At 41.4% G+C, this 144,179-nt stretch overlaps 4 protein-coding genes across 9 annotated transcripts; 1 reads left to right on the plus strand and 3 right to left on the minus strand.

Annotated features, from left to right (window-relative positions):
- Positions 1 to 302: 302 nt before the first annotated feature.
- On the minus strand, positions 303 to 20,526 carry LOC311502476 (uncharacterized protein). Of its 2 annotated transcripts, XM_084564718.1 has the most exons (24): positions 20,394 to 20,526; positions 18,852 to 18,918; positions 17,717 to 17,755; positions 15,658 to 16,731; positions 10,164 to 10,363; positions 9,888 to 9,952; positions 9,590 to 9,738; positions 9,031 to 9,099; positions 8,040 to 8,900; positions 6,339 to 6,532; positions 6,088 to 6,152; positions 5,790 to 5,938; positions 5,200 to 5,268; positions 4,311 to 5,045; positions 3,910 to 4,073; positions 3,718 to 3,782; positions 3,341 to 3,495; positions 2,923 to 3,236; positions 2,495 to 2,559; positions 2,256 to 2,401; positions 1,766 to 2,151; positions 1,536 to 1,600; positions 1,308 to 1,447; positions 303 to 1,115 (listed from the first exon to the last, which is right to left on the minus strand). In XM_084564718.1, exons 2-24 carry the CDS (start codon positions 18,883 to 18,885, stop codon positions 1,018 to 1,020), a joined length of 5,301 nt encoding a protein of 1,766 aa, XP_084420844.1. In that variant the 5' UTR covers positions 18,886 to 18,918; positions 20,394 to 20,526; the 3' UTR covers positions 303 to 1,017. The 2 variants fall into 2 exon arrangements, with proteins under 2 accessions (XP_084420844.1, XP_084420845.1); XM_084564719.1 differs by lacking the exon at positions 20,394 to 20,526 and having other exon boundaries at positions 18,852 to 19,601.
- Positions 20,527 to 29,789: 9,263 nt separating this feature from the next.
- mettl14 (methyltransferase 14, N6-adenosine-methyltransferase non-catalytic subunit) lies at positions 29,790 to 36,329 on the minus strand. Its single transcript, XM_084571679.1, has 11 exons — positions 36,138 to 36,329; positions 35,553 to 35,641; positions 35,215 to 35,302; positions 34,039 to 34,116; positions 32,822 to 32,909; positions 32,658 to 32,748; positions 32,431 to 32,572; positions 31,981 to 32,073; positions 30,879 to 30,995; positions 30,475 to 30,685; positions 29,790 to 30,321 (listed from the first exon to the last, which is right to left on the minus strand). Exons 1-11 carry the CDS (start codon positions 36,201 to 36,203, stop codon positions 30,014 to 30,016), a joined length of 1,371 nt encoding a protein of 456 aa, XP_084427805.1. The 5' UTR covers positions 36,204 to 36,329; the 3' UTR covers positions 29,790 to 30,013.
- A 1,472-nt stretch (positions 36,330 to 37,801) lies between these two features.
- Positions 37,802 to 58,167, plus strand: prss12 (serine protease 12). 2 transcript variants are annotated; one of them, XM_084559729.1, is made up of 13 exons: positions 37,802 to 38,216; positions 39,559 to 39,697; positions 40,683 to 40,855; positions 41,017 to 41,167; positions 41,734 to 41,912; positions 42,615 to 42,756; positions 42,850 to 43,070; positions 46,983 to 47,124; positions 50,071 to 50,276; positions 50,896 to 50,974; positions 52,203 to 52,325; positions 55,094 to 55,389; positions 57,145 to 58,167. In XM_084559729.1, exons 1-13 carry the CDS (start codon positions 37,889 to 37,891, stop codon positions 57,465 to 57,467), a joined length of 2,502 nt encoding a protein of 833 aa, XP_084415855.1. In that variant the 5' UTR covers positions 37,802 to 37,888; the 3' UTR covers positions 57,468 to 58,167. The 2 variants fall into 2 exon arrangements, with proteins under 2 accessions (XP_084415855.1, XP_084415856.1); XM_084559730.1 differs by having other exon boundaries at positions 41,020 to 41,167.
- Positions 58,168 to 61,934: 3,767 nt separating this feature from the next.
- Positions 61,935 to 107,009, minus strand: ndst3 (N-deacetylase/N-sulfotransferase (heparan glucosaminyl) 3). 4 transcript variants are annotated; one of them, XM_084559424.1, is made up of 15 exons: positions 106,820 to 107,009; positions 103,740 to 105,035; positions 93,864 to 93,951; positions 92,733 to 92,887; positions 90,559 to 90,744; positions 83,994 to 84,122; positions 74,838 to 75,020; positions 74,281 to 74,377; positions 73,230 to 73,353; positions 72,472 to 72,646; positions 72,038 to 72,208; positions 70,394 to 70,503; positions 66,604 to 66,706; positions 65,392 to 65,502; positions 61,935 to 64,501 (listed from the first exon to the last, which is right to left on the minus strand). In XM_084559424.1, exons 2-15 carry the CDS (start codon positions 104,736 to 104,738, stop codon positions 64,472 to 64,474), a joined length of 2,661 nt encoding a protein of 886 aa, XP_084415550.1. In that variant the 5' UTR covers positions 104,739 to 105,035; positions 106,820 to 107,009; the 3' UTR covers positions 61,935 to 64,471. The 4 variants fall into 4 exon arrangements, with proteins under 4 accessions (XP_084415550.1, XP_084415551.1, XP_084415548.1 ...); XM_084559425.1 differs by having other exon boundaries at positions 61,935 to 64,506; XM_084559422.1 differs by lacking the exon at positions 61,935 to 64,501 and having other exon boundaries at positions 65,313 to 65,502.
- Positions 107,010 to 144,179: the final 37,170 nt, after the last annotated feature.

The following is a 144,179-nucleotide window of genomic DNA, read 5'->3' on the forward strand; positions in this document are numbered from 1 at the left end:
AAAGCATCATCATAAGTTTGCATGAGATATATTCAAAATGTATAATACTCCAAACCAAATGTACTCCAAACCGAGTACAGTGTATAGAGAGTTTAATTAACAGCTTTATGCGCATTCAAAATTGGGAACTGTTTTTAGTGTGGGTATGGGTATTAATGTGGGTTGTTACCTGTATAAAGCATATCTATCACACCATATCCATCACGTTAATTAAAGTACAATTCCTCCCTATGATCTATTTAAAAAGAAAAAAAGAAAGAAAAGGCACAAAGAAACCAACATTATTATTTTTAAGGTAACATTTTAATACTTATTGCTGATTAATAATACAATTTTAGTACTCCCCTTTTAAAAAATACACAGGAAGAACTAGTGTTCCTCAGGAATTGTTGATCAAGTAATCAATCAAAACATATTTCTAAATTATGATAATAGTACATAGACATTTCTGAGATTGGTATTCGGCAAATCATATAAAGGCAGTACACATTCCACACTCTTCACCTGATGCTGGATGATTCTGCAAAAACTGAAACGTGAATTTTGACAGAACATGAATCATTGGTCTGCAGGAAAAGGATAATTTTATTCTCTCAGCCTCTGGCACCAAACTATGGTACACTTCTTCCTTTTCAGCTTTAACTGCACAATGTCCCGGCATGTCAATTGTATCCTGCTGAATCATATGATGATTTAAATGAGAAATAAATATGTAGTAAATTATTGTCTAAGTATTTGGCACAAAAATATGCATATTCAAAACAAAAAAAATAATGAATAAACTGAACAGCAACCACTTAAACAAGAAAGGGTAACAAATATTTGTCATCTTCAATTTTTAAATGATTATCACTTCATAAAATCTGGAAAATACTGTAAAACACTCTTGATCTTAATCTTTGACACACAGCACACATCTTTTTACCATATGTTGGTAAATTTCATAATGCACACTCCTTTCATCTTTCATTTCTGGTGTGTCACTGTATCTGGTCACTGGCGTGTCTTGGGTGCCGGCTACAAATTAATCAGCATCTGTGTCACAGCCAGCAGTGTTAGGGAAAAGACTGCCAGACTGCCCATCGTGGGCCGAGGAGGACTGCTGGCTGCAGAATCTGAAATTTAAAAAAGGAAAAGGTATTGGTCATCTCCAAGGTCCAAATACAGCCTCAAAAGGATGCCATTTCTCCTTGAACCCACGTCTTGCTTTTATATGTTCCAGTGGCCACGTAATCTCAATTGAGACACTGTGTCCAATAACTAAATCATTTATTTGATGAATGAATGCCACAGCTGCTGTAACTTACGTGCAGAAACGCTGCCAGGTATGACATTCAGGGAAGTAGAGTTGAGTGCACTGCTGAACTGTGCGGTTGCACTGCTTACAGAAGGAACTGAGCTTTGATCTTGGAACACAAGAGTCATGTCGACAACCACTGATCCGCTCCTACAGTGAAAAGGAGAGAAAAGAAACACGTGTCAAACACAAATACAGTGTATAAGAAAATTAGTCAATGACTGATATGCAGTCTTACCTGAATGCATTAACGATTGAGCGAAGGAACGACGAGCCATAGAGCCTCCTACCCACTATGTTTATCTGAAAGACAGCATTATTGGTACACGCTTGCAAACACCAATTAACAGTAAGAAGTGAGAGATATTGTTATCTACATTAACCTGCAAGGCCAGCAAACTCATCACAGCTGGTTTGCTACAGGCAGCTTTTTGTGTAGCACATGGTTATACTGTATTGACCTCTTACCTCTCTAATCACAGTTGCAGCTAACGCTTGGAAAGCTGATGAGGATTGATTGGCGAGATCTGCTGTAAATGTTTGGTTGAGACTGAACGTGAGGCCAAGGGTTCCCTCGCTGGATGAAGGTGGATCTGTTGATGCGGTGGTGACTGAAGTGGTTGGAGCAGTAGAAGCTGCAGTTGTAGCTGGAGCAGTGGTTGCTGCGGTTGGGGCAACTGTAGCACTGGGAGCCGCGGTTGGGGCAACTGTAGCATTGGGAGCCGCAGTTGGGGCAACTGTAGCAGTGGGAGCTGCGGTTGGGGCAACTGTAGCATTGGGAGCCGCAGTTGGGGCAACTGTAGCATTAGGTGCTGCGGTTGGGGCAACTGTAGCAGTGGGTGCAGCAGTGGAAGCTGTAAAAATATGAATAGATTCTCAAATAATTGTGACACTGTAACATGTAATTAATTCAAAGGTATGAATCCGCAGATAAATCATGTGTGACTTTTATTCTTACTTGCACTAACGCTGCCTGATACAACGTTCAGGGAACTGGTGTTGCTGGTAAGTTCACTTGTGAATTCTGTGGTTGCATTGCTTGATGAAGGAGTTGAGTTTTGATCTTTGAACACAAGAGTCATATCAGTAACCACTGATCCACTCCTATAATGACAAGGAGAGAAAGAAACACTTTTTATAAAGCAAGTGACCAAAAAATGTCGGGCCAATTTTGGCGTGGCTGAAATTTGGTCTTACGTGAATGAGTTAACAAGGGAGCGAAGGAAGGATGATCCATACACCCTTTCACCCACTATGTTTATCTGAAAAATAAAATAATTGCAATTTTCACTTTCATGGGTTTCAATGCTCAATTTTTGTTTGATTTGTAGGCAGCTTTACAGTAGCTAACAATGAGCAACGTCAGTGAGACAACGTTAGCAACATGAATAGTCCTATATTCACTGCTCATAGTAATACTGAAAATGTATAAGGAAAAGGTAATTTTGCTGAAGATTTAAAAGTTTCTATGATGTCAGCTTCTCCAGTTAAATTTGAAACATGTCTCTTTGTCTTCTGACGCTTTCAGAAAATATATTTTGCATATTAACCTATTCATTTGGTCAAACTAGACATCTTTTGTGGGAACAAGTTTGCTTTTATAATAAACTTCATGGAAATCTTACCTCTCTGACCACAGTTGCAGCTAAAGTTTGGAAGGCCGTTGAGGATGAGTTGGCGAGATCTGATGTAAATGTTTGGTCGAGACTAAATCTGAGGCCAAGGGTTCCCTCACTGGATGGCGGTGGATCTGTGGATGCAGTGGTGACCAAAGTTGTGGCTGGAGCAGTGGGAGCTGCAGTTGGGGCAACTGTAGCATTAGGAGCCGCTGTTGGGGGGGCTGTAGCATTGGGAGCAGCCGTTGGAGCTGCAGTTGGGGCAACTGTAGTATTGGGAGCAGCCGTTGGAGCTGCAGTTGGGGCGGATGTAGCAATAACTCCTGTAGAAACAAAAATCAGGGTGTTGTAGTACTTGCTTTAGCTTTTGGGTCCTGTAATACACCCAGCTTCACATACTGTACAGCATATACAAAACAACACTTACTTGTTGCAACAATACTTGAAACATTCACTGGGAGGGAGAAGTTGGAAGAGTTGGAAGATGCTGCCTCCACTAAACCAATTTCCACATCATTTGCTTCTGGAACTGTGCTGACATTGTTAAATATCAGCTGAGCATCTACCACAACAGAACCTTGTCTGAAAAAGAGATTTTGTTTCACAATTATTGCTCAGTTTCAAAGAATATTACATCACACTGCAGACATTTTTATAAGGACAAAATTGTAATTAATCTCAGATTTGGAGAAACGGGTACATTTTTGATAACTTTGTGCCTGTATCTTGTAACTCAGCTTTTAATTTTATTAAACACAGTGTCTTGCATGCACGTGTGATATATTTTTCCATAGTTTTAAATACCTGAAAGAGTTGATCACAGTTCGCACGAATCTGCTTCCATATCTACCCCTGTAGATGTTATCCAACTGGAGAAATAAAAGTGACATGCAGATAAAGGAATAGAACTAAAAATAAGGATGAGAGATTTGCTATCAGTCTTGCCTGCACAGCTTATTTTTAGCATGAGAATGAGGATAACAAGGATGCACTTACTGTAGTTGTAATGGTGTTTGCTAACGTCCTGAACTCTTCAGAGGATCTGTTTGCAAGTTGTGGTTGGAATGTCTGCTGCAAACTAAATCCAAGCCCGATCATTGGGTTTATTGGGGCAGCTGTTGTGGTCGTGGTGGGAGGGCCAGTTGTGATAACTGGCTGTGCTGATGTTCCATTTGGTTGTGGGGTGGTTAAATGGAAGAATTATATTAATTAATATTGCTACCAGATTTTATGTACTTTATGTGTATATAAAGAACAGAAAAAGACAGGCCTAAATAATAAAACATTAAGATTGTTATGATTAAAATCACCTGGTTGTGATGGGGAAATTAGTAGTGTTGGTAGTAATGGGGGAAATTTAAGCACCTCATGGTAAAAAGTCTGGAAGTGATACTTACTAGGCACTGGTGTGGTGACTGGCGGTGGCGAAGTCATGTTGACTGGTGGTGAGGTCATGTTGACTGGTGGTGAGGATGGTGTCACTGGAGGAGAGGTCATGTTGACTGGTGGTGAGGTCATGTTGACTGGTGGTGAGGATGGTATCACTGGAGGAGAGGTCATGTTGACTGGTGGTGAGGTCATGTTGACTGGTGGTGAGGATGGTATCACTGGAGGAGAGGTCGTGTTGACTGGTGGTGAGGTCATGTTGACTGGTGGTGAGGATGGTATCACTGGAGGAGAGGTCATGTTGTGTGGTGGTGAGGTCATGTTGACTGGTGGTGAGGATGGTGTCACTGGAGGAGAGGTCATGTTGTGTGGTGGTGAGGTCATGTTGACTGGTGGTGAAGATGGTGTCACTGGAGGAGAGGTCATGTTGCGTGGTGGTGAGGTCATGTTGACTGGCGGTGAGGATGGTGTCACTGGAGGAGAGGTCATGTTGTGTGGTGGTGAGGTCATGTTGACTGGTGGTGAGGTCATGTTGGCTGGCGGTGAGGTCATGTTGGCTGGCGGTGAGGATGGTGTCACTGGAGGAGAGGTCATGTTGTGTGGTGGTGAGGTTATGTTGACTGGCGGTGAGGTCATGTTGGCTGGCGGTGAGGTCATGTTGGCTGGCGGTGAGGATGGTGTCACTGGAGGAGAAGTCATGTTGTGTGGTGGTGAGGTCATGTTGACTGGTGATGAAGTCGTGTTGACTGGTGGTGAGGTGAAGTTGCATTACCCCGGTGGAGAAAAACAAGAGAAACATTATTTTGGAGTAATTTTATGTAATATATTAGATATTTGCAATTTCTTTTAATTTGCTGCTAAGGTCGAGTATTTTAAGAAATCAGCTTCTTTCTCTCTCACCTGCTGTGGGAATTGAAATTGAGGTGGAAGGTACAGTTGTGACGGGAGCTTCAGTTGGTGTCTCGACAACTGAAAATATAAGTTCAGTCAGGACCACTTAAGTCAAAGAAAAGTTTATTACCATATGTAGTAAGATTTTTAGTTATTTTTTTTGTGGTATGGCTCTGTTCAGGGACCTCCCTGCTTTAGGCTTCCCACATATGCACATGGAAGCATACATCACTGTCCTTCCATGTGCCTACATGAAAAGCTTATTCAAGGAGGAACAGCAGCAAAGACTTGGGATAAGAACATAGCAGATGTCAATGACATAGAAATAACATGCATAAGAACAGACACAGCCGGGAAAAAAAGAATGAGAAGGTGCGGAGGTGGGCTGCAATGTAGTGTTCAGAGGAAACAGCAAAGGTTGCCAGCCTAAGGCAGCCTCAGTGAGACCCATTAAATGAGATTTACCATGGGATGCATCAGATCAGCTGATATGGCCGTGCTTATAGATCATCTATCCTCAGACAGATTAATAATAAAATAGAAAATAACTCTAATGTGAAAGTTAGTTCTTGCCCAAGTGAACAGTCCAACCTGCTTACCAACTGCACGAACAGATGATGTGTTGACAGATAGGGAAAAGTTTGAGCTGGAAGAAGCAGCCACCAGAGTTTCAGCTGCTGAAGAGGCATTTGGTAGGGACTCCCCCTCATTGAATATCAGGTCAACATCTGCCACAACAGAACCCCTCCTGTAACAGTAAAACATTAAATCTCCTGATGAAGTTGATACTCTCTCCTGTCACACCTTTCATTTTTTAACAAGTATGGTACACAAAAAGAAAGACAAGCAAGAGTAAAGACCTTTTAAAAATCTGATAAAAGAAACGAGGTAGTATACCTGAAGCTTCTGATGACAGTTCGATTGAACCTATTTCCAAATTGGTTTGCATATACCCTGTTGAGCTGTGAATGAATTTTATAAAATAAAAAAAGTTTAGTTTTTTTACATGTATTTCTTGCATGTTTATTGCTGTGTACAGAGAGGTAGAATTTTACCTATTCAATTATGATAATCATTTTCCCCACATGACAATATTCTGAATTACAAGTCTTCACATTTTACATATACATAGATATATACAAACTAACCTCTGTGGTTACTTGATTTTCCAAACTTTTGAACTCTGGAGAGGAGGTGTTAGCAAGTTCTTCTGTAAAGGTTTGCTGCAAACTAAATCCCAAATTAATTGTAGGTTCTCGTCGTGGTGCAGCCGTTGTGGTTGTAGTCGGAGTAGCAGTGGAAGTAGGGATTGTTGGTGGTGGTGATGTTCCATTTATAGTGCCTAGAAGTAAGTCCATGATTAGCAGAAAGTACAGGACAGCATTACAAACCACAAATAAATTGTCCTTAGTGCTGAGGAATCTAATAATGACACACATGAACAAGGAACCAGTGAGTTAACTGTGTGCAGTGTTTTCCAAGGAGATCTTAACACTATTTGAAACTCAGAAGATTGATTACAAAACATATAGTTGCATAATTTATGTGAAACTAGAAACAGTGTTTTACTTTACTAATGGCAATATTTCATTGCTGAATTGACAATGGTTACAGTATTTAGGCATTCCATGTGATCTCTGTCACAACATTTTAGTATAACTCTCACACATGGCAGTGGTATTGGGGGTGATTGGTGGTGATGAGGAGGAAGGGACTGTTGGTAAGGTTATGTTTTTTTTATTTTGTTTATTTATTTGATAGGGACAATGCTCATTAATCAACAGACAAGTTACTTGCTGTAAACAAGCCAGAGTTAGCTACAAGTGCTAGTTTCCATCTGTTGTCCCTAGCCAGATCTTAACAGGCACCCTAAAATGCAAAAGTCGATAAGTCGATGTTGTCTTGTGATGAGGTCAAGTTGTGGCGGTCAGGTCATATTGACTAGTGGTAATGTTTCAATAGGTGATAATGAGTGTAGGTTAAATGGTGGGAGGGTTTTGTGTATTGTGGGTGAGTTAAATTTCACCATTGGTGTGGTTGCATTAAAAGGGTTGAGGTCGTATTGACCGGCGGCGTGGTTTCATTAAGTGGTAGAAAGGTTATGCTGGCTAGTTATGAGACTGCCACTGGTGACATTGCATTGAAGCATGGTATGGTCTCATTATGTAATGTAGTGGCATCAGGTAGTGATGAGTTTTATTTAGTGGCGTAGGGACTGCATTAATGGCTATAATTTTATTATTACAGAGTGTATGAATGTAGATATGTATAAAGCTGTGTTGTTTCCAAGTTCAGACAGGGAGATGGGCAGGGCAAGAAAAGGAGAAAAAGGCAACTTGGTTGCTCTCTAAGAATAGTTTTAATGCAACATAAACTATATCGATATAAACAATATACTTTCATCCTATATCTAGTAGAAAAATATCAATATATGTTAAAAACTCAATATATTGTCCAGCCCTTAGTGAGATTATGTTGACTACTGGGGAGGATGCATTGAGGCTGCATAAGGTGGTGATGAGGGGTTATATTTAGTGGCATAGGGATTGCATTGAGTAGTGAGAATGCGGCGTTGAGTGGTGTTGGCCAAATTCTTGAACTCTTTAGACAGTTGGTTTTCTTATTGTGCTGTGTATGGTTGCTTCAAGCTAAATCCAAGCATGACCTATGAGTACTGATGGGGTAGCTGTTATGGGCAGAACACCAGTTATAATAAATGGTTGGGCTGATGTTACATATGCTTAAGAAGTGGTTACATTGCCCAAAAGTATATTAATCCATGGAACCAGATCACACCTGGATAAGTTGCAGTTGTGTTATTAAAAACGTAAGTCCTGCTGCTTAATTACCTGGTGATGAGGATGGTGTCACTGGAGGAGAGGTCATGTTGTGGGGTGGTGAGGTCATGTTGACTGGTGGTGAGAATGGTGTCACTGGAGGAGAGGTCATGTTGACTGGTGGTGAGGTCATGTTGACTGGTGGTGAGGATGGTGTCACTGGAGGAGAGGTCATGTTGCGTGGTGGTGAGGTCATGTTGACTGGTGGTGAGGATGGTGTCACTGGAGGAGAGGTCATGTTGTGTGGTGGTAAAGTCATGTTGACTGGTGGTGAGGTCATGTTGTGTGGTGGAAAAGTCATGTTGACCGGAGGAGAGGTCATGTTGTGGGGTGGTGAGGTCATGTTGACTGGTGGTGAGAATGGTGTCACTGGAGGAGAGGTCATGTTGCGTGGTGGTGAGGTCATGTTGACTGGTGGTGAGGATGGTGTCACTGGAGGAGAGGTCATGTTGTGTGGTGGTAAAGTCATGTTGACTGGTGGTGAGGTCATGTTGTGTGGTGGAAAAGTCATGTTGACCGGAGGAGAGGTCATGTTGTGGGGTGGTGAGGTCATGTTGACTGGTGGTGAGAATGGTGTCACTGGAGGAGAGGTCATGTTGTGTGGTGGTAAAGTCATGTTGACTGGAGGAGAGGTCATGTTGTGTGGTGGTAAAGTCATGTTGACTGGAGGAGAGGTCATGTTGTGGGGTGGTGAGGTCATGTTGACTGGTGGTGAGAATGGTGTCACTGGAGGAGAGGTCATGTTGTGTGGTGGTAAAGTCATGTTGACTGAAGGAGAGGTCATGTTGTGGGGTGGTGAGGTCATGTTGACTGGTGGTGAGAATGGTGTCACTGGAGAAGAGGTCATGTTGACTGGTGATGAAGTCATGTTGACTGGTGGTGAGGTGAGGTTGCATTACCACGGTGGAGAAAAATAAGGGAAACAAACACTTGGACTTATTTTTGCGTAATATATTAGATATTTGCAATTTTTCACAACAGACAATGACAGTTTTTCTCTCACCTGCTATGGGAACTGAAACTGAAGTGGCAGGTAAAGCTGTGATGGGGGCTTCAGTTGGTTCCTGCACAACTGAAAATACAAGTTAGGTCAGGACCACTAAAGTCAAAGAAGAGTTTATTACCATATGTAGGATTTTTTTTTGTTATATGGCTCTGTTCTGGGTCCTCCCTGCTGTAGGCTTCCCACATATGCACATGGAAGGGCAGGGATAGCACACATCACTGTCCTTCCATGTGCCTACACGGGAGAACAGTAGCAAAGAGGACTTGGGAAAAGAACATAGCAGACGCCAATGACATAGAAATAACATTAATAAGAACAGACACAGCCAGAAAAAAAACGAATGAGAAGTTGTGGAGGTGGGCTGCAAAGTAGCGTTCAGAGGAAACAGCAGAGGTTGCCACCCTAAGGCAGCTTCAGCAATGAGATTTACCATGGGATGCATCAGATGAGCTATCAGCTGATATGGACGTGCTTATAGATCATCTATCCTCAGAGGGATTTTAATTTCTCATGTAAAAGTTACTTCTTGCTCTCGTGAACAGTCTAACCCACTTACCAGCTGCAGTAATAGATGATGTGTTGACAGATAGGGAAAAGTTTGAGCTGGAAGTAGCAGCCACCAGAGTTTCAACTGCTGAAGAGGCATTTGGTAGGGACTCCCCCTCATTGAATATCAGGTCAACATCTGCCACAACAGAACCCCTCCTGTAACAGTAAAACATTAAATCTCCTGATGAAGTTGATACTCTCTCCTGTCACACCTTTCATTTTTTAACAAGTATGGTACACAAAAAGAAAGACAAGCAAGAGTAAAGACCTTTTAAAAATCTGATAAAAGAAGCAAGGTAGTATACCTGAAACTTTTGATGACAGTTCGATTGAAGCTATTTCCAAATTGGTTTGCATATACCCTGTTGAGCTGTGAATGAATTTCATAAAATAAAAAAAGTTAAAGTTAAGTTTTTTTTTTACATGTATTTCTTGCATGTTTATTGCAGTGTAAAGAGAGGTAGAATTTTATCTATTCAGTTATGATAATCAGTTTCCCCACATGACACAAACAGCACGTACAATATTCTGAATTACAAGTCTTCACATTTTAACAAATTCATGGATATACACAAACTCACCTCTGTGGTTACTTGATTTTCCAAACGTTTGAACTCTGGAGAGGAAGTGTTAGCAAGTTCTTCTGTAAAGGTTTGGTCCAACTTAAATCCCAAATTAATTGCAGGTTCTCGTCGTGGTGCAGCCGTTGTGGTTGTAGTCGGAGTAGCAGTAGCAGTGGAAGTAGGGATTGTTGGTGGTGATGATGTTCCATTTATAGTGCCTAGAAGTAAGTCCATGATTAGCAGAAAGTACAGGACAGCATTACAAACCACATGAATAAATCTAATAATGAACAAGGAACCAGTGAGTTAACTGTGTGCAGTGTTTTTCCAACTCAGAAGATTGATTTCAAAACATGCAGTTGGATAATTTATCTGAAACTAGAAACAGTGTTTTACTTAACTACTAATGACAATATTTCATTGCTAAATTGGCAATGGCTACAGTATTTAGGCATTTGATGTGATCTCTGTAACAACATTTTAGTATAACTCTCACACCTGGCAGTGGTATTGGGGGTGATAGGTAGTGTCGAGGAGGAAGGGACTGTTGGTAAGGTCATGTTGTCTTGTGATGAGGTCAAGTCGACTAGTGGTAAGGTTTCAATAGGTGACAATGAGTTTAGGTTAACTGTTGGGAGGGTTGTGTTGACTGTGGGTGAGTTTAATTTCACCCCTGGTGTGATTGCATTAAAAGGGTTGAGGTCGTATTGACAAGCGGCATGGTTTCATTGAGTGGTCATGAGGTTATGCTGACTAGTATGAGACTGCGAATGGTAAGGATGCATTGAGGTGTAGTAAGGTCACATTAAGTAATGTGGTGGCATTAGGTAGTGATGAGGAGTTTTATTTAGTGGCATAGGGTTGCTATGAGTGGTGGTCAGTTTGTTTGAGAGTATGAATGTAGATATGTATAAAGCCGTGTTGTTCCAGAGTTCAGAGAGGGAGATGGGCGGGGCAAGAAAAGGAGAAAAAGGCAACTTGGTTGCTCTCCAAGAATAGTTTTCGTGCAACATAAACAGTATCAATATAAACAATATACTTTCGTCCTATTTCTATTATAAAAATTTCAATATGTGTTAAAAAGTCAATATATCGTCATGTCCTAGGTGAGATTATGTTGACTACTGGGGAGGTTGCATTGATGTTGCATTAGGTAGTGATGAAGGGCACAGGGATTGCATTGAGTAGTGGTGAATTTGTTCTTTTTTGGTGAGGATGTGGTATTGAGTGGTGTTGGCCAAATTATTAACAATCTTTAGACAATTGGTTTGCTTGTTGTGCCGTGAAAGGTTGCTGCAAGTTAAATCCAAGCATGACTGATGGGGTAGCTGTTATGGGCAGAACACCAGTTGTTATAAATGGTTGGGCTGTTGTTGCATATGCTTAAGGAGAGGCCACATTGCCCAAAAGTATATTGAGCCATGGTACCAGACCACATCAAGATAAGTTGCAGTTATGTTATTAAAAAAGTCCTGCTGCTTAATTACCTGGTGGTGTCATGTTGGAGACTGGTGGTGGTGAGGTTACATTGAGTGGTGGTGAGGTCATGTTGATCAGTAGTGTGGTTGAGTTCAGTGGTGGTATGGTCATGTTGATGGGTGGCAAGGTTGCGTTGAGTGGTAGTGAGGTTAAGTTGATGGGTGGTGAGGTTCCATTGAGTGGTGGTAAGGTCATGTTGATAGGTGGAATAGTTGCAGTGACTGGTGGTGAGGTTAAGTTGATAGCTGGCAAGGTTCCATTGAGTGGAGCTAAAGTCATGTTGATGGGTGGTAAAGTTGCATTTAGTAGTGGTAAGGTTATGTTGATGGGTGGCAAGGTTGCATTGAGTGGTGGTGAGGTTATGTTGATGGGTGGCAAGGTTGTGTTGAGTAGTGGCGAGGTCAAGTTGATGGGTGGCGAAGTTGTATTTAGTGGTGGTAAGGTTAAGTTGATGGGTGGCAGAGTTGCATTGAGTGGCAGAAAGGTTATGTTGATGGGTCTCATGGTTGCGTTGAGTGGTGGTGAGGTCATGTTGATGGGTGGCGAGGTTCCATTTAGTGGTGGTAAGGTCGTATTGATGGGTGGCAAGGTTCCATTGAGTGGTGGTGGTGAGGTTATGTTGATAGGTGGCAAGGTTGCATTGAGTGGTGGTAAGGTCATGTTGATGGGTGGCGAAGTTGCATTGACTGGTGGTAAGGTCATATTGATGGGTGGCGAAGTTGCACTGACCGGTGGTGAGGTCATGTTGACGGGTGGTAAGGTCATGTTGATGGGTGGTGAGGTTGTGTTGAGTGGTGGTAAGGTCAAGTTGATGGGTGGTGAAGTTGCATTGAGAGGTGGTGAGGTTATGTTGACGGGTGGTAAGGTTGAGTTCAGTGGTGGTGAGGTCAAGTTGATGGGTGATGAAGTTGTATTGAGTGGTGGTAAGGTCATGTTGATGGGTAGTGAAGTTGTATTGAAAGGTGGTGAGGTCATGTTGATGGGTGGCAAGGTTGCATTTAGTAGTGGTGAGGTCATGTTGATGGGTGATAAGGTTGCATTTATTGGTGACAAGGTTATGTTGATGGGTGGCAAGGTTGTGTTGAGTGGCGGTAAGGTTAAGTTGATGGGTGGCAGAGTTGCATTGAGTGGTAGCAAGGTTATGTTGATGGGTGGCAAGGTTGCATTGAGTGACGGTGAGGTCATGTTGATAGGTGATGAGGTTGCATTTAGTGGTGGTGAGGTTATGTTGATGGGTAGTGAAGTTGCATTGAGAGGTGGTGAGGTTATGTTGACGGGTGGTAAGGTTGAGTTCAGTGGTGGTAAGGTCATGTTGATGGGTGGCAAGGTTGCATTGAGTGACGATGAGGTCATGTTGATAGGTGGTGAGGTTGCATTTAATAGTGGTGAAGTTATGTTGATGGGTGGCAAGGTTGCATTGAGTGACGGTGAGGTCATGTTGATAGGTGATGAGGTTGCATTTAGTGGTGGTGAGGTTATGTTGATGGGTAGTAAGGTTGAGTTCAGTGGTGGTGAGGTCAAGTTGATGGGTGATGTGGTTGCATTTACTGGTGGCATGGTCATGTTGATGGGTGGCAAGCTTACACTGAGTGGTGGTGAGGTTATGTTGATGGGTGGCAACGTTGCATTAAGTGGTGGTGAGGTCATGTTGATTGGTGGCGAGGTTCCATTTAGTGGTGGTAAGGTCATATTGATGGGTGGTAAGGTTCCATTGAGTGGTGGTGAGGTTATGTTGATGGGTGGCGAAGTTTCATTGACTGGTGGTAAGGTCATATTGATCGGTGACGAAGTTGCATTGACCGGTGGTAAGGTTATGTTGATGGGTGGCAAGGTTGCATTTAGTGGTGGTAAGGTCTTGTTGATGGGTGGCAAGGTTGCGTTGAGTGAAGGTGAAGTCATGTTGATGGGTGATAAGGTTGCATTGAGTGGTGTTGAGGTCATGTTGATGGGTGGCAAGGTTGAATTTAGTGGTGGTGAGGTCATGTTGATGGGTGGCGAGGTTCCATTGAGTGGTGGTAAGGTCATGTTGATGGGTGAAGTTGCATTTAGTGGTGGTGAGATTATATTGATGGGTGGTGAGGTTGCATTTAGTGGCGGTAAGGTTATGTTGATGGGTGCAAAGGTTCCGTTGTGTGGTGGTGAGGTCAGGTTGACTGTGGCACAATGAGGATTCATTAGAAAAATAAGGGAATCAACAGTTAAATGAGTAATAAATTTTATTACTCACTTTCAAATAAAATATTCTAAAACATATATTGGCATGATTGTTGCTTAAATTTGAAACAGTATTTCATTTGACTACCAATGGTTTAGCTTCCATGCTACATTGACAGTGGCTCCAATGCACTGATGAAAAGGTTGACTTGTGGTGAGGTCAAGGTGATTTGTGGCGAGGTTGCACTGAATTATTATGTTGAGTAGTGGCACTAATTGAGCTTATGAAACAAGTTGTTGATGTTGTGGGTATGGCCATGTTGATTGGTGGCAAGATTGTGTTAAAGGTGGATGAGTTTAATTTTGCTGATGGTGAGGAGATTATCCTGAGTGGTAGTAAGTATATTTAGATGGTAAGGTGATGTGAGATCACAACAAGGTTGTATTATGTGATGGCGGCGGTGAGGTTATGGTGACAAGGCTGCTTTGATTGGGATTGAGGTGGGATTAAGCAGGAGTGAGTTCAAGTTGAGGCGTAGTGAGGTTTCCATCATTGATGGTGAAACAATGTGTTGACAGGTAGGGAGGTTGAACTGAGTTGTGGAAACATGCATTGTAATGTTGTTGAATGAGGTGGTGGTGATGTTATGTTAACTGTGAGGAGGTTGAATTGAATGGAGGAGAGGTGATGATGAATGACAGTGAGACTGCAGCAAGTGTTGAGGTTGCAATGGCATGATGAGGTACTTTTTATTAGTGGTGACGTGTCAGTTGTGGCAAGGGTAATGTTTATTTGTGGTGAGGTTAAATTAAGCGACCAGGTGGCATTAGACAGTAAAGTCATGTTGACTGGTGATGACGTTGAATTGATGGGGGTGACGTTATTTTAAATGGTGGTAAGGTTGCGCTAATCAATGTCCATGTTTATCATTTTAAGAGACTGGTTTAAGGCAGAGGTTAATATGCTATTTTTTTATTTGAAGAAAAGTAACAATAAGGTATTCTCATAATTACACAAAAAATCTAATATTTTCTTGATAAAAATAATTTTTAAGATGAGATATGGGAGGGTAGCGCTGCAATAGACTGGCGACCTTGTCCAGGGTGTACCCCGCCTCTTGCCCAATGACAGCTGGGGAGGCTCCAGCCCCCCTGCGACCTTCCAGAGGACAAGCAGTTACAGAAAATGAACGAATCAATGAATGATATGAGAGGGTTACAGTATTGAGGCCAGCTGGGTTTAAGTATCTGGACGAGTTGTATTGTGTGGTTTTGACATTGTGTTGACTGGTTGTGAGGTTGTGGTGAATGGTGAGGGGGATGTATTAAGTGTTTGTGAGGTTATATATGCTGGTGGAGAGGTTGCAGTGAGTGGGGGGTGGGGTTATTTTGACTGGTGGCAAGGTGGAATTAAGTGAGATCACTGGGTGTTGGTGAAGTTGGATTGATTGGTCATTTTATTTAAAGAAAAGTATGTTTTTATTTCAAGAGTAGCTGTTCTAAGGTTGAGATTACTTAATTGTATATGCAATGTTAAGAGAAAGGTAAGTCTAAAGGGTGGAGATATCAGGTTTTCCACAAACAAATAATAAAAGCATGCAACATATTATATTTAATTAATTCAAAACTATTGGCACAATCATTTACACAAGCTCTTACAAAAAACCTCAAGATGATGCCACATTTTAATTAGATCTTATCAACACAAAGTTTTACTCACATTAATATGATCTTTTAAGATTGTGGGGGATGTATTTACAAGCTTATGTAAAAAATAAATGATTAGGATGAGTTGAGTTTGGAGAACATATATTATCTAGAAATGAAAATAAATGCAGGAAATGCAGTGATATAGTAACTATAACAAATGTTCCATTACCTTGAGATGGCAATGTGGTGGCTAGCGGTAGTGAGGTCACGTTGACTGGTGATGAGGTTGCATTAACTGCTGGTGAGGTCACGTTGACTGGTGGTGAAGCTGTGTTAAGTTCTGGTGAGGTCATGTTGACGGGTGGTGAGGTTGCGTTAACTGCTGGTGATGTCTCATTGACTGCTGGTGATGAGGTTGCATTAACTGCTGGTGATGTCTCATTACTTGCTGGTGAGGTCATGTTGACTGGTGGTGAAGCTGTGTTAAGTTCTGGTGAGGTCATGTTGACGGGTGGTGAGGTTGCATTAACTGCAGGTGATGTCTCATTAACTGATGGTGATGAGGTTGTATTAACTGCTGGTGATGTCTCATTGACTGCCGGTGGTGAGGTTGCATTAACTGATGGTGGTGATGTCTCGTTGACTGCTGGTGGTGATGTCTCATTGACTGCTGGTGGTGAGGTTGCATTAACTGCTGGTGGTGATGTCTCATTGACTGCGGGTGGTGAGGTTGCATTGACTGCTGGTGGTGATGTCTCATTGACTGCTGGTGGTGAGGTTGCATTAACTGCTGGTGGTGATGTCTCATTGACTGCTGGTGGTGAGGTTACATTAACTGCTGGTGGTGAGGTTACATTAACTGCTGGTGGTGATGTCTCATTGACGGGTGGTGATGAGGTTACATTAACTCCTGGTGATGTCTCATTGACTGCCGGTGATGTCTCATTGACGGGCGGTGATGAGGTTACATTAACTCCTGGTGATGTCTCATTGACTGCTGGTGATGAGGTTACATTAACTCCCGGTGATGTCTCATTGACTGCTGGTGATGAGGTTACATTAACTCCCGGTGATGTCTCATTGACTGCTGGTGATGAGGTTACATTAACTCCCGGTGATGTCTCATTGACTGCTGGTGATGAGGTTACATTAACTGCTAGTGATGTCTCATTAACTGCTGGTGATGAGGTTGCATTGATTGCTGGTGATGTCTCATTGACTTCAGGTGATGTCTCATTAACAGCTAATGAGGTCGTGTTGACTGGTGATGAGGTTGTATTAGCTGCTAGTGATGTCGTGTTTGCTAGTGATGAAAAAGACAAACACATTAAAATGTGATGCCATGTTTAATAAACAAGAGCAGAACTTGCTCTTTAATTAAATAAGAAGTTATATGAGTGAATGATAACATTCTCATATAGTCTCTTCTCAAAGCCAAAGTGTGTTAGAAAGATATCTTCACATCTCGGCTCCTTTCTCATTTTCACTACTATAGTAAGGCAGTAAAATTAGCTAGTACTAAAGAGAAAGTAGTGAAAGTGAAATCTGCAAATACTGTAAACCCATACACCCCTCATGAAACAGGCTGTCACCATCTCAAGATTTCAGTTTGTTCTTTGGTAGAGATGTCATGACTGAAAATACCGTCGTCAAAACTGGTAGAGTAGGACAAAGCTATTTGGTTTATACGACACTTTTGTAATACAAAGGTCAATCAAAGGTCAATAAATTTTTGTTTTATGTACAAAATCAAATCAGATTAAGAGACTATACATTTTTTTTAAAACTGTATAACATTAAAGCATTTGTGCCTTTACTACGACAGTGGGGAGAGGGAAGAAATGGGGTACAAGAGAGGAGTCTATGATGAGGCAATCAGTTCAGTGGGGGCCTGCACAACCAGATGAGCTATCAGGGTGCCCCTTATCAGGTAATATTTAACATATTAGGTACTTATTAGTTGGATACATGTTTTAAGTTTTAAGTATTGATTTAAAGATGTTTTGTTAAACCTGGTAATGATGTCCCATTGATTGATTGTTGGTTCAACTGTGGCAACAGTTTCATTTGGGAGAACAAATGAAAATGTGACATTTTTCATCAAGTAGGCCTAAGTATTTATGATTTTTTTGTTTTTTTTTAAACACATGTGCAGTCATATTGATTAATGGTCCCACAGTACATCACATTCTGTGATAGTTGTATTTTGATAAAGCTGCAGCCTTGAAATCATGTTACATAACAGTAACCCACTTCCTGCATTTTAAATGTTGACGTGTGTGTGTTACCTGTCGTGTTAGTTTGAGCTGATGTCGTTCCCACTAGTCCTGTAGAAAAAAACATGACCAAAAAAGCGAATTCAGTCTAGGGCAGATTAATACTGTAAATACTGCAGAACAATTTCAAATTTACTTTGACAGATATTGCAATTTGATTTGTTACTCAGTGATTTCAATTATCAGCTCAATATTCATTGTAAAAGATTTTAAATATTTACTGCTCAATATTCTAATGCAAAGATGAAAACTTTTGTATGTCTCTGATATACACTGCCCGGCCAAAAAAAAAGTCGCGACATGGATTTAACTAAGCAAATAGGTACGAGCCTCCTATTGGATAATTACAGCATGGGTGAATATCAAGCTGGCAAGTTATTTAACCCCAACTGATGCATTGAGTAGCTTCTCATTCTTAAACAACCATGTCTAAAGACACATCCCATGGTCGTGGAAAAGATGTTAGTCTGTTTGAGAAGGGTCAAATCATTGGCATGCATCAAGCAGAGAAAACATCTCAGGAGATTGAAGAAACTACTAAAATTGGGTTATGAATTGTCCAACGCATTATTAAAAGCTGGAAGGATAGTGGGGAACCATTGTCGTTGAGGAAGAGATGTGGTCGGAAAAAAAATCCTGATTGATCATGATCGTTTAAACGAGAATGTTTGGGATGTGCTGGAGAAGGCTTTGCGCAGTGGTCAGACTCTCCCATCATCAATACAAGATCTTGGAGAAATATTAATGCAACACTGGATGGAAATAAATCTTGTGACGTTGCAGAAGCTTATCAAAACAATGCCACAGCGAATGCTTGCTGTAATCAAAGCTAAAGGCGGTCCACAACGTGTGTTTTTTTTTTTTTTTTTTTGGTGGTGACTTTTTTTTGGCCAGGCAGTGTATATATACTGAAGTGAAATTGTGTAGAAATAATAAAAATAAATACACTCTGGGGTCAGGTATGTTGCAAGACATGTATCGTACACTGAAGCCTATGGCATTCGGTGAGTGTGCTCTTTCAAATTGACATTGAATAACTGTTCCAATGTTCAGCCCTTTTTGTAAATATTCTAAATTTGTATACACTGATTCTCACTTGATCTTCTTCTTATACACACACACACTCAAATATGCACTCCACAAATACCTGCTAGTAGGAGAAGGAATATGAGGGCCCCCATCCTCCTTAAGTCTGGCCTGGTTCCTTTATGTCACTGTAAGTACAGAACAAATATTGACACACTGAAGCCTTTGTAACATACAGTGCCATCCAAACATATGTTAAAAGGAGACTGAAATTTCACTGATTATATTGATGTATTTATCTGAATGTACACAGTGTGAAATGAAAGCCAATTGAAATAAAGGAGAAAAAAGCCCAACTCTACAGTTTAAAGGAACTTGTCAGGTGTTGTGAGGGTTTCTGCGTGTTGTTCTTCTATTTCCCTTCCTTCCCTCACCCACTTGCCGTTCTCCGGGGAAGTATCACTCAAAATAAGCGCTATTGACACATTGGCTTTGGATTCCAGGCTCCTCCACTGTGTGGCAGTGACAATTCACTCATAGCCGTTTTACAAGAGATTTACCATACTCTAACACATCCTGAACTGGGTATGCCAGCATTCCAGAGAAACAAGTTTGAGTAACTGTCTCATCTGACAAAGCAGTCTCACATCTACAGTCACCGCTCAAGATTCCATTTGCAGGTGTATCCGTCACTCTATTCCAGATTATTGCAGAATTTTACTAATGACTCATGTTTATACAACTATTACAAGGTAAACCTATAATTTATTTAGTTTAAGAACAATATAAATAATATATAATATAGTAATTTGCGTATATATGTGTATACACACACACACACACACACACACACACACACACACACACACACACTATATACATATATATATATATATATATATATATATATGATATGTGTATATATATATAATTGTATAATACAATTTATGGTTCCATTCTATGCATTTACTCCTATAAGATTTTTTTTAATTCTATTTTTATTATGATTATAATTATTAAAATTACATATTCATGTTTGCAATTTAAGTATTTATTGGTCAAATAAACCTTAACAAGAATTGTGTTCTTCTAATTTTATTTGTTGACACTGAGGAAAAATGTTTTCTCGTTCATTATATCCACCTGACATCCTTGAAGGACTAATGTGGTCGTAGAGCAGGTACACCCTGACAAGCCAAGCAGTGCAATCTATCAGATTATTCAAGGTACACAAAAACTATATACAACAAGAACTGTATGTTTAACTGTCTGGCCTTCAGAATAATATGCATTTTTTATTAATCCCTTGCATTATATGAGTGCTACTTAACAAGCTATGGCACATATATCTGACACAGAAGAAATCAGGGCTGTTTTAAAAAAACACCTCAAAAGTGGAAAAGGATAAGCACATATAGCAACATTTACAATTAGAAATCAATTGCTTATGTCCAAATAAGTTTTAATTAAAATAAAATTCAAATAAAGTTTGTATACATCTTTGTATTAAATTTGAAACAAACGTGAAATCTGTTTCATTTACAGAATCCTAAAACATTAAAAATAAAGTAGTCTTTTGTGATGCAAAGTCATTTCTCAAATCGAAATTGTAAAATATTGTTAATTTTCGTACACAGAAAAGTCAATATAAAAGAGTTCTTACCCCAGTAGAGTCCAAATGTACAAAAGTATTCTTATATTCACGGTAATGTTTGAATGAGAGATAGGAGCCGACACTGACAAAGCTACCGACACCTCACCTGCCTCTCAAAAAATGGACTGGAACACTTGTCAGTACCTGGTGTATTTGTGAGAGGGAGTGAAGAATTTTTGCTTCCTCAAAGTGCAACTTAACTTGCAGGGCTTGTTTTTGTTATGCATCATTTCAGTGTTAAAAAAAAAAGGCACCATGCAAATGAAGTTGGGGGAGGCAGTCTGTTGTAACTAACGAAAGGATCCTTGCTATTTAAAAAATGTATAGGGTAACATGAAAGTCACCACCCACAAGTGTCATGACTTAAACCTATCGTCGTCATCAAAGTGACGATCAACACGTCCTATCACCTGAAGATGCAGAGCTCACACATTAGTCATCTCACAATGAAGCCTTTGTAAATTTGATGCCAATTTCTTACACACAACGTGTGCTTTAACCAATAAAGTATCTTGAGGATCTATGGTTTGGAAATCCTCAGTATTTGCTGAACTTAAGAAAACATTGCAAGGTCTGCACAGGAACACTCTTCACTTGACTGTGACACACAAAGAAAACACATATTTTAGTCTTTTCAGAACATGTCAAAATGTTAGAGCACATCTAATTTTAGACTTCTGCAGTATGCTAACATGGTCATTCCTGCCATGACGTACACGATGGCAAAACGATAGCATTATATGACGGAGGGCGTGCAACAGTTTACACATTTGACATCCTTTCGATGGTTTTGTATGCAAGAGACAGATGGATTCCTGTACTATAATTGTGATCATGAGAAAATATACTGGCATCGCTAGTGAGCAGCAAGTGTTTTTTTTGTTTGTTTTTTTCAGAGCATGTAGCCAACTTTCTAATCCAACAGTGTGATATATCCATGCAGGTACTAACGAATCCAGTGTAACAAAGTAGTGTTTCAGATCTGCCACCTACCTGGGTTTAACATACTTGCATGCCTGTCCAGGACACACGTATTAACTGGACAACACACAGAGATAATTACTACTTAATATTAGGTAGCTTAAACTTCTTTAATCAATCTATACGTAACTGTAAGATGCTGACAGAGCCCCAGCTTTTTAACACTTTAAATGAATATATTTAAATGGCACAGTGTGGAAACATTATTTCTAATGTCACTTGTTGACCAGCGATATAAAGGCAACACAAGACAGTGAGTACCTGGAGCAGCAAAGAATTGCTGTCAGTGGGTTCTCTTATTTATTATGTTCTTCTTTTTAGTTACCTGCTATTGTGTGCTGCTTTTTATTTAGTGCTTGTTTGAAGATTGTGCTATTGTGAAGTCCCCTTTGCTGCTGTAAGATTTTGAATTTCCCCAACTAATACATTTAATGAAGAATGTAGACTTACACGCTCTCACCCTTTTTTTCCCTCCAGTCTCTGAAGGAGGACACAGACAAATCAGGAAGCACTGGCCAGCCAGCCAGCCAGCCAGCGGCCACTGTTCAATATAAAACTACATCAGTGAGAAAAGCACACTCTCAATACTTTCTAATTACTAATTATAAATATGTTTACTTTAACAGTTTACTTTGACAGAAGCTTTTATGAATGAGGGGACATTACTGTGGGATGAATTAAAGAATTATCTTATTTACTCACCAGATACACCTCATTGTGTTGTATCTGATTTTCTTTTGTTGTGAACGTCTTAACAAATAAATCTCCTTTGTCCTCATGTCAAAGGCAGGTTTGTCGTCATGCAAACCTAGAGTCTGTGCTTCAGGTTTTAACAACGTGTTATTGATGTTTATATAGAGATGTGTACTTGATGCGTATGTATGTAGTGACATGATTATAACAAGTCATTACATTTATCCTAATTCGTGTTAGCGCGAGCCTAGTCATGATAAATTCTGCGTATATTATGTTGAATAAAATCAGTTTTTAAGTGTTGGATTTTAAAGCTACTTTTGGCACTTTTGAGACCCTGCTGGGACTATACAGACTTCTACTGTATACATCTAAGAGGTTAATATGGGAGAACTATGTTGTAAAAATTAAATATAAAAACTATTTCTATATTCTATAGTCTTTGTTTTGTTTTCTTATTTTTGATTTTATTCATTTATTATTTTTATTGTAATTTGTCTTTAGATCAGGACATTTGTGTGAATCCCAAGTACTAAAACCAAGTTTATCTTAATGGAATAGGCCTGATCCTTCTTGGCACAGTGTAATTCAAGTTGCCCTGTCTTGTCCACAAGCACACTAGAGACTCACTAAAGAATAATGCTTAAATAACAAGCTAAAGTTGTTGTTTTCTTGTGCCACAGCACACTTGCACAACAGATGTGATTTAAAGACATTTATTGACAATATACGTAAGCTCAAACTACTGCAAAATGCTGCTTGTCATGTGAAGACAGCCTCATAACAATATAGTATGCGTCATCCTCTACGCAGAAGCAGAGCATATTCAGTGCTCTCACGCAGATACACATACTCTTATACACACACAATGTCCTGAAAGGAATGAATGCACTTTGATTTTGTTTCAAATCAGCATTAAAAAGCGGTCAGTTCACCAGCCCAACTGATGCCACAGAATAAAATCCACATAATTCACATTTCAAACTTTGACTCAGGGGACTTTCCTGACATGTTCCTAAGAGCTCTATAGTCCACTGACAAAGAGCTGCATTACGCAATAAATATTTGAGAGCAAGTGGCAAACCAACTATTATCATTTTTTGTTTTGTATTCTACACAAACTGGGTAGAGAGCAATAATTAAAGTAATCATTGTAATTAGTATAATAACCTTTTGAATATTGCCTTTTTATGGCAGCAACGCGTAAATAGGAACTGCATAAATAAATAATACATATATTTGCAACCAAGAAAAAGACTAAAAGAAAAGTAGTTTTCAATGGCTGTTTACAATAACTATGGATTCAGCAGATCCGATAGAATAAGGAAGGCTATTTGAAGGTTTAGGAGTTACAACCACAACCTCTGGAAAACACATGAAAAGCTTTCAGATGAAGAAGAAACAAGAAACATATGAACAATAATATATATAATAAACTGCCTGGCTGAAAAAAAAAAAGTCTTTAACTTTGACTACATCACGCATTTGCTGTGGCATTGTTTTGATAAGCTTCTGTAAGGTCACAAGATTTATTTCCATTCAGTGTTGCATTCATTTTTCACCAAGATCTTGTATTGATGATGGGAGACTCTGACCACTGAGCAAAGCCTTCTCCAGTGTATCTTTCGACATAGTTGTTTAAGAAATGAGAAGCTACTCATTGCATCAGTTGGGGTTAAATAAATTGTTGCCAGCTGAAAGATAATCACCCATGCAGTAATTATCCAATAGGAGGCTCATACCCATTTGCTTTGTTAAATCCAGGTGGCGACTTTTTTTTGGCCAGGGAGAGTATTACACTGTATATTTGACAAGAATACCGACACCGTAATATACAAGCTTGCTCTAACATAGCATTCAGTGGGTTTGAGCTCTTCAAGGAAATGGCAACCTAAAGATGTTGTGTTTCAGTTTCATTTACTGTATGTTCTGTGTAGTTAAAAAGAAGTTGTTAAACAAGTACATATGTAAACTTTTCTTAGAAAATGATAATTGATGATCATAGGCTTTCTAATGCGAATTCCAACTGTGGTTGAAAATAATCAGTTTTCATATTTACGTACCTTTACACTGCACTACATGTTCCTTTTGTTTTTTTTGTTTTTTTTAAACTGCATTTATCTGAAGAAAAAAAAATGACTAGACTTAAAACCACCCTAAACTTTAAGTTGAACTACTCAGCGTATAGCAATATGTTGAATCTGAAAAACAACTAGAGACAGTCTCGCAATGTGATCATACCAGCCTGATGCAATGAGTAATATATACAAGTTGCAGGTTAAAATATAGTTGGGTAGGCAAACCTAACTGGTTTGAGATCCTTTTGGTGCTTATTGTTTTTTCTAGGTAGTTTTTAAATTATTTGAAACTAAACCATTGTGCATTAACTCCTTCAGAAACACTCTCTGTGTGTGTGTGTGGGTGTGTACATGTGTGTGAGAGAGATCACTGAATGTGTTCTGCTTTTGCAAAGATTAAGATGTCTTTTGTATTGTCATGAGTCTGTCTGCACACGATAAGAAGTGTTTGGTACATTGATTTTTGAGCTTCTGTTTTCTAAAGACTAAAGAATGGGCTCCGTAGTCCTATCAGTCAACTACACAAAGTCATCAAACGGCTTCATAATAGCTGGATGTGAGTCAGTGCGTTGGCGTGGTTTGTTTCTGTATGATTTCTATGCTTCGATTAATGACATGCTGCACTGGCCTAAGCAGTCCAGGTGGATAAAGCACTAAGCTTTAGATTTAGATCACTAACACTGATCTAATGTTGTGGGCAGTTTTGTGTGCGTTTTGGTGTTTCTTTTTATAACCACTTTCATGTTGGAAACAATCAGCTGTATTGGGCAATATTGCAGAAACTAATTTAAACTTAACAGCAACGATCTTATCGCTGCTGGTAAATCTGAAACCAGTTGTTTTGTCATGCTTCAAACACTTCTATGTGCTATCTTTGCTACTACCTTCCTTGAAAGTACAGGTCAAATGGAAAGTACACCTGGATGGAGATCTTTAACACAGAGTGAAACTGTGTAAAAATTAAGTTTTTAGAACATCTCCCGCCATACACTGCTACATTTGCTTACATCGGAAAGCGGTTCTGTGCAACTCCTTGTGTCTCCTGATGTCTACAAAAGAAGTGGAGAGTGTGTACGTATGACACAAAACACCACAACAGCAACATGGATGGGAAATACAGCATAATGTTGTAGCTTCAAAAAGTACTGAAAGACAAAACAATTCCAACACTTCAGTCAGGTTTCCCCACATTCCAGAGAGAGAAGTTCGGATAGCAAAAGAAGACTGACAGCTTCAGGGGCTTTTCAACCTTCCACCCGCCTATGTGTTCAACATATCGGGGTTGTCAGTCACTTTATTCTTTTGTGACTTACTGTAAACTGTGTCACAATTGTACACACCAAAAATGCAGTCCACATGTTTTTGTGAGAGATCCATCATAGCGTACATACATAGTAATATAGTTGTGTTGTTTAGCAGTACTGGAAGTAGCAGTTACTTACCGTTAGTAATAATAATATGATATCATTCATATATATATATATATATATATATATATATACATATATATATAAATATATTTATATATATATACATATATATATAAAGTCACAAAAAGAAATTGCATGCATAGCTCTGTTTTAAAACTACCTACAGTGGCTTTTAAAGGTTAAAATGGTAGAGTTGCTGCTATGAAGCAAGTAAATATATAAGTGCATGACATACAATAATACACAACTTAAAGAGTTTTAGTTAAAATGTGAAAAATATATTTGGTGAAGACTCTGGCTCAAAGACAGTGGATCAAAAGAGAGATATTATAGGTCAAGAAACAACACTTACTTTCATAATTACAATATAATCTGCAACTTAAATCTTAACTATATTGAACATGACTGTGTACCAACATCAACATCTTCAGCAACCCCACCCCCAAACAGATTGTCTATAAGATTCAGATACTTTAAGATACTTGGAGCTGTTAATGACTCCCTCCACCGTCACTAAAGCCCCAAGCTGAAGACAACAAATGCTGAAGAAAAGCAGCCCCAGAGGGCGACGAAGACAAAGACCACCATGCTTCACTACGATTATGGTGTTTTCTCACTTATGTGCTTTTGAATCCTGATGAATTTTGGACTGCTATAACTTTCAACAATAACTTGAAATAATTTGAACATTGACAGTTGGAAAACCGTTTGTGGCCTTAGCTCTTGGAGCAGTAAGCAAGAAGATGTAAAAAAAAAAAAATATATATCCTTCAAAAACGGTTAAGACAGGAGTGTACTATTTTTTATGAGCTTGATGAGAATTTGATTCTGAACACGGCTACATGTAAATCTGTCTGCATACTAATGTTGGCACTGCAGTATGCCACTTTGTTTTTCAGTGTCATTGCGTGTGTTGCAGTTTTGAAATGAAATATGTGAAAGTTCTGATAAGAATTGTCTTTGTTTGACTTGTTTAAATGAAAAGATAAATGCTGTTTAAACAGGGACATACACTTTTTAAATCCACTGTACAATATGAAATAGTAAAGAAAAACCAACGCAGTAACCTTTCTGGGCACTCCAGAAGTCTCCAGAAGAATCCCTCAACCGAATCTGGTTTGTCAACATTCTGGACAAACAAGTCGAGATTATTATCTGAGATTCAGTTCGTGTGAGGCTTTTCTAAAGTCCGGCTGTACGTATATATTCATAATACAAGAGTATCCAAGAAACTCACTGCTGAAAACAGTTATACAGAAACTTAATCCTCTAGTCATACAGTGATGCACTGATCTAATTATATCCATCAGCCACAACATAAAAAACACTGACAGGAGAAGTGAATAACACTGATGATCTTGTGACAATTCAATGTTATTCTGAGAAACTTTTGGACCTGGCATTAGTGTGGATGTTGGACCACCCCCCTAGACCAGACCAGACCTGCCCACCTCATAGCAATGACACTCCTTGATGGCACACACACAAAAACGCTTTAGGAACAACTCAAAAAACATGAAAAACAGCACAAGGTGTTGACCTGGCCTCCAAATTCACTAGATCCCAAAATGAGTATCTGTGGGATGCACTGGAACAAGCCTGATCCACAGAGGCCCCTCCCCTCAACCCATAGGACCCAAAGGCCCCCGCTAACAACATTCTGTTGCCAGACACCACAGGACACCCTCAGAAGGCCCATGTCCATTCTCTGATGAGTCACAACTGTTTTGGATGCACAAAGGGAGACCTACACAATATTGGGAAGGTGGTCATAATGTTATGCCTGATCAGTGTACATGTTTAAAGAGATAATCAAATAATGATTGTGTGTGTGGCTGTGCTGTTTAGCTGTAGATCTGCTCACTTTATGAGGAAAGTTTTATTTTAAATGATGGTGGATTATCCAGCTGACAAATTATTAATGGTTACAGTGTTCGAGCAGCCACACCTTGAAAAGCAAGGCAGTTTAATTTATCAAAGACACACAGTGAGGAGAGCTTCACAATTGTATTCAGTCATTTTAAAAATGCTATAACAACACGGGTAATTCTACTCATTCATCAACTGGTGACGTTTCAACACTGAAAGGTTGTCAGGATTTTGTCAAGTTTGTCAAATTTTGACCCTTTAAAGTAGAACATTGAATCACTCAAACAGACAAATTTAAAGTGTAGTAAATTTTCTAACCCTAACTCCTCTCAAGGCCACCTATGCAGCAGTACTGTTACATCTACTTGGATACAGACTTTAATATTGTATTTTAGACAGTTAATAGTTGAGATTTATGGAGTCAGGACACTGTGTAAATGTATTATGAACACTTATAGGTGCCCTGCATTCAGTACAAAAGCGATTTGTTCAGTCACATTCTTGGAATCCAACTAGAAACCTGTCAGCATTTGTTGCCCAAGCATGTGTAATTGAAAAGACTGCTTTGTTTTGTTTGTCTTTTTGTCCCGGCTGACCTCACCAAGCATACTTCAAAACTATTTTTCTCTAGTTCTGATAACAATCATTCTAGTGAAGACAAGTTTTCCGGCTCCTGTCCTCACGGTACATCAGAGCGGACTATAATGGTGACTAAGCAGTAATATAGGTCCAAAGCATGTCACATCTGGTGTTATTTTGAGAATTGTGAATTGGGGACAGCGTGTATTATACTGTACAGCCTGATACAAACATAAAACAGGAGAATTAATTTACACGAGTGCTGCTACAAAACAGATGGTGAATCTTTTAACTTCGAAATACAAAGTCAAAACACTGTCTCACGAGTTGGTTTAATAATGTGTCGCTTTGATGCAAACAGAGTACACCCTACTTCAGTACAAGGACTATTCATCAGCCAGCCAACACGACAAACATGATCAAGTTCCTTCCTGTGACTTTCTCACCTGTAACAATTGAAGATTTTTAACGACAGTTGGCCAGGGGCCAGCTGAAAGAGTGTATGTCAATCACTGCTGCTTACTTACTGGAAGTCTGCTTGCATGTATTTTGGGTAAACCCGTTCAGTTCTTCACAAAACACTTAACATTTTATGCACCTGGTCAAGACCGCCAAGACCAGCTAGGTACATTGCTACGTTTACTCAGTGTACATTATCTACCATCTATCATGATCTGTTTAATCTTACTATATCAATGTTTTGTGAATTAGACAGAAAAATAAAATCATCCAGTGTCACGTTTAAAATGCTTTATCTTATGACAAATGGATAAGAAAGTATACAAAACTATGATAACAATCTCCTTGAGTACACAGTACCCACCTTCAATTTGATTTCAACTACAAACAAACAGTAATGTTTTGTGACTTTATTTTGCTAGGTTGTGATGTTATCACGCTGATAAAATCTGTCATTTTAACTCCTCACACTGTGAATAACAGTCACACTAACGCGGAACATAAAAATCCAATTCAAAAGTCCTAGAGATTCGTTATCCTGGCATGTTCCCGTGTTGAAGGTGAAGGAAGCAGTTTTGGGAAATTGCTTGAGGTCCCCAAAGAATTGTTGTCCACGTTTTTAAAACTAAAGCGTTAAGCAGCAGTGGTGGTTTCCAGCAGTTCACTGAACTGGACTGTTGGACACTGCTAGAGTTCTATTTTTAGATAACATCTACATTGTCGCCTTTGCATTGTTTCTTTTGGAGATATAACTGTAAAGAAAAACCAGACCCACAGTGAGTATGTGCACTGAAATAGTATCTTGGGGAGATGTCTGGCATTCCTCAAGTTGTACCACACCTTGAATTCTCCATAGATGCTTTACAGCACGCAAGAAGAGCATGAACAGACTCGGCCAATCATCTTTAGCTGGGCTGACGTACGTACTGCGCTGACACACGTCAAATACTTAGACCAAAAACAAAAAAAAAAAGCAATCATGAGTGATCCCTGCCTTCAGTTGATGGTAAAAGAAAAACATTTAAAACAAAAGTGGGAACCATCTTGCGATACGGTCACACCAGCTGTGATGCTCCGACCAATGAGTTCTCGAGGTGGTTAGGATTAGAGGCTTTCATTTTGAGTGAAAAGCCACACCTGTAAAGTTTTGTGAGTGCATCTTGCTTGATGCTTTGTGTTATTTTACCATCCACTTGCACAGAAAGACTTTCAATCACCCATTCTCTAAGCACAATAATATTTAGATTATTTCTACAACTGCATAGACGTTCAATGAAAAGAATAAACCTAATACACAAAGCGATGCATAAACACAATCGGTGTAAAGAAATTTTATTCCGGCAATACCCGTTCAGTCTTAACTATATCCATGAAAAAATATAAACAAACCAAAACATAAAAATAAACAAGATCAATTATACTAACTTCTTCACTGCCACATACTAACCATACAAACTGCATTACAAAAAATGCTTGTATTTGCAGACAATGCAGACGGGAGCTACTAACATCAGTCTGGTTGGCATGAGTTCTTTGAGCTCTAGCGAGGTGGAAACCCCCTATGTGGTCCTCCCCTGCCCCTGAACCCTCCTCTGTCCCCGCGGAAATTTGGTCGGTTTCTTTCTCTGCCTCTGTCTCCACCTCTTCCAGCATTTGGCCCCCCACGCCCCCCTCTGGGTGCTCCGCCACCACGGTCCGACTTCATCTTAGCAGGGGGAGATTTGGGCCGGAGCCTCTCTATTTCCTCAGTGCATCCAGACAGGTGAGAGCTGGGCAAAGCAAAATGCGAGGCATAGGCCTCTGGGTTAAAGTTGGTGTTTGTCAAGGTAGGACCCACCGTCAGCCAGCCTAGAAGGTGAGGATGGCAAAAACAGACGACATGCGTGTTAATAAACAGGCAGAGACAGAGGAACAGAAGAACTAAAATCAAACAAGTAACATACCGTTATCCCCTTAAATACATTGGTCAATCTTTCCAAGACAAGAGCACATCCATCTCACCTGGTCTGATCGTTGAGTCTCGTCCAAACAGGTGCAACCTCCTGCGTCCTAAACAGAAGTGCTCAATGATGTGGAAGATCTCCACAGGCTTCTCTACATTTCCCATCTCAGGCTCCTCGGTGATGATTAAGTCAATGTCCACATTCGCATGGATGAAATCACCATCAGTGCTCCGACGCACCGTTCCTTTGATTCCCATAAGACAGTGCTCCTGGAACAAATGCGTTGTATGTCACAATTTTACAATGGTTGAACTCCAAATCTATCATATGCAGCTCTTTCAAGCAATGCCAGGCTAACCCCAGACTAGATACTAGATACTGTATAATATTTTCACTAATATGAAAATGTGACAATTTGACAGTACTGCTGTGTTTGTATAGTGTAGTATATGTTTACTGTACCTTGGTCCTCTGGAACACTGCTTTTGGATCCAGTGCTTTGGTCTTTCCTGGGTTATTCTTATTGGTCTTGATCCAGCAGATATCCTCACACCTCCTAAAGCCCCACTTCCTCAAACACTGTAATCGGTGTAATCAGGGTAAGCACTATAATATACTGCACAGTATGGGCCACGCATGCATTTGATTAAAGGTCATAAATACTCACTGGTTAATTTATTTGCTAAATCTCAGATTTATGTTAATGAAACAAACAGTGCACGCACAGTATGCATTTGTCTACATACTGGAAGTCACAAGAAAAATTGACAAGTTTTTCTTTGAAACCTAATTTCTGAAAAAAACAAAACAAAAAAAACCAATAACATCAGTTTCTGACGATCATATCAGTTTTATTGGTCAATGGTTTTTAAGGAGGATTTATGGTTTTCCAGAGGCCACTGTAGAGAAAGACTGGTGCACATTTTGTTTTCTTTATTGTCTTGGTCTTTTGGTGCTTTTGATGAAAACGAGAGTGTCAAAAACATTTTGTTAATTTTTTTAATCTAAAACTGCCAGATATTAGATCTGGCAGTTTGTCCAACAATTGAACATGCTGAACTCTTATTGTTTCTAGTTTCAAAAAATATAAAAGGTCAAATATAAACGCTGGCATCTTCTTGTCTCTGTATAAATGTGAATATTTAGTTAAATTAGACACTGTCTCTCATGTCCCAAAGGAATGGACAGACAATGAGAAAAATCTTGTCTGCATACTTGAGGTGAAACACAAAGGGGAAAAAAAGCACAGTAGTATAAACATACCTGTTCTGGTAAACACTATAGAAAAATCCATTTAACGACCACAAGACAAAGCAAATAGTCCTTTTCTGTTTTCTTAACACGAAACAGGTAGGGTGCGGTGCGGTTTAACAAACTGTCATAACTATTGCCCAACTCAGGTAACAGATGTTCACTAGACCAACAAGTTTCTGAGTAACTCAGAGAATTATGGTTTCACAACTAGTGAAAATAATACCCTTCTGTCATTGATAAAGAAAATAGGAAATTGTGAATACAGTGTTTGCCTGCAATTTAACATGTGATTTTGAGTGAATTGTGTTACCATTCTGCCCAAGTCCAGTCCTTCACCAGAGCCACACCAGAGAAAGACAAAGGAACGTAACGCTGAAATCTCCTCAATCTCCAATCTCATGATCTATGACCATGAAGAAAATGGAAAAAAGAGTGGGTGTACATGACGTCATAAAGATACCCTATGGATTGTGAATATACCAATTAGTTTCCTGTGTCATTCCAAGGATTTAGTCTGACAGCATGGTTTTCACATCTGTACGACAGCAAGGTCATTCTAGTTCCTTGTTTCTGTGTGTAACCACCAACAAATTATTTGTCTTTTCCTTTATATCAGCCACTGGGTTCCAGTTAATTCTTAGGTTGATGTGCCTCCCTGTTCTTGTTGTGGCCTGAATGCCAATCATAAAGACTTTCAATATTTATTCACTTACTAGGCCAAACTGCTAATGGAAAAACAGAGTCAAAGATAAATACATACATCGTCCCAGGTCCAGAAACGTTCAGTGCGGCTGATGCCCGATTCTCTGTAGTATTCCTCTAAAGGAGGCTCAAGCAAAATCACATCAAATTTGCACTTCAAATCCTGCAGGTCAAAGTGCTCGGGGTCAGCTTGGAGGTACCTAAAGACACATGGCATCGCCTTAATTTAGGCTATCTGCAATTCCCATTATTCCCATAATAATGACATGTTATTATTTAGCATACATAGGAGGAATGTTGGTGCTGGAGATGAGTTCATCCTTCAGTCTGATCAGCTCTCGGAGTTTAGGGTATTCTTCAAATCGATCAGCCAAGCCTAAGGGACGGAACACATGGGGGTCAGACTCACACGGAAGCACGCATGCGCACACAAACACACAAACACTCACCAACGTCTCTGATGAAATTTTGTGGCCTGTGTCCTGTGTCCACAAAGTGCTGACAGTAGTCATTGTGAGGGTTCAAACTCTGGGTACCCTGAGAATGAATAAATTAAGAGACAATAAACGGGGCAAGAAGAGCTGAGAGCACAAGGAAGAATCATTAGAAAAACATATCTGCATTATCTGTATGTTAATATATCTAAATTAATTTCTAATCAATCATGCAGGACCAAGTTGTTTTAAACGAAGGCCTTACATAAACAGCAGTAATCCTGTGGATCTTATTGTTGCTTTATAGAGCTGATTATTATTATTAAACACAATAACTGATTTGATCTGCATGTTGATCTATATCTATCTAGACTCAATTCAAAACTATTCTTAGTTCAATAAACAAAAATATAATGGCAGAGCGATCCATTGTGTTGTTGTTATCCAAGTATTAGTAGTTGTCACAGTCACCGTTATTAAAATGTACACACTGTTCGTCATTCAGGTCCCGCACCGTGCCCTCATAGCTGAGGACATTCTCACAATATATCAACTGAATCTGCACTAAAGCACTGATTAAGCACATTCAACAGAAAGTGAATCGATATTGTGAAATATAGCGACATTTTTTTAGTGACACAGCTGTGTGACATCTATTTTCCTCACCGGTAACCGCATGGCTAGTTGCCACAATATGAAGGCGTACTCTCAGACTTCTACCGTCATTCAACTGACCGTATCTTGTGTGTACAGGTTAACCAACATTTTACAGCGAAACTCAACTGCTGCGTGCTAGGAATGTTCCATGAAGGATATTTAATGCTTCCAAACTTGTCCTTCCAGCTTTGTGTCACAAGTTAAAAATAGACTCTAACTTCTCCATGATCTTTTGATTGTTGTTTATTACTTCCAGCAGACTTGGTTTTGTCAATAAAAGGTTTTTGTGCTGCTTGAAGCGGCACAGGTTTTTCACATGGCAACACATATAAGATTTGTGCCGTCAGTTTTGGGGGATATTTTCCAATATTGCTTTGTTTCATAGTCATAACCTTTCTACAATTTCTTTTCCTCCTCCATACACCTGTGTAGCAGGTGATATTGCGCCAGAAATACAATTTATTCCTTTTCATAGTCAGGAAACGTGTTCATTTACCCCAGTGAAGCAATAAAAACACATTCATTTTGCTCGACAGTCTACACAAAAGTAGTCACACAAAAAACATATTCCCAACCTTTAGGAAAGTACTTGAATCCTTGTACACTTCCTCATATGGGTTGCCTTCATCTGGTTGCTGAACTTCCACCTCATCCTAAAACACAAAACCACAACGAGATTTTCATTTTGCTTGTGAGGAAGAAGTCCAAAAAAAAAAAAAAAACAATACAGGAAAGAGTAATTTTATCACATAGCAATTTATGAAACATGAATAATACTGAAATCATGATAGAAGTTACCAACTACAAGTAAAGCGGAAAACAAATAATGGGACATTGTTGAGTTCTATCATTTCCTATAAAGTTCCTTTATAGGAAATGATAGCCTTAAGTGAAAAGTCATTCAAAAATGTGTTTCCTTCTTCGCGATTCTTTGACAGTGCAGCTGTCTTGCATTGCTTATGTTTGTCTTTCAATTTCCATTTAACCGCATGTTGTGGGTTCACAGGAAACTATTCCAAAAGCACACGCCGTAACTGAAAACAAATCAAAACCATTCCAATCTGTCTACTCACTCTTGGTCCCTTACAAACTGTAGACTACACATTTATGAGCTGTGATTCCTACAGCTTTCCGGTAATTTGGGTGGAGAGTCTGCACTTTCGTCTCATATTCATTAAATAACTGTAACTTGAATATGATTTGGTAAACAGCTAAAATAGCTGCCACATACCACCTTAATAAAGTAGCAGCCTAATGACCTGAAATGTCAACCGAAACCCCTTAGTGGTTTCTGTTATTTGGTTGAGTAAGCACATCTTTGTTGTTGCCAAGTTTGTGTTCACAACCTGATGCAGACTTCTAAACTGATAAATTTTTAATTAAACATGTGATATATTAAAAGGCTTATTCATCAGTTGTATAATGTCTGTATAATAGCCCAGTTAGCCCTGCTTTAACCCTGCTTTAAAAAGACAGAGATAACTCCCACATGCCACAGTCTGGGCTACAACATTATTCTCCACTACTTCCCTGAGGCCGAAGAGCCTCGGGATGTTCAGTTCCTTGCTGCCTAAACGTTGAAAATATCAGAAATACTTCCTCAACAACATGTCCAAATTTTTGTGTTCCTTTGCAACACGCCACAACATTTGCTCAAATGGTGCTCCAAAAATAAGGTTTACCATCATCACTATATACTGTGAGGTCTGTAAGCCATGCAGATTCTTAATGCCCACTGGTATGCAATTCACCTTTTGTTCTTCCACATCCTCCTCTGTGTCTTCTCCCTCTGTCTGTGCCTTCTTTTTCGACGGGGGTGCCAAGCTATCGTAGGACGCCCTGCAAAAAATAACAGACATCTTAAATACATTGCTCTGTCAAACCAAAGCACAAAATTCACATTAGGCGTTTTTTTATTGTGTCTTGAACACAAAAGGAGGGGTAAGTGTTCATGCAGTGGACTGAGAGAAAAGAAATCCAGCCCGCGCTACACATTACTTTTCTGCCTTCAAGTGCACCACACGTTTCTGCCAATACTAACCTGTGTGGCTTTTCTGCTGTTTCGGGTGTGGACTGATTTATATCGTACCTGCATGTTTCTCTGGTCTCCTCTATCTCTTTCAGTTCATCTTTGCTGTTCAGGACAGCTCCAATGCTGTCCGCGCTTTCAGCTCCCAGCTGTGGTTAAGACACAAATGAGAAAGTGTAAAATCACGTATTTTTAAATTAGATTTATTACACAATATACAAACATGAGCAGACATCTGCTTAATTCCACACAGTGTAACTACTGCTTATGCAGTGAAGTACTTTGTACTTCAACTCTATATTCTTTATTGTGGTTAATTGAAATGTCTCTAATAGCTTCAACATGTTAATGTCTTCCATTTACACTTGCACTGAGGATATTTCTCCCATTAAGTCCCATCGAGGGCGACCCGTGTAAATGTATGAAAGAAAGTGCGTCAGATAAGTTTCCACCTATGGATATAGTTGTACGACACAACTCCCTGCATTTCACATGCAGCTCTAAAGTTATCGTTAACGTTGTTTGCAACGTTGTTTGCAACGTTGTCTTGCAGCTCCACGGATAATTAGCGGAACAACGTTAGCTTACCGGTTAAGTTGATAAATAACTTAGCTACTTGCTAACTAAGGAGCTCACTGTACTTGCCTGTTGAGCTAACAGCTGCCGCCTAAGTTTTTGTCTCTCGCGGATTTCCTGAAGCCGGCTGTTCATTTCGACTCTTATAATGGTTTCTGATAAACTAGTAAAACGCTGTTATATAAATATCATCATATAAGTTTAGTAGCTAGCAATAACAGCAGCCAACCATCAGCTAATGTTGGGCAGCCGCTAAAAATCACAATGGGTGCGCTCGTTATGTGCACCGGTACACTCGAGCTGTATTGGGGTTTTTTTAAATGTTTTTTTTATGTTTTTGCCCTGGCGTAATTGTTAAATTTGTAGACACCGTCTTAAAATTCGCCACGGTATTGGTTGCCCTGTTAAGCCGGTCAACCACGGATGCATTAAAGAAGAAGGGGTCGTCTGGAGAATATAAAGGGGATTCACCGCATGCTAACTCCGCTTATCTGAGTGAGTTTCGGTGTACGCCGGTTTATACAAAGAGTGGAAATGTTTGTGATTGAATGGGCGCAGCGTGATGATGTCAACAGACGCGGCGCTTTTGTTTGACGTTCCGATATGCCTCCTCCAATCAGCGAACTCTCTCTCTCACACACACACATATACACACACACACACTCACAATAATATCCCAAAACGTATTTCAATCGGTCACATACACACACGGGGAGGGGGACAGTGTATTCTTAGATAATCCTTTATTCACTACTCTTCTGTTCTCTTAATGATGTGTCTCCCCAGTCAAGATGTGAAGACCGCATAGCTTACACAGAAAGTTTGGGTGTTGAAGGCAAAAGCTTACAATATCTCGTCAATAACAACTTTTTATAAAATGTACTCCCTGCAAATTTGCAGCTACAAATACAGAGGTGTTCTGAAAAGTTCTTCCATTAAAGTATGCAGTCTAGAGCAGAGGTCTTCAACAGGGGGTCCGCGACCCCTAGGGGGTCCACAGAGGTACTGCAGGAGGGTCGCCAAAATTCATCTTCCCGTAAATTTGTGTCTTTAAATACACATATACATAAGTAGGGGGTCCCCGCTCCGTCTCTCCATCAGTGTGGGGGTACTTGGCCTGGAAAACGTTGAAGACCCCTGGTCTAGAGTAAAGGTAATCTATCCATTATAATGGATAATAATAGACAGGATTAGGCCACAGAGTAGCCTATTAGATTATTAGTGTCTGTTAATGCTGTAGCTCGACACTATGAAATCAATATTTGATAAATACACTCGACCTATGGGTAATAGGTTTCTGCATTGAGTTATGGGCCTAATAGGCTGAGTGATGCCAGATGGATGTAGTGGGGTGAAACAATGTTCTCAGATGAGATGTAAAGTAGAAGAGACTATTTACAGACTATATAGAAGAGATTTTTTTTATTAATATATTAATAAAAAAAATTAAAAAATGGCAAAAAAGGTGCCTAAGTGTAAAAAACATAGTGGTTTACTTCAGTAAATGCAGTACAGTTTGGCTATATGATCCACGTCCTAGATTTAAATGTTAATTACATAATAAAACGGCAATAAAGCAGGAAATTACTGCGACCATATAATGTATGTTACTGGTTTGGGGGGCTGCCTGCCCATCAGGCTAACCTACGCAAAAAAAAAAAAAAAAAAAAAAAGGAGTTTCATCGATCCGCGCTCTCGGTCCTCACTCTCGTCCCACTGTAGGGCGATGAGCCTGACTGGATGAACCGTCAGCTGATGATAGAAGCCGCTGAAATTTCCCCTGTTAAACAGCCGCCCGCGGCCGTACACCCGACGTGGACATGGCATTTCTCGCTTTATCGGCCGCACTTTTGGCTGCGATCGGCGGCTGCTGTCACTGCAGCAGCGTCCCTTCATTCATCCCGCCGTTCACCGACTGCGTCCGGAGCCGTGGGAAAGACGGGTTCTACCGGGGCGCGATAGACGTCACCGAGTCCGGGACGCGGTGCATGAACTGGACCGAAGTGGCCGGCTTCAAGGAGCGCTACTCGGGTAAAGGAATAGGGGAGCACAATCACTGCCGCAACCCGGACGGCAGGATCCGACCCTGGTGCTTTTTTAGGAACCACAAAGGCAGAACAGACTGGGGGTACTGCGACTGTAAACAAGGTAAACACGCAGGCCTGTGTAACTGCACTGTATATTTTAAGGATCCACAATCCTACAACCTTCACATCTATATAGGACCAAAATATAATGCACACACAACCTGAAACCCACAAATGTGCTGAATTTAAAAGTCAATGCAGGCTACACCAGATACAGTAAATTCTCATACATGCAATATTAATTTCTATTTGGGCGTTAGAGGACTCTGCAGTGCTTCCTGCAAGGCTGTGCAATAACAAAGCCCTAGTTATGTTTCACAAAAATTTCTGGAGTAACTGGAAGAGCTGTAACTTTTCCGTGTGTGAAATACTTGTGTATGTAATGGCAAGTATTTGAGCTGTAATAATAGCCCAGGTATTTAGTGTGAATGGTAAAACACAGACAGGATTATCTAGGATTATCAGCATAAGAGAGAAACCTGAGTCTCTGGGTTGATGAAAGTGGAGATTAAGCGGAGAGTGTGATTTCCATTTGACACAAGATGCCTGTGGTAGGCTTTTTTTTTTTTTTTTTAAGTCCTGGTGTGTGTTCCAGTAATTAATACAATGAATTGACATACATTAATAAAGTCATTACATATCCTTTTATGATAGGCTGTGAGTTTGCGTTCAGTGTTTATGAAGCCCCTATTTGGGTATACTCTCTGCAAGTTCAGATACGCTGAGGCAGACATCCACTGGTGCATGTGAACTGTGCGGGTATATGTACCCAAAGATTCTCCCTTCTAACTCTGCACAGAGCAATCAGATTATTTCAGCAATAAATCACATGTGTAAGGACAGATTATTTGGCTTTAACTGTGCCTTTCATGTAAAACAGATGTACTATTTAGGAAGGAGTACTCAGGGGAGGATCAGTCTTAAAGTGTCTAAACGAACAAGTAGAAAAGAAGCTGTTTGGGCCTTAGGAAGAAATCTCTTTTATTATTGAGGTTTGATTGCTGCGCAGATTGCTAAATGTCAATGCTGTGACAGTAAAAGAGCCGAATAGTCTTTAATTATATGAGGACTGTATAAATTATTGGATATTTTCTATGTCTTATGATTCTCTTTCTTATATTTTTATGAACAATTTTGTATTTCGTTATTTTGTTTTTTGTGACTTACTAAAACACATGAAAAATCATCTAGTTTGTCTGACTAAAGTCATCTTTACAAAAATCCCAAACAGTTTGTCTTCCTCTTTTTCTTTTTCTGACTGGACTGAACCAAATTCTGCTTCTTCTTCCCTCCTTTTTTCCCTACATGTTTTACTATTAAATGTTGTATTTTGCACATCCTTTATTGTGATCTGCTGTCTGTTGATTCTCTTGTCATCTACTGTTCTTCAACCTTCTGTCCAGGCGCAGTGCGCCTTCAAGGAGGCCGCTCCAAGCTAGACGGCAGGGTGGAAGTGTACCTGGGAGGCGTGTGGGGGTCTGTGTGTAGCGATTACTGGGGGGATGAAGATGCTGCGGTGGTTTGCAGACAGCTGGGCAAAGGGTGAGAAAGCACACATGAATATGCCACATGTTCTCATACCGTATGTGCGCTATTAGCTGTTCTCCGTGAGAAGTGAAATCACCCACTGCCATTAAATTCACAATCTGAAGCTGCTAACGGAGGCCTGACAGATGGTAGAGCGTGATGGAAAAGTGGTGGGAATGTCCAATTAGTTCACAACACTTCAGGCATACACACTCAGACTCTCGTCGTTTCCCATCAGAGACTTTGTACTTTTCTTGTGTGACCCCTGCATTCCAACCCTCCATTCCCCAGAGGTATTTAAATACCTTTAGTGCTCAGCTATTTACATTGTTACTAGCTCTGTCCGTCTCTGTTTCACACACATGTGTGTGACTGGGCCTTGTGGTCTATGGGATGGACTATGAGATGCTGCCATGATGGACGAGTCCTCAAGGGAGCCTGTGGACGTATTATACACATCAGCGGTATTCATAAGATGGGGTGTAGTCAGTTGACGTGCTTTCCCTGGAGAACAGGGACATTCTGTTCACTGACTACACATGTTGTCACTAATACCCGTACTGGCACAGATGCTGACATGAACGCACGTCTGTGTGCATTCATGTCAGTGTGTGCATATTCACACAGGAGTCAATGAATGTCCACAGCGGAAAGGAAAGGGGGCAAATGTCAGCCATATGTCAGCTGGAATTGCTGGTGATGACTTTCACATGGGCAGTTACTGAAAGCTGCTGGGTGTAAAATTGTGGGGTGCACTGGCCCTGGAACTGCAGATCATAAACATACAGACGAGGTTACTGCTATCAGTGTATCAGCGTTTTTTTAATCTGAGATGGATATAATCTATAGCCTGCCTACAGCATTTATATGTATAAAAAGATCCTCAAGGTACTCTTATCAGGATTTTTTTAAAGTGACTCGTATTAGATGAGATTATCTTTTGGAGTAATAAAATATTTCTAATACATGCAACTTCCTTTATTTATTAATCCCCTTCTAGGGTGTCAGGTCGCGCTCGTGCAGTTCCTCTCTTCCATCCAGGCATGGCCAAGCTGCATTGGATGGCCGTCCATTGCCAGGGAGAGGAGGCAGACCTGCTTCAGTGTCCCAGAACTGCTTGGAATGGAGAGGAATGTTCTCTGGCTGCAGCTGTCACCTGCACCCCACAGCAAGGTAGGTCCAGTTTATGGGGAACACATAGGTGTGTGATAGATGGAATGAATGAACTCATCCTTCATTTTAGAATGGCCCTAAATACAGTATATGCTTTTAAAAGAAGAAGTGCTAGCAGCGTAGCCTAGCAGTGTGCTTATTGATGCTCGTGTGAATTTCAGCAGCTGTGACGCTCCCTATACGGTTGGTTGGAGGTCGATCGAGGTCAGAGGGCACAGTTGAGGTTTTACACGCGGGCCAGTGGGGTTCCATATGTGATGACCAATGGGACGACAGTGATGCAGAGGTGGTGTGCCGACAGCTGGGGCTGAGGTGAAGGGGCACCCCCGACACACACACACAAACATATGAATGCTCATATTCATATTAATTCAAACCAATAATAAGAGCCATGGGAATACGCTGCGAGTGTGAGAAAATGAGGGAAAATTGTCACACAAAGAGAAGGAAGATGAGTTAACGTGGGTGTCCGGCCGTCTCTCTCTCTCGCTGTCTCCTAAAGTATGACAAGTATTCTTTCCATTCGGACACACAGAGAGAGGAGTGAGCAGTAAAGAACATCTGGGGGTCAAACAGTGAATCAGGCTCATTGTTTCCGCATGAATTCTAGCACCACAGAGATATGCATATTTAGCAACACCATACTCACAGCAAGTGTGTTCCAATGTTTATGTTTAAAAAAATGCGCGTGACAAGATGAAAAAATATGAAATACAATAGATTTACTCCATTTAATCCTTATAATTCATTAAACAAATACAATGTATGGTACCTTGCATTTTGTAAATTGTAGCTTGTCAGTACATCTGTTTTTCATTCCAGTAGTAATAATACAGTACAAACCTTCTGTTCTTGTGTACCTCCCCTTTTCTTTGTAGCGGTGTTGCAAGGGCATGGGGCCAGGCACATTTTGGCAAGCGCTCAGGCCGCGTGTGGTTGGACGAGGTGCGTTGCACAGGCAATGAGCTCACTCTGGAGCAGTGTCCAAAAAGCGCTTGGGGAGAGCACAACTGTCTGCACTCTGAGGACGCAGGAGTGTCCTGCAACCCTCTTACAGGTAGGCTAACGTGTGTCCTACTGCGTAATACTGGAATGCACAGGGATCGTTTGCACAACACTGAAGCCCTGTCAAGAGTTCAAACCTTGTCATGTGAGGTTAGCGTGTGCTGAAAAGCTTCGTTATGGAGAACAATAGATCTTTCATGCAATTACTTGTCAAGTAAAGGTGTGGCTCACATTATCAGTGATTTCCTTATTGATTCCTATTGTGTTTGCTGATTCATTTGAAACTCAATCACAGTAGAGCAACGATTAATTTCCATCTTTGATTTTCCTGCTCTGACAAGTCAGAATGACTGTTGTGGGAAAAGTATGTAAGTAACTGGTTTGAACTGACAAAAAACAAACCGAAGACTTATGAGCAGGGTGTAAACTGTATTTCCCAGGCTAGCTATTTGGAAAGTGCATATAGTGGCCAAGCCTGAAATTATGGAGCCTGACCACTGCTTAGCCTGAGCAAACAGTGTGGGACGGAAGTAAGAGTGTTGCCAGGAGACCATTGTGTAAAGGCAGAAGTCCCAAGGATTCAATGCAAACTATCTTTTTTGTCACTACGGATGTCGGTAATTACCACCGACCTACGGCAGTGCAGCCTGCAGCTATATTACGCTACACTGTTCATTGCTACGTTGTGAGCAATTATAAAAAACTTATAAATGCAAGGCCCTAATAAAGTAAACTTGTTCCTCTGTCTATTCAGATGGTAGTACTAGGTTGGTTGGGGGTGCAGGAAGCCACGTGGGCCGTTTAGAAATCTTCTACCGTGGTCAATGGGGGACGGTGTGTGATGATGGCTGGACGGACTCCAACACGCAAGTGGTGTGTCGACAGCTTGGTTACCGGTAATGTGAAGTATTTTTGCTACAAATGCACCACTATGTACTGATTAATTATAAGTAAAAATGTGTGTGTGTTCGTGGATGTCTCCCTTGTAGGTTTGGCGAGACTCTACTTTCGGAGGGGCTAGACATCACCCCCGTGCCACGCTTTGGGGTGGGGTCAGGTCCTATTCTTCTGGATGATGTGAGCTGCACGGGGAAAGAACCTAGCTTAACCCTGTGTAACAGGAGGGAGTGGCTCCGCCATGACTGCACCCACCATGAAGATGTTAACATCGCCTGCAGCCCTGAGCGCAGTGGGGAGAGTCTTCCAACTAGTAAGACAGGTTTTCATTTTACCGTAAGACCTGCTAAAAGAAGGATACACATACCATGAATAGGCGATGACCACATTGTGTATAAGGTGCCGTGACGTGCATAAGAGGGTGTTCAAGGTCAGAATACATATGTGGGAAATCTCTAAATCTTAGTGGCCGGTATTTTAGGACACCTGTATTTTCCATCTTAAATGGTAGTTGTGGGGTTTCTTTCTTTGTAACACTCTTAATGATCTTTGAATTTTTTATATATATATATTCAATATTTGACCCCATTTGTTGCTTTTATACATGGAATCATGGTCAATATAATTTGTCTTTTTTGACAAATATTTGCAAAAAAGAGTATTTTTTACACACTAATGTAAATTAATTAAAAATATATAGTGTAAAATAAGTGTTTGCATAAATATTCACTCCCTTTAAAGTGACCTAATTTAACAGAGGTCCAACTAGTGGATGCCAGTGGTGTCACAGACAGTAAAATGGGGATTACCTGAGTGCAGCTGATGTGTGTCAGGTGATTGTAGTATAAAAACACCTGTTTCTGGGAGGTTCAGTCTCTGGTTCATCAATATTCCTACTACAGTTAAAATATGAAGACAAAAGAACACTTCAAGAAACTCAGAGAAAAGATCATTGAAAAGTATAACTCAGGAGTGGGCTACAAAAAGATTTCCAACTCACTGGACATCCCACAGATTTCAGATAAATCCATCATCAAGAAATGGAAGGGGTATGGTACTTGTTTAAATATTAGAATTTGCCCAAAGGCATGTGGGAGACTCCAAGGTCAATTGTAATAAGGTTCTTTGGAGAGATGAGACAAAAACTGTGCTTTTTGGTTATTTTTGGCGAACACCAAACACTGCACATCACCGCGAACACACCATCTCTATCGTGAAGCATGGTGGTGGCAGCATCATGTTCTGGGGATGCTTCTCAGCAGCAGGCCTTGGATGGCTTCTGGAGGTAGAGGGGAACACAAATGCAGAATAATATTGCTAAATCCTGAAGGATAATCTGACTCTGTTCAAGACACCTACGACTTGGGAGTAGATTTATTTTCCAGTAAGACAACGACAAGCTACACAGAAATGGTTCAGAGACAACAAGGTGAATGTGTCCAAGTCAAGCAACTTGACAGAGCTTGAATTGTTTTGCAAATCTCCAAGTTAATTGTTTTAACTTGGAGATTTTTAATTAATTGACATTATTTTGTAAAAATCTATTTACAGTTGAATATTTTTATTTTTTATTTTTTGTGCAATTTTTTTCAAAAGAGCCAAATTATATTGACCATGATTTTATGTATAAAAACAACAAAATGGTGAAACATCCAAGAGAGGTGAGTACGTTTTATATATACACGAAAGCTGACATATTTAATATCTGAAGTAATGTGTTTTAGTAATTGTAACAAATACAGCTTCCTCTCTTCCTTCTCAGTGTCCTTCAGTTATAGGAAATGACAACATTTAACATTTACTCCAGTAGTGGAGTCCGTAACGCCACTCTGTTAACATCTCTACACTTCTCTGCACACTCATTACACTGACATTTAGAGTTGACATTAATGTGTATTTTAATCGCCTTTATAGCTCATGTGAGGCTAGCTGCAGACTATTACTGACCTTCTAACCTCACACACAGGTGGAATTCTGTCTGAGATCTCTTAGTAGTTCCTCTCAGGTTAACTATCACGGTTCACCATCTGGGACCTTTATCTCTGGAATGACAAGCAGATGAGATCAAGAAAACAGATTCTTTATCTCACACAGAGTATTTTAACTATCACTTATCTTGTAATTACTTTCATGAGAATTCACTGTTGTTTGTGGTAGCAGTAACTGTAAGCGACTGTAGAATCCCAGCTTTCCACACATACTTCACAGGCAGTGAGGAACAGGAAACCAAGTACTCAAATAGCCTGTGTAATTTCCCTTCACTTCATAAAACCGGCTAATGGAAGTGTAAGCTGATCAGAAATCTGTTTCTAAGATCTGTGCCCAGCCCAACCTGCAGCCAGTTGGATCTCCTCTTACCCTGAAGAGGAAGGCTCACATTCTCCAATAAAGGCTGATGTAAGCCATGCACACTCTAATAAGCACAGCTGTCAGCTGGCTCACCCAGCCTTAATAATAACTGGGCTGCCTGGAAAGTCATCATAATTAAACGAACCGACAAACCTTCACCTGAAATAAGCTCTGGCTGCAAACTACCATACAACAGCGGGTGCATGTTGCCACGCTATCACAAGATAAGCATTCTTCTTACTCAGTAGGTTCAGTGGTGTTAGAACTTGCCTAAAAACTGAGAAAGCGCGGAATGGTAGCGCCATAAATCAAGTCGGTGTCTGTACCCAGCAGGCGGCATTAAAGATGTATAAGGATAGAGATGCATAAATCAGTAGTACTGGCTCAAATTTCACAGTGATACAACTATTCAGATCTCTCTCATCTGTCTTTATGATGAATGCCCCACATACACATACTATAATAAGTCTGGTCAATGTCACCGAAATGATACAGTGATTATTTCTTTTATATATCTTAAGTGGTGATAAGTCGGAACACTGATTTGTGTCACAAGCACAAACACTGGAATTTCATTTGGTGGGTTTAGCAGGATTACTTTGTTTGGCAGCAGCCCGAGGGACACTCTCATCCCATAAACATCCCACTAAAGAATTATGACATTGCTTCTTGGTGGGTGTGTTTGAGTGTTGATGTGCACGCGCAAATCCCTCAGCATGCCACCGTCAGAGCAGTATGTGTTGTTTTTGGAAAAGACAATACTTTGAACATCTTTCGGTATCTGTTGTTAGAGGTCATCACATAGGGACTGGTTCAGAGTTGTAATTTAAAAGGTGATATGAAGCCAGGTTTATTTTAAAGTTGTTACAGTTTTGCAGATATTGTTAAAAAAGCAGCATGTATGCACAGTTAATGTCAAGGTGATGGTGTGTGTGTGTGTGGAAGATTAGGGAAAACTGTTTGTGTTTCTGAGCAAGAGGACAAACTTGAGCCTTCCCTTCATAGCCAACACCAACCAAGAGTAAACATTCCCACAATTAACTCCTCGCCATTTAATCTTACCACTTATACAATTCTGGTGTCCCCCTCACACACAAGGCAGCACAAAATGTTTGCCTCTACCGTGACATTCAACTCGGGCCAGCCACACGTGATTGTGGAATGTCTGAACCGCAACCAGTTGACAAACAGGATGTGTAATAACTTCAGCGTGATACGTTAAAGGTAAAGTAAAAAAAAAAATTCTCATGACCTTTTTCTGTCTGTAGCAGCAGAAGTACTGTAAGTTGAGCGGTGACCAAAAAAAAGTCTGATTGACCTGACACTTGTCAAGAGTGTAAAGTGATCCTGAATCTGTCCACACATGGAAAAGACATTAAGATTTACTTAAATGAGATGAGATTAGTGAGTGTGTGTTCGTGGGTTTGTGCGTTTGGGTGTGCATGTCTGGGTATCTGTGTACAGACAAATGATGGATTGCTTTAACATAAAGGTTAGACTGATTTGATTAAGAGTGTGAGTGAACAGCGTTTGAGAGAGAGAAAGAACGGGACAGAGTGTGTGTGTGAAAAGCAGTGAGCCAGTGAAAATAAATCTTTTCACTTTTGACCGGAGTTAAAAGAGTTCCCCCTCTGGACACACACACACACACATGCACACAGAGTCAGATGTTCCAGCTTCTTCCTTGGTGGAGTGCATGTATGTACATGCTCCAGTTTAGTAGATAACTCAGCCTGGAGGATCAGGTTTGTTTGGAATGTGTCTTTGAGCCTTTCAGGACTCTGGGTTTTGGCTAACTTCCGTGAACACAGATCAATCTTTGGCAATACACAGGCTTACCTTGATGGCAAGTCTAAAATTCTGTGTATTTCTTCAGGTGTACCAGTAAGGCTTGTGGGAGGAGAGAGCCCCAGGGAAGGACGTGTTGAGCTTTATCTGTCCGGCCAGTGGGGGACCGTCTGTGACGATGGATGGACGGATAATGACGCTGACGTTGTGTGCCGGCAGTTGGGCTACAGGTATATATATACGTGTGTACAAGCATGTGTGCGGAAAAAGCCTTGTGGACCTGGGTAAAAGGCTAAAAACAACTGATTAGGGAAGCCCATATAGTACATCAATGACAATATGTCGGTTTGCCAGATGAGCAGACAGGTATAGGCTTTTAGAAGTGTCTAATCTCACACACAGCGGTGAATTATCTGATGATTATGTCTCTATTTGTCTCTATATTTTGGTTTCACAATGTCAAAAATGAGTGTAAAATGCCAATTGAGCCACACAGGACTTTGAAAGAAGAATATTAAGAATATAGGAAGTAGTACATTTTGATTTTGGGGCAATTGTGCTTAAAGGGTAAAATTATTGGTTATGAAATAAAATAGTACACAGTGTTATTTGATCCACCTAGTGATCAACTATACATTTAAGCCAAAGCTCATCAATATTTTGAAAGAAAATCAGGAGCTCGAAAAAACCTCACCCTTAATGGGTCTCCAGTTGATGTTGCCCAGGACGCATGAAGTGTACATTGAATGAATCAAGTGGGTCTGCATCCGGCTCACTCTTGTTTCCCATACTTGAAGCTCATTTCTCCAGCCATCTATTTTCAACATTTCGTCATTCTCATATGTTGGGAAAAAAAGGTAAAGTGTTGGTGAAAAGCTCACTTGTGAGTTGCGGCTTTGCAACGTGATCACTCTTTACATTACAGTCACCTAAGTGAGTCCAGACGACCTACTCTGTTTGCAAAATCCATCGCAGCCCCTTAGACTTGGCATCTGTCTTATGTTCAGACTCAATTTCCCCTTCTGTCTTTCATCTCTCCATCTCTCAATCTTTCTCTGGTTCCACTTGAAACCTCATCATGAGTGTCTCAAGTTTTTGGGTTACTCTACAATGGCAAAACTCCATTCTGTTGTAAATTATTTTTAATTGCTGTATTTCATTCATCTTTTTAATGTTTTCTCTCAGTTTTTTTGATGCTTGTTACGAGTCTTGATGTCCGTACAACTTCTATTTGGAAATTGATCTGTGACCTTTTTCCCAAGATAAATATCCAATTAAAGGGCAGGCCGACTCTGTAAAAGATACGTACATTTGCAGCGACAGATATGTCGAGGTGCAGCAGTGTACAAGCAGTGTCTCATTACTTCTTCCTTTTCCGACGCTTTCTCGTTTTCCAGAACAATGACAAAGTGGCAAGGGAAAAGTTCACCAAAACACGTTGTCTTTATTTTCTTTCTCATCTTCTCACCATCTTTTCCATGACTCTTCTGTAGAGGAGAGCAACATCTGGACTGCATAAGTGTGAGAGAGTCAAAGAAAGCGTGTTAGAGGCGTGTAAAAGCCGTGTTAGGATCATCATTCTGTCTCACACTGGGTGTGGTGAAAGGTCATTACACACACAGTCGGTCCACAAGGATTTAAGGTCGCTCTGGTGGCGATAAAACAAAATGTAATCGCACACACTTTCACACAAATTACATTTCGAGTCAGTAGTTTGACCCCGAGTCACGCTGAAGATGGTTTTACATGAAACTGGACTGTTACTCACAAGTTTAATCAATCATGGGGGGAATTTTGGATGACTAGAAAAATACATAAAAACCTAACTTGGAAACAAATGAATGCACCAGGGTCCTAAATGCAGTAAAGCATGAGCACCATGAGCAAATCAAGTCAGAAACTTTAATATTGGTGCTCTTGTATCGCCGTACATAAATGATAAAATAAGTTTTTCCAAAAAGAACTTGTGTCTTCACCTCTTCAGTTAACCTGCTCAGTCTTGGCTGGGTATTCCACTTCTCCTGACTGACACAAATGTCTTTTGTGAGAACTTCTAGGCAAAATCATTGATTTCAAGCAAAGGAAGTCCATGACATAGGATGTCTGAGAAAACACTTGGTCCCCCGTTTTAATATGAGCATTTCCAAAGCAGATTGTGTTACATTTTTAAATGTTTTTGCTCTATAACTGCATGTTGCCACAGAAACACACCGAGCAGGCATGATGTCAGTCTCTAGGCACATCTCCAAGTGACTTGGAGGATCACCCTCTGCATGCTAAGTACTGCTCTGGGAGCTATTGGAGTCACAGACACAAAACTAGATGTCTCAGTAGGAGACGTGAGATTCCCGATGGATGACTGGAGGTGCAAGACCTGTCACCCACCGAACTCCAGGGATGCAACATTAGACCCTGTCTTTCAGTTATCTATCAATCTTAATTTAAAATCAGTGTTACAGCCGGTACACACAGGCTTGTGTGTGCGTTGGATAATTAAAGTCAGGGGTGAGATAGTGATACAATTACTGATGTTATTTGATTGTAGAGATTTCTTTTGACCCGGTTTGCATCACAGCCCGAGAATGTCAAACCATAACGTCTAAGTCAACATATCGTCCCTGGCTGCACCTATACACTCGCATACAGATGGAAAGATGTCACAGCTCATCGGTCTGACGTGCTGCAGTCCAACACAACAGAAAAGACAGAAATAGACTCATGTTATTAGAAGGTCACACAACAGACATTGCTACATTTCAAATGCAGACAGAAGCCGTAGCTTAGCGGCTTAGAACTGAAAACTTTCTAGCCCGTCTTCAAAGTAGAACAAGGAAATAAATTACTCCGCTGCTGGCCTCTGTCCATTGGATGCCAGTGAAGTTGAGAATTCAATATAAACTTTTTTCTAATTACCTGTCAGGCTCTCTACTGAATATTCTCAGATTCAGCTTGTGCATACCTACAGTGCTGTACATCTACTGTAGGTCTATATATTTTATATACCATTTCTTTGTTTTTCTTTTTTGTTGACTTTTGCTTTATGATTAAATACTTCTATTGTACATAAACCTTACTTGTATGTCTTTTTGCAGTTCATGTTGATTTTCACCCTCAGTAGATTTTTATTTTTTCAATTGAAAAAGCGCCAGAATGAAATGTCCTTCTGTTCTTTCCAGTGGCGTCGCAAAGGCTCGCGTGATGGCCTACTTCGGGGAAGGGACGGGACCCATCCACGTGGACAACGTGAAGTGTAGCGGCGAGGAGCGTTCCCTAGCCGACTGCATCAAACAGGTGCCAGGCACACACAACTGTCGCCACAGTGAGGACGCCGGGGTCATTTGTAACTATGGTGAATCGCAGCCCGGCAGCAAAGAGGTCAAAGGTCAGTCATTTAGTCAGGGCTGGTTCTGACTTAATATTGCTCTGAAAATAAATAGATATTCTATGATTTATATGGAGCCTTAGGGAAACTATAATGTGTTTAGCAAACACTTCCAGTGTGTCATATACACTCAAAAACTAATGAGAAACAAATGACTGGAGAAAAGAGGAAAGAATTTAGGCTGAAAGTAAGTTTATACATCCAGATGGTAAAATGGAGAGAGATGTATTATTCCTTCACCCTGTCTGTCACACATCAGGACAGACTCACACAATGCTATCAGTTACCAGCGCATGTGCGTTGCTACCATTTCTCATGCGTGCCTACTGTTGAATGTCAAACCAGCGCAGGAATGTGTTTTGTCTCTTCAGTGTGTGGATTTGAACATCACATACATACATAAGGACTATGAAAAAGATCTCTCATTTTCACACAATTCAGGTTCATATGTACTAGTAAAGGATGAATTTGAAACTTTATTATGTTTTTGGCCAGTCTAAATATTTAAGTTTTCAACGCTTGACGCTGACTTGTATGGTTTAGCAATCATCACACACCCACACACACACATACACACACTCTCATATACAACCAGCGGTCCCTCTTTTGTCTCTGTCAGATCCTGTCAGCTCAATTTGCGGTTTGCGGCTCATACACACTCGCCAGCGTCGGATTATAGGAGGAGAAAACTCTCTGAGGTGAGTCGGAAGGGACAGCGGGGATTCATAAACGCACTGAGAGGACTTATAGAACAAAATAGAATTGAAATGAAAGGATTTTCAAAAAAAACAAAAAAACTTAGATGGAAGAAAGGCTGATTCTAAGCTACATCAAAGTAACATCACAAATGTGTGTACAGACTGGGGTTGAACCGACTAGTCGACTAGTCGATTTCACTAGCAGCAGTTCATCAATTGTGTGGAAATACTTCACTTAAGATGAAGCCCATGACATGCAACAAATGTACTACTGCATTACACACTAATCTGAAAAAGCATCTGCTAATGCTAGCAGAGGAACGGTCCAAATGCTCTCAACAACAGTCAGTTAACGACTGCACCTGCGGTAACAGAGGAGGCTGCAAATCAGCAATTTGATGATGGTTTTTTTTATTGTCGAAAGTTATTAGACCTTTAGCTGCTATACGCATAAAAGATTTCAGAGATATACCCGTTTGTTTTTTATCCCGGGTAAATTATCCTATCTTACAACACGCTGTGAAGTACTGTTATACGCTACTGTCAATTTATAAAGCCTTGCAGAAAAGCCTCTGTAGTTTCTTTTTACAGTATGTATTCAGGTCAAAAATATAGATTTCATTGTTGCAAAGCATTACTTTCTACTTTATTTTTATGTGTGACGTCATCGACTAGTCGACTCGACTTTTACCATGTGTTAGTCGACTTTAAAATATCCGAAGTCATTCAACCTCTAGTACAGACAGACATGAATGTGGCTAAATCATGCAAATTTTAGAAATGTTTGAATGTGTGTGTCATCAAGAAAGATTTAAACCATTTTAAAAGGAACAAGCTGGTCAAGAAAAATGAGGAAAAGTAAATGATGTGTGGGTGTGACTTCTTGTCTGTCTCCGTTTATGTGTGTGTCCACAAAAGGAAACTAGCCGTGTAAATGTTTAAACTACCAATGTATTTTTTTTACAGTATATTTGCTTGTGTGCATGTGTGCCTGTTTAGAGGACGCTGCGTGTTTATATGTGTCACGTAAACTCATTCTGCCAGATGTGCTAATGCTTGGTGTCCTCCAAAAAAAAAAAAAACAAAACACGTAAGTCACACTTGGATGTTGCTATGTTGACCATTGTTTAAACAGGATCCAATATGCATTTGCATCTCAAGTCATTTGTACGCTTCTATATAACTACCTCTTGTCTCTTTGTCGCCATGCTTGGCTGTGTGCTTATAGGGGAGGCTGGCCATGGCAGGCGGCGATCCGTCTGCGAGGATCTCGAGGAGACGGGAGATTGGTGTGTGGAGCAACTCTCATCGACACCTGCTGGGTCCTCACCTCGGCACATTGCTTCAAAAGGTCATAAAACACACACCCACTCATACTTAAACCCACCCAGTAGTTGTATTCATTCATGGGAATGGGTGCGTTACTTATGCATGCATTTCTCTCTGCCTTGCTCGACCTCAAGATGTTTCGCATCAGGGTGACATTTTTGTTTGAAGTATGAGCTCAGTCTAAACCTTACACACAGTGTGTGTACGTGTATGATATATTCAGGCCTGAGTGAGACCTGAGAACCTTCACTATGTGCGTATTAGTCAGTGGTGGTTTGGCTGTGGTTGTTGTGCAGGTGGCAGAGAGAAAGACATTAACTTCATCTGGTCTATTGGCCTCCACTGTACACCTAATGCATACAGCAGAGAGGCAGATGGAACACAAAAAAGTTGAGAGCTGTGAGGGCACAAACTATCCAGTCTGCTTTTATTGTTTATACAGTACATGTTATGTTGTCAGGCTTTATTTTAAGGATAATATCTTTCGGTTGTGTTACCAGGTTTGAGTTCCAGTGCCAAGGTTTGGTATGATTACAATAACTCCTTACAGGCCTCTGAAGCTACACCACCATAAATCCTGCTATTTCCACATTAAAGAGAGGAAGAAGTCTTTCACTAAATCTTTTCCAGTACTATTTCCCGAGCTGTTCCCAGGCTACAGTCGCTGCCAGAAGTGTAGTCTTTATATGTGAACCTAGACTCTGCAGTCATCTACTTCCTTGAAATGGCACACACAGGAACTGCGCGCTGTAAATGAAGACCTCTTGGGACACAGCAATCAGGGTTTCAAGCACTGATTAATGAGCAATTAGTTAATCGCCAGTGTGATTGCAGATTGAAATGAATTTTACTTTGACTCTGGTAAGTCATTTAAAACTGCTCAGTAAACATTACGGTTGGCCATAAGTATAACACCGTCTTCAACAGAATGTTCTTCCGCTTGCGTGCCACAGCTTTGTGGTCACTCAGACAATTGAACACAAAGTGGTTGTGTTCTTAATGGCCAAGGTGCTCCTGTCACACCTTCTGCCTCAGGCTCTGATTTCTTTTATCACATGGGTTTTAATAATTACGTGTAGTTTGTGGAATTCATTTGTCAGCGCCAACGCATATATTGTACAGCAATTGTATTCATGTGACTGGCTCATGAAATATGTGTCACTGTTTCCTTGTATAAACAAATTAGTAATGGTGTTAAGAAGCCAATGGTGCACCTAAATACCAAGTGGCAAAGTGTTGTAATCGGAAAAGAAATGTCAAATACTACAAAGTGCTACTGTTTTCTATGCAGCAAGCTATTACACCAATCGGCCACAACATTAAAGGCTTACAGGGGAAGTAAATATCATTGACAGTGTGTATCAACAGAGGCCCCTCCCCTCAACCCACAGGATGCAAAGGCCCCCCACTATCAATGTTCTGCTTTGGTTCCGTCTGAACTGTTTTGGAGGCACAAGAGAGACCTACACAATATTAGGAAGGTGGACAGTGTATTCAGCTATGACAGCTTTCAGTAATAATTTGCTTCATTCAGGCCGGAGCACCCTGGCCAAGAAAGGGACTTCCGACTTAACGGTGTCACCTTTCGTGCACAGCAACCAAAATAGCTTGATATGCACACACAAGCACACAGATATGCACAGCAACAAACAAACAAATAATCCCATGAAAGAGATAAAAAGATAAAAGATAAGAACAACCTGATGTGCCCACAAGCTCTGATGACTCAGTAAAGATATATTTAGGTACCACTATCAACATTCCTAGCATGATCATGTTGCTTGATTCCTTACCATTACCATTATAGGGTTCATAAACATTGACCTGAGGTCAGTAGTCACATGGAGTCAACGCATTAAACCTATTTATACCCTGTAGCTCTACAGCTGGGGGCTTGCCAACTTTTAAATTACTCTAGCAGATTTTAACTGCTTTCAGCAACAACACAGTGTGTGAAAGGTCCCCTCTAATCCTGAGATATTGACATTTGCTATTCTCGTGCCACTCCGTTATCACCATTAGCTTTGTAAAGTCAGAGTGAGTTAGAGTAGATTAAAATATGCGTGCCGGTGTGTGTGTGTTAATGTACTTAAAAGGGTGGTGAGCAGTGTCTTTGCCAGAAACACGTTGGCATTCATAGGTCAGGAGATCTTTCCGGAAACACCATATGTAATTGGAGAGACTTGGCTCAATCGAAAGGCCTCCTTCTTCCACTCGTCTTCGCTCTCTTCCCTCTGTCTTTGTCCCCTGTTCACCCCGCTCTTCCCCTCTCTGCGCCTCCCAGTCCATTTTCTAAAAAGGCCAAACATGTCTGACAAGGAAATGGTAAGCAGGAAAAACACTCCTTTATATAAGCCTGGGTCAAATAACAATAACAAAACAATAACACACACACACCCTGATAGATTTGTGGTTATGATTCGGTTTTGATTTGTTTATACAGTATGGCATGCTTTGCTATGACAGGCAACTCACTCTTTGTAAACAGGCAAATAGTTGTGAGGCTGGTGAAGGAAGTCTTCTGTAATACCTTTAATATTTCAGATTATAACATTACGAAACTTGACATATTTATATAAACTATAAACCTTAAACGTTCAAGCCATCAGTGCAGAGTGTCTCACAGCTGTGCACACTCAATGTAACTTTATTTTTGCCACCTCTAGTTAAACTATTGCTGAGGAATTATCAGAGCTTTTCATTTTATTGCTAATGGTTTATCAGCAGTGGGACTGATACAAACACAGCCCTGTATTTTTTAATGGTCTCTCTCGATCGTTCCGTCTGCAGGTACGGAAACAGCACCAAGCAGTATAAAGTTAGAGTGGGCGACTACCATTCCCTCGTCCCTGAGGAGTATGAAGAGGAGTACGGTGTTGACCAAATTATCCTGCATCCCAGCTACCACTCCCACAGCAACGATTACGACCTGGCCTTGGTTCGTCTGTCACCGGGGGCAGTGGGCCAGATGCCGGGCGAGTGTGTGTCGTTCAGCCGTCACGTCCTCCCCGCCTGTCTGCCTATGAGGAAAGAGAGGGTTCTCAAACAAGCCAGCAACTGTCACATCACGGGCTGGGGTGACACAGGTGATGATGATGATGATGATGATGATGACAATGAAGATGCATGTGTGTGTGCTTGAACGTCGAGTGACTAGTCTGGAGTACATAACATGATTTCACAAGGATATTAACAAACTGAAATTATATGTTGTTTATTCTGTTAAATCCCTACATGTTTAACATGTCAGGGTAAATAACATATACGGCGTTCACACATTTAAATTGTCTTGAATGTAGGGTAGTACCCACTTTTAAGAGTAATACCGAATGATTTGACATCGTGCTCAAAAATCTGCCAGGTCAATCAGATTGTTTGGGCAGGATTTATGAGGTGATGGACAGACCAATAACGGCGATGTAGCCACACACGTCACCTGAGGGCCATTGAATTTGTTTACAATTAATGGCCAGGCCATAAATTTAATGTTAATTGAAGATATTTAGTTTTTAAGGAAAAATCATTTAATTCCAAAAAAATGAAAAGTCAGAATTCCCCAAAAAAAAAAAAGTCATAATTATCGGAATAAAGTCAAGATTCTGAAAATGAAGTGAGAGTTCCCGAATGAAAAGTCCGAATTTAAAGAATGAAGTCAGAATACTGAAAGGAAAGAATTCTGAGAATAAAGTCACAACCAAAAAGAAAAAAATCATAGTTGCCCTAATCCTCTTTCCTAGTAAATGACCACTTGTTTTACAGTGTAAAAAACACTCAACAATCAATAAGTAATGCAGCCGTGTGAAACAGCGAGGTAATGTATTGTGTTAATGTTTTCTTATACACTTACAGTTAACTAAAGAAAAGGAAAACAGAATTTGACTGTGAGCACCGATTGCGAACCAGATCAGGTGAAGACATGAATCCTTCGGCCGTAAATTACGCCTCCTCGACGTCATTCTTTTTGTCTATCCCTACACTTGACTGTGTACACAGCCCCACATCTGCTAGCCATCTTTAAATTACATGGTGACATCATTAATCACAGCAAGTTAAAGGGCGACAGGAGGTTACAACATGCGCTTATGCTGAAACACATACTCCCCACAGCGAAGCACTTGGTGTCATCTTAATGGCAGTAGAATTCATGTGTGATAAAAATGCGTTTGTTTGCGCGGGTGGGCGGGAGAGAGTGCTTTTTTATTAGCGTACTTCATTGAGACAACACAGGCCATTCAGAGTGTGTGATGTTGGCTGACGGCTGTTTGGCTGGCTGGCTGTCTGGCTGGCTGCCTTGTACAGCTATTTGTGTCTGGCTATCTGTCCCTCTGATATAACACACGCAAGCAAATTTTACACATACGTACCAACCTAAGCTGCCATGGATAGTTAACAGTGTCAGGGGAAGAAGAGCCACCCACTACTGCAGAGGCCGGGCCTTCAGCAGTGGTTCCCTTCAGTTTGTTTGTGTGTTCCTGCAGCGCAATCATGGAAACCCAGGGCGGGTAATGTGTGTGTGTGTGTGTGTGTGTGTGTGTGTGTGTGTGTGTGTCGCTGCTGGCTGTGAACAGAGGAGAAGTTAACAGCATCTGATTGCAAAGAGAAAGCAATGAAAGAAATGCTTTGTACATAATCGTGATCTGATTTATCTCTAAGATAAAGAAGAGAATGACTGAGTATCAGGGACAATTTGAACAATTTACTTATCACAAGTAATGTGGATGGAACACTGCCTCCATCCGATGTATAAACTCACAGATGCCCACAAAAATTCCTCCATTCCTCCGACATCTCATTCTGATCTCTCTCTCTCTCTCTCTCTCTCTCTCTCTCTCTCTCTCCAGGCCGCTCTTACTCCAAGACCCTGCAGCAGGCCCCTCTGTCCCTGCTTCCCCGTCGCCACTGCCAGCAGCGTTTTCACGATGCCTTCACGAGCCGCATGCTCTGCGCCGGCAGCCTCCAGTCTGAGCAGCGCGTGGACAGTTGCCGCGGGGACAGCGGAGGCCCACTGGTGTGCGAGCGCCCAGGAGGGGGTTGGGTGGTTTACGGGGTTACGTCCTGGGGTCACGCCTGCAGGACACAACAGTCCCCTGGCGTCTACACCAAAGTCTCCGCCTTCAGCTCCTGGATACGGAAAGTAATTGGACGAGACGGGCGAAAGCGATGAAAGGTGAATAACAAACTGAAACTTGGCCTCTCGGTCAGAGTTAAATGACTCCCAAGACTCGATCTGTCGTGATTATCTAACATCATGACATTTTTACCTGATTACCCAGTGATGTAAGTTATAACCTGACGTTCAGATGAAACGGACAAGAAGACAGTGCTGGACGTTTTGCTCCTGGAAATGTTTTATATTTTCATGGAGAGCGGAAGGCACGTCTTTCCTCTCATCTAGGTCATTAGCACTTATTTTAATGAAACAATAATCATTAGCTACAGGAGCTACAGGAATTCAGACACTGACACATGCCGTAACTTAAACCTCTCTTTGTTGTTGTGACTTTACAAACTACTTAAATTAGAAAAAAAAACAAAATAACCTTTCTGTGTTTGCTTTTGTTATGAAATTGCATAATTATTTATGACTTGAAATATGTGATAAAAATAAAAAAGGGACCACAGTGTTAAAACATACAGTGTACATGCATGCACTCACACAGCATAAGTAATGGCATGACATGAATATGCATACTTGCACTAAGAACTGTTTGGTACTTAATGCATGATATTCATCGCTTCTGTGTTAAACCTTCTAGTCATATTGACATTTGCCAAAGTGAAATATGTCTTTAAACCTTATTTCTCATTTTTTTGTAAAGATTGTCTTTTTTTTTTTTACTTTGTGTTTAAAGCAGTATTTCTCAGGCTTTCATAATTTATATCCTCTCAGTATTTGTCCTCAAGTCCGTGCAGATAAAGAAAGTGACTGAAGTTTTTCTGAATCAAAGCACAAAGCAGTATTTCTAAGTGTTGGCAAAGCGACACTTTGTTAATCCAAGTTGTTTTTCATCCCGGTGTGACTATTCGTCAAGTCGTCATGCTCCTGACCACAGTGACGGGAGACTATCTGATACACTTGAAAGAAATGGAGACTAAGCTGCCTTCTCATTTGGTGTTTACTGACTGATCTGTTGTGTTGTAATGTACTGTAACATTTCTGCATAAACTAAACTTTTGTAAAAAAAAAAAAAAAAAAAAAAAAAGAAGAAGAAAAAAAAAAGACATCAGTCTGTTGTGCATGTTTAAGTAAGACATTCTGTCGACAGCCACAGGAACAACAGAGCTCTTTCTGGTTTATTTCTGACTGCAGACTGTTAAAGTGAGCACCTCCTTGTCGGACAATGTGTATGTACACACACACACCCACGCACACTAGTGCTGGTATGTCACACGGCGTCTACAGGAATGGCAGTCATTTTCTGACTTGTCCTCATTTAGAAGGCAAACGAGAAGTGGGACCAACTGAAATAAAAATGTTCATATTCTTCCAACAAGAAACACTAAGTTTATTGGTTTAAATCTTCCTTAGCTTTAAAAATACACCGATCAGGCATAACATTATGACCTGTTAAATATGCGTAGGTCTCCCTTTTGCCTGCAAAACAGTTATGACTGTTCGGGTCCTATGGGTTGAGGGGAGGGGTCTCTGTGGATCAACCCACAGATACTGGATCAGTTTGGGATCTAGTGGATTTGGAGGCCAGGTCAACACCTTGTGCTGTTTTTCATGTTTTTTGTGTGTGCATGTGTCAGGCTGCATCCTGCTGGGGATGGCTGCTGCCATCAAGGAGTGTCATTGCTATGGTGTGGGGTTGCCTGGTCTGGGCTAGGTGGGTGGTACATGTCTAAGTAACATCCACACGAATACCACGTCCAAAAGTTTCCCGGCAGAACACTGAATTATCACAAAATGCTCGATGTTATTTACTTCTCCTGTCAATGGTTTTAATTTTGTGGCTGATCGGTGTATGTTACTGTTTGGATTAAGGCAGGGCATTTGTTGTTATATTGTTAAATGCAGTTTTTACAGTAAAGCTTTGTTCCTGTGATATGTACTATAAGAGTTTTGGTATCCAACAAATGAACACCATCTTTTGAGTATCCCCTAAACTGAAGCCATATATGTCCATATCCCTATGTTCATCATTTGACTGGTTGCATTTTATTCTCATCAACTCACAAAAGTTAAAATAACTTTCCCGTGGCCCTGGAGATGGACCAAGTGATGAGGGGGAGTTACAATAACAGAGCAACCAGGAGGATAAACAGAACAGCACGACCGACCGTCTTGTGTAACCCAAATAACCAACTAACAACAGAGTCATCGGGAAAACCAAGCAAAACTGGTACAGCAAGCTACGCAAACATCATAAGACGGAACAGAACACGAAAATAACAACCCCTCCTTTCCTCTGCACCTGCGCAACCCTTTTCCCAGCTAGAACTCCTCTGGCAAATACCTGCCTTCTATCTCAGCTTTTATGAGCTCTCCCTTGACGAGCAAGTGGCAGTAGGTGCACTCAATCACTTGCATGGCCAACACCTGACAGCACACAGGAGACACATGCAGCATGTAGCATATATTCACTGATCAGCCACAACATTATGACCACCATCCTAATATTGTGTAGGTCTCCCTTGTGCCTCCAAAACAGTTTTGGCTTATCAGAGAATGGACATGGGCCTTTTGAGTGTGTCCTGAGGTGTCTGGCAACACAGTGTTGTTAGTGGGGGCCTTTGGGTCCTATGGGTTGAGGGGAGGGTCCTCTGTGGACCAGACTTGTTCCAGTGTATCCCACAGATACTTGATCAGTTTGGGATCTTGTGAATTTGGAGGCCAGGTCAACACCTTGTGCTATTTTTCATGTTTTTTTTTTAGTTGTTCCTAAACTGTTTTTTGTGTGTGTGCCTGTGTCAGGCTGCATCCTGCTGGGGGTCAAGTAGAGTCGCTTTTATGGGGTGGGGGTGCCTGGTCTGGTCTAGGTGGGTGCTACATGTCTAAGTAACATCCACATGAATGCTAGGTCCAAAAGTTATTTACTTCTGCTGGTTTTAATGTTGTGGCTCATTGGTGTGTGTGTTTGTGTGTGTGTGTGTGTGTCTGTGTGTGTGTGTGTGTGTGTGTATATATATATATATTAGACCTGGGATGATACTACCATACTAACTTACAAGTTATTGTTTTATATTAAACTCACATTAGAAAAAAGTCAGCAGAATTCCCCTAAATATAACTTATGAGGAATCATTAACATGATTTTATTTGTGCCTTGTATCTAAACGTTTAGATAAAAATGATTTATGAATAACACATGTTGTCTTGTGCACACTAGAGATGAAGTGGCACCATATATTTCTTTCTGTCTTGGATGCTGGAATGTTTGCACAAAAACGAACCCAGAGGCATAAAGTTCGTGTCACTAATGAGCCCAGGAAGTACAACATTTTTGCAGGTGAACGCTTATGGGAGTAAATATTTTACCCCCATCGTAACTTATCTTCTATGTCTGTCAAGTTGACCGCTTGAACTCCAAGAATAAACTCTGAGCCAGAACACTGCTGTTTTCAGTCTAAGAGCGCCCTCTTGCGGCCATTGCTACACGCTACAAAACAGTAATAGAAGATCAGTCCTCAAAGACTTTGCTGTAAAAAAGATTATAAAATCTTCATGAACATGATTACTAGGACCAACTACTTACAAAGGATAATTTTTTCTTTGTGCTGAAATACATTAAGAACAAATTTAATGTAAAACCAAAACAGAAAAAATAAATCAACAAATATTAAAATGAAAAAATAAATGTAGGTTTTGCTGATGTCTTTGTCCACTACGGAAGCGTATTGCTGCCACACTGTAGAAAACAAAGGCTCAATATTATGTAATTACATGAAAGTTTCTAACATGATATTTTTCACGTTTTAACAAGATAAGTATCACGTTATTACATGAAATTATCATGTTATTTCATGAAATTATCACGTTATTTCATGATAATGATATTTTCATGTTATAACGTGAAAATATCATGTTATTTCAAGATAAAATATTTTCACATTATACATATCATATCTTGAAATAACATGATATTTTCACGTTATAACATGAAAATATCATTATCATGAAATAACGTGATAATTTCATGAAATAACATGATAATTTCATGTAATAACGTGATACTTATCTTGTTAAAACGTGAAAAATATCATGTTATAACAAGAAACTTTCATGTAATTATTACATAATATTGAGCCTTTTTTTTTTCTACAGTGTGGCAGCGATATGCTTCCGTAGTCCACTGCACTCTAATCTCAGCTGGTTTTACACTTCAAAATTCCCATTCTTTTCAAACAATTCTACATTTACAATCAAGAATTTCAAATCAAATTAAATTTTAAAAAGAGAAAAGGACATGTCACTTTTGTTCTTTGTCTAGTCAAAGCTCATCTTACTAATCAGTTTACATTTGATTGTAACAGATGCAGAACAAAATGTCTCACTATACTAAATCTTTTCTGTTTCCAGACTTTAAAGTCTGGCAGGGGAAACCAGTGGGGGAAGATGTAAGCCTTCTACAATGATTACCTCTGAATAAAATTAATCCCATGTTCGACAGCTTGAACGCTGGGAAATCCCTCCTCAACAAGCTGTTTTTGAAAATGACTCAACATGCCTTCATGGACTTTGGATTTACTTCACTTTCAGGCTTTTAGCTCTCTGATGCATGGTCTTATTTTAAGCAGAAATAAAGAATAATTTCATGGTGCAGTACTCTGCACCATGAAATATTACCTCATTGAAATATTACCTCATTGAATAATTGAGTTACCTCATGGAAATAATAACAATCCAACTGAACGCACACAAGAGACTTAATTAGAAGAAAAAAAGCACAGACTGCGCTCTGGTTATAAACGACCCCTATTTACTTAATAGAGATGCAAGGTTGCCGTAAAGGAGAAAAAAAAAAAAAGCAGTTTCAGTGTGCAAAGTTGTTTAAAGGTTACTTAAAAACTAGTGTCATCCTTAATATCTTGAAAATCTGATTTCTCAGACTCATTTGAACGGTGGTTGCCAGACTCTCACTTGATAGATCAATGCTTTCTATAACAGTATAATGGCAAAAAAAGATTCTCAAGACTTAGTCTCACACCTTGAAATGCATCTTACCGTGAGAGAAATTTGATTTCATTCGCATGGTCACTAAGTTTTTATCGGGAATGTGTTGCTTTGTGTTGTCTCGTTTTATTTCCCTTTGTCTTGTCCAGTTTTACTAACAGCATTTTATATCCTCCTGAGACCCTATGTCCTCATATGGTTTTAAGTTTGTGTCCTGGCCTCATAAGTAGACACTTTTGTCTGCCATCTAGTGGTAGCAATCCCTATGTCCACATAAGAGGACATGTCTTTTTTTTTTTTCAATACCTACTTCCTGTTTAAATATGATACTTAGTGTGTATACTTCTTAGGTCCTACTAACCCCGAATACCTTGGAGAAATTAAGAATGAATACCAACCAAAAGTTTGGGTCTCAGACATACCCTCCTGAGACCCGATGTGTCTGATGGAAGCCATAGCATAGCATAGCGCTACGTAAAAGTGATGCATTCAGTCTTGAAAAAAAAAAAAATCTTGCGGTCAAAATATTAAAGTACCAAAAGTCTTTGTGCAGAATGACCCATTGCAGAGTAATTACTTTATTAGATTATAACTGACTTGTGTTCATGACTTGTCGGTAAAGGTGTGGTCGATTTTAGTTTATACCTCACACTGATTATATTTTGTATTACTGTTGGAAATGGAAAATCCTCTTATATGCAGTATTTAAGGAAGTGTAGACACTTTCCACAGAGTGAAACAATCTTGTTCTCCAAACTGAACACTACAAACCTGCAAAACCTGACAGGTGCAAATTCTTCCAGCGGCAGTTCCTCAAACTGTCATGCATGCCAGATTCACTTACCTTAGAGGACATTGTCAACCACTGAGGCAAAATGAAGCTTCACAGGTTTGTGCAAGTTGGCATGCTCATTAAAAAACATTGTGTGCTGTCAGTCATATCCATTTCTTTAATTTTGGTTTTTGTGTTTGACATTTAGGGTTGTTGTTTTTTTTGCATTGAAAATGAAGATAAACAACATAGGCCACAGGGATTACAAAGGAACATAAAAGGAAAATCAAATGAGACACAGACAACATAAAAATCGCCTGCAGTTACAGCAGCTACTTAAAGAGGCTTGGAATGAAGTGTCATATCCGCTGGGCTGATTTAGGTCATTCTTGTATCCGCAAACCCAAGACTCCTCGGTCCTTAGAGCAAATCATCGGCGCTCATTGTCTGCTAAACGGACGCAACGTTCTTCTGCATGACTTGTCACAGGAAAGTAATGAGCAGGCAACGCTTTGTACTCCACTGACTCATTTCCAGTTCAGACTTTCCGGTTAACGTATCAAGTGACATCTCTATGGGTGAACGAGGCTACCAGATCTACCAGAAACTAGCTTCACGTAAAAGAAAAATAACTCACAAAACAATGAGAACTTATTGTGGATAGTAACAGCCTGTCATTCCCCCTGAGGTCTGAGCACGTATCCTTCTTATAATCTCTCTCACTGCAAAAAAAAACGAAAAAAAAAAAAAAAAAAACGGTAAAACCTTGGAGATACAGTCAACTCTATGGGAACCATGCACAGCTGACCAGCGCTGTGCTGGCAACATAATTTAAAAAGTGAAAATAAAACAAATGTTAATAACCATCAATGTCTGCATGAGAGTTCATCGCAGTTCAGAACAAGGTTTGGGCAACAAAGATCAGTCAGATTCACACTGTCTCCCATTGTTCTCTTCATTGTTATAATGTGGTATTTCAGTCCAGTTCCACTTTCCTCAGAGCTATTTTTGTCACCTCAAACAGTCATTCATCCATCCATCCATCCATCCACCCATCCATCCATCCATCCATCCGTCCAGCCGTCCATCCATTCTGTTTCAACTCAAGTTATTTTGCGGCCTCCACAACCGTCGTTCCCTTTAGCAGCGTCAGAGCTCCTTGGTGAAACGCGGCACCCCATGTCTGCCTTCACCTCAGGGTGCACTAAAAGGCCACAGGCAGCGCATCCGAAGATCCCGGATGCTCCTGGTCGCTTCCTTGTCTCTGACCCGTCGACCTTTAACCCTGGCTCATGGATGCAAAGGTTATCTAACCTTCAGAAAGCGGTGAAGGGAGAGAGGGGTGTGGAGAGGGAAGCAAAGAGAAGAAGAAGAGGGGAAAAATTTAATGAAATAATTGCACTTTGTTTACCTACTGATTCAAATGCCAACCACAGACAGACAGACAAGAAAGAAAACATGCAGTGAATAGAACTGGAAAACCTAAACTGACATGTCAAGAGGCTCCCTCTGATTCATAATCAGTGACGAACAGCAGCACAATCAAGTCGGCAAACAAAAAGACAGACAGCGTGGAGCAGTGAAGAAGAAAAGCAGCTCTGCAGTGGCCAAGGAGAAACTGGTTTTATACCTTGATGTGATTAGGAGGTAACTGACTTCGGAAAATTACTTTTTATCAGCCCTTTCCAGCACTATTTGACGTCTTTTGTGTTTTATATGAGCAGTTATTTTGTTGTAAGATAGGGCTTCAAGGCCCTGACACATTCTCACAACAATTAATTTGAAGTGGATAAAAAAAGGTAATGTCAACAAAACTGGAATCAAATCTGAAGAATGTCATAGAGTCCCAGTGTGGTTCACTAAGGCACAGATACTGTGTGATAGTTGTCATTCTGCTCAGTACTAATGACTTATTCTGGATAAAATAAGGCTGTTTGAATCTAGTTTTAGACACAACTAGCTCAAGTTTTACTTAAAATTTGAACGAAATATATTGCCAGCTGTACAAGACGATGACAGACAAACATATCAGGTAACAAATGAGAAAGAGACACAAACCATTTGTTAGTTTGTGTGAATGAATCAAACGTAATGGGTGAAGATTGGTTTTCAAAGCTTTTACTAACAACATATTTTACAGTTCTTTCTAATCCCTTGCACTTTTTTTTTTACAGTATAAGAGATGAGCATGCTGCTGACCTTCTGCAGCTCCTCTCTAAGCCAAGAGGGAAGGGGCTGACCGAGGCGGTGTAGCAGCTTTGACAGCTCCACATTGTGCTCCCTGTAGTACCTGGAGAGATATGCACGTGCCTGGAGAGACAAAAGAATGGGAGAAGTGTCAAGATGAGAGCAGAGTAGTTATGATAGACAGACAGATGGGGGAGTGAGGGAGGTGGAAATAAAGCCAAGTATGCAAAGAACGCACGTGGGTGAGATGAGGAAAGACAGAATGCGTAGACAGTCATGGAAATGGGAAGGAAGGGGTGAGAGGAAGTGGCAAAAAGGAAGAATGGAAGGTGGGAGATGACAAAAAGAAGTGTAAGAGGTGGAATGAGTGATGAAAAAAGGGATATGTAGAAGAGAAAATGAGACAGAACGGGGTTACATAGGGAGAAACAAGAAACAGAGTTCCACAATCTTTAGATCAGTTTATTTTTCTTCAGAAGGACTTTAGGGCCACGAAGTGGTATGAGTGGTGCTAAGAAAAGAGAGATTGGAAAGAGGAACAAAATTGCATGAAGGACGCGTGAGATCCATTATCTCTCCCTCACTCTCTTTCTCTCCAGTGTGCATCCCTCATCTCTTCACCTCTCTTGTCTCTTCTCCTTCCTACCCTCTGTCCAATCCCTCTGTCTCCCCGGTGAAAACTCAAACATGGTTTAATTACAGGTGACACCGAGGCCCAGCCATTAGCCATGTGTGAGCACATGTGGGGAGACAGTGTGTTTGTCTTCATGCGAGAGCAAATGTGTGATTCATTGTGTGCAGGTCTGGTCCTCTGGTCTCTCCTCTGCAGAATCAGTAACAAGGATAAAGATTTATGGATTGGATTTTCTCCTTCTCCACCTTACTCCCTCCATCCTAATCCCCCCCCCCCCCCCCCCCCCCCCGTTCTCTCTCTCTCTCACGGGTGTTGTGCCACTATTGAGTCCTCATAATTAGTTTGTAAGTTTCAGGCTGGATCTGATTGGGTGACAGCTTCCACCCCTGTTCGGAGTCCTGTGGGAAATTTTGCCACATCGACGGAGGGGACTGTGGGCTGTCACTGTCAGTCAGGCGGCTGCATCTCCTTTTTTTTTTTTTTTTTTTTTTTATTTGTCCTTTTTTTTAACATTTCATTCAATGTGGATGTCTACAATTTTTTTTCCCTGAGCATTAAACAGTTTTAATATATATATATAAAAAGGTTACCTCTGGCTCCATAGGAGGGTACTTCCTTCCTTTGCTTTTTCCCAAACACTTCGTCTTTCCTCCCTCGAGGAGCTGACACCAAAAGCCCTTCTGAGGGTCAAAGCTGAGAGAAAAGCAGAAAAAAAGCAAGACAAATCTTAATAAAAATGTTGACCTACTGGCTTCAGAAGTAAACCCCAGTGCTGCCGCATTGGTCATAATATTTGGAAGTGCTTTATCTTAAAAGAATCAGGCCTGAAATACAGCAGACACCTTACACGCACAAAACAGGCACAAATATTACTAGGCATTCAACGCACTCTGTCTGACTCTTACTCTTTGAGTATCGGTTTCTCTCTGACGGCTGTGCTGTCTTGTTACATCTCTGTCTGACTCGCCCTCCCTTTTCATGTCTGTCATCTCTGTTATGCACCTTCTCTCTTTCTATTTCTTCCCTTTGTCTTTCTTTCTTTCTTTCTTAATCCAGGCACACGGTAGTTCTAAATATGGTTTACTGCTTGGTTACTACACTAATCAGTGACGTTCAATAATAGGCTACTTCTTTATGAACTGGACAAGACTAGATAGGAACAGATTAGATTATTTTGTTTCAATCTAATTTTAAAATGTGATTACTTTACCCATTCGTTTGGTTCATAAGTAAAGTCATGGCGTGGTTTTGTAACGTAGTAAGTTGAATTAATTAAATGATTTTTATTTAATATTCCAGGTACGTGCCTGCAATTGGATTCTGAAGATGATATGTCTCATAATCATCAGTATACAGGCATTGGCCAACATTGGTTACCCAAGACAAAAACAAATGAATGGATCATTTGACTGTCGTGAATGAGACGTACATGACCAGCTACACGATGACTGATCACAGTCTTCCTATTGGAAAGAGCAGACATGTGGAAACGAGGCTCCCCAAACAAGAAGCAATGTCACTGGGGAATGACTGTGACATGCTTGAGAGGAAACCACATTTCATGACCAAATATGAAACACACAGACTCCACCGAATGAGAAAATCAATGTTTTAATGAATCTGATGCCTCCGTAATGTTCCCTGAACCGCTCTACAAGCATCCCCCGAGAATCCAGAGTCCTGTTCTTATTAGAAGAGTGCAAAGACTGTTGCACCCCCACAGCTTGTTTTATGACAGTCTGTCACAGGCAGGGAGATGGCTGGTGACTTTCAAAGCAAAGTGCCTTTGTAAATAACTGTATGTCATTGCTGTCATGCATATATGCATGGCTACACATGCAAGAACTCTGTGTGTGTATGTGCATGTATATATGGTAAATTGCACGTGCATATTCCTATCTTGCAAATAGATCATTTAGATTTTATTTGGTAACATATTGTTACAATATCTTTTTTTTTTTTTATTATTATTGAGGATTTGTATGTTTACCAATAAGCCATAACATTACGACCACCTTCCTTATATTCTGTAGGTCTCCAAAACGGTTGTGACCCATCAGAGAATGGACATGGGCCCTCTGAGGGTGTCCTGTGGTGTCTGGCAACAGAATGTTTTTAGTGGGGGGTCTTTGGGTTCTATGGGTTGAGAGGAGGGGCCTCTGTTGATCAGGCTTGTTCCAGTGCATCCCACAGATACTCGATCAGTTTGGGATCTAGGGAATTTGGAGGCCAGGTCAACACCTTCATTTTTTTTTTGAGTTGTTCCTAAACCGTTTTTGTGTGTGTGTCTGTGTCAGGCTGCATCCTGCTGGGGATGGCTGCTGCCATCAAGGAGTGTCATTGCTATGGGGTGGGGGTGCCTGGTCTGGTCTAGGTGGGTGGTACATGTCTAAGTAACATCCATATGAATCCCAGGTGCAAAGGTTTCCCAGCAGAATATAGTATTGTCTCAAAATGGTGATGAGTAAATGATGATATTTACTTCTCCTGTCAGTGGTCATAATGTTATGCCCAATCAATGTTTGTGTTGATGCACCTTGCCATAGCATTACAGTAGAACAAAGTAGAGCTGAACAAGATGTACATTACTGCTAACTGCTTTGACAGAGGGCTAATGTGGATGTGATTCAAAGATGCAAATATTTTCTTTATCTGCATGCATCAGTGGATGAATAAAGGGGAGAGAAAGGAGTTCAGTATTTCTTCTCCGGTTTTTCCTCTGACAGGAGGAAGAAAGGAGAGGGGGATTAAATAAATAGGCTCCAGTGTTGAGGATCTGTCAGACCGCTGCCATGTCAAAAGAATGAGAAGGAGAAAAGAAAGATTAGGCTTTTGTGTAACTCGGTCTTCAGCCGGAACACAAACTCAGGATTGTGCACACACACGCGCACACCCACACACACACACCTTATTATTCTGTCAAAATGCATCGCTTTACAAATTATTTGTATGCATGCGGGTTTGTGATTCAAGACAGAGGCACTCTCTGTCCCAATCTGAGACATAAATTCTAGATGTCTCTGTCTGGAGACTTGAGGGCTCGTGGGCAGATTGCATTCTGATGAGTGGTGCTTGAGAAATAAACCGTTTACCCCTCCTCTAAAACGTAAAGGTCACACGCAACATCTCTAATGGAGAACGAGCTGATACGGAACGTCAAGTGGTGAAAGCCAATTCTCTTGAGATGCACGTTTTAGGACTTCATTCAAGCACATTACACATGTCGTTATCGCAAAACACGTGTTACATGGTATCTTAATTATATACAGTATATATGCATTACAAAATAAACTGTCTTTGAATGGTGTTATCTGTTACTGTAGGAATGTGCCTCTGACAGTACATTTGGTTGCTCCTTATTCTACATCTACATCAACATGTATAAAGGAACTTTATTTGCGGCTGCAAAAAATATAGAAATATTGTTTAAACCACATTCTTCCTCTCATGCCCACGGCACATGCCTTTATCATTTGCTGAGACAAATCTGCAGCAAATGTGCTTGGATTCATTATTTATCTTGACTATCTTGGCACAATTGTCTCTGCTTTTTTATTTCTTATTTTATTTTATTTACATTGTTCAGCAGACGTTTTTATTTTATTTATTCTTTCATAATTTTATTTTCAGTGAGCTGAGACACAAACGGGCAGGCCCCATATGTGTGAGGAATGACAAACAAAAAGCATCCAACTGTAATTGCAAATATATAGATTTTTTTTTTTTACTTTTTAATAAGGTTCTTAAATACACTTATGTGATGGTTAAAATAGGAGCGTTAGTCAAATGTAAATGTTTATTATATTAATTACAAATCTGAATATTTCCAGGTTTGCTTTATTAAAAATAAGGCATTACAAACATGCCATTTCAGCCAAGAATGTGGGACATACCCTCTGCACTTAAATGTGTAAAACCCCTTCTTCTACGCTGATATTCTCTTTTTTGTCTCATCTCCATCTCTGTCTGTTGTGAGGACTCAATACATTTTTTTTTCTTTCCCACAAATGCTGACAAAACCCAAAACCCAAATCCGTGTAAAGCCGGACATTTAAGGGCTCTTTGCAAATAGCCATGTGATATGACTGTGTGTTGTATTTGGCACTCAATAACAGCGTTTGGCAGTGAAGGCTTGAAAACAGGAGACGGCCAGTTTAGCACCTCATCGTTCCACCAGTAGATGTCAGGCTTCGCACAAATTTGTGATTGAGTCTTGTTGCAGGTTTAATTTGTACTGTCATTTTTATGACCCTGCATGTCAGGTGAAAGGTGCCAACACCGCAGGATGCCCGAGATTGAAGCGAGTTGAGAGGAGGAGAGAGCCAAAGAGAGAGAGAGAGAGAGAGAGAGAGAAAAGTTGACATACTATTTGACACTTACGTAAGGGCCTGGGAGTAGTTGAAGTGAGGAGTGACTCCCAGAAATTTCTGTACTTCATCCATCACTGCTGCAGGGTCAGTTCTCAGCTGGTGGCCGTCTATGATCATCACCTGCACACAGATGCATTCAAATCGATTAGAGCAGGGTGCATGCAAAGCACAGGAGCAGCTAGTGATACTGGATCCACTTTGTTGACGGCCACAAAACTTATGAACTATGAAATATGAACTCTGACAGCAGATTGCATACATGAATACACTAGTTTAATAATGCAAACACAAACAGTGCCCACTTGATTAGATATACATGTGCACAAGATATTTAGTGTTGCTGACAGTGATGCAAATTTAGTTAAATGTTCCTTATTGAGGTCGCACAGGCAATAGTCTTAGTTAACTACAATACTGTACAAGACTATATCATATTAAGAGGTGTTTCTCGTGGTTTGTGGTCCACATTTACATACAGGAAGCGTGTAAAAGTTTTAGCCACTTCAAAATCTTCAACATTCAAACCATAGCAGCAGGCAGGCAATACGTTCTAAATCCATTCTGCAGCATGACAACGGCTCCAAACCTACAGCCACAGACAAAAAGAGCTTTCTTCAGCAACTAAAAGAACAAGAAGTCTCGCAACAGATGGTCAAACCCCCACAGAGCAGTGATCTTAATATCATGGAGTCAGTCTGGGATTACACAAAGGCACAGAAGCAGAGGAGACAATAAATCCAAAGAAGAATTGTGGCAAGATGGGTGAAGCAACCTACTTGAAAAGTAGAAAATTGTGCAAAAAAACGAGTGCACTGGAAAAAATGTGTGCTGAAGGTTTTTGAATACAATAAATAATGTGAGGCATTCTTTTGGGAGGCACATTTATTATTTTTAATACGTAAAACGTATGCACAGTACTGGAAACAAGTGATGCAGATTATTAGAGATATTTCTCAACACAATGCAGTGCTGTAAAACACAACCATTGACCACATGACCTTAGTGCTACTAAGTTTAACTTACCACCCATATGACAATGTCAACAAGAAACAGCACAGGTAACATATAAGTAGATATTGGATTAAGAGCTGTATTGAATGTGCATTGCACTTCACTTAATAAAGTGAACAGAGTGTACACACCAGTTGTTTCAGTTATGCATTCTATTACTAAACACCAGAAGATGGTAACCTCAAAAGCAGATATCTTTTTTTTTTTAATTTAGTTTCTTAAAAACTTATATTACAAACCAATTCAGCCATTTAAAGAAGCCATATCATGCCCTTTTGTAGGTTTATCATTTTATATTGAGGTTCTGTTAGAACAGATTTTCTAAGTTCTTAAACACAGTATTTTTCTCATACTATACATTTCTGCAGAATGTCTTTTCACCATCTGTTTTAGCTCCTGTCTCCTTAAGCCCCCCCTCCCGTAAAGCCCAGTCTACACAGTGATTGGTGAAATGGCCCACTTTGTTGTTTTGACATCAACCACTCAGACCACATATGTTCATTAGGTTACGTTATGATGTAGATCGGTAACAAAAAAACAAAACTCCCTTTTGCAGTGTAACTTTATAGACCTTTTACATGCACTTAAAAGGTACAGAAAAAACTAAAATAAAGGGGAAACTCTGAAAAGCGAGCATGCCTACCTGGTTAGCAGGATAGTATGTTAGCCACCGCTCGAGGTGTGTGGCGTACAGACCGGGGATGAGGCAGCGGCTCTGCAGGGAGCGCAGCTCAGCTGGTGCTCCCTGTCTCGCGCTGATGACATCATAGAAGGTGAAGCGTAGGGCCGCATGGTCCTCATGAGCTCTTTGATGCTGAGGAGGGTTCACAAACACCAAGGGTTCACCGTCTTACTCATCACAGAATTATACAGGTTTCTTTTTTTTCCTGTGACACAAAAGTCGGCATGAAACTCCTATCTCATTAATCAGTCTTCATTTAGATATAAAATGGGGCTCATTAATTTCCCCCTCTAACTCACTGTTGACTGCAAGCCCAGTTGCAGAGAGTTAAAAATACTTCATGTGCAGTCACAGGCATCTAATATATTCTCTGTGTGTTTGTGTGCAGTACTTACCTGATACCAGCTGTAGGCCCTGTCAGAGGGGTTGATGAGCAGGGTGATGATCTTGGCCTTGGGCAGCAGGGCAGCAGCTCGCCGTGGGGACTCCTCTGAGGGGAAATAGTTGGCGCTCTTCTCAAACAGGAAGTCCGTGCTAACATTAGAGGGCACGGGGAAAAACTCCATGTACCTGAGGCAACAGACACGCAGGAAATTGAGAAGGAATACAAACACACACGCAACATGTTTGCCTCATACGCAAGCATCCATCATTACTGCAAACTCAGGCACCCCCTCAAGCACATACAGCTGCATTTTTACACGTTTTCCAAAGTCAGATTCAACTTCGAAAGTCAAGTTACAGCCTCTATCTGTGCATAGACAATGATCCAAAAATAAGCGTGACGGTATATTCTAAAGAGTGTTAAATGAAGAATTTTCAGAGTCAAGTCTTTATGGATGACTTTGGAGAATGCGGCAGCTGTGTCTCTGTCAGCTAAACGCCCCGTTTATGGGTCATTTTAGGCAGCCATATGTTTGTTGGCTTCTGTTTGTCGGCTTAAAAGATCATTTTGAAGACGTTCTTGGACCGTTTTGAACCGCTTAATGCATCACTGCAGTCTGCAAGACACACAACAGCCTATAACAACCTCGCAAAATGAGAAAGGGTCCTGTGTAACATTTCATTTCGCTTTAAGCGCTACCTAATAAAAAGCAAAGACAGGAGAATGAAAGACACGGTGTGGGAAGCGTTTGTTTGTGTGCGTTCTCACCAGTCAATGCCTTTGTGGTAGTTGTTGGTGTTGAAGAACTGGACCTCCTCATAAGTCTTCGGACTGGGGAAGTTACTGGAGATGGAGGGATGCATGAGTAGGAAGAGATAAAGTGCTGTCGTTCCTGGAAGAAAGGGCATAATTCATAACTGGCTCGTTAATTCTGTTCAGCGGAGAGTAGTCTGTGTGTGAAAGTGTTCTTCAGTGTGTGTGTGTGTGTGTTTCAGTATGTGTGAGAGCTGTCATCTACTGATCCATACTGGATGATTTTTTTCCCCCTCTGCAAGATTTATATCTTTCTGAGAATTCACCATGAGAGTGAATGTCTGTGTGTGTGTGTGTGTGTGTGTGTGTGTGTGTGTGCGTCTGCAACGATCAGGGCCTCCCCCATCAAATGATTCAAAACCATTTGACACCAATCAGCACTGGGGCTTTGGTCATGCCCTCTGTCTCACCCTCAGCAGCGCTCTTTTCACCCAGTTCCCCTCACACTTTCTCCCACACATCCTGCCACATTCCCTCCCTCGCCTCGTTTCCTATTTGTAGCAACATCTCCAACATACCCCGTCCTAAAATGAGAATACATCGCGCTGCAAGTGTTGCTGGGTTGCTAATGTTGCTATGATGACCCCTCGTCCTCATCCGGGAGATTATCACACGGCTAATTAGCAGCTATGAGGGACCTCCTCACCTTTCACCCCAAACGGCGGCTATTAGAAATGTCTGAATTCCCACAGAGGAGATACTCGGGAATGAAGTAATATATACACATATTCAATAAGCTGCTCTTTTCTTGTCTCTTCGACGGAGACGGTAAAAGAAAAAGAAAGCCGTCGGTGGCTCAGCGCTGTATCTCTAAGCATCTAAAGTAGATAGCATGTGGGTGGAAGAAAAAAGGTAAGAGCCTCCTCCTTTGTCTCCCTCTGGCAGGACCAAAGGAGAGAGGGGGATTAAATGAACAGGCTCTGATGTGCAGGATCCAGACACCTGTGCACACAGGAGAAGTCTCTTTGTTGCATGTTCATGTCTGAGTGTTTGCAAGTATATTAACCTGTTTTCTGTGGCCCTATGACCATGAACTTGGGTAACCTATCGCAGGTTTTCTCTTTGGACCAGATGTCTTTATGTCGTTTGTCATCACATGGGTTCTGCAAAAGCAAAGAAAAAAAGGATTAGAGGTTAAAGTAACACATTATACGCGCCATTAAAAGCGCCATGAAGCCATACACAGAATGAATAAGTGAAATTTTCTGTTTTCAGCATGCACTACCTTGCAACAGAACGCAGACACACAGAAATATGCATATGCATCGTCAAACACCACAAGAAAAAGTTAAAAATACAGAAAACATTCACAAAGAAATGGTTAGACTTTCAATTTCCTTTAAAATTCACAGAGAGACAAATGAATACAAAACAGAGTAAACACTTCCTACAACAGACCACCATTCCCCTTTTTAATCATCTCCACGCCAAAATGTTACACATGTATATTTTCCCACAGATTTTGTTTTTGAGTCTATATGCACAAACTGTGTAAACTCATGCAGAAACACACACACACACACTCAAGCCCATACATGCAGGCGAACACCTTTGCAAACTCACCTGCCAGAGTGGGTTCCTTTGTTCGGGAAAAAGCTGGAAATACTTGTGCGCGAGCTGGAGGGGTGGGAGCGTGTGGAGTTTCATGTTCGTCCATGAGCGGAGGAAGGAGGCCAGGTGGACAAACGTGTAGAGACCCAGTCGGTCGTTGCCATAGTTAGACAGGTGGGTCATGAATATACTTATCTGGAGATAGTAAAGATAGAGGGGGATACATATTTATTGCATTTTGCAAAATCGTGATTAACAAGAGTTCATGTGACTTCAGTGAAAAGCAAACAGATTATTTCTCAGCGTAAGATTATACACTAACTTTCCGTGCAACACAGTTCAAGTACAAAGAGGCAAACCAGCTGATAAACTGATGTGTTCCCTGCTCCTGAGGAGGCAGCACAATGCTCCTCACAGCCACTGGGTGAATGGAGAGGGGCGGCTTCACATGTGAGTGTTTCAGAGTGTGTTCATGATGGCTGGTGTGTGAGAGGAATGAGGAGAGACTCGGAGGGAGCGAGGGAGCGATAGTGTGTCGATCCAGGCTATACGTCCACGCCTCAGTGCTTTTATAGGCTGATCAAAGAGACAAGCGAAGATAGCTGCAACCGACCAATGCACGCGCACACAAACACACACACACTTCTTTTGTGATTGCAGGGAGCTGGGGAACTTGGATGAAACGGTAACATCAGCCATTAAGATATGAATTATTTGTTGAACGCAGGCATGTGTGTCTGAGTCTGTGTGCATGAGTCAGTGTAACGGGGGGAGATGTCTGCATGAATGTGAACACACACGCACACTCTGAAGGACACTTTTCACTTCATTTCCTCACCAAGTACACTAACCCTAACCTGACTAACCCTTAGCTCATCATTCGAATTTAAAGGATTTCTGTTTTTCGTCCCCGAAAGGAAAGCAGGTCCCCACAATATGACTGGTGCATATGGGTTTATGTCTGCACAACATAAGTACAGACACAAACATGGAAAGACTCGTTCAAGCATACACAGTGAGTTTCCTGGTGACAGAGGACTAACGACGCTTCTCTTAAAAGGCGAAGGTTGCTGTAGATACAGAGCGACACAGTGTCGGGGTTTGATGGATCAGCGTCCGGCTGACCTGGAAAGCTGCTCAGAATACTGATCACCGCTGAATACTGATGGCGGGAATGCGCCGGTGTGAATGTGCGTGGGGGGGACTCTGCGGGAGGGAGGAAGAGGAACAGATGTGTGTGGCTACTTCTGTGTGACAGAGTGCAACAGAGAAAGAAAAAAAAAAAAAAAAGAGGCGACAATACGGATGTCAGAGTTATTTTTTTTTATGTGCGGGAGCGCCTGCGCCTGTCAAATGTTTATGCTTTTGTGCGTCTACCAACGCAACTGTGTGCATCTGCCACTGCCTTCTTATCTCGCGCTCACTCTACGCAAAACCAGCAGCGCACCATCCAGGCGCTTCATACCAATCTAGCTGATGTTGGAGCAACAACAATGTGGCACCACTGTCGAGGCATCGCCAAGCACAACAGAGACAAGTCCAGTAAAAAGTGTTAGTTTGCGCCTCGCTGTAATGTCAAAACCCTCCAAAGCTCCCATTTCAAAGCACGACCGGAGAACTTGAAGCACTACTCTAAGAAAAGTGTAAAATTAAATTTGACCATGTCTCACTGGAAACATCTATTCACATGTAGGACTGTGGGATTTCCCACAGCACCCTGCAGTAGGTTGCAAAGCAAGATGTGACTATTACAAAATGAGAAGTATTTGTGCTGACATCCAGTGAATGCAGGGAAATCTGACCTGAATAAGAACCGTATCAGTCTCCCCTTTTTCTGTGTTGGTTTTTATTTTATCCTTTTGAAAGCAGGCAAGGTGATCAAAAAGTGATTTATGTTCCCTTCAAACCACTCAATAGCCTATGATGTCTGACTCAGACTGTGATTGGAGGGGTTGTACTATTTGTGTGTATGTGTGCGGTGTGTGCGCAGGTGTATGAAAGACAAAGGGAATGCAAGAGAGAATCTGGGTATTACTGAACATGGAAACATTCATTATGGAGCTTAAGCACCGGCTGCCAAATTAAACAAAGGCGGAGAGAGAAGATGATTTGTGTTTGTAATTGGAGAGCTGCAGAAAAGGAGGAAAAAAGGAGGGAGGGGGGTAGCAAAGCAAAACGGAGAGAGTAACCTTGGCAGGTGAGTCTGAATTAAAAGTAAAACAAAAAAGACACTTGAGAGAATGTTAATCTCCCGACACCGTGCAAACTCCAAACCCCTTTTGGTTGAAGGACTCACTGTGGCTAAGGATTCAATTAACTGAACCATATAAACCTTTTCTGGGCATGGAGTGCCACGTCTCATTTCCTCAATATTGGATTGCTTTGAGTCCCATATGTGCCTTTAATAAAGAATACGGCACTAATAATTTAACACCAGGACTGGGCTCAAACCATACTTGGAACTGGACTGGGAGAGAAGTATAAAAAACGAGAGACACAAGCCCATCCCCTCGGCCTCCCTCTTTTAATCTCTGTCCCTTGTCTTTTCCTCTCATTGCTCCTGTGCAGCTTCATTTCCTTCCTCTTCTCTCATCCGTTTAATGTCTTCCTCTCACTCTCTCTCCTGCTCTGAAAAGTCACTTTATGTCTTTTTTTTCCCCCTCTCTCTCTCTCTCTCTCTCTCTCTCTCCGATCTCACGCTGACCTAGATGCTCTGATGAAGCATGTCAGTCCAACGTTGAAGGGATGTTCTTCAAAATCCACAGCAGACACACATGAAAAACAAATGCCATGTCTTGGAAGATTAAGAGAACGGCGGCCATGTATTTGAGTTTGTGACATGTTCCAATCCCCTCCAACATGATTGCATTTTTGAAGAAATTACTTGTTTTACTGGCCTTTGGTTGAGGACAGGATTCATTCTTTTTTCTACAGGTATCTATTCATCTATTTATCTGCAAACAAAAAACTTCTCTAAAATCAAGCACTGTTTTTGTTTTTCGCCATAGATGAGCAAAGAAAGGTCAAACCATCTACTAACAGGGAAGCAACAGCATGTGCAAACTATCTACAATAAATTGGAGCCGTGTCCCAATTCCATAATGCACACTAATTCTAAGCAGATTCTGAAGATGTGTGTTTACTGTGGAAAATAAAAATAAACTGAAGTACACTGAAACCAGACGCCATTCCTTCTAAATACAAGTCCTTGTTGAGAGCGCTGTCAATGAACGATATCAAAAACACGACAGTCACCTTGAGCGATGTCTAGAAAGACAAATAAGCATTAAATCTTGAGGAATAAAAACATTTGCTTACTCTTTGTGAACCGGTGACATTCCAGAGTCACAGCCATCCGATGCTGCACGTATTTGTTCGTATACATACTACCTGCTAAACAGCATGAACGTGTGTATACGGTATATAGGCCGACCCTTTCAACCAGACTCTTGGGCCACAACATGAAGAGCTGGAAGCCAGTCTTAAATTAGAATCAAGGGGAGAAACAGTAAAAATCCAAGCATCAATGAGAGCACAGTGGGCTCCGGCTGCAAAAAAAAGATCAGTGGCTCTGCAGGCCTCCCTAGGCATTCACTGTACCCACACCTTCGCAGGTGGAGACAATTAAGACAATGAAGCCCATCCACCACCTTAAGCCTCGCGCTGTCAATGTAAGGCCTTTGGGGGCTCAGAGGTGCCTGACACTCCTCTGTGGAATTAGCGTTGAAAAGCCATTTTTTTTACTGTTCATGGACAGTATTGCTCAATAAAATAGAGGAGCTACTCACAGCTAGAAAATGAGAATACATGAGAAAATAAAGTGGCAGTGTTATATATATAGTTTGTAGTGCGTACTGTATACAGTTAGTATGTAGAATGAAATTGTCCAAGTGTATTCAAGTTCTGTACTCAGGGTTTTTGGCAGGTTGTTCCAAGCCTCTTGGAGAATTTGCAGCATGTCTTCAAGATGTGTCAGCATCTCTCTGCTGAAGATATATTTTTATAAGTTATTCTTGTGTGTTGGCATTGTTGTCGCGCTGCAGAACTGTTGCACAATTCTCTTTGTATTTTGTTTACTCTCGGCTGCTCCCTGCCATCTTCGTCCCAAGTTTTGCACCCCCCACCCCACACTTCAGTGCGTAGCCGTAGTTTCCCATTACAGACCACTTAGTTCCACATACAATTCTCGCTGATTGAACTGTTATTGCTGCTAAAATGAAGCCTGCCCCTCCTTTCACTCTCCTTCTCCATCATCGTCCTCTCTCTTCTTCTCACTCTGCCAATTGACTCTCTCTCTCTCACTCTCTCTCTCTCTCTCTCTCTCTCTCTCTCTCTCTCTCCTTCTCACGGTCCATCTACTGTCTCCGTCTCATCAGTGGATAATTGAAAGCTGAACGTCAACACAGCAAATGATTTGGATTCAATTTATTCTGCCTGCTCCAGTCAACATCTACTGGCCTCTACCATTCTGCCATCTTTCACTGCTTTACTCTCGCTTTCTTCTCCTGTTTGGATTGTAGCTTATTGTGTGTGCATGCATGTGTGCATGTGTGCATGTGTGCGTGTGTTTGACTGCACGCGTGTGAGGGCCTGTACGTGTTGATGAGCTGCCAAAGCCTTCAGTAGCAATCAGCAGGACTCAGAAGAAAGGGGAGGGTGGAGTGGAAATGAGACAAAAAGAAGTGTGGAAAGATTCACAAGTATGAGCAAAGTCAACACGCACAGGTTGGAAATTACAAAAGGACAAAGAAAAGCGAAGGCGGAGAGAGATAGGAGGCCTGATGTCAGGGAAAGAACAACAACAATGAGAGGTGTGAGGGTGAGAAGTGGGTAAGAAAAGAGGGCTAGGAGGGAGAGAGAGATTGTGCTGATATTTGGTGTTTGGCTAATAAGCTTAGTGGCAGAGCTAAGCGCTAAATGTCAGCCCTGATATATGTCTATAGCTCTGCTTATGCCAGCTGGACACACATTTATACAAAACACACACACACGCGCGCACAAATACTTGCATGCTTTGGCCACACAAACGCATGCATTGGTGTGTGTTTGTGTGTGTCTATATGTGCATCACTTCCTCTCTGTATGTGTCTGGGTTCTCAAGTGACACAAGATGCCGTGACCTGAAAATTAAATCTCAATCTGTCTGCCACCTTCTCACCCCACTCCCCCCCCCCCCCTTCCTCCTCTCAGCCTCCTCCTTTTCCCTCTCTCTCTCTCTTTTTCTCTCCCCCTTCCCTCTCATCATCTCTCTGGTCATTTATTGGGAAATTACTTGTGCCCTACTGGCTGTTTGCAATCAATTGAGGAGTGTGCGAGAGGTGAGCTCAGTGATTGTTGATGCAACCCTGAATGACGCAAAAGTATCCAAACACGCATAGACACACACACACACGCATGCGCGCGCACATTCGATACGTGCACATGCGATCACGCTGTATCCAGTATCCGTATATCCATTGCTGTCAGTGGTAAACTGCTGCCAAAGGCCAAATGTGATTTAAAGTCATTGAACAGGAGGTGGCAATGTTACCAATGTGCAGATCATCAAACAACAGGAAACCCCCCTGGGGCTAAAGCAGCGAGCAACAGAACACTATTGATTACACGTACAAAGTGCATACACTAATTAAGCTTTTGTGCATCTGCAAATGGGAACACAGCGGCGAGAAGCGAAAATGAATCATCAGTCTGTACTGTATGTGCTTGTGTGCGTGTGTGTGTGTGTGCGTGCGTGCGAGCACTGTGCATGCGCGTGGATGTAAGTCGTGGCCGATAGCTCTCATTTAGTGTTAAAATTGCTTTCATGTTAAATAGGACTCTTCATTTACTGATGCAACAAGAGGGGAGGTTCATCTCTTATTGCACTGATTAAGAAGGGGAGAAAGTGAGGGAGAAGGACAAAAGATAGAAACAGAGGAGGAAAACGTAATTAGCCCCAGCGTGCTCCTGGCCTTCGAGAAGAATTTCAAACCCTTATATTTATGAGTGTGTGTGTGTTTGCGTGCAGTGGTGTGTGTGTGTGTGTGTGAAAGAGACAGACAGCAACGGGGAGAGGCAAGCGAGTGTGAAGGCATATCCCTCCTGGTTTCTTGAGCTCATGCTGAGATGACATCACCGGTGATGTGAGCTAAAACACAGTTAGGTCGTTTGTCCTTTAAGCAACTATTAACACACACAGCTACACGAAGGCAACGCACCTCAAATCTATTTAAAGGTTTAGAAAACACAGAGTTTAGTCACGACCACAATAATCATGACAATGTTTTGATGGGGAGAAGACGTGAGGTGTATTACTGTCAAACCTTGTGGCAATTTCATGAATGAGATTAACGCCACAAAATGCCAACTACTCCTACTCACATCCAGAAACAGAGGCATTTTGGTGGAGGAATATACCGTTTGTTCTTTCTTCAGCGTGACCTGATTATAATATTTCCAGATGATTTATGCAGTCCGTTTTTATTTATTATTAAGCCTCCATATTTATTTTTACCGTATTGTCGCTTAATATACTTGGACATGGGTGTTTGATATAATAATTTTACCATTATTTCTGCCAGATTGCCACATTAGCATTACATTAATGCACGCATAATGAGACTCCCCATCATTTGCATTCTAATAGCTTCACTTAAAAGCAAAACATGTCAGGTCGGTGTCCTTTAGCAGGACCATCGTCGCTATCATCACTATTAGGACATCTTTAGCACTGCATTCCTGTGTTTAGAGAGAAATCATTTTAGAAAGGGGCTATTGCATCTCTGCTGATGTGTTGGATTCCCTTAATACAGGAATGTGAACGTTCAGACTAATTTCAGTAAAATTACAGTTTATCTTATCTCTGATCTTGTTGGTAGGTTTGGCTCACCGGCGTTTATATATTCCGACTTCATAAATATAAAAATGTTTTGCACTGATGTGTCCTATTCTGGACAATCTTGGTATATACCTTGTGTTCATCTGTTCCTAAGAAAAGCTTCCATTTTATGGATATTAGGGAGAAGCAGGATATACAGTGTATGCATACAAATGTTTACTACACAGACAAAAGATTTCGTTCTGGAAACTGAAAATCCCCACTTTCTGTCTTTCCAGGTGATTTTAGGTACCAAATGGCAGGACCTCATATTTTTTATAGGAAAGGTATTGAAGGAGAGTTGATGTGGATTAATGTAAGTTAGTATTTTCAGTTCATTCGGACCGTAATTTTTATGCAAAGGTCACTGATCATGCTATCCAGTAATAAGAATAATATAAAACTGGAACTGAAAACCTGTCATTCAGTTAAGTCTTTACTTCCTATCTTACGCCGCTGCTTCTGTCTTCTGTATACCGGCTACCTGAATATTTGAAAATCGATTTTAAAATCCTGTTTATTGTCTGTAAAGTCTTACGACACTGAACACTTTCCTACGTCAGCAGCTTCAATTCATTTTATGTCCCAGCAAGTACTTCCCCACAAGGAAACTGGCGAGGCTGCTGTTTTGTTTTATGGTCTTTAACTGTGGAACAAATCTTTGCATCGTTTTAATTTTAGACAGTGTGTTTAATTACATAAGAACGTTATCATTGAGGCTTATTGTGTTGTCTTCACGATTTGTCTTATTAGTCTTATTCGTTATTTTACAGCTGGAGAAGTTGTCTTATTAAACTCAACCCAAAGCTAAAATAAATTACTACTGGTCTTCCTAAATGTTGTTTTGTTATTGGGTCATTTTCAAAAGTTATCATAGCTTTAGCCACGGTGGCTGGTGCTGCACGGGTTTTGCCACAGGCCACGTAATTATTACACCCTATCATTATTCATTCAATAGAGCACATTCAAATGGCTATGAGAGGGACTTTTACAGTCACAGGTGACTCTTTCTTCTGGTGCAATTTCCCTGCTGACTCCTTGTATTCATACAATTTGGCTCACTTCCTGTAACAATACATAACAAGCAGGCTCCCTAATAGCAGTGTTGGTTACAGGGAAAGAGGCAAATGATGCTCCCTGTAGCTTTTTTTGCTCCATGCCAACCACCTTGTTCTTTCTATTATGGAAAATGCCATTGTTGCTGCTAGGCAAAATGTAAAACACTTTCACAGTTTTTTTTTTTTTTTTTACCTGGAGCAATACAGAGCAATTAAAGTAGTTCACTAGAACTGGATACAGACTGATTACCGTTTTGTTAAATCAAGCACCAGCACAGGGTACAAGCACAATAATTCTATGCAAATGACATGCATTTTTGTCCTTTTATAACAGTCAAAAGACAGAGCTCAAAAGAATCTGACAAGATGAATCACAGAACATAGAACAAAGGGGGGAGAAAAAGCATCTAAATAAATAGCACAGTGAAGCTCGGAAGAGAAACACAAGACATTAAGAAAGTGGAATTAAACAAAGAAACAAACGAAAGAAAGATGTCAAACAAAATGAGACTAAAGAAAGAAAGAAAAGGGAAATCAGAGACAAAGCGGTGCAGAGGCAGAAGAAAGAGCCAGGCTGGGATGTTGTAGTAAGCTGCACTTGACTCTGTGATGTTGGGTGAGTTCTGACAGCTCCTCTAGTTCAGCACTCCCCTACCTGACACTTCAATACAGCCAACCGCTGGTCTATGAGCATCTTTGTGAGTGTTGGTGCATGTGTGCGTTTTTGAGGCAGAGAGAAAAAGAAAGAGAGAAGGAGAGAAAAAAAAGAAAACACGATTGTTTGGAGGCAATTCCTGTGCCTATCTGTAACTGTGCGCCCTTATGAGCATGTGCACGCGGAGGAGCATTTTAACTGCCACCAAAACCTAATTCTGCTCCTTAATTCAAAGCAGAATCATGTTGAGCTGATGCACACAGCAGGGGTAAGCGAGAGGGGGAGTGTGTGTTTGTGTGCGTGAGAGTATGTATGTGACAGCAACCCCCCTGTGGTGAGACCTAATTTAAAGTGGGGAGATGAACACAGCTCCACACAGAGAAGCAGCCCCTGACAGGAAAAGAGACAGGCACGCACAGCAAAAGTAAAAAAAAATAAAAAAAGACCGAGAGGAAGATACCTTTAAAGTGAGAGCAGAAAAACCCTGTTGGTGCCTCTTTAAGGTGCAACAATCAAATTAAACTCTAACGGTTCTCTCTGTTTCTCGGCGTTTGCATGTGAGAAAGTGCATGCGCCTGAATGTGATTTCTCTGACTCACGGGGTTGAGCAGCACGGTGAGAAACAGCTCTCCTCCACGGATGCTTTTGTCCAGTTCTTTAGGTCCTCCGGGGTATTCCTTATAGTAGATAGTGTGAGTAAACAAGCCACACGTCTGGCGAGGCAGCACCTACACAAACACACACAGACACACGATAAATGAAGAACCTGTTAATATCTGTAATTTAAACTACTGGATATGCAAATATGTAAATAGTTCAATTAAGCCAAACAGGGGATGATTGGTGACTAAAATGCATTTATGGCTAAAAATGACAATTCATGCTGTCATTTGTTCTTTTTTTTTTATTAAAATGACAACACCGTTTTAAAATGCAACTTGGCTGTAGATAGTTTGATTGAGATTTCTTTTCTTTATGCTAGTCGCAGCAGCACATGCAGCCTTTAGCCACTAGCCTCAATGCTTGAGGCTATTGGCCGTATCTGGAGATGGCCTTTGCCAGTGCTTTTCATTTTCAAACTTGTAGTCTTCAAGTGTCATCACTTCAGGCAATTTATAAAATTTTGCACAGGCTCCCTCTGGAACCACAAAACGGCTTTAGGTGCTTTCACTTTTCTTCACATACGCCGTGGTACTCGCCAAGACTTGTAAACACGCTTTGATGTGTACAATTGCTGGAGTTCCCCCTTAAGTGGCATATCAAACCACCACGATGCAATGACTTGTGACTACAAAAGGAAAAGCCACGACGGCTGGTCGTACGTGCGGATCTTCAAAGTGCTTATTTCGAGCCCGAAGTACAAATAAACCAGGTACAAATGTGGTTTAAAATAACTACAGATTAGATGACAAATATACGGATAAAAAGACAACGAGATCAGCAGCAAGTCACATATATTCTGATGTCACAGAGCATATGGAAACATTACCTTTCTCCAGATGGTTCCACACATATTATACTAGAGTGTGGACTGTTCTCACAACTTGCATTTTGACTTGTAAAAATTAAAAAACACAGGTGTAATAAATAACACAACCGACAGCTCGGCTCCATTGTGACGTTCCAGTTCTTTGGTATTATATACCCTTTCTACTTGTGCTGTCCCATGTGTAATGACACATAATGACATGTTTGCAGCGAAAAGGGTTTATTAGAGTCAAATTAATAATGGTGTCAGAAGAAATGGCAATTACTGCCTCCAGTGTGCCTGTGCCACGAGTCCTGAGGAGTTGCACAGCCAGGATCCCTGTGTTTTACAATTTCAAAGAGCCTACTTTCATGAGGTGCACAGCACGAAGCATTGGTGATTAGTTAAATCATCCTCGGGCACCGTTCAGTTTGCTTTCCTCGCCTACACCTGTTTGACTACTGAAGCGGGAGGCGATGATACTCTTACCTCTAGCGGGTGCCCTGTGCACCCTAGGCGATGAAAATACCAAAAATACACCAGCCAGCCCTGTGGATGTCACATCTGATTGACAAATAATGGGTCCAAGGAGTCAGCGGAACTGAACTGTTTTAAGTTTTAATGCTAAGATCAAATGTTTATAGTTGACCTCGGCTGTATTAACAGTTGCCAAGCAGTTGTTAGTCAAATTGAAATACATACATTTTAATGCATTCATTTATTAAAAATAATTAAAATGATGAGGCCAAAAAGATGTGAACAATCTTGAAAGACTAATGGGATACTAACTCAAGTTTTGAACAGCTGGTGAATTAAATGTCTTTTCATGAGTTCATTAAATGATTGAAGGATTGAAGAGAAGAGAAGAGAAGAGAAGAGAAGAGAAGAGAAGAGAAGAGAAGAGAAGGTCTTTATAGGGAACTCCTTGTGGAGCACTTGTCTCTATGAAATAGAGAGTAAAGGCTGAAAGCACAGATATCGGTTTATCTATAAAACACTGCAGACTCGTTCGCATTCACACACACTAAAGAGTGAGAGAGCGAGAGATAGAGAGAAGAAGAAGGAGAGAGACAGAAAGAGAGAGAGAGAGATGAAACGACAGTGAAAGAGAAGGCCACCAGAGCCACAGACACTCAGCACTATTTCACCAAACCAATTATCCACAGAGCTATAGCTCAAACTGATATAGTACATTTTAAAACACACACACACACACAGTATGCATGTTTGTGGCGGCACACACACACATACACACACAAGCACGTAACACAACCCCATATCTCAGTCTGATTTGTTCTGATACTGCGGGTCCGGTGGGTGGCTCTCAATCTGCTGACAGAGACACACACACACACACCAATTTTACAGCCTTGAGACAACTTCCTGTCCTCCTCTGAACAAACAAAGATGGAGTGAGTGGCAGAGGAGAAAGAGATTAATAGAGAGAAATTGCAAGAAAAATTTGAAGTGAAAGGTAAAGAAAATGAGGGGGACATGAGCGATGTCCCAGGGTAGCATTACAAGAGGTCAGGAGGGTGTTGATGAATGATCCAAATCTTAAAGTTCACCAGCTGGTTTATGGTGAAGTAATTAGAAATTTAAATTTGACGTGCACCGAGGTGCCCATACACACATACAGCACTAGTTAGAAATATGTTCCACCTCCATGAGCCTAGTCTTTATTTTATTTTCTGTTTTTCCTAGCCTCCCTGTGCTATTTAGTCAGTCTAGCATGCAGTGTCTTGGAGCAAGAGATGGTCTTTCTCAATATTTCCCTACACTGGTTACATTTTCTACACTTTTTAAAATGGAATTTGACAGAGCAGTGTCACCCCAGGGCCGCCTGAGTAGCTGTTGTGTAACCTTCAGTCATATCTCAAGATCTTCATCAGCTGGAAATCACAAGATTATGACAAGACAAGGGCTGTCCAGACTTGAAGAACTGCCAGAAAGAGAATTACTATGTCCCCAATGACAGTATAATACCAGGATGTCCTACTACATCTGGAAACATATTGCATTATGCAAGCTTTTCTGGCTACTCTTAATCTCAAACCTGCGCACAAATGCTGAGCTACCAAGAGAACACGCATGAGGAAACACTGCCATGATCACGACACTTTGTTGGGTCTCTGACGTAAGAAATATAGCACCAAGAATTTTGTCAACGGTTATAAAATGTGGTGCTTTGAACTGCAACGAATGCAAGTAAGAGAGTCAACGTTTGTGACTACCTAATATAGCTCAACTGCATGTGTACTGCATGCAGCAATATGTCGATAACTAAAAGGCTGACATACACTAATCAGCCACAACATTAAAACCACTGAGAGGAGAAGTAAATAACATTGACCATCTTGAGACAATTCAATGTTTTGCTGGCAAACTTTTGGACCTGGCATTAATGTGGACGTTACTTAGACTTGTAGCATACACCTAGACCAGACCAGGCACCCCCACCCCATGGCAATGACACTCCTTGACGGCAGCAGCCATCCCCAGCAGGATGCAGCCTGACACAGGCACACACACGAAAACGGTTTAGGAACAGCTCAAAAAACTTTTATGTTGGGATTTTCTTCTTGACCAATACATATTTTACATCAATATCAAGTCCTTCAAACACAGGGTCAGTGAGGAGAAGAAGAATTTCACTGTTTCGAACGGTGTTGTAAGAGGAGGGAGTGAATCAAATACAGCACCTAAAGGATACCTCTGAGGATGCCACCAGTGGCAGAAATCCTGATTCACAGGACCTTAGGGTCCAGCTGAGCTTCCCAGAGGTGATTTCATCGGACCATTTTCCTGAACATCTAGACTATCTTGCACCAGAGTGGGCCGGTCTCTGGAGAGTCTTTAACCACTAGTGATTGGTGTTTCCCTCAGTCTGCAGTCTGATTTAGAGTAAGCACCGTGATCAGCAAGTCGCTGTTGCAAGTCCTGCCATCCACTTGCTGAAAACTCAGACAAAGATGTGAATCTGATTTGCATGTGCCCTTGCTCCCCTTCGAATGAGAACAAACTCTGTAAGCGGAAAAAACAGAAAGAAGAAGTTTTATTTGAAAAACTGTAAGAACCAATTTCAGCAAAGTTGGAAAACATTCGTAATTATTGTGGACTGTAAGCACGGGGGTCACTTTTGTTGATTTTTTAAATTTATCTCAGACTACATTTATTGACAGCTGGGGTTCTGTAGTGTCTCCTGCTTTCTGTGTTCCTTATGATGCAATCATACTGTGAAGTGTTCATTCAGTAACTTTTTACTTGCTGAATTTACTGATGCCTCTGCGTTCCTCACTATTGATAATGTATAATAAAACATTATAGCCTGTCAAAAAGTGAGCTTGTTATTGTTTTGAGAGGAAGTAGGATTAAGTGGCTGTCTTTTATGACGCTGTGGCAAGATGTCAAGAAATAAAAGCAGGCTTCTTGGACTGATTAGAAAATTGACATAGCTGTCTGTACAAATTGTTTGCTCAAGATCCAAATATGGCAGAACAACATGGACTGGTAATTTTGGTGTCAGATGTGATTGGTTCTTTTGTCAATAAGGGAACAGTTGCACACTCTGACAAAGAGCCTGAGTGACAAGTGAATGAAGAAGAGGAGGAGGAGAGAGACAGAGGGAGGGAGCGATGAAGACAACTTGCTTAGATGAAATGGGTGAAAAATATTCTACTGTTGTCCCAAACTGTGTCTGATGAATTACTTATTGGTGCATAAAAGTGTAAAACTGCTCTCATTACCAGATCTATACTCTATGACACACATCCTGCACATATACAATACAAATGCGCACAGGAAAAAAAAAAATGAAGAAATCCCTCCTCCAGCTGCACTGGGAAGCCGTTAAATATTGAATCAACGCAGAGCTGAGCACACTGTGGCGAGACAAGGTCAAAGAATTCATATCACATACACGCAAACACATACGCTGAGGTTACACACGCCGCACGGCATCATTGATTTTCTGTTTAAGACCGCAAGAAACAATCAGCACACAATTTACTATTCAGCAAACACTTATTTAAACAGAGACAAGGCAGTCAAACAGTTCTTCGAAGCGAGATAAAAGAACAGAGCAGCAACACAATGTAACTAAACACACTCTCAAGCAAATTATTCCGCATTTAAGCTCAGTTTGATTTAGCTGCTCTACACATTAATAATTCATTGTTTTTACTTGAGTCAGATGATTTCAAAAAAACATGTCTTTTACTTCCCACTGTGCAATGACAATACAAGATGTGCCTTGAGCTTTAGGTTCATGCTATGGTCATGAATCAGTAGTCCGTCAAGAAACACGTGGTTGTGACATTTATCATTTTTATTTGACCAACATGACTCACCTCTTTTTTTTTTCAAAGAGAACCCACAAGCTTAATGAATACCTCTTCTAGCCATAGACTTTATATAAAACATGGATGTAGCCACAGCGAAGTCACCCATTGGTTTATCACTTACCCTCCTGAAGCTTCGACTTCGCCGTTGCCATCTTGGATTTTTGGAACCCAGAGTGTACATTGGAGATGGGAATTACGGCTCCTTGAAGGGAGCAGGATCATGCGGATCCGTTCCTTTCAAAGAGCCGTTCAAAAGACTGGTTCATTTTCATATTTATTTATTTTTAAGATGCCAGCCTGGGGGTACCTTATTTTATCCTCGAAATAAGCACTGTGGTGGAGTAAGATTTGAAGCAGAATCATTCAAACTTAGACATCGCACTAATATATATTATCTTGGTGGGATATAACTGCTATGCTCACCACTATACCAGGTCCGTCACCAATACTGTGTCAAAACAAAGTAGGAGCTTCCTTGTGCAACCGTGTGAAACACAGCAAAACAAAAAAAGAAAAGCTTTCAACTGTGACTCATTTCCCGTGTTTGTTTTAAGGAGCCGGTCAATAGATTCAGTTCGTTCATGAACGTCACATCTCTAGTGAACATACTTCGTTTTGACACCCGATATCTAAACTGTTCAGCAATTAATACTTTGAATGATATCCTTCCTTTTTATTTGAATTTATCTGCTTGCCTCTGCTGCTTTCTTCTCCTCTTCTCCTCCTCACTCTTCTCCCTTCTTTTCTGTCTTTCTACCTGGCCTGGACCCAGCTCATATGGCCAGATGAGCAGGGTTCTGCTCAAGGTTTCTTCCTCTTAAAAGGGAGTTTTTCCTTGACACATTCACCTCAGAGCTTTCTCTGGGAGTTTCAGGCTCTGTGTTCTGTTAAGCGTCTTGAGACAGTTTTGATTGTTATTGACACCATATGAATAAAATTGAGCTTAACTGAACATTACAGCCTATTAGAGTCAGAGATAATTTTTTTTTAGTGCCAGCACCTAGCAACCACCAGTGGTATCGCACTTTAAGTCACCTCTGCCTTGACTTCACTTCTCAGACCCGGGAGCAACATACATCTTTTATATGTAGTCCACGTTTCTGGCATGACAGAAGAGGAAAATAGCAGGAAAAAACAAAACCATGGGGGGAAAATATTAAATAATTATAAAGATGTTGCTTCACAAAAACAACATGCTCAGATATGAATATCCAGCAGGTGGATGTGAAAAGGCCTTTCAATTTTCATGTTTGTGCAGCAACTATCAATGTTTTCATGGATGTACGTGAGGATGAGCACGTTTATGCAAGGTGAAGCTAATGCAGTGTGTGATTAACAGCTTTATCTCCTCACCATGATGTTGTTGTGGATGAAGCCCTTACGGTAGCGGGCAGGCTTGAGGTGGGGGTACTCTTCGGTGCTGGTGACCCGAATGTTCCACACTCGTCTCCAAGCCTCGTAAAGCTGCAGGTGCACCGGGTAGACGCCGGAGTGGTGAGGGGCCACTGCGTAGCCCATATCCACTGGGATGTTGTGTTCCTGGAGGAGGTGAACGTGCATAAACACAGACACGTACATGAGGACTATATTCATAAACAGAGAAATGATGGCACATTTACAACTCCCAGACAAAGGACTTTGTAGCACGTAAACACACAGATCCCAACGGTCTGACCTTGTAGCGGAAGCACGTGGTTTGTGTTGTGTTTGTCATGACGCTGGCCTTCGGGTGGGAAATTAAAAAAAATATAGTCGGTGTGAGCATGCGTATGTGTGTGAAGGTGGATGGTTGCTGGGTGCATCCTGAAGACTGATGGTGTTGTCCTTTGCTCTGACACACACCTACACACACCGTCAAAGCTAAGCATCAGCGGTCAGGGCATGAGGGAATGAGGTATGCATCTGTGTGTGTGTGTACAACAGAGGTTAGTGATCACACTTTATGCTCGCGCTCACCTTCAGCAGCACGAACCAGCCACCAACGCTGCATTGTGTGTGCGACACCACATTCCAGTACAGTCCTCACTCACACACACACACCAAAAGTAAAACAGAGCAGAGCAACAGAAGCACTCAACCCTGTGAACTTCAGATTAACCAGCAGACATTAAGTAGGGCTCAGATGTGTCCGGTAAAATAAGTGTAGCACTCCCAACAGAGATGTTACATTTTCTTTTTTTGTCAGTAGTAAAAGTTCCCTTTCATACCCTACTGTTAAATCAGGGTCACACAAGAACAAATTAGGGTTTGAACGACGTCACTAATATAAACACATTAACTAAGTAATGCTTTGCAACAGTGAAATCTATATTCTTGATCTGAATGCATATTGTAGCGTCTCACACAAAGGAAGCTACAGAGGCTTTTCTGCAAGGTTATAGAAGCTTGGACACGGGCTACTGTCAGCCGCAGCCCACGCCAACACCTTAAACACCGTCAGTCTGACACTTCTAATATGCGACTCTCGCTCGGCAAACACTCAGCTCTACCATAACTTCCGTGTCAAAGCATGGTGCATTCACTGACATCAAGGACAAAAAAAACGAGCTCTACAGCCACAGCAACAATGTCAACTAAAAGAACACAACACGACTGAAAATAAACACATGCACTTAACTTATACTGTGCTCTGCAGATATGTTTAGCTTATAAACTGACATCATCAATAGAGTTTAATAGTACTTCACAGCGTGTTGTAAGATAATATAGCTGTATTTTTCCAAAGCCTTTTCTGTGTACAGCAGCTAACACAATTAAATTCACCACATCTCTGTTACCGCAGGATGTTTGGTGAAGTTGTTAATTGACTGATGTCGAGAGGATGTGGACCGTTACTCTGCTAGCGTTAGCAGATGCCTTTTCAGATGAGTGTGTATTGTAGTAGTACTTTTGCTGTAATTAAGCACTGACTTACATGTTTTGCATGGTAGTATGGGTTTCATCTTTAGTAAAGTACTTCCACACACTTGATGAATTTATATGAAACTACTCCTTCCTGCAGCAGCTTCAGCAGTATAATGCTGCTCATAAACTGATGCTTCAGTATTATTAATATAATGATGTTATATATAATATCAGTTGAAGGACCACACTTTGACACTTTAGCTACATTTTAAGCAAATATTTTTACTTGTCTACTGTATGATTTTAAATGCAGGATTTTTACCTCTGATTATTTTTACATTGCGTAATTGGTACTTTTACTTAAGTAAAGGACACAACTACTTACAACGCCAGTGTATTCACTGCCAGTGTTTTTCATGTGCTTTACCTGCAGTTGTGGCTTAAACTGAACCTATATGTAAGACACACAGTAGGACATGAAACCATGTTGTCTGCGATTTGTGTGACCTTTCAAGTGAACATAAAAACACTTTTTTTTTGCAGTACACGCTGTATGTTTTGTTTCCCACTAAAAAGCAAAAAAAAAAAAAGGAGTCTTCAGTACCAGCCTTTGAGTAAAGTTGGTTAAAACAAATCCAGCGCTTTGACCTGACAACATGCGCGTGCTTGTGCATCTATCTCACCAGAGCGAACTCCTTGTTGAGGACCATCTGCTCCAGCAGTGAGGACTCGTTGTGGAAGAGGTGAGGCTGCATGTGGCTCCACATGTGGGGGAACCACCAGAACTCATCTACATACTTCAGTAGCAGATCGTCTCCCTCATCCTCCTCCACCGTGCCTGCACGAACAAAAAAACACGCAAGGACAAAAGGACAAATGAGGAAACATGTACAAAAGCAAGCCGGTGTATCCATGACTTCTTGTTGGTGTGAGGTTAAAGAATATGACCAAGCAGTTGCCTCGCATTGTCATGTTTTTAAAATCAGGTTGTCTATTACCATGGTGATGAACAGCCTGTTATAAAGTGTTCTCGCCTGTATCAGGTTTCTTCTAACTGTAATCATGTTCCGTCTCCATTTTTCTTATGCAGTGTCTCCTCCACCTTTGTTCTCCTACTGCAGATTTAGACACTTTAACTAGAAAATCAATAAAATCTGTCCTTGGAGCCACAGCACAGCCGAGAATGCACTGCCGTATGTCTTGACCTCATAAATATGCCTGGATAAATATTTCTCTAGATTTAGAGATACGTGTAGTATGAGGTAATTTTGTGTTTTTAATGATGATGATGATGCTTAGATGCACACTATAAGAAAAGCAAAACTTCTACTGGTTTTTGTTTGTAAAATCTAATTCAAGGTGTAAATAGCTTCTTCTGCATTATAAACATAATTGATTTATATCAGACTGTCAACGTGCAAATATGTAAAGTACACATATCCCATTATACCTAATTTGCAGAAAGAACGGTGTTATTCACACTTCTACATAATAATAAGCTACTCTTACTGACACACTGGGATGCTTGTACAACAGCAAAAAGATAATTTTTTTTTTTTGATGGATTGTCTTTCGTACCAATGTAAAAAAAATGTTTGTTACACGTGACAGTTGAAGATGCTTCGGTCCGCAATTAACTTTAAAATGAACGTTGTAGTAAAATGTACGTTTTAGTGTGAAAAGGGACTGTTAGAAGGAATGTTTTACATAAAACTGCCATATACACTGCACAGTGTGCTTGGTTTTGGACACTAAAACTGTTTAACCAAAAACCTTTCGATGCATCATTCATAAAACATGTAAACAGAGCATACCTGTGTGGTAGAACTTCCCAGAGAAGCCCAGATTGAAGGTAAAGTTGGAGATCTGAGAACGCAGCTGTTTCTGAGTATCAAGGAGTGCCTGCAGATAGATAGATAGATAGATAGATAGATAGATAGATAGATAGATAGATAGATTACAAACATTAGAAACAGAATCACATGCCACCGCTTCAACTTCAGACTGAACACACTACATCGAGTTCATCTCTGCTCCACTCATCCTGATAAAAACCTGATCTGTCTGATTTAAATTTCATATGTCTCTATTGTATATTTAAGTCAGCTTTTAAGAATAAACCGTCCTGATGGCTGTGTACGCTCATCAGGGCTTACCCCATGGCCTGACAATGGCAGCAGGCACCGACGTGCTGCTGCTGCGAGTTACATTATTTAGGCCTCTTACTCGGTTTGCTATGTGCAAACGTCTTCCAGTGGCTGTTCTCGGTCCTTAAAGTTACCGCAATCTCCGGTTTCAATACTTGAATCGGGATTTTCTTCACTTATTTAATGACTTCATTAGTTTACTGGCCTTTAAACAAAGACTCTGTAATGAGTGTTAACTAAAGAGAGTTGCACACTCCGCACACACACCGACGGTAATGCGAGTTAATGAAGGTCAGTGCATTAGTAGCCTCTGGAGGGTGGACTAATAACCCCCCCTCCTCCACACGCACACACACTCCTTCCTTCTCATCACTCTCTCCATCCATCCCTAACACTACCAAGTGAAACCCTGAGCCCCCCCCCCATCCTCCCTCACCCGGCCCCTTGTCTGTGGCTGCCTCCTCTCTTTCTGGTTTTCGCTCTATTCTTCCATCTTTCTGCTTCTGAGAACCTGCAGTCGCCTCCCCCCCCTGCCTTCCCCATTTGTCTTCCACTCCCCCAACCCTTCTCTGAACCTCCATCTCTCTCTCTCTCTCTCGCTTGCGTCGTGAAAATGTCACATTCTCAGGAGACAGGGCTGTTCTAATTTGAAAGGAAGGCTGAAGCAGCATGGAGGAAGGATCGCTCTCTCTCCTTCTATAACTCTCCCCCCTTTTCTTGTTCTCTTGCACCCTCCGATCCCAATCTTCCAGCTATAGTTGCACTTGTCACTGTTTGCGGCCACAAATATTTGGTTTATTTAGAAAACTCTTTTAATTCTCTTTATATTTCAGCCTGATGGGCCTTGCCGTTGGGCTACTTACGACATCTCAACTACCAATCTTTGGCATGCTGCTTTTAATCGATCCCCAGGAACCTTTGCTGATTTACGAGACCTGAGCAGCTGAAGTCAGGGCAAGGAATTGGTTCCAGGCAGTCTCCCTCTCCCTCCCTCCCCCTCTCTCTTTTCACCCTCTCTCCTCCTGAGTGTGTGTGTGGCTCCCAAACTAACAAATACACAGACACATGCATGGAGTGTCTTTATTATCTCTAATCTAATGACGCTGAAGATGGCCACATGCTGACAGATGTGCACAGTTCCCTAATCTGATCCCCTGTCTCCTCTGCTATGACATCCTCTACATCTTACACACACATGCACACGCAGGCAAATGTGTGGAAACAAAGACTTAAGAATTAAATTAAGTTTGTAGCTGAGCGCTTTGCATTGTAACTCGATATACACTCCCCGATGCACCTGGTCGAAATGCATTATTAACGTGCGCGTTGGTATCTGCGAGAGTCAGCGTAGGTGTGTGTCCAAGTGTGTAGTATATTAGTTTAAACATCTCATTTGTATTCTGCTACGTAACAGCCAGAGCAGAAAACTGAGGAGCCACATAGGAAAGGTTTGTGGTGTCAGACTTGCAGCCACAAACAACCAAACAGCTGCTTTTGCAAAATCAGAAAATTTTGGTTATGGTCGGCTGTTTTTCTGCGTGCAGTAATGGCATTGTGGGCAGGAACAAGAAAAAGAAACTCTTCCCATTGCTGCTTTCATGGATGGTTTTTAAATGCCAGCTCCTGAAAATAACTTCCCTGAGGAGATACAGTATGTTGTGGGAAATTTAAAAACCGGCATGGATGTTTTGACAAGGACAATGGAACATGGTAATTTATCGTCTTATAAGAGGCCGTTGTTCAGCAGCCAACTCTCAAATTGTACACATCTGAGAACTAGCTAACGAGAAACACTAACCGCAGCACCGATTGTGAAACTTTCACATGCAACATATTTCTCACTGAGGTAGACTGAGATCAACCGCATTTGACTTCTCGAGTGGTTTTCAAATAATTTAAAGCTACATTTCACAGAAAATAAATAAAAAGAGCCGAGAGTGAAGGTCAATGACTAGTTCCTTTTTCACCTCCCACGGCTGACAATGGACATGAATGTTGGATCATTGCGTTTGGAAATTACAGAAATGCCCTCACACAAACTGCACTAGACTGATGTCAGAAAGGTATGGGCTGAAGAGCTTTTCAAGGTATCTGGATATACGACAAGCACGTTGGCGGCCTAACCTCCCTGCATTTTATTTTGGTGACTCAGTGTATATGCCATTTGCAGTGATTCTCCACACAGCGGGGGAAGGTTGGTTTAGTGTTGCAGGCAATAAAGAAAGTAGTCAAACCTGCAGATTATCAGCAAAACTTTCAAAAGATAACCACATCAGAACACTGCAACCACAACAACAACAACAGCAACGGCACAGTTTGCTGCCTCTTAGCTAGGCCAGAGTGTCATCCTCAGAAATCTTACTTTTAGAAGCTTTCTCTTCTTTCCCACCTGCAACTTTCTAATTCAAAAAAATCCATTAGGACCTTAAGACTTTCCTTATCAGGGGTGCATGTATGAAATGTCTGTGTGCCACTTGAAAAAAACTACTAAATCTACTTTTCTCCTTTTGTTTGCACTCATTTTTAAATCTCTCATCCACTGTTTATGTCTTTTTTTAATTATTTATGTAACAGCGTCTGGCTAAATGTTTTTAGACAACCATCTGAAAAGTCAACCTTTGGTTGATTCTAGCCATCTTTGTGAGGAAAATTATGCGCTCTTAGGAGTGACCATAATCACACCTAACAGACGTCTGTAGTAATCTGTGGATCAGTCACACACTTGAAGGGAGGCGAGATGGATTTTTGTGTGATCTCGGGAGAATTGCGCAGCCCTGCAAGGTAAGGGTGCTTATAGAAGAACTACTGTATGATGAGCAGACACGATTATAGTTACAATGGCCAGCACTTCTGGGACAGAAACACTCACACTGAGGATCTGATGCAAAAAACGTTTGGCTCTGAGGGACAGAGTTCCCTCCTGCTGTTTTTCTGACGGTAACAGCAGCAGATCGGGGAGAATGGGGAGCTCTGAGCAATACAGACTCAGTCTTTCCAGTGGATACTGAGCTCAACGCTGAGAATGGCTATAAAATGGTCCATAAGAGCTACTTCATAAGAAAGAAGGAGTGATTTGGATTACCAGGAGGTGGGACCATGTAGCCAATGAGAGATCTTGACAATCCTTGTGATGAAGGTAAACACACACCAGGATTAGTCGTTAGTGATAGCCCTCATTTCTTTGCCCAAGCCCACAGCTCTCTAACACGGCTAGCGTCAGAAGCAATGCCAGTTTGTTTGTGTGTACGTGACAGTGACAGCACGCGTGTGTTTGTGCGCACTTGCATGTGTGTGTAGTAAGCAATGGAAGAGGTGCCAGCTAGATGTTGGGGTTCAAACAGATGGGAGACAGGCATCTGGACAGCTGGCATTCACTGCCTTTCAGAAACCCTTTACACCAACCACCTCTTCTCCATATCCCCATTCTGTCACTCTCGCCTTTGCACTGTTTTTTTTTTTTTTTTTTTCTCCCCCATTTCTTTTCATCTCACAGCCTTAAGCCAAGCTGGGAGATCTAAAACAATAAAAGTAATTATAAAAATTGCAGGATTTTATGCGGAAACAGATTTGAAAGCCAGCTGAGGGGAAAAAAGCATCTATGGGGTTTGATTCCTGTGTAAAAGCAGGTCAAAGTTCCCAATTTATCTACACAAGTGCTCTGTGTCTTGCGTACATTTGTGCATGTAACGTGAACACTAGACCAGCAAATTTAACTGGGTCAGGCATCTCTTTTTGATGAGCAGAAAGAGCATCTTACCAGTTAATGTCAGTCTTGCTTTTGCTAACTCGTCCTTTCTCTGTCTCAGTTCCAGTCTCACTTGTCAGATTCAAGTCAGCGTGGTTTATTATATCGGAGCAGAATCATTTATTCACTTAGATTCACGTTTCCAAGGTACTTGTGATTGCTTTGGCATCGCTATGCTTGCGCTAAATTCTACTTGGCAGCGCCACAAGAATTGTGAGCTACAGTGATTGCTGTGGCTGCAAAACTTGCCTAATTTTGTGGAAGAAAATGCACGGCACACGGCCATATTCTTCAAGTTATTTAGACTAAAAGCAAGAGCACAGACAAAAAAAAAAAAGAAAAGAATTAAACAAAACAAGTAATTAAGATATTTTTCGTTGACAAATGATTTCTCTTTGGTGTACACTTTACAATGGCACTTTGATGAGCTCCTTCTCTGAAAAAAAAACAAAAAAAAAACTAATGAAAACCCTTAATATGCAAACACTTTCCTATTTAATAGCATAGCTGTAAAACTTCTTGTTCCCTGCAGGGCTAGCTGTGATAATTTCACTTATCCTGATCAGGTGGATGAATGCGAACAGATGTCGGAATGCATCATGCTGAAAGGATTATCCTGTTCTTCTCTGGAATCATACATATCATATATTGTCTCGTTTTTCACTTTCCCACCTGCAAGGCTGTCATTAAAAATAAATAAAATAAAATAAAATAATAGGAGGATAATGCCTAAGAACATCCTTGCTGAGGGTGCCTGCATTCAACCCGCCAAATGAAACAAAAACGTCTCTGTCTCTCCAACAATTTTTTAATCCTTCGTCCATTGTTGGTGTCTTTCTTCGTTGCTTATGTAACTGCTTTTGGCAAAGTAGTAAACGGATAGGAAAAGAGCTTAGTTTGATTGACTTAAGCTGTAAATATCTATCATATTTAATTAGGGCTAAAGATTAACTCTAAATAGGACTGTGCGGTAAATTACAGACCGGCAAGCCAAAAACCTTCATCGTAATCTGAACAGTACTAATTTGTGCAAAAGGCATTTTTTGTTTTGGTTTCAATTTTAGGTTAGAGCAAAACACTTAGATCAGGGTCCCCTAGTTAAGTTTATCCACGGGCCGAAAATTGTGAAGCATGCCGAGCCAAGGGCCCAAACATCCAGTTTTTTTCCCCCACTGTGTGAATAACATTTGTTTTATGTGGAGATGCAGCTTTTGCTGCTACTACTATCATTATTATTATTAGTAGTAATAGTAACATACAGTAATTGTTATTTGTAATAATAATAATAATAATAAAAATAATAGGTCTGGGGTTCACAAAGCCTGTTTTAATCATCAAACCAGGAAGGAAACTGCACACTTCAAAACTGCTGTTTTCATGACGTAAATACCAGCGTGTGGACCAAGTTCTGACCAGTGACAAACAACAGCCCTGCATCGAGTGGCAGGAGGACCCTGAGGCAAAGATAACTATGTCAGCTTTTCTGACATACCTCTCCATAACATCAATAACAACAAAAGCTGATTGTTGAACAGTGTGTCCATCAGTAAAATGTCCTAAGAGACAGCTATTCCACAGAGACAGCTATCTACAACCACATTCACCTCTAGAGGAGCCAAGCGACTGCAAAGACAGAGACTGGAAGACACTTTTAAAACATGAGCCTAATACCAGTTAGTGTTTTTTGCATTTCTGCAGCAAACAGTTTAATTTGTTTTTATTTTTGTAATATTTCACTGCCTCTGTTTATTATTTATAGTTTAGTGCTGCCCTTTTCGCAGTTTCTGTTCTCTCTTTGCATCCATTTGTTCTTTTAATTAAGCTCTGCAGCATTTGGAGTGTAAAATGCCGTAAATACAAATGAAATTATTAGTATTGTTATTGCTGTTGTAATTATCATTATACCACAATAAGACTCACAAAAGGTTCAAAATAATTGGCCTTTCACTCATCAATCAGTGAGAGAAAGACAGCGATGGTCTGAGGCAATCCTTCTGAAGTAGCTGGCATTAAAACTGGGAGCATACATAGTGTTGAAGTGCTGCTTTCAACACAACACTACGGTCTGCAGCATATCAAGCAAGTCGGCTTATCATCGGCGTGTTCTGGTACAAGAAAACTAAACTGATCCATCCAGTCAGATCTAAACTGGCTGGTTTCCTGTTCGTCTTTGTGTTTTTTCGTGCAGGCCACGGCGGCGACTCACAGATATTGATTAGTTGACAGGAAGCTGAGCTAGTTAAGGAGCATATACAGCTGCAGCACGCCATGTATTGTAACACCAGTAGGTCGATGGTCAAGTGTACGGTGTGGGTCGCGGCCAAACCACAGCAAAGCAATGCCCATTTTATTATACATGTTGCACATTATTATATTATGACAATACACGGGACAGACATTTGGCTTCTGCGGGCCGGATGCGTCCCACAGGCTGCTAATTGAGGTTCAATGGCCTAGATGTTGCATTCTTGCTAGACTTTGTGTTCTTTTCAGGCATATGTCCCTAGGTGCGAAGCAGCACTATGTAGCATACAACCTTCTATGAAACAAGCTTTAGTCTTAAAGGAAAATTATCACTTATGGCCTGTCAAATTATACAAAATAATTAAAATGGCAAAAACTGCCCCGCTGTGTCTTTGAAAATTCCTTTTCGGGAGACACGATGGAGACCGCCACATCATAAAACGCAGCAGGTTTAATCTGACATGATGACAGCCCATCATTTGACACTCTAAAATGCGCCCATGCAAGGAGAGTTGTTTGTACACACCACAGAAAGTTCTGGGATGATATGAGGTAAGAGAGGAAATCATTTCATGCCTTTGTATACCCCAACAAGCCAAAACATCCAGTTCAAGCGAGTGTGTTCAAAGATCGCGTGTGTGCGGGCTTCCGAGTCCACGTCCAGGATGAGTGTCTACATGCGTGTGTGTCGTCTAAACTTAGATGACACCGCTGCAGAAAAACACCTTGGGGGCGGAAAAGAACGAGAGCGAGTTGAGAGCGAGGTTTAGGGAGGAATACAAATAGGTCGGAGATAGTGATCAATGACTCAGGCGAGCCGTGAGTGAGGAGGAAGACGAGCGGAGGTGGTGGTGGAGGAGGAGAAAGGTGGAGGTGATAAAGAGGGATCTGAAGATGAGGATCTGACACCTTCCTAACGACCACTCCGAGGGAGAGAGGAGCAGAAATCCTACATGCACGGATTTAAAAAAAAAAACACAAGCGCTGGCACGAGTACCATTGATGGGAGTTTTTGACTGGCATCATCCCTCATTTTGAGAAATGTCATCGGTGGGGTGCCTCCCTGTGAATCATTTTAATAGAGGAAATATACAGCTGCGTGTGCGAGTGTGTGCGCGGACAGAAGGGGGTGTAGGTATTGTTTGTCACCAGATGAACTCGTGGGGTGAGACTAATGAAGAGTGTAGAGAGAGGGAGGGTGGCATTTTAATTGGCCTCTCTCTCTCTCTTTCTCTCTCTCTGTCCTTCTGTCTCACCCCTCTCTCCTCTTCTCTCGGGGAGAATAGAGACTGAATGTTGGCTATAGAGCGGCAAGCGGGGATTTCTAATACTGGCACTGCAAACACCTTGTTCCACTAATTGGTCAATAACACCCCCTTCGTTATTCATTGAGATATCTTTGGTCATAGTGTGGCCTTGTAACTGCTATTTGCTTATAGGGAAATAAAGCTCCATAAAGCTATCACCAGATCCGAGCAATTTCACACGACCTCAATATCTGTGTGCAAACATCTTGCTTTCATGATTAAATAATTCCCTGAATTCCACGAGCACTCATCTTTTTAATGAAATGAAGAGACATCTTTTCAGCCGTCGCCTTCACCCCCGAGCTAGATGTATATTTGACGTGTGGTCAACTAATATGAGTCATCCTTTCATCGGCTTTTCAAGCAGTGACATTTCGCTTGAAGGAAAAGACTTCCTTTCATGAGCCCGTCTGAATACTAACCAGCGGGGTACGCTGCTCCCTTCTTCATTGTGTCATTAAGAAAAACGAGTCGGATAAATCGTTTGATCACATGACTATAAGTGTATGGGATTTACTTCTCCGCGCACACTTAGCACCTAAAACAAGCCTTTGCTTAATCTGGCGACTATACCTGAGGCTTTCCATCTCTGAGAGGAGGGCTCCTAAAAAGAACGATGTTCCTGCTCCTCCCGCCTCCTCCCTTCAGCTCCTTCATTTCCCTTCAGCATTTTGTTTCTCTGAAATCGCATAGTTAGCTCCTAGCTCTTCCCCTCGGCTCCATACTCCTCCTCCCTTTCTCTCTCCAACAACCCCCCCCCCCCCCCCCCCAGCCTCTCTGTGAACTATCCTGAAGGAGAGAGAAGAGTAGAAATTAGGAAGAAGTGTGAGCGTTTGAAATGGCATCGCTCCCTCTTTTTCTGACCCTCTGTCTATCTCCCCCTCTTCCCCTCTTCCCCTCTTCCTCCACTCCCTTCTCCCTGCCCTTCTGTTATGGCACTGGTTCATCCTCATGTATATTTATGCTACAAAGCTGAAGAGTCAGGCGGACTTAAAATGAAAACTCCCAACTAGAGAGCGCTTGTGTGCTCATTTTGTGAACGTGTATGTGCAGGGGAATGTGCACGCCGCATGTGTGTGTGTGTGTGTGTGTGTGTGTGTGGGTGCCTATGCACTCTTTTATCCATTTTGGATGCAAGCATTTTTTTATATTCAAGGATGGAATTTCTCTCCACTTCATCACCCACTGCTTTCCTGTTTTTTTTTTTTTTTTCAGCCTTCCCATTCCTCTCTTCTCCGGCCCAACTTTCCGCCACGGACAGGCGGTTCATTTTTTTATTTTTTTTTTGCAAGCGTCTGACAGGACAGGTGAAAGTGACATTCAAATCCTCAGGATTCAAAAAAACAAACAAACTAACACACACACTCCTCCTATCATGTACATCTTGTGACTGCAGTGAGACGAGCAGACACCTCCGTAACTCCCCACTCACATTTGTACACAAACGCACACTCCTGCACCTGCAAACCCGCCAAAATACTATTTATTTCCCCCGAACGTATCCGAGTCAGGACGCAGAGGGAGAATGAGACCGTAGAATTCAAACAATATCCTCCTGCTGAGGAGTTTTATCTCCCCTCCAGCATACTTGAAATGCTTTTTTCACTCATAAATATTACATTCCTGCAGAAATCAGGATTTTTAAGTGTTTGCAAATACTGTATTTCTGTATGTACACATGTGTGGAGGTGCACTTCGGTGTGTATACGCTGTGTTTGCTCATGCAAGCGTGTGTGTGGAAACAATAGTTGTCTTGAGAGGCGGGCTGCATGGCTGACTCTCCTTTAGTTTCCCTAAGAGGAGGAACGTGGGAAAAGAGGAATAAGTGCCATTCATCTTTTCACTGGCTCATTCACTACCACTCTTTTTCTCTCTCACCCCTCCCCTTTGCCTCTTTCACACCACATCTTTGTTCCCTTAAATGGCCTCTTCTGGCTAAACCTCCATTCGAGGATACCCACTCGTTGCGCCCCAACACATATACACAAACACACAGAGGCATTGAACACACACTAAAGCTATTCCAAATATCTCCTTGATGCACCCATGCCTGAGTTAAAATGCCCCGGAACTGCTACTCTTTTACTGAGCTGACTTACACTGCAACTTTATCTGCACTTGCATCAATTACTGTTTTAGAAGTTGATACCAGAATGAAAAATCTTATCTAACACTCTTGACCAGACAGACTGAATTCATCCTCTCAGTCCCTAACTCACATTATTATACACCCATCAACCCACGTACCTTCACATCCTTGGTGTTCATGCGCGTCCCTTCTTTTCCCACAAAAATGTCATCTATATCCACCAGTATGTGCCGATCCAGACCCAAAGTAAGTTTCCTATCTGTGAGGTAGGAAATGGCATCCACTAGGATGAGTCTGTGGAGCCAGTAGCCCAGTCCCTGGCCAAAGAGCACTCTCCTCACCCCGTCATAGAGTCCCATGTCCTGTACAACTGTGGCCTGGAGGCCTAGACTGAAGCCAGGCCCCGGATTATCTCCGCTGCCTGCCCCCGGTCCTTCCTTAGCCCGTGCATGCAGCACAGCCTGGTATGTGGAGTGATTAGAGGAGAATGAGGTCCAGTCCTCCCCAGGTAAAGCCCCTCGATCCGTGCCAGGTTTGGTCAGGTGAAGGAGAGGTGAGCTCGACACCACACAGCAGTCCCAAAGCGCCTGATTGGTCCTTAATACTAGCGGTAGGCCTCGCAGTTTGAGGATAGACGGGGAGTTCTCAGTGGAGCGGTAGAAACCTATGATGCCAACTCTGAACTCGGTACAGTACTGGTGCAACAGCTGCCTGTTCCACGTATCTGCATGTGCATACTTCAAAAGGTTCTCATAAATTATGAGCGAATATCGTCCGCGGCCCTTTTCTGTCAGCGGTGGAAGGTCGCCCTTTCCTGAGGCGATCTCCATGCGGAACTGGAAATGTGCTGACTCCAGTATAGCCACAATGTCCTGACCCAGCTGGGAGTACTGGGACTCCACCAGCACCAGCACAACCGGGTCAGTGTGAACATGTGTGTGAGGGGGGTTGGGAGGGTATGGGTAGGGGAGCTGGCGGTACGGGGACATGGAGAGCGGTTGGGAGCAAGCAGGCTCGGCAGATTGTCCAAGTTGCATGGAAGGCGATGAGTTTGTAAAGAGAAAATAGGCAGAGAGTAGGAGGGAGAGGAGACAGCAAGAAGCCAGTAAGAGCAGGAGCCTACGTAAGTGGCGACGGAATCGCACAGCCACTGTCATTGCGAACTGGGGAGGTGTTGCGTGTAGGAGGAAGAGATGTCTTTTTTAGTTATCTGTAGCCGAGAGAGCGCGTGCGCAGGACTTTGGGGGTTTGAGGAACCCAAGAGATTGTCTATGAGTGTGAGACAGGAGCAAAGCCACTCAGGGGTGTGTCATGTCACCATGGCAGGTGAAGAAGGGAGCTGTGCCGGATGTCGGGGAGCAAAGGTCTCGAATGGGGAAATATGGTCGAGGTACTCTCCTTCAGATCCTCACAAAGGAATCACACGCACAGACGGAGCGAGTGATGATTAATATCTGCAGAGAGAGGGGACAAGGAGAAAAGAAGAAAGAGTGAATTTGTTGGGCAAGGTTGAATGGTATGCATTAGTTCTCCGCGTGAATGCCAGCGGGTGTGTGTGTACCTAGGCTGTGCCACCCTGGGGAATGTGAGGGCACAGCTGGTAACTACAGAACTGATTGAAAACAACTTGCATCCTTGGGGCTTAGCCAATCTCTGGCACACACACACACACAAACACACACAAAGTGACATCACAGTTAAAAGCACAAACACAACGTAAAAGTCAATCCTCACAAATAAACAACAGCTGGTTGTGTGTTAATATGGCGGTGTGGGGACGTGGATGGGAGCTCAACTAATCAGTCCCGTAAAGCTCTACAGAGAATTCCTCTAATTGTGCCAAACTCGGTGCACCTCTGTCCTATTTCTGAACCTAATCATGTGAAATACCACAAAATTAGAGTTGGAATCCTTTTGCCAGGAGCACTAATCTGGGGGGAGCCCATGACAGTACAGAGGAAATGAAGAGCGAGAGAAAGTGCAAGAACAAGAGAGACAGAGGAAAAAGCGCAGAGAGAGGAACAAAATGCAATGAATTATAGAAAGAGACAAAAAAGACCAGGATTAGCATCTTAATGTATGTGCCGGGAGCCAGGGAGAAGAAAAGATTCCACAGCATCTCTTTCTCTCTCGTTTCTCTCCACACCCCCAGTTCTGTCTCTCTACACCACTCTTCTCTCCTTCTGTCTGTTTGAATATCAATAGTCTTTCCTCACGTTCTCTATCCTTCTCTCCTAGACTTTGCCTTTAGTGAAAACGTGCAGGGAGAAGGTCACAAAGGGGGGACTCCAGTCATACTCCTTGAATTTGACAGCATAAAGTGAAACAGAGGAAAAGACATTTTAGCGGCTTTCTTCACAGCTATGCCAGGACAAAGAATTAAGTTGTATTATTTGTTGTCTCATCCTATCTGAGCTGAACCATATGGTGTTTAGTTTCATCAAGAGGTTAAACACATCGGACATGCCAGTCTTAGGGTTAGTCAGTTCAAACTGGTGCTCAGAGATTTTTATGGACAAGTAATTTTTCAGTTTTTTTTTTTTTTTAATTCAACTTTTTTGATTTGTATATATTTTTGCAATCTGTTTTATCCTGCTCCCGTTACACAACAATTGCCCTCTCGGGATCGATAAAGTACATCTATCTTTATCCAGCTGCATGTGAGACCTGTTACTGTAGGTATGTGTCTGACTATTAGGAGCCACGTGGGGGCGCTGGAAGGGGACCAAGAGAGACACTTGACGTGAAAGTTTTCGCTTGAAATTTTGATAACTCACAGTGGTTTTCTAAGGCATTGAATATGTACGAACAGAATATTGGTCTGCGCCGCATACAGTTCATGTATTGGGTGAAATTGCCCCAAAAAGTTTGGGGTAATTTTAAAATTCAAATTTCAATTGGAAAATAAAGACTTAAAACTTAACTGTGTTTTGACATTTTGGTGTTTGATAAATTATTATAATTATTATTAATATTAAATGTGTTTAGCCTAAATATTGCTACTCTTTCCTGTAGTGACGTGCATTTCTAACATTAAATAAATCAAATGTTGTCTACTATTCTGTCCGATCTCCACTTAAAGAATTACAAAATAAAAGAGGTTGACTCGCAGCACCAACGTCCCCGCGGCAGACAAATGAACTCAAACTAACAGCTGGATATTCCACAGACTTTTTCCTACCAGCTCCCTGTCGCTGAAGTTTATGTTAAGAACAAGCAGCCGGCTCGCTACACTTACCTCTGACCGAGGCTGAGGCGCTGCCGTACGGGAAGAGGCGAGACGGAAGAACGCTGAGTGTGATGCTGCTTCGGGTGAGTACAGGGATCCGGTCTCGGTGGCGCACCGCTCCCGTGTGTTTTGGATGCTGAGGCTTTGTGCCATCTCCCCTCTCTTCCTACCCTCCACTAGAGCAGCAGGGGCGGCCAGCCGGAATGATCCGCTCTCCTCCCCCCTTTCATCATTCTTCGCTTTCTCTTACTCCTGTCTCCCCCGCTGTCTTCTCCCCTCCCCGGCTATGCCTACTTGTCCGTTTATATCTCAGCTTATTAAGGTAGAGATTAGGCGGAGGAGCGTCGACATCGGGCTGCCCGTTAGCAACTGACTGTCGCGCGTAAACGCGCTGGTTTAAGAGCGCCTACACAAGTGGAGGCGATCGAGATAGAGAGGAAGGGAGGGTGGGAGATGGAGGCGAAGGAAAGGGAGGGGGCTCGGTTTGATTGACACAAACAGCCTTTTTCTCGGGCATCAGCGATCACGGGCCCGGTAAAAGCTCACGGCCCGTTAGTTGGTGTTAGTTGGATGAGGGATGTCACACACCGATACGCACCGGTGCAGGTTAATGGCGCGCCTTACTGATTCCCTCTCGCTCCCTGCACAAGTTGTAGTACTCAAGGATTAAAAAAAAAGGAAAAGGAGCAACACTTAAACTGTAGCCAGGGCGAAAACAAATGTCCTCATAAGAGGTGTGAATCAGTGGAATGGACAGAAAAATACATTTCTTATCTCCACTGTTCAAAATATCCAAATAGATGAATATTTAAAAACAAAGCTAAAACAAAGGTAATTGGAGTTTGTTTTTGACATGCTATGACCTGGTAGGAGAATTTTAACAGACTCATTCATGCACGTTTACCCACTTTAAGCGTACTTCTGCAGAATGTCAATCAACCAGCCACAACTTGTCAATCACAGTGTTTTTAACTTGATTAGGTGTTCCCCTTTTCACTCCCTACTAGTTCATCAATCTCCCTAACCCATTTGCACTGACACGCTCTTACTCACACAAATCTCAGTGGAGCTGGTGGGCCCCTCATTCACATTGTAATGGCCTTACAAAAGAGCTTATTTAGTGTGCGTCCATGTGGTGTGTGTCTGAGAAGTGGGGCTGTGTAAAGAGAGTGTAGCAACCTAAAGAGAGTCACACAAATGTGGCGTTGCAGAGAGCGACTCACGGAGGGTGACGATGCAGCTACATGTGAACACACACATTGTATAATACGTAAAGTGAACGAAGAGCACTGAAAAAGCAGACTTTCTCCTCTTACCGTTTACTTAATTTTGGAAATTTACACATTCTTGGTTCATAGTATTGTTGGAAGAGTCCCTATTTGTGGCTCACAGAGTAATGACTAAGCAGTGCTGGTGAGAAACAGAGCCTGAATGAAATAAAGCAGCCAAAATATCATGCCCTACAGAATGGAATCCAGAGATAATGAAGGTTTGGTTTGGAGTGCGATTGTGTTTGTATGTAAATTAGTGTCAGTGGGTGAAGTGTAATTAGAGAGGCTGTTCACCCATTTCCTCCACATTACAAGCGAAGAACCACTTCTGCTATGGAGCTAGTTGGAGACAATAAGCCAGAAATGAAAACTCGACAGCTGCACATACGAGGCTGTACCCTGCAGACGAATAATGCGTTTCCATGCATGTGTGCGTTAACCCTAAAGGCAATTAGAGAGTCATTCATTGCAACAGGCAACAAAATAAGTGCTGAGAAAGCTGCGAAGGAGAAGGCACGGACACACATGTGTAAGCGTATGCCGTCTCGAACTCACACCGCCGCTCGCAGGGATGCAGTCACTCACACAAATGAACGTGAGAGCACACACAACAAAGGACTATGTGAAAAGTGTCAGAGCTGCCATGTTCAACTAGCACTCTGACTGTTAAACAGAGGAGAGCATGGAGATAAATGGGAGAGAGCAAGAGAGACAGAGAGCGAGAGGGAGAATGCTTGTTGTCTTCATCAGAGGCTTTTGTTAAGAGAGAGATAAGAGAGGAGGAGCGACTGATTCCCCCTCTCCTCTCCTCTCCCTGCTGAGAGCTAAATGGTGGCTCTGTGAGTCACTAGTCCTGTGTGAGGCCCGAAGAGAGCAAATGGAGCTCGAGTGTAAAAACGGGGGAAGACATTATAATCACAGCGCATGGCATCATCCAGAGAGTACCACGTTCACGCTATACCCTCCTAATTAAAAACAAAACATTGGACAGATTATTGCATACTTGCACCGAACACATACTGGAACCTGTGCCCTGGCACTAACAATGACACTCTCCTCTCCTGGCTGTTTCCACAAAGCACAGGATCTATTGCACAGACTAGCAGCTCTCAGGGATGTATCAGCTCTTTGCCTCCCACAGTGTAAACAACAACATGCTCGCTTTGCTAAGGTTGGCTGCCCGATGCTGTTGCTATTTCAATGACTCCTGCTCCTTCTTCTGTGTGTGTCTGAGATCGAACCACCTACCCGCTCCTGACCCCTCCCCATTCCTGGAAATGTTGATAGATAGACGTTCTCTTAAGAGCTTGGAGGCTAAGTGAAAGCTTCAACCGCCCCCCTCCCCGCAAGTCCCCCCCCCGCCCGCCCCCAAGCACATTAGAGGAAATATCTGTTGGCCAATCAATACAGCACTTGCAGATTGATAAGTCAAAGATACGCATGCACGACAACAGACACATGTACACGTGCACGCGCACACATCAAGAGATTTTCGTCTTCCATCTTTGGGTCTACTGTATAGAATAACCAGACCTGTATCAATCTATTACTGGAAAGCTGCCAGCTGCAGGATTACCATGGCAACATACACCACCAAACTATACTCTGCTATAAATAATTTCAAATGTATTTTTTACTTTATAGACTCAGACAAAGTGCTAATTGTAATCCATCACAGTATGATATGATACTCCTATATATATATGTGTGTGTGTGTGTATATATTTATATTCTTTTAATATAAAGGAAAAAGCAGCAATATTAGGGCTTGGTGTAATTTTTATGGTATGTAGCATACTTTTTTATTAAAGGAAATGTAATGAAAAAGAATATAGTTTAAACTGTATTGTTTATGACATTAGTGTGAATTGAAATGTTTATATACATATGTATTTCTACTTGTGAACATGCATATAATAATAAGTTTTAATTATCCAGAGTATTTAGGCCAAAAGTTCATTACAAAACAGGTAAAGCTGAGGGGGCATAGGTTAGCGTAGGATCACAGCAACATGTTTTGGTGCAAGCGTGTTTTTCTGTGTGACTCATTGAAAGACAGGATGTGGTTCCCCAATAAGAACATAGTTTTTTGACATATTCAGGAACAACGTATCCTCCGCACAAACAGAAACACACATAAATGCACACACATACCCACAAGATCATGCTTGACGCCCACACATCTCTGTAAACAACCCAACACTCCCACACTTTTACAAGCCACAAACACTAGCAGGCTTGTTTGCTTGTTAGAGTGACAGAGCGCACCTTCATTTCATATCACGTCAACACTTCATCTCAGCACTGATTACTAGTGATGCCTCTGACAGACAAAAAGGCACAGAGTACGGGAAAGCTAAATGTATGCAAGAAGGTTTAAGAAAACATGAGTTGGCTGGCATTGTGTGCTGTCAGCATCGTGCGGTCATATGAGAGTTTAAAATATAGAAAATAGGAGCGAGTGGAGAGAGAGAAAAGACGGGGGAGGATGTCAGAAAGCACAACAGTGATCAGATCGCACAGCACTCAAGGGAGGGAGGGGTAAAGTGATCTATCTCTGTCTCTCTCTGACCTTGTTCACTCTCGCCAAAAACCTGACTTACAACCCCAAACTAAATATGATACCTCCTCTTTCTGTCTTCCCCCCTTTCCCCCCCTCTTTCTCTGGTAATAAATCGTGCTGTAATTACCAGGCAGGATCAATAACAGTCACATCACTCCTCTCCTCTGCTCGTCTCCCTCATCTGCAACTGACACTAACGTGTTCATCCCTCGGTTTGCACCACTGTTATAGATCTGTGAGTGATAGATCGCATCCTGCCTCGGCTGAACACACACAAACATGCATGTAAAATCATAGGTACACACTCAGAGGCTGCACTCACAGAGAGATGAACTCATGCAAACATACACAGACAGACACAAGTATGAGAGCTGGTCGCTGCAGGGGGGAGGCCATAGGTCTCAGTTGCTATTGGAGACGTCTCTTCAGCTGTGCAACCAACAAAGAGTTACCGTTCTCTCCCAGAATAGATCACTCAGCTCCCTGTTTAATGAAATAGAGGACAAGGCTGAGAATCACATGGTCAGCCACACAGTGTGAACTTGGTGAGTTTGTCTTTGACGGAGAGAGACGATGTGTGTATGTGTGAGTAATGTGCGTGTGTGTGTGTGCGCGTGCATCGCCATGTACAATCATGCGAGTGTAATGATATTTAATAAGAAATTAAAAATATCCTGGAGAGCAGAGCAATTTTCACACCTCAAAATTGCTGATTTAGTAATATTCACTTGCACCCACACGTCTATGTACAGTTGATGGGTGTGGGTGTGATGGGTATATGTGTGTGTGTGTGTGAGAGAGAGAGAGAGAGAGAGAGAGAGAGAGTTCCTCATATCAGCGTAAGGGAGAACGAGGATGGCTTGACTTACACATTCATTTATCTGCAGCATTCAGGGAATTATTTGCAACATGAGAATGTGAACAGAAAGCATTTCGGAAAAGTTCAGAGCAGTAGTTGAAAACGTATCCGAACTGTACAGAACTTTGAAGTAAAAAAAATAATTAAAGTCTTAATCAAATTTGTCTTCATCAGATCAGTTTACTGCACTGATACTACAAAAGTTTTCACAATATTTCAGACTTCTTTAACATCAGGGAGGCTGGAAGTCATTAGTGTGTTAATAGCTAAAAATGAGATCACAAAAAAGTATACATGCGAACTGAACTGTATGTGTAGAATACACATACAGTAAATGGATGCGAGACAGACAAATCAGTCAAACTAAGGCTTTCTACAACACCGTCTGCTCATTTAAATCTATAAGACACACCCAGTTAATGATCATTCACTGACTGCTAAAGATCGAAGTCTTTACCCTACTTACCTTATATTACCCCAAGTTATCTAACATAAAGGGCCACATACACCAAACCAACATTAAAAATCTAGGCAAGGCCAAAATGTGAACACACTGTTAACTATCGTATACCGATCAGCCACAGCATTAAAACCACTGACAGGATAAGAGAATAACATTGACCATCTTGTGACTATACAGTGTTTTGCTGGAAAACATTTGTGTAGATGTTACTTAGACATGTATCACCCACCTAGACCAGATCAGGCACCCCCACCCCATAGCAATGACACTCCTTGATGGCAGCAGCCATCCCCAGCAGGATGCAGCCTGACACAGACACACACACAAAAACAGTTTAGTAACAACTCAAAAAAAACAAAAAAAAAAAAAACATGAAAAACAGCACAAGGTGTTGACCTGGCCTCCAAATTCCCTAGATCCTAAACTGATCAAGTATCAGTAGGATGCACTGGAACATGTGAAAATGTTTGCAAACGTTCAGATGAGATGAGCAGGAAGACGGAGAAGAGCCTCATCATGTCCCTGTTTGACTTCTTGACATTTGTTTAATTCTGCCACTTCTGTTTCTCTGCCTGTGAACTGGTTCATGGAGCTGAGCAGCCAATCAGAGTAATCGTTCTCACTGACTGGTAATGGTGGCCAGTCACCATGCTCAATTGGCTGAAACCACCAGCAGGGCTCCGACTGGCGTCTAGAGTGAGTGACACAGCTTTGATACTAGGGCCGCAGACGTTCACCAACGGTCCAACTTTGGCCAACGACTGAACTTCAGCTTGGTGTGTCATGTCCGAGATTTGGCCATTTTTATTTTTTATTTTTCCACATAGCAAGAATTGTATAGTTCCTGGGCAATACATTTGCTTTAAGAAGCAATGGAGATTTGTGTGGTGGCACGAAAAAAATAAGCCTGTACGTTGGCCATGGATGGAAATTCTCTAGACTGGGGCTGAGTTCATCAGATGCTGACTTTGCAGGATACTATTGTCTTGGCTTACAGTACCAATGAAATCAACTTAAAAGTGAGCCAACATACTGGCAGCGAGGCATTTCGCACCACATTTGTAGTTTCACGCATCAAAACCAAGCATAAGCCCAGTTGGTTCACACTTCACTAGCTGAGATATTTTCCAACTCTTGGAAGGGCTGATTCAAATAAAATGCAAGCTTCCTCAAACCTTCTTTAACAACTTTTTTAACAATGCAGGAGATCTCTCACTCCAGGCAGCAATGTGTGGAAAGTTGCAGATTTCAGCTTTAAACAGGGGACTGTTTCTAGACTCCCAGTAGTAATAAAAGGAGATGGCGACCATGGCAGACACAGAGCTACAAGCTCCTACATTAACCACAGCCTCAGACATTTCGCCTCTGATTAAAAGGGCACTGCATCAGTTTTGCACATTGGGATCAGTTTACAGCTGTGTAATGTCCAAGTTGGCAACAGACTGAATTGTAACTACAGGCTTTTTTGGATCTTGACGCTGTTACGACCAAGTTCAGCTAGGGCACAGGGTTAGCAACAAGTTATTTATCGCAAAAGGAGACAAAACTATCTACAAAGCAGGGCTCTATTTTCTCCACAGAGTGGGTGCTGCTAAAGCAATGAAAGTAATAAAACCAAATCAAATCCAACTCAGTCCAGAATGCTTCTAAATCTATTAAAATAAACAATCAAAATCAGCTTTGCTTTTCACCTTAAACAAAACAGTAGCAGCTGAGACCCATAATCCTAATGAATCTGACAAAGAGTAGCTAATAAAGTGTGTGGAGGTATGTGAAGTCAAGAAGATAGGAGAATGCAGTACAGACATTGTGTAACTGGAGCAGCAGAGTACTTGATGGTGAGTAATTCGTTCTGGCATACCTGGCTTTATCAGGTCTACACAAGGTCCAGGTTTTTGGACTGTACTTGGTCAGATGCATGCTTTGAATTGAAACAGCACTTGGGCAGCGACTGATGACATTTTCAAGTCCACAAAAACACAAGTACAGACAAGAAACAATATTGAAATGCCCATTGTCAAGACAGTTTAACCTGGAACAATGGGCGTGCAAGGCCACCACTGACTCTAACACCCCATGCTAGAGATTAAAAGTGAGATACCTCTTCTTAGTGGATTTGTTAAAATTAACCTTTTGGAAATGCAGTAAAACAAATTCACAACGTAAGTATGTATTATACAGCAATAATGAGGTCATATTGGCAGTTCAATGATCCCTTCCCAACATGCATGTAATGGATGGGAGACAAAATTTACTGACCTCATTGTCACATGTTCATTTGAAGATAGCACGAGGCTCCAGCAGCCTGAGTTAATAAAATCCAGTCAATATCTTCCAATGCAAAACTCCCAGAGGGGAAGTGATGAGCTCGCTGGTAAACAAAAGGGGGTTTGGGGAGGCGTTCACAAACTGAGAACTAACCATTAACATTTCTGATGCCACAGTCAATGAGTTCAAATTTAAAATATGTGCGCAGCTCTGCCGTGGTTAACTGTCTCCGCCTGTATAATGCCTCAGGATCGGGAACATATGTAGGATGTTTTTTATTTATCACGGCTCTTGGGCTGCTTTCATGTGTTACTCTGGGTGGATTTGGTGTCAGATCAGCAATTCTCAGTAACCTGCTGGAGCGCTTTCTGTTTCGCAGCCTCTCTCATCTCATCATCACACCAACAACCTCCCATAGCGATTCTTCCACCAGTGACAAATGAATTATAAAAGCAATTATTTGTGAAACTAGAAACATACCTACATTTATTTTTCCATGTAGTATTTTGTATACGTTGCAGCAATGGCTTAATAAGGTGACATTGGACGCCCATTTCTACAAGTTGATATGTTTCTTTCATGACTTGATGGAATCTCTCTTACATGCTTTGGCGAAATATTCTCAATGACTGTGTTAAACAGGCCCCTATTCACCTGGTGAGCCATTTACACAGCGAGCTGTTTTGCTCCTCCCTCCCGGGAATGAGCTCCTGTAACCCCACCCCTCTTCTCCAGCAGATACGCCCACACAAGACTCGGGCACACAGGTAGTGTTGCCCCGGCAACCGTTCAGCTATATCCCCTAGAGTACAGCAGCACGACGCTCAGAAGCTACATCAGTCCATACTGTTGACCCATAAAAGCTCAAGTCACAAGCATTGGAGCACTAATTACTAAAATATGTTAATGGAGTTTCTTACACAAAGACATAGTTAACGCTGTACCAGAACTCAGTAAGCAGACAACGGGCTAAATTGGATCGCCTATGCAGCACACACGGCAAACAGAAAACCTAATAAAATATAAATGACACCACCACTACAGCTAAACACCAGTCGGTTAACGTACATACTAACATGCAAACAAACTGAAAGTGTCTGTTAGCCAGTAAGAGTAGCATGTTTAACACGACCCTAGCATGCAACTTAGCCCGTGATAAGCGCCACTCTCCACCGTATAGTAACCACCATGTTGGCCTGCTAGTCTTGTTTTATTCTGGCATCAATTCAAAGCAACATACAGATACATACAGAAACCATACTGTGGACTGCTAATCTCATGTCTTATGAAAAATAATGCCGTACAGGCCCCAGTTGGTAAAACAGTCCAAAGAAAAGTGTTTGAACAAAATAACAACTTTTTGCTTGGGAGCCTTTACAGCTAAGCACAGAGCAGCTCACCTGCCAGGACCGCTTCATTGTTGATGTGTATCTAATGCTTGCTGAAACGAAATATGGCTTTGCTTTGCTAGCATCGTCGCTACCTGTGTATACGGAAGGAGGATGTGGTCTTAAGCTGTGTGGGCACCATTGACCGACAGGGCAGAGCAATAGTTCACATCACAAATGAGTCAAATTTGAAACGGCTCGCTGAAGGACACATTTTTCACTCTCAGACCACTCATAACAAACTGACGGCATGACTTTTTATCAGCTTTTCTGAGCTGGCAGACATCCCACACACCCTACTAAATGTAGACAAAGCCCAAAAAGTGAGATTTTCATCCTCTGTCTCCTTTAATAGAAAATGATGATCAAGAATGATTTGTTTCAGTCCCTCCTGGAAACTTGTCACATCAACTGAAAAATGTATTTAATCCACACAGAGAGAAAAAGATACTATTTTCCAAGTCAGCGGATTATGAATGGGTTGCACTAGCCACAGGTTATTCCAGGGTCACACTCATGCCTCATAGTGAGAAGGTTCTGGGTTTGAACACGGCGGCCGGCTAGGGAGTGTGCATATTCTCCATGTGCCTGCGTGGGTTTTCCCCGGGTGGTCCGGCTCTCTCCTCCTCCCACAGTCCAGAGACATGCTTGTTAGTTTAACTGATTCTAAATTGGCCGTAGGTGTGCACGTGAGTGTGAAGGGTTGTTTGTTTCTTTGTCTTAGCCCTGTGATAGAGTGTCAACCTGTCCAGGGTGCTGTCTAGCGGTTAGAGATAATGAATGAATGAATGAATACACCAGCCCTCTCAGTTTGATTGGAAATTCCTTCCAATCTGTCTCAGTCTGTTTGGTTGAGTTGGTACCATGCATATTGCATTTTAGGCCCATATCGTTCTAAAATTCGGTTGTTGCCAATACTGTTCAAAAACATTACAGAGCACAAGGATAGAAATTTACAAAACTATAGTTGACAATGAGGGTTACACCAACAATCATAAAAATGTTACAGAAATAAATTATCACAAAGTACTCAGATTATTTAACTGGGCTTTAAAATTGAAAATTTCTCTCCAGTTTATGTACACGTTTGTGTTTTTAAAACTTACTTGACTGAGATGTGAAGGCAGGAAAAGAAGAATTTAAAAAAAGAAAGAACAGAAAAGAGAGAAAAACTGAGGTGAGGAAAAGATTGTCACTGTTTTGCTGAAAATAAAGGTGTACAGTCTGGACACACGCACGCACACACACATGCCCATGCACAGACATAGGATGTGATCTGCAGAGAGCGTATGATTAACTGTTCTGTCAGAACTGAGAACTCTCTGGGGCGGGAAGGGCACAGGAGGGGGAGGGACGGAACAGAGGAGGGGATGAATTGGAAAGGGATTGAGTATTAGGATGGAGGCTGAGGTCTCTGGGGTGTTCGGAAGGAGGTCTCGTGGGTTTGGGGAGGCAAGCGGGAGCCAACTGTTGCTCCTGCAGCATTGTGTCGCTTTTCAGTGTGCATGTGCAAGATAGTTTTTGTGAGTACCCCTTTCCCGTGACACTTCGGCAGAACCCAGCGTATCTTCCTTGCAATCTATATGCAGAGCAGACCGGGCACGGCAGTATGGATATGCACTTCCTGATTATGTGAATGATTGTGCGTGTGGCCCTTATCACAATTCTGCAGTGCAATAGACTCAGAATGGTCAACTGAATCCCCCTCTTTCTCATCAAATCAGAATGGCAGACGTGTAGCTAAGGACACACACTCACACAAATACACATCGCTACTCCTCTATTTTCTCCCATTCGTCACAGGGCTTGTTGTTCTAATGCCATGGATAGGTCTGCGTTCAGGGTCCCCATGCTGGGCGGCAGTGCTCGTAATGACTGGCGTCTCAACATTTCTCACTGAGCGTGGGGAATAGGCTGCCAGAGAAAGTGAGAGGCTGACAGGAAAAAAAAAACAACAAATGGTTGAAAACATAATTAGCAATAATACAAATTCAAAAGTCCTAACTTGTAGTCCTTGTATTTGAAATGTTAGTCTGTGTGTGTCTTTGCATTTGGAGCAGTTGGAAAGTGCTTTAAGTTACTGAACATACAGTACATGTACATCTCTGGGACCCTGCAAAACTGCAGACACATGAGATAGACTGGAGGTGATTTCAGCTCGCATACACATACACTCAAATACCAAAAACAACTCTGTGATCAATGTGAACACCGTTGATAATTCCACAAAGGCTCTTTGTATTTCAGAAACAAGATCCTGAGACGATACAAGACTTATAACATCAGTGAAAACTGAACCTCCACTCTTCTTTTTTTTTTTTTGCTGTGTCGGCCCACCATTAGTTTTCTCTGCATCTTCCTTCTTCCTCTATTCTGCTGTGTCTTCTTCTTCTTCTTCATCCTCCAAAACACTCTGCCCCACTTTCGATCCAGATCACAGTCCTACATGATTCTTCCAGTTGCTGAATGTTGCCTATGAAAGGGTATTGTTTGCCCACTTCAGCTGATATGGCCTCGGGGCTGTAAATCACCAGTTACTACTTAGCTTACTAACACTCCATTCAGGAGTTGGGCACAATAGACTCACAACACGTTCATTCACTCACTCTCCCACTCCCGCCCTTCTGCTATTCAACTTCACTCTCTTCCTGCGTTCCCCCTCTCTCTCTCCTCCCTCCTGCTATGCTAAGCTGTTCCCCTTCTTTCTTCTGCATTTCTTCCCCCATCAATTCCGCCACTCTAGTTCCTGATGTGGTTTTGTCTGTTGCAGAGGCCAACAGTTTCCCATGCACCTGCCTGGTCGTATATTTGTCAGAAGGCACACACAAACATATGCAAGCGCGGGTTCATCTTTAATTTATCCTCTAAAGGTTTGTGCTGGACTCGTGGGTGAATTTTCCGCAAGTGGATTCCATCTGTTTTGAGTGTGCCATTGTTGTTTGCAAAAAGGCCGACACACACACACAGTGATCTAAACTGCACCACACAGAGAAGCATAACTTGCGATTGGTCTTGACAGTTCAACAATCTTTTCTTATTGGCTGTGGCACTTCCAGAGTATGCAGTTTCACTCCCTATCTGTCGGGCTTTAAAGCAGTGAAAACCACACACAAACTCACCCATGTGCACACAAACGTGCATGCAAAGAACACCAGCATTGACTGTCGGGTGCAATCACCACAAACCATGCTCTACGTCCATGCAGCAGGTAAGAGCAAGGAATGGAAAGAGGGAAAAGATAGAGGGAAAGAGATGGAGAACAAGAAAGAGAGAAAGATGCCAAGTAGTGATTTATGACCTGAAAAGACAGATTAACTCCACTGGCTGCCTAACTGGCACTGAAACAAGCTGAATTACAGCCCAGACCAGGAGGAGAGGAGAGCTAGAGAAATGGAGGAAGAATGAAACAGAAAGGTCAGTCGCATGGCAGGACTGAGAAAGAATAGACGACAAGATGAAAGAGCAGATTGGTATGAAGGAACTCAAAAGTGAAAAGGTCAGAGATAAAAAGGAAAAGATAGATTGAAGACAGCAAGGGGTAAATAGAGATTGAGAAGGGTGGGTGTTGTCCAAAAAAATAAATAAATAAATAAAAGAGAGAGAGAGACTTTGCTAGATTTTGTATTTGGCCCTAAAGTTTGTGTGATCTGATGAACCCTATCAGATTCCATTTCCTTTGCATGCTTCACAAAAGCCGGGTTAGGGTCAACTCCATTTCCCCTGTTTCATGGCAGGAGGTGAAAGGCCAGCATATGATGCGAGAGCAATTCACACAAATCATCTGAAGCTAAAAGCACCCTCTGGTACAACCCTGGCCAAGTTGTGAGATGCACTGAAGCAATTTTTGTGTTCAGGAGTCAGGTGAAATCAACAGTCTTGCTCTAAGTGGTGTTAGATTGGAGGACTAAGCTTTACTTTAGCTCTTTCTGCAAATGAAATAAAGTCCTGAATACAAAAATGCTGGGCAGCTCTTTTGACTGGAGGGACCTATCGTGTTACCTGCTGGCTAATGTGTTAGCATTAAGCTCCCCAGCTGCAGTATTTTAAAAGAATTGCAAGTAGTCACTAATTCACCTTCATCTTCATTTGTGTGTGCTATTGTCTGGTGTGGCAAGGCCCTTTACTTGTTCTCATTATTCCAAAAGCTAGAGAGGTAAAAACAACAGACCTGAAAGTATGAGCACATATGGCTGACGCACTCAAAGCACCTAATTGCATGCTAGCAAATTCTTAGCAAATGTTTGCCATATAGAGACTATCTTTGCTGGACTGGTAAACAACCGTTCCATTTATTCAAAGCTAAATAGGCCAGCAGTAGATGTGCCGCTCTCTTAATCACTCCAATTGTTTACAATGAGCATGTGTGCACAGTCACACCTGTCTCAGGGAAATCACACAACAGAAACACAAAGGAAGTGTAATTGCGACAGGATTATATGTGTTTTGTTTTTTTTTGCCAACATAATGAGCAAAGCTTGTTAATTTACATAACTGGCGAAAGGTTTGTGCTGGGCGTATTCACAAAGGCTCTTATCTCTCCACCAGGAGTCCACTTGAACGGCACGGAGAGTTACTAAGACTTTCCACTTTAAAGCGATTCACAAAGCTGCCGAGAGCAATCAAGGAACATGGAGAACTCTTAAGCTAAGACAAAGAGCGGGCTTGAGCACGTCGCTATGAATGTCATGCTCTGTGAACGTCCTCGGTCCTTGCTATATCTGCAGTGACGGTTGGGCATGTGGTGACCCATCTGTGATAGATAGATAGATAGATAGATAGATAGATGCATAAACTAGGATATGAAAACCATTGTATACAATTTATAATGATATAACAAAATAGGGAAAATATATTATACAATACGTGTACTAAATATGTATATATACATTGATGGATCAATGTTGATCATGGAATACAATCAAAGTCATGATACTACTACACTAAAACTATGCTAAATCTATGAAAATCTCTTCCCTGCTCTTTTCTATGCCCTTTTCTTTGAGTTTAACTAAAGCAGTGCAAACAAACGACAGTGAAAAGGTTGTAAATACAAGCTGCTGCCTTTCAGAAAGGGTTCAATAAGAGATGCTGACAAATGAAGTAGCTGCTCACCAATTGCCCTGGATCCTGTTAATGTCTCTCAAGTTTATTAACTTACTGTTTTTATGGCTATCCTGCGCCGTATTTCTGCACACACACACGCGCGCGCGCACACACACAAACACGCATACCCTGTGACACGTCTTGTTCCATTAGGCGTGAATGTGTTTATGTGCGCCTGTGTGTGAGTTATGCAACTGGTTGCTAATTGCAGACAAATCGCTTTGCCGCACACAATCATTCCTGTTTTTTTGATGTTTAATTTCATCAGTTGATTACCGGCGGAGTTTAGCGCCGCCATTCCTCTTCCTCTGCCACAGGGACGACTCATCCGTCTTCTCACACTCCCTCTGTTGCGCATACATAATGAGCTCACTCGGACGAACAGAGGGATGGATTTCATAAATCATGCTCTTGTTTGCAACACTGTTTCTCTCTCTTTCCCCGTCTCTCTTTCCCTTTCAATTAAAGTAGCAGAGGCCATTCTAAATGTTGAGTGCCTAGAGAGGTACAGTCCAAGTGACTTATCTCTTAGGTGTAGTTTTTTGTAGTTTTGCTGCCCATCTTCCAATATCCTCCTCACTGCACCTGCCAAATAACACTCCAAAACATTGGCTGGCCCTCTCAACTCTTTTATGCTTGCTGACTTTCCAATAATAAGTCCCATAAAGAGAGAGATAGTACAGACACAGTATAAGAACAGCAGTGGGCCTGAGATGGGGACTGTAACATTGTTTATATCTGCGCACATACCATAGTATATATTTCTGTGTTGTTAAATGTAACCCAGTGGGCTTTTACTTTGTATTGGTTATGACACTGTGCATCTGCCAGGTGAATGGAAACTCACATTTCTGGCATGAGCACAAACACAAAAACTGTCTTGCACAAATAAATTCACACATACAGATCCCCACCACCCCTCCCGCACACACACTCACACACACAAATGCTATGCACATAAATGAAAAATGCAAGCGAAGCTTAGCACTGGTGTAATACAGTTTTTATTACTCACTGCACTCTGTGATCGGAAAATAAATTCAGCAACTAAAGTGATTTATTTGTTTTTATCACTTGCTCTGTTGCTCACCCCCTCCTCGTTGCAGATTGGATTCTCATATAAGCCAGGGAGATACACATTTTTACAACCCAATTTGAAGACATGTTCAGTGAAATGGTAGGGGGTGTCGAACGTGTATGTGTCTTTTAGCGTGCTTTTTTTAGGCTCAGTGTTTTTTCTTCGTCCTCTGTGATCTGTTCAAAAGAGCTTTCCTGGGTTAAGGAAGGAGCTAGCTCTCTGGGAGTGTTTGCGCCTCTCTATCACAACCCCTACCAACAGGTTCAGTCTCATCAGCTGAAATAAATAGCACCTTTCACTGTTCCTATTCAACGCACCCCCAGGCCACCAAGGTTCAGTTATACATTGTGTTTGTGCACATGTGCGCAGCAGTCTGCGGTGCGGCAGGAAATATAGAGAATGGGTGGCTGCGCCTGTGTGCAAGCATGCACCTTTTCTCTTACGTTCTAAATGATGTGGTAAGCTCGCCCTTGGCATGGAGGAAATTGGTGTTCGATCCCTCGCAAGGCCAGTGTGCCTTCAGGCTAGCTATTAGCAATGTGCTAAGCTAAAAACAATGCAAATACAGGCCCAGGGTCAAGCAGAGGATCATTAACAGGCACTCAGCCTCTTCAATTATACAACAGGTGATGCATGGCAGCATTGAGGGGATGCTTACGCCAATTGTTCCTCAATAAAACTCCAGTGACACACTCACTTACCTAGCAAAGGGGTCAAGGGAAGTGCACCATACTGAGGCTGTTTTGAGAGGGAGAACCAACACTGCAGGCTATGTTATTATAAGCCTGAATACAGTGTATGGCATGTTGGTTTCATCTGAGATATGCTGATAAAATCTGGACAGGTGGCTGTTTCAAGAGATTTCGGAAACGGATCAGGGGATTCTGCACAATTCAGAGCCCTTATAGGCTTAAATATATGGTGCCACTTGAGATCCGGGCATTTGCTTTGATAATAGTTTTCTAGGAGGACACGTGTCACTAGTGGGGAGAAGGAATAACACTACACCGAGCTTTAACTCCAGGGCAACTGTCAGTCACGACTAAGGTAGGTATTGACCACCTTCTCCTACTAGGCATGCAGGCTTGTGTTCTTTCATTTGTTCCTTTAAACCAACGTTCCAGAGATGAATAAGCGCATGTGTAATGTTGATGCAGGCAACCGCCACTACCGTTAATCCATGTAGACTGTGTGCAATGTGAACACTAACAGACTCTGGCTGCATGTGTTTGTACATGCACTGTAAGTTCACTGTGTGGCCGTGAATATCAGAGAACATTATATATACATTAACATACCACCATCAGCCTCCTTTGTCAAGCCTACTTTAGTCTATGTGTGAGTGTGTGAATTTGGGCACGTGCACTGTAGATCTGGTTGTTCCAGTGATTCTCTTTTTGCTGACAGGAATGAACACGCTGTTGGGCTGGGAGTGCGGTGAGCCGAGACCGGAGAGGAGGAGAGAGGAAGAGAAGGAGAGAAGGAACGACAGGAGAGGAGAAGCACATCGGACACCACCTATTTATCACCCTGACTCTTTCCGTCCACTGCCAAGGAGAGACAGAAGTGAGAGAGAGAAAGAGGGATGGAGCAGATGAAGACAGCAAAACTAGAACAGAAATTGAAGAAAAGGTGAAAAAAAAGGCGCAAAAAAGGGGGGGGGGGGGGGGGGGGGGCTGGGTCTTTAGCTTAACTTTAAGGCCCGTCTTTATGCTTGTGTTATTCGCTATGGTTCATGCTTCCCACCACCCACTCTCCCTAAATCCCTCACCCCCAGCTGATTTGGTACAGCAGCAGTGGATGAATAGAAAAGGAGGGGTGGTGGGGGCAGTGTGGGTGGGGTGGTGGTAAGGGGCTTCCCACAGAGAAAGCTACTGTTACCAAGGAGAGAGTGAAGGAATGTGAATTTCAATAGAAAAAAAAAAAATAAAAAAATCATCCAGTGTAACAAACTATCATGAGAAAGAGTTTTACCGCAAATAAAAGCTTGATGATAAACCGGTCGATATCCAGCAAAAGGTTGCGATCTCCAGCTACAAAATTATACATTTAACTTCCATATCCAAACTGACTCTCCAAGTGTGTGTGTATGTGTGCCGCAGGGCATACACAATAAAAGCTTTTATGCTCACAAACCAATTTAGGCCCTGAAATGAGATCTAAAGTACCGTCTCACCATGCTCTCATAATTAATTGAAAAGAACTAAAATAATGATATCTGGGGAGGGATATTGATAGCCGTGGTTTATTTCTGACAGCTGGCTCATACTGAGCTCGAAACACTTCGTATTATTAAGCCAGGGAGAACAAAAGATTTCAAATCTCCATGGTTGCTCAGCATGCCCTGACTTTTTTTTTCTTGTTAGAATATATTTGCTGCTGTTGTCAGTATATGGATAATAAGAGAGTGAGAGAGAGAGAGGGGAGAAAAATCTGAAAGAACTGAGCAGTGAGGTCATGTTGTAACAAAGCGACGCTATCATGTTTCTACGGTTTTGGTTTAAGTGATTTTATAATTACTTGCCGTACTTGTTGTTTAATTGTTTATAAAGCGAGAGAAGATACACAGTGAGAGCATTTTGTTCCATGGACATTTGCACTCAGGCAAAGGTCCCTACCACCAGCGGGGTGATAAATTGCATGGCTAAGAAGAAGGGACACCTGTCAGCTACCCCCTGCCTAGACCAACACCACAAAAGAGGAGACATCCACATGTGTGCCCACACCCACACCCACACACTTTCACATACACGCACACAAATCCGGTACACAGAGAGCTCATGTCACACAGCGCAAGGCTGGATTGATTGGAGGTAGCCGTCACCTTGAACTGTCAATTTGTTCATCTAGAACATGTACTGACCTGTCAGCGCGCAAATGAAGTGCTGTAACCGGGTGTGTGTCTGTGTGCAGCGGCTGGCCTTCGTATGTGTTTGTGCAACCGCGTGCGTTAAAGCCACTTTTCTCTGAGCTAATCAGATGTTGTGTGACAAGCAGGAAAAGAGAAGTGCAGAAGCTCAGTGGTGTTTGGTGGTAGCCTGCTAATCTTGTAATGATTTACTGTGTATTTAAACAGAAAATGGTGACATGCATGCACGTTTACTCAAATACATGCTTGCATGGAACTAGGACACATAATAGCAAAGTAATAAACTATAACATTACCTTCAAAATGTTCAGTAGTAGAATATTGCTTAACTTGCATTAACTTGATTTTGTAAATGCTTGCTGTTAAACGGGTCGGCACCAGCCTCTGCTGCTGGTCTTCCTGGAGTTTATTCAAATTAGAGTAAAAGTAGAGAATGGCAGAGTGATGCAGAGAAGACGTGGATCCGAGCAGCGTAGAGGGGAGCAGAACAACATCAACTTAAGTTTTGTTCTCCAATTTCTCTGAAAGCTTGAAGCAAGAAACACAAAACGCCCTGTTGGCGTCTCTCTCCAATTGCATCTATTACAGTTGTGCCAATATTTTCTCGAGAGTCTAGCTTTTACATGACCCTGGAATTAAGCCAATTTGGGTCTGAAGATGTTAAAAACACAATAGCAGAGTGTACCCATCTACTTTTTCCCTTACACCTTACTTTTATGCAAAGCAGTCAGTTTTCTAGCTTCTGGTGGAACATGCATAAATGCCACTCCGGCAAAGATTAGCAAATCATGTGGATGTTTCATTAAAAACCCAAATTTTATTACGTGCTGCATGATGGCATCATAATTACCTGGAAGTGAGCTGATTTCCTCTTCCTTCATTACCTGTGTGTTAGCAGGGTTATTCCTTGTGTGCATTAGCATTATTAAACATGAACAGAGAACGTAGAGAACATACATCCACAAAACACATTAGTTATTCCTCGTCTCTGCACCTCTTGTTTACAGTACGTATGGTACTGCATATATTATAGACTCACACATGGTTCATATCTTTATATGTTTCGCTTCTTTCAACTTCTCGTAACCTGCGTCTGTCTTTTTTCATTAATGCAATTTGTTTGTGTTTGGTAGGCAGGAGATGAGAGGCTACATAAACTCCTTGAGCCAGAAGCACCTAATTAGGTAAATCTCTTCTGGTAAATTCCATATAGCGTAAGTCTAAAGCTGCACAAAGCATTCTCTGTATTAAGAAATCTTGCACTTGTTTGTTGTGTTTGAGCTCTTTAAGTCATTAGATAAACGAACAGCTGGCTATGCTCAATTAATCATGGGTGTTGGCCAGAGGCAGCCGTGCAGTCACTTCCCCATATTTCCAATATTCCATCTGAATATTGAATTTTAGATTACAAATTCAGCAGATGCATGTTTAAAAACAGTAACTGGATTTCAGCTATGCATAACACCTTGGCAAATCTTTTATTATAACTAATACCATTAAAAATCAAATGCGGGGTTTTACATACTTCAAAATGTTCAGCATACATTTAGTGCGGAAAGCCGCATAATAATACTAAGATGGTGGTGAATTATGCATTTTAATGTGGGGAAAGTATTTTAGATTTGCTGGCTGTTCTAAAAAGCCAGAGCTTTGTGGGAGTGCAGTATATTTTCATATCCCTTAAACATTCTATATTATTTATGATCTCAACATAATGACATGAAACATCTTCCAAGAATTCAACAGCACAGCTTATGATGCATGACAGACGATTTCCATTCATTTACATACTGCGCAGGAATCCCATTGGATTTCTTATTAAACATTTCCACATGGTCCATTCCGTTTTTATCCTGCAAATCCATGCTGCAGGATTACTATGGGTGAGGGGCTAAAAATAATGAATTAGAAGCACATTTGAAGGAAGCACCAAAAGGCAAAAAAAAGAGGAACATGACAGTTTTAATTATTTCACCTGATCCAAAGCCTCTACAGAAGTTCGGCAACTGCTGATTAGGACTGCGTATATGCGCTGCTACTATGTTGCTCGCTGATAAAAACATATGTCAGTTTTAAGAGAAAGGCTATGAATCGCACAGAACCACAATTATACAGTACATGCATAGCTAATAACCATCATGTATTTATTTGACTGCTAGCAGACAGTTTTTCACACTTTAAGCCTACAGGTTTAATCTTTGTGAGTCCTGTTTTTTTAGAAAGAAAAACTGTTTAACGGTAAATAGACAAGTAGACAAAGAGAACCCAGTCAAACAAATGAAACTGAAATATTATGCTTTTGTGTTTGTTTATTCAGGAAAATGAATCATCTGTTCGTATCTGTGAGGTGGAAAAGTAAGTGAATCCTTGTTTTCAATATCTGGTACAGAGCCGCTTCATTTCTGAGATGTTGGTGGGTTTCCTTGCATGAACCGTTTGCTTCAGGTCCTCCAACAACATTTCTATTGGATTAAGGTCAGCACTTTGACTGGGCCATTCCAAAACATTTATTTTGTCCCTCTTTTGTAGAATTGCGTTGTTGAGGTCGTTGTATTGCTGCATGACCCAGTTTCTCTAAAGTTTCAGCTCACGGACAGATGTCCTGACATTTCCTTTAAGAATTTGCTGGTATAATTCAGAATTCTACTTTGGTCTCATCTGTCCACAACACATTTTCCTAATAACCTTCTGATGTTTAGAAAACTGAAGACGGGCAGAAATGTTTTTTTTTTTGGAGAGCACTGGCTTTATCCTTGGACACTCTATCGTGCACACTATGGTTGTTCAGTGTTCTCCTGATGATGGTTTCATGCATATTAACATTAGTCAATCCATGGGTTTCTTTGTGACCTCTCAGGTGTCTTGATTTTGGAGTGATCTTTGCTGACCGACCATTCCTGTAGAGGGTAACACCTTTTCCAGGTTGATGAGCAACAACTGCTCTTTTTCAACAAACAACAACAAAACAGGCACTGAACAACACTTGAGTTTCGTTACATTGATTGGAAACACTTCTGAACAGATCAACTTTAATCTGACCTTGAAATTACCTTGGTGTACCTACGTACCAACTCACAGGTATGCAATATTGGCAGATCATCCTTTTTTTATTATTATTATTTTGAGTCATTTTTATACAGAAATGTAGGAAATTCAAAGGTGTAAATACATTTAAGTTGCACTGTACATATACATATACTATAAATGCTCACGCTCACAGGTAAACACGGGTAGCAGAAAGCTTAGAAATAAAAAACAATAGATAAGAATGATGTCACGGCCGACTTGTTCCCAGTGAAATTTATGAGATTTATGTGGTCAGAAGTGTCAAAAAAAACAGCAACAATGCCACAACAGAAGGAGTGGCTACATCTGTGTAAGGACCCCACACTGGCCCCATGCCACATTCTACAATATGTTAGACGTGATGCTGTGCAAAGCACTGGTTATCTCTATAGCATTTACAGGAATCCACACTGGATGACAAGGAGGCTGCACAAGTTGTGACTCTTTCTCAAGGAGCTGGGCAAGACCCTGGTGAGGCCTCAAATCCTGGTTATTCAAAGCGCCTCTGCCTTCCCTTCAGTCGTAAATGGGATTGTGCCGCACACACAGAAACCCCCAACTTCATTACCATGGAGTAAGCCCGTGTGATGTTGTTGCACGTATGTACTGTATATGTGTGAATGTTGGCCTACTGTTAGAGTGCATGTGAGAGAGAGATTCAGTTTCTGTTTATGCTATTTTAGGTTGCAGACATGGCAGCAAGCGGAAGCATGAGCTGTGAGAACCAACGAGGGAGAGAAGACACAGGATAGACACGACAAGTGCAACATAAATTTGCAACACACACACTCCCGGTGAACATGAAAAATGAAAAAGAAAAAATAAATATCACAAGTATGCCACAAAAATTACTTTTTAAAAAAATAATGTTATATAGGTGAGGTAAATAGCAAATATTGGCCACAAACGTTCTCTATGCTGCTTGTAATTGAGATAAAGTCAGCATCTAGTCAGTGATTCTTTTGTAATAAAATAATGTGTTGGCCACGATATTGCCACCATTGAATTAATCATAAAACTTCACATTTGTTGAAGTACGGTTATTGTCGACATCCAGTGTATTTATGGTTTCATACTCAGTTATTGCAGTTTAGCTGGATTACTAAAGAGGAAAGAGTATAAAGAATATTTTTTTAAAAAATGCACCGTTCGCACACTTTACCAAAGCAACACTGTCCTGCTTTTGTTCCTACATGACCTTCATCTAGTACGTCTTGATGCAAGTAAAAGCCTTACAATTTGATTAAGAATGTGCTCGGACCAAGTGTGCAGAATTCGTTCGCCTTTTAAAAGTTCAATACGGCCAAGTCCTGATAAAGAGTCATGGTTTGTCAGTTCTCATTGCGATGCAGTTATTTCAACCTGATTCCATTTAGATCTCAGAAAAAGCTAAAAAAAAAACTAAATATAATTATTATAAAGCCGGCGGCTAAAAAGGGGTAAAAAAATAAAAAATAAAAAAAAAGCACTGACAAGGAGCATGCACTGCAGGAGGACAGAGTGCTTGGTACGTTAGTGAATTAAGCTTTTGGGCGTCTTTGTGTGAGACTTGGATAAATGTTAATACTGTTAACATACAGCAGGTTATCAGCTCGTCATTATTAAACACTTCTGAATGCCGTTTATCGAACTAAATAAAGACAGCAATTAGAAAAGAAAATGATATGCAAATAAAGCAAGCGTGGCTTTTATTAGATCCTACCATTACAAAGATCTGTCTTCTGTCTCGCGTTTGTCACTGTGGGCGTAAGCCTCAACGCTCACTATTCCTCCCCTGCTTCCTCTTATAGTCGCTCACACTCATTCTCTCTCCTTGTTGGTGTTTACCTCTTGGTTTGATCCCTCTGCCTCCGTTGTGAGGCAAACTGTTTTAAATTTTAAAAGGATTTAAAATAGTCAAATCATTAGCCTTTATGATATGTAATAATATTATTACATTGGATGATCTTGGACCTTTTGACCTATAAGGAGAAAAGAAGCTGGGGGCAAATTGGAACCGAACAAAACATTAGTTTTATATGTCTGTTGTCTTGGCAACAGAGGGGAAATATAATTCAATGCAGGAAACAACAGTTATAGTACTGGGGAATGGCACTGTTTAAATACTGAAGGGTTCATTACAACTCTGCACAGGTGCACATGTGCACTGTGTGAAAATGAAACACTGAGGTTTCAACCGTATCCACAATTATGAAATGACTTCCCTTTGCAGTCTTGTGAGTTTTTAGTGGAACTCTTCTTATCAAACAACACTCAGCTCCCTCCAGCTCCAGTATATACCCCCCGCCCCCGTGTATCTGCCTCTCTCCTTGTCTTGTTCATGCAATGAGAAGTTTTCCGATTTTTTATTTTGTCTTGACCCATTTTAAAGTGATAGCTGTTGAGTAGGCAAGATAAAAGTGTCTTGTGCATATGCGAGAACAAACGCCTCGGTGCGTGTGTTTGTGTATTTCTGGGCGTGTAAATGTGTGTGTGCGTTTGTGCGGTGTGGTGCAGAGACGTTTTCTTGTCACTGGGAGTTGAATTATATTGATTAATAACTCCGGTGGTAATATTTTCTTTTTTTTTGTTTTTACGCTCCACTCTTTTCCACGTATTGCTTTTCATTCATTATTTAATCGCTTGATCTTTTTGTTTACTTTTGTTGTTATGACGACTGCCTTCCACTAATGCACTGCAGCTAAGTCAATGCAAAGTAAAAGTCTGTGGAAATTCTCAAATATGCAAGTGTTTAAGCTGATCTGATAAAGTTTCAGCATATGTTGGTGAAGTCACACCAAAGTGTTTATAAGTGCTGGTATCTGTGGTTGTTGTGTGGGAATGATGGACTCTGCCTCCTCATGAATATTTTATGAGCAAACGGCCAATACACAGGATCAATATGCCAGCTGCATTGAACGATTTTAATGTCTCATAATGACTGCTGATCTAGGCTTAACCTTTCACAAACAAGGAAATGGAATTTGGAGAATTGTAGAGATGAAATGTCATACATGCTTTTATATTCAGGCGGACAAGCTGCTTTCTTGAGTGAGTAACAATGTGAGTTGGCAGTTTGTGCGTGTTTTGACTCGGACAATGGGCAATAAAAAAACTGCAGTTCATTTTACTTTATGGCAAAAAAAGAAAAAAAAATAGTGATTTCATCATCTGTATATCAATCGTCTTTGTTTAAATTCTGAAATATTTTTAGGCCAAGCAGCGGGGTGAGATCTGAGTTACGTTCACCAGCAAATCCAAGCACGAAGTTCCCTCTCAAAGCTTCTATGGAACCTTTAGTTGTCTATTTATGGGAGTTACAGAGAGCAATGTTTTCCCTCTGTGTCTGCCCTCCAACCCTTCCCAAGTGTCATGTTGTCATGCCAACATCTTTTCTAAACCAGGAGAGAGAAAATGATTGCGCCCCAACAGCACTTTCACACACACACATAGGCAGTCACACACCTGTGCACCCCGAACAAGGCGAAGGAAACACTCACAACTACCAGCTAATCCACAGACACACATGCTCACATAGAGTGCACACATAAATGTTGCGTCGCACAACAACAGTTTAAAGCCTTATTATCTATATCTTGACAAAATAAAATAAAAAATTTACATGTTACAGTGCTGTTCAGTTTTGCTGACGTATGTGCAAATTGTCTTGAATTCTACTTAATGAGGCAAACTCGTACAGAAATCCTTTCATATACTGTATAAAATAATTCTGCTTGATAATGTAATGCATAGTTTTTGTTCATTAATTTTCTGTAATATCTTTGGACGGTGGGAGGAAGCCAGAGTACGCGGAGAGAACCCATGCAGACACAGGGAGAACATGCAAACTCCACACAGAAAGGCCCAGTCGGCCTCAGGCATCAGTGCTAACCACCACACCACTCTGCTGCCCCATAGTTTTTGTGTTTCTTTATTTTTCTGTGGCCATACAAAGTAGATGTATCTCATTATTACTAGTTGCATTTACAAAAGAATATGAGTTTATTTATTCCTAGTCATGTCAGGATGGCAGTTATCAAGGTTTCAAGCCGTTTTCATTTCCACTATAACTCAGGCTTTGTTGAATTGGTCTGGTGTTTGCTCTAGTGGGTGACCCAGCTTGAAAAGTAAATCAGTGAAATTTACCACAGAGTAGAAAGAAAGAGAAATTGTATGGAGTGGTTAAAAAAAAAAAAAGCCATTCAAGCTGCAAGTAAGCTACACAAAAACAGCAGTGGATAGCATGTGTGTGAAGACAAAGCCTTAATGACCTTAATTTTTGTAAATGAACTATAATTACATGAGGCATTTTACTGTTTCGCTTTTTTATCATCCATCACACACACAGAGACGGCAGCAAGCTACAATGCCAGATGCTAACTAATTAGTGGCATTCGTTATCGTCGTCTGTGACATTTAAACATGCAACAGACGAAGCCGTGCGTCGAAGCACCCGTCCTACAATGACTGGATGAACTGCTGTACCCTCTCTATCACAGCTGTCCCCTCATAGACTGGAGATTGTTTCCATACAATACTTCATATTTGCTCAAGGTCAACAGATTCAAGCTCCTTCATGTGGACTTGTATGAGATTTGAATCTGGGCCTTTAAACCAAAACTAACAAGCCACTGTGATAATGTGTCTGGCAATGACCTGAAACTCTAAAAACTCAGGAAGAAGCTATGCCAAAAACAAATTAATAAATATGGCAACATGAAGAGGGTGTGTATCAAGAGCTAATTTCAAATTTGACGTGTTGCAATGCTGGAGCGATGATGATTAATGGGAGCAACTGATACAGTTAATTGACATGTGACGCAAAAGTTTACTGCAAGGAAACAACATCTACAATTTTAGGTCCTAGTTGAAGCAGATGCATTGATGCCATATTTTCTTTTCAAACAGAGCGACGGCAAGGAGAGTTCTTGCCGACGCATAATGTACGGTTTTGATGCATAAAATAAATGTTCTTGGCCTTTCTGTGAACTAAACGAAAGCTGGGTGAATTGTGGTCTAGCTCTATTCACAAGCTAGCAATACGTTCTGTTCCGCTTGTTTCACTCGGAAATATTTGTGGTGGATCATACAGAAGATGGTTACCCAGGCAACCAGAGACAGGAATGTCCACTAGCGGGCTACTGTCAGCTACAAAGCTGATGGGCAACCAAAAACAACTCTCCTGCTTAACCTGCGCATCCATTGGTGGATGTAATGGCCTTGCTTTTATGGTAAATAGCCTTGCTTTTATATAGCGCTTTTCTTCTTATTGGTACTCAAAGCACTTTACAGTCACGGACACATCTACCCATTCGCTCACACAAGCACTCATACATTCACACACCAGTGCCACGCACTGGGAGCAACTTGCTCAAGGACACTTTGGCATGTGGCACATTCCGGGGATCGAACCGCTAACCCTCTGGTTCGTGGACAACCCGCTCTACCTACTGAGCCACAGCCGTGTGTTGTTTAAATAGCAAGTGAGAAATTAAACACAATTCAGGATGTACAGTATGAATAAAATATTAATGTATTTAAAGGCTTAGCGGAAGCCAAAACACTGCAGTGGAGTTTGTAAAGCTCACAAACACAAGCCTGGAAAATTATCACAGCAGCAACCATTTTATCTGTCATCACAGGGTAAACAGAACACGCACAGGATTCTCATTACAAATTAATCCACCGAGAATGTGCACTTTCATGTGTATGTGACTAATGCAGCATTGGCCAAAGGACATTATAGTGCTGCAAAAGTTTAACTAAGACATAGCTGACATAGCACCTTCTCTGGGCTCCAACGTGACAGTTAAAAAAGACTTCCTGGGTTGACATTACAACTGATGAGTAGCAAAGAGGGAATCTTAAATCTTTTAGGATCTTAAATGCAGCTTCAAACATTTGAAGTGAAGTTTGATATTATGGCTGATATAAAATTGATAAGGATATGACGTGAGGTAAGGCGAAATGCAATGCTCGTGTAACACGATGATACAAACGAGTCAAGTTAGCCTCAATGGCAGATCAAGGTTGCGCTGAAAAAAATCCCTACTAGACTTCATTTGATATAGGAAGAAGGAAATGGGAATGTGATATTGATGGGACTTGGGAGAAGAATGGGAAGGACACCAGAGGTAAGCAACGTGAAGCGGACAGATGTGCGTCATTTGCTGAAACATGAAGCACAACATTAGTGGAAATGGATGACTGTCTATGGCAGGATTGTGTAGTTTGTACTAAAAGCTCTGCAGATAAGAGCAAAAGTTGAGTGTTCCCTGTCTTCCTCGAGGGAAGTCCTAACTAGGTGCTGTTTATCTGAAAAAAAGGAGTGAACTGTGTCCGACAAGTTAGTTTGTATCAAAGTATCAAAAGATTTTTCCTATAAGTACGCTGCCAAATGGAAAATGCTAAACTGTTTCACTCCATCACTTCTTAAAATCCTGTGAAGATTAGTGTGATGCAACAAGGCGCCATTTTTAAGTAATGTCATTTAAGGTAGGACGCGTGTCTATATCAAAGGTAAAATAAAATCTTCAAAGACATGCAAGAAAAGAGCAGGTCGAGCCAAACGGCTCCAAATGCAGCAATAGCACTCTTTGCCCGAGGTGGCACACAAGTATTTCTGATCAGCTGCTTTGAAGCTTAGCGTGTCGCCTCTAGCTGCCGCCATCTTGCTAGAGCTAAACTGTACCAAACTCCAGGCTAATTCAAATATGAGCAGGAAGGTGAAGCATTATAGGAACTGAGGCGGGTGGGTGACTTGAACCTGTCACTCAAAGTGGCCAATCAATACTGTGAAAACATGTTTATTTCTTGCCATAAAATTGTGAATTTTAACAGGTTTAGTCATTTTTTTGGAGCCATCTTCAAGTGGCCATTCAGGGAATTGCAGTTTTTGTAATCTCCCCATTGGCCTAATTTTTCAGTCCCAGGGGGAGGCCATTTTGTCGGTACAGTACTTACTAAACTGCAGTTACGTTAACTGAAAATGTCCCAGATTTTAGAAAATCCTGCAAAATGTGTTGATTCCTGTTAGAGTGTCAAAAAGGAAATACAGCGTGCATTCTTACTAGCATGCTGGTTTGCCTTTTACCCTCACACCTAGATGTAGTTTTATCAGATTTTCAATATATTTCCCACAACACATCCCAGCCACCCCAACAACAATGATAGCGATCGTCTGTGTGTATGTGTGTGTTCAAAACTGAGTTTAAGAGGTAGTTTATATGCAGCACTGTGAGAAAAAAAATAAATAAAAAGAAACTAGGCTCTTCATTTTTCATGACTTAAAGTGTATCAGGCTGAAATCCATTTGGTAACTTCCCAGTAGTTGAGTCATCACAAAGGCCCGACTACCGTCTCTCTCTCTCTCTCTTTCACACACACACACACTTACACATACACATTATCATGAATCAGCTGATGGTTAAAAGCAAAAATTATATTTATGGCTGTATACACATCATTCCCAAACTCATTATTCTAAGACCTGTCTTGGCAGGATTAATATAAGGCCTCGCAGTGTGTGTGTGTGCGTGTGTGTGTTTGTGTGTGTCGCCTCAGCAGTGCAGAGTTTGTGGACTGATGGAGGCCTGATTGATTTGATAAAAATGAAAGCCATTGATTCTGTCATGAATTTACAGCACCTCATTTACATAATTCAAAAAGCTGAGTTGCATCTTAGCACAGACATTAATGGAAACAGTACCCTGCAGTGCGCCCGCCCCCCGTCCCCCAACACACACACTTATATCAGCCCAACTGTCGAAAGGCCCTCCATGAAATAAATGATTACCCAGCAGTCAGATGCTAACATGCACAAATCATTTGAGGCTCGTTTGAAACATGTTTAATTTCAGCACAGTATTTGCTTATGTGAGTAAAACAATATAGACAGAGGTACCCATTGCTTTTAAAGCTTTTCCAGGTATACACGTGTCAGCAACAAAAAATTACAAGGCATTTAAAGTCGCATTTATTTGGACATAGCTGTGGTAAAGTACTGTGTGTAGAGGAAAAGCAGAAAAATGGATAAATCACAGCACAAATGTTTTTTTTTTCTGGTTTTTAGTTTTATTCAGTGGTTGTGTTTCATATGGAATGCCATCAGCGATACCAAGAGGACTCTGACAAATATATTGTACAGTTTACCCTGAACATGTTGCAGAGTATCAAAAAGCAGTTTGTAAATCATCTCCATTCTTAGCGCTGTTACTGGTGTGCATTCATTCATTTTCTATAACCACTTGTCCTCTGGAGGGTCGGGGGGGCTGGAGCCTATCCCAGCTGTCACTGGGTGAGAGGCAGGGTACAACCTGGACAGGTCGCCAGTCTATCTCAGGGCTAACACAGAGAGACAGACAAGCATTCACACTCACATGCACACCTACGGCCAATTTAGAATCACAAATGAACCTAAAGATGGGAGGAAGCCGGAGTACCTGGGAGACAACCCACGCAGACACAGGGAGAACATGCAAGCTCTACACAGTAAGGCCCCAGTCGAACCCAGAACCTTCTTGCTGTGAGGCATCAGTGCTTAACACCACGCCACTGTGCCGCCCTAACTGACGTGCACTTCTCCAGAAATGAAACTATGAGTCGCATTGACACAGACCGCAAGAGTTGTGATTGGTGGTTGCTGTTTCCGCTTTAGTATTTCCGGCTGCTTCTCCATCTCATGATTTTCGAATTGATTGTTTCGTCTCAATGAAGATAGAACACATCGAGGAAAGGTTAACCGAGGAGGTTAGGAGATACAAACATTTGTATGACTCGTGTTCAGCGAAATTTCGGCGAAAGTTTCAGTCGTCATTGTTGAAAGTGAAGCAGGAAGTGGAAACAAAAATGAACCCGGCTGGCAAAAAAAGACACAGCAACGACTAGCATCTGGGTGGCGTTGTTACAGAGCGAGCCAGACTGACGAGCGCACAAGTATAAATGGCTCACACTGGCGCAGGCTGCATGCGTAATTTACGGCGCCTTGGTCCCGCAGTACTCTAAAAGAACCTTTAAAAATTAAGGAGTGAAACATACTTCCACTTCTTCTTCACAATACACTAAATTACGAAAACAAATGTTCTGCAGTCAGCTGGAGTCCACAACTGTGCTTCTCATGCATGACTATCAGGTCGGCTTCAATGGGGTTATTTTTAATGACACATTTGATTCATCATTACTGTTGCTGCCTGATTCATTTTCCCATATTGTCAGTGTACATCCTCCGACCCTATGGATCACAGTGCTGTCATGATGCTCAAAGAGGTTTGTTATTCCGTGAGAAGTGGATGGGTGACATTTGGCAGTGCGACGCACTCCTGTTTGGTGGTGATAGTGTAACAGTCCTGGAAAGGACCGGTTCTTACTCTGCCAAAAGAGACACCCCATCACTGGCATGAGAGCATTGTTGCTTCGGAAGTAGGTCCTAGATTTGCAGCTGGGTCTCCGCTACAACAAGCAGGGGAGCAATGAGCGATGCTCTCAATTACACTTGCCATCACCTGCTTTTAACAGCATTATGTGACTTGCTTGGAGTAATTTCATGCACACGTACAAAATATTCTCAAGTGAGTTTGGTGGTATTTTTAAATACTGTAGCTCTGGAATAATTTAGTAAGTGAAACCTGCGCTTGGATTATTGTGTAAATCTAGTAAAAGACGTAATCTTTTAGTTACAGTTAAGCGCTATAATTGTTGAAGCAAACTCTTGAAATGTAGCAAAAACGAAAACGCAAAGTTTGTTCCCGTTGAATGTTTTGGCTGTGTAGTGTTATGAAACAGTGGTAACATAAGAAAAGTAAAGACCACGTACCAAAAAAAAAAAAACTTCAAATAGACAAATAAATGCAATGATTCTAGTCAATGCAATAAGAACCACATGACAACGAAAGGTAACACACAGGAGAGACTCTTCTCTAGAAGCTTCAACCGACATGATTTATCTTCTGTCAAAATGCTGATAAAAATACACTGATGGAAACACAGCTTAGACAGTCAATAAGTGTTTTTTTAAGTCAGTTCTACATGTCTAATTGAAGGATCCTGTTAACTCTTAACTACACAACTTCAGTGTAATGCACAATCACAAGTATGCACATCTTCAAACGAACATCTTGACAGTATCAGTAAAGCATTCAGTAAAACACATTTACCTTAATGTGTCATCACATGGCAGAAAGTGTAAAAGAAAACGAGATCGTTGGAGCTCCCCCAGTCAGCTACCACCCAGCCATCCACAAGCAGCAGAGGGAGAGCGATGCGCAGAGAGAGAGAGGGAGAGAGAGAGGGAGCGAATGAGTGACAGATGAATGAATGATGCTGTGAAGCCCTCTGTGTTGCCTTAATTGGATTTGAATGGGTTGTCATTGTGTGGAAAATACTGTCGAAAGAAGAGACTGTTACGTACGGCAACACACACATACAACCAAAGGTTTTGCACATCCCTGAACAAATTGTGTTATTCCAAAAGATAAATATGAGGCCTGAACGGGTTTTGAAACAACTTATACACTGGCAAATTTTAAATTTTAAAAATCTTGTGTGGTAAAAAAATAAATTCAAATAATGAGGCTCAAAGTTGATGTAAAAATAATATCTTAGGCAAACTTGCTTTGGATCTAATCCGTTAATTATGTCATTCATTAAATGTGCTTCATTATATGTAAATACAGTAATTACAAATCACAAGCCAGTTATTTAATAATTCACACGTCCCAAACCTTCAGCAGTTGGCAGCGACTCTGCGGCTTAAATCCATCATTTCTGACTGTGCTGTGACACGTTGGCATTTAAATCATTTTGATATGCACTTGCCTATTCAGTTGGTATTTTTGTGCTCTGCACACCTGGCATGGCGCAAAGGTGGGAGGGAAGGCACTGAAATGAAATACAATAAGTTGCATGTAAATGAGGTATTGCAAGACAGGGTGCTGGCATTTATTTGGGAATTGAGTCACGGGAAAAAACAGCAACAACCACGTCAGTTCTTACCATTTGGCAGCCAATTGGTAGTTTGGTACTTCCACTTGGCTGCAAAAACAAGATTCACACTGGAACTGTGCTTCACCTACAGAAAAGACCAAAACACAACTTAAACCAAAAAATATACAGGACGTTGATTGAAATGCATGAAAGTACAGGACTGCTTGACTTATTTTAAGGCTAAAGATAGATCAAGATAGCTAACTTGTTTAGTTAACCACTGCATATACAGAAATTAGCCAGCAGCTCACCAAAATTGCTGTGACCTATAATGTAATACTATACAGGTATGGGGATGTAGATCAGTTTACCATTATCGTAGTGCTTCCTCCTCTTTTAGTAATCAATAATACTACAAGCACAGAAAGTGGAGGAAAATGGGCCAATCAGAAATCACCTGGTCATTGTCGCACCAATGCTGAGAGGGAATGTAGTTAAACTGAGTGAAAAGGCTCATCATTGTTTACTTACTGTGTGTGGATAATAGCAATCATAGCAAAAAATAATTTAAAAAAAATTTAAAAAGTGCAATATTGAGCTTACAATAATGTCAATCTCTATTTGTCCAACTCAGACTCTAATTTTTTCACAAGGTATTATTTGTGATTTTTTTTTTTCTACTCAAAACATTGTGCACCAATCAGGTGTGAGGTACACAAACAATATAACTCCATATATTGAGATCAGGAAAATGCTTTGCACAGGGTGAGAGTGCTCTGGCAACAGATTCATGCACGGAAAAAAGTCAACCAGGTAGGCAACGTTCACTGTGAGCGGTTTTCATCATGCGTGGCTGGGTTTTGATAAGACGCTCAACAGGTTTGAGACGAGCAACAAGATTGTCTGAGAGGTTTATCGCTGATCTTTGCATTCTCAGAAATTACATTCCACTTCGCCAGTTCTTATGAAAATATCATGTGCATTAATGTTCTTACGCTGTTTATTACACAAATTACACTGATCGGCTTGGTTAGGTGTGTATTGTTGACATTAATTGGACTACTGAAGCTCTCCCACTGGTAATGCAAGAATAGTTATGATCATTTAGAGCACTATATGGAGTGAACAGTCAGAGCACGATCATCCCTCGTTCAAGAGACATATCACCATGGCACCTGAGACAAAAGGACACTCTTTAAAGCAGACAATAGAAACGGCAGGGGAAAGAAAACATGAATTATGAACAGAAAATAGGAAGAGCAGGAGCAATCCGGAAAAGGCAGGAAGGCAGACACTGATAGAGATAGAGATGATCTTTACAGTAGACTAGTAAACAGTAAAAGAGCGAGCAATCAGAGGCAAGAGAGGCAGTGTGGGAGGGTTAAAGGAATGAGGTAGCATTGTCTTTCAAGATGAAGTCATTTTCTCCAGACACAGTGTTCTTCTTGCTGTTAAGCATCATGGGAAAGAGCTGACAGAGTAATGGATCACCACTTGCAAAAAAAAAATAAAAAAAACATTGCACGTGCATTCACACAAGTCCACACCGAGACGCACAGGAGATAAAAGCAGAGAGAGTAAGAGCACAATTTATATATATATATCTATATATATATATATAGATATATATATAAAAACCTCACACAATCTGTCTCTATCCGTCCATCCCAGATGTTCGAGTCTTGCAGCAGTTCTGCCAAACTGTGGGCACCAGTATCTGTTCAGGAGAGTGTTTGTGAATAATCAGGATGCACTTAAGAGATAAATTGCTACTAATGTTTCCAGACTGACTTTCATTTTGCAACGTATGTTGAATCGGATGGATAAGCCAGATGATTAAATACACTTAGACACTCACACCCGAGTGCAGACACATGTGAACACACATTGTTAAAATTACTGTAGGTATTGAAGCTGTGCACTGGATGTGGTCTAGCTACCTAAAAGGAGTCACCCAACATCTTAAAGCTGAACTCATGGAGCTCCAGAGCGCCTTAAACATCTGTGTCAGACCCCTGAGGTGCACCCCGAGGTGTACCAGTCAGTACAGACTTCTATCCTCCTGCACCACGATTGCTGCCACAGCAGACCTCATCTGAGTTGTCTTTAAAGAGGGGATAATGTGTGGCCTAGCACAGTGGCTCAGTGGCTGAGTGCCTCACAGCAAGGTTTGAGTCTTAACCTTGGTATCTTTAATGAGTTTACAAGCTCTCCTAGTGTTTGTGTTGGTTTCCCTCCCACCATAGCCCAGTCTGGTAAATTGAAGATTCAAAAAGTGCCCTCAGGTTTGAATTTGTTTGTCTGTTTATGCATCAACCTGCGGGTCACAAGTAACCTGTCCAAGGTGTTTTACTGACTGCCTTAGGATTGGCTCAAAGACCGCTGTGACCCTGAAAATGATGAAGCGGGTATGGAAAATGAATTAATTCTGCCTTGTTGTTGTACTGTACTGTCTCAGTGAATTGCTCTGGGCTTGTTGTCTCTGTTCTCTCTGTGCTGCATTGTGGTGCTCAGATATTTCAGACCTGCATTCAAATGCCCAACCTATACACAACCTGCCACAACTCTATAAACAATGGTGTGTGCTTAGGGGAATATTGTACTGTATGTTTGTATATTTAAACCATAGCTTTCATAGTAGCCTGTTTTCAAGGTGAGTAGCTCTACCCACACTTATATGTAACTTGAAGCAACTTGAAACAAACATGTATATTTATTTTCAATTCTAATTTGTATTGTAAATTACAGTTAATTTCTGTCCATGTACTTGTTTAGCACAGGACACATATTCACTGATCTGTTGATAAGTCTTTATAATGTATGTTAAAGCTCCTGAATGTGAATCCGTGTTAACTTCAAATATTTTTATTGTCAATTTTCTATATTTTCAGGACATACAGAATAATGGAAAAGCAGTTTCTCTATTAAACTTCCTACAGAAACATGTGAGCATCTTTGGTTTTGTATTCCGTATTTTATACACTAAGTTTCCACCATAAAAAGGTTATGTGCCAAACACAAAGGAGCATGACTGGCACTCATTGTTAAACTATGCAAGTGTTTCATGCTGCACATTGGAGCACCCTTGAAATCTCACCAGCGCTGTGAGTTCTTTTCCTTGAGTAGAGTTGTTAATGCAGCCCGGTGAATTCACAGTCCTCCGGCTCACTGTGGCCTTAGCTTGACAGCTGCATTCACCAAGTGGAAGAGAGCGGCTACAAACGCTCGACCGTCGTGTAAGAAAATGGTCTGGGGTACTTGTTCTGGTCAGTCAGTGCATCTTATCACCGAGTGGCTATGGAATAAATCTATTTACTTTGCTATATTACTGCGAGACTTATTCTCTCTATATTCTATAATATGTATTTGAATTTATTTAAATATAAACTGCACTGACGGACAATGACCATGAGACAAATGTATTTCTCCTAAATTATTTACGTACCAGCTTTACTGACAATTTAATAGCGCACATCTTTCCTTTTATATTGGTCTTGCCTCTGAAGTTAACAGCAAGTGATTCACACAAAGGCATCTACTTCAAAAATCTAATCAGAGTCACAGTGATGAATCCTGACCTGCTAACAGTACAACTCTGCAACCTCCAATTCCCTTTATGTTCGTTGAGTTATTTGCTGCATTCTTAATATTTTTAGGTTTAATTCCATGAATCACTTTCTCACCAGAAGCACCATCGTTCCGAATAAATGAATCTAATAAAATGGTTTATGGATTTTTGGACCATCCATACACTCGTACACATAAGGCGTTGAGAAGGTAGATTACCTTTTTTTTTCCACGGCACCTACTGACAAAGTAAAACTGTTTTATCGGCAGTCTGCAAATTATGATTGCTTTTCTTTTGATATGTGGATGCAAAAATACATTTTGGTGGCGCTAATGCACACAGATGCACACACACACACACAGAGGGACAGACTGATGGCAGACAATCAGGCGGATGGACTTTCTGATAAATTAACAACAAGATTGATAACTAGAGAGAAAGGAAGAGAAATGGACTGATGGAGAGGGCAAAGAGAGACTGGCCTGCATATGCGCGGACAGACAGATGGACAGACAGTTTGAACAGACAGACAGAAAGACAGATGGTGCTTCTATTAGGAAAAGCGGGCTATGATGAGATGGACAAACAGACCATCGGACTGGCAGACAGATCGCAACGGACAGAAACTCTGCTGGGATCGACTAAATGGGCAGACATAAAAATGAACAGGCTTGACATTCTGATGTAGAAATGGGACTGGGGGTGCCCGGGGCCAGGTGAGGAGAGGACGTCGTATCTCTGAACACCATCGACACGAGGAAGGACTCAACTTTAAAGTGCGTATGCAGATGTGTGCGTTTGTGTACGAGCATGTGTGCGTGGAACCGCGACTGCCTCGGCCATTATCGAGGTACCAGATAAAAGTAGTGAACATGCTGCCAAAACAAGGTGCTAAAAGGCTAAAAATACAAACGGCAAAGGATTTGTACGCTCACACAGGGACGCAACACACAAACGCATATGCCTGCACACGCACAGAGAGACACACACACACACAGGGCAGAAGGACAAGAGGGACATCTGTTCCACAGTTTTATCTCCTTTCCAGCAGAATGTTCTGAAGGCACAGTGATGTATGAAGAGAGCAAAAACTAACCTTATTGTAGAAAATAACATAAAAAAATAAAAAGATGTTGGACTGTAAAAATGCCGCCTTTGCCTCCCAAACGTCTACTATGAATGACAAATTTGATTCATTTTGGTAATCAAAGGCACACATGAGAACAGTATGAAATAGTTAAGGTAAGCAATAACAGAGGCCCTGGGGAGGTGGAATGTATTTTGCGCTCAGCCCAAAGTTTTTGTTTTTTGACCTTGGTGAATTTTGGAGCGTAAAGTTTTGAGGCTGTTCCTATTAAGCAAAAGCATAAACATCCATTTGAAGGCTTAATAGGGAGTTGTGGAACCGCTGCTCGTCGGGTGAGTGTCTTTCTGTGTGTGAGTTCTGGATGTGTGTACCGAGTCCCCCACAGGCCCTTAAGTGGTGTGTATTTATAGAGAGTGTGTCTCTCTCTGAAGCCAAGAGACTGGTTATATGAGCCCCTTCTAATGGCTAGGAGGAGAGGAAACATCCACAGTCATGTTCCCACAAAACAGACACACGTGCATGCACGCATTTGGGCATACACACACAAACATGGGCATTTGCTAAGGCAGTTAGAAGTGCTGTTGCTCCGTCCTCTCTTGGATAAACCCAGGCCTCTAAGGGTACAACTCTGACCTTTTTTTTACATGAGTTAAAAAGCATGCAAACACGATAGGTCCTTACTTTAAAAAAAAAAAAATCTGCAGCACACTGCAGTGCTGATAAGATGCGGAATTTCATCTCATAATTTAATCTTCTACATTCGTCTCTCATCCTATATAGTCAGTGGAGGAGGATAAGTGGCTTTGGGCAGAAGGAAGGCAGGGATATTGGCTGACTTCAGAACAAATAGAGAGTCCTGTGTGCACCAATATATTTCATCCGTCTTC

The sequence above is a fragment of the Chelon labrosus genome (genome assembly GCF_963514085.1).
Source record: "Chelon labrosus genome assembly, chromosome: 2".
In the NCBI taxonomy this organism is placed as follows: domain Eukaryota; kingdom Metazoa; phylum Chordata; class Actinopteri; order Mugiliformes; family Mugilidae; genus Chelon; species Chelon labrosus.

Coding starts and splice junctions, on each gene's coding strand:
- mettl14 (XM_084571679.1), bottom strand. CDS start 36,203: ATGAACAGCCGGCTTCAGGAAATCCGCGAGAGACAAAAACTTAGGCGG. Junction 32,573..32,657: donor AGCACCAACATTCCTCCTAT/GTATGCTAAATA, acceptor ATGTGTCTTTAG/GTACCTCCAAGCTGACCCCG. Junction 30,322..30,474: donor AGACTCAACGATCAGACCAG/GTGAGATGGATG, acceptor CTCACCTTCTAG/GCTGGCTGACGGTGGGTCCT.
- ndst3 (XM_084559422.1), bottom strand. CDS start 104,738: ATGACAGTGGCTGTGCGATTCCGTCGCCACTTACGTAGGCTCCTGCTC. Junction 66,707..70,393: donor AACTACTCCCAGGCCCTTAC/GTAAGTGTCAAA, acceptor CTTTTCTCTCAG/CTTTGACCCTCAGAAGGGCT. Junction 65,503..66,603: donor ACCCTCCTATGGAGCCAGAG/GTAACCTTTTTA, acceptor TTGTCTCTCCAG/GCACGTGCATATCTCTCCAG.
- LOC311502476 (XM_084564718.1), bottom strand. CDS start 18,885: ATGGGGGCCCTCATATTCCTTCTCCTACTAGCAG. Junction 6,153..6,338: donor AAAATCAAGTAACCACAGAG/GTTAGTTTGTAT, acceptor ATTCATTCACAG/CTCAACAGGGTATATGCAAA. Junction 5,046..5,199: donor AATTTCAATTCCCACAGCAG/GTGAGAGAGAAA, acceptor CCTCACCACCAG/TCAACACGACTTCATCACCA.
- prss12 (XM_084559729.1), top strand. CDS start 37,889: ATGGCATTTCTCGCTTTATCGGCCGCACTTTTGGCTGCGATCGGCGGC. Junction 41,168..41,733: donor TGCCGACAGCTGGGGCTGAG/GTGAAGGGGCAC, acceptor TTTTCTTTGTAG/CGGTGTTGCAAGGGCATGGG. Junction 50,975..52,202: donor GGAGGAGAAAACTCTCTGAG/GTGAGTCGGAAG, acceptor GTGTGCTTATAG/GGGAGGCTGGCCATGGCAGG.